This window comes from Pseudophryne corroboree, chromosome 1 (genome assembly GCF_028390025.1).
Source record: "Pseudophryne corroboree isolate aPseCor3 chromosome 1, aPseCor3.hap2, whole genome shotgun sequence".
Taxonomy (NCBI): Eukaryota; Metazoa; Chordata; class Amphibia; order Anura; family Myobatrachidae; genus Pseudophryne; species Pseudophryne corroboree.
Window position 1 is genome coordinate 45,180,109 of NC_086444.1, and position 144,179 is coordinate 45,324,287.

At 48.0% G+C, this 144,179-nt stretch overlaps 1 protein-coding gene across 2 annotated transcripts; it reads left to right on the top strand.

Annotated features, from left to right (window-relative positions):
- The first annotated feature begins 3,347 nt into the window (after positions 1 to 3,347).
- FYTTD1 (forty-two-three domain containing 1) lies at positions 3,348 to 116,280 on the top strand. 2 transcript variants are annotated; one of them, XM_063959105.1, is made up of 11 exons: positions 3,348 to 3,500; positions 62,405 to 62,547; positions 75,594 to 75,756; positions 95,671 to 95,763; positions 103,855 to 103,973; positions 105,710 to 105,813; positions 111,629 to 111,731; positions 113,757 to 113,809; positions 113,951 to 114,025; positions 114,156 to 114,276; positions 115,080 to 116,280. In XM_063959105.1, the coding sequence occupies exons 3-11, from the start codon at positions 75,666 to 75,668 to the stop codon at positions 115,173 to 115,175; spliced, it is 855 nt and encodes a 284-aa protein (XP_063815175.1). In that variant the 5' UTR covers positions 3,348 to 3,500; positions 62,405 to 62,547; positions 75,594 to 75,665; the 3' UTR covers positions 115,176 to 116,280. The 2 variants fall into 2 exon arrangements, with proteins under 2 accessions (XP_063815175.1, XP_063815183.1); XM_063959113.1 differs by having other exon boundaries at positions 114,159 to 114,276.
- Positions 116,281 to 144,179: the final 27,899 nt, after the last annotated feature.

Genomic DNA, 144,179 nt, shown 5'->3' on the forward strand with positions numbered 1-144,179 from the left:
CCCTCTGGAGCTGATGTCCAGTAGCCAAGAAGCCAATCCATCCTGCACGCAGGTGAGTTCACTTCTTCTCCCCTAAGTCCCTCGTTGCAGTGATCCTGTTGCCAGCAGGACTCACTGTAAAATAAAAAACCTAAGCTAAACTTTCTCTAAGCAGCTCTTTAGGAGAGCCACCTAGATTGCACCCTTCTCGGCCGGGCACAAAAATCTAACTGAGGCTTGGAGGAGGGTCATAGGGGGAGGAGCCAGTGCACACCACCTGATCGGAAAGCTTTACTTTTTGTGCCCTGTCTCCTGCGGAGCCGCTATTCCCCATGGTCCTTTCAGGAACCCCAGCATCCACTAGGACGATAGAGAAAACACGTTTGTTTCCTCACCGTCGACACTGGAGTCAGTGTCCGTGTCTGGGTCTGTGTCGACCATCTGAGGTAACGGGCGCTTTAGAGCCCCTGACGGTGTTTGAGACGCCTGGACAGATACTAACTGATTTGCCGGCTGTCTCATGTCGTCAACAGTCTTTTGTAAAGTGCTGACGCTATCACGTAATTCCTTCCATAAGACCATCAAGTCAGGTGTCGAATCCCTAGGGGGTGACATCACTATTACAGGCAATTGCTCCGCCTCCATACCATTTTCCTCCTCATACATGTCGACACAACGTACCGACACACAGCACACACACAGGGAATGCTCTGATAGAGGACAGGACCCCACTAGCCCTTTGGGGAGACAGAGGGAGAGTTTGCCAGCACACACCAGAGCGCTATATATATACAGGGATAACCTTATATAAGTGTTTTTCCCTTATATAGTGCCCCCCCTCTCTTGTTTTACCCTGTTTCTGTAGTGTAGGACTGCAGGGGAGAGTCAGGGAGACGTCCTTCCAGCGGAGCTGTGAGGGAAAATGGCGCTTGTGTGCTGAGGAGATAGGCTCCGCCCCCTTCTCGGCGGCCTTTCTCCCGCTTTTTTAAGGAAAAACTGGCAGGGGTTAAATGCATCCATATAGCCCAGGAGCTATATGTGATGTATCTTTCGCCATCTAAGGTGTTTTTATTGCGTCTCAGGGCGCCCCCCCCCCAGCGCCCTGCACCCTCAGTGACCGGAGTGTGAAGTGTGCTGAGAGCAATGGCGCACAGCTGCGGTGCTGTGCGCTACCTTATTGAAGACAGGACGTCTTTTGCCGCCGATTTCCCGGACCTCTTCTGTCTTCTGGCTCTGTAAGGGGGCCGGCGGCGCGGCTCTGGGACCCATCCATGGCTGGGCCTGTGATCGTCCCTCTGGAGCTAATGTCCAGTAGCCTAAGAAGCCCAATCCACTCTGCACGCAGGTGAGTTCGCTTCTTCTCCCCTTAGTCCCTCGGTGCAGTGAACCTGTTGCCAGCAGGACTCACTGAAAATAAAAAAACTATACTTAAACTTTTTCACTAAGCAGCTCAGGAGAGCCACCTAGTGTGCACCCTTCTCGTTCGGGCACAAAAATCTAACTGAGGCTTGGAGGAGGGTCATAGGGGGAGGAGCCAGTGCACACCAGGTAGTCCTAAAGCTTTTACTTTTGTGCCCAGTCTCCTGCGGAGCCGCTATTCCCATGGTCCTTACGGAGTTTCCAGCATCCACTAGGACGTCAGAGAAAACATGTTTTTAATGCTTTTTTGCTAATTTAGGACCTATTCCCCTGGAATCACTAGTGTTGACACAGGAAACAGAGTCCGTGTCGGTATCAGTTTGTACTATTTTTGCAAATTTGTATGTGACCCAGAGGGGTCCCTGTGGATGAAAGGCAGAACTATTAAAAATCACATCTTCAACAGATTATATTCAGTTTTCTGTATGAGATTCAGTAGTGATTCACACTATCATGTAACCTTTCACCCAGTCAGGCTCTTGGTGTCATATTAATCCTCTGTGTCTCTAACATGTCTCCCACAGAGGAAGAGATTCCCTGCCACAGATATGTCACACACGTGCTCAACCACACCACAGACACTCCGGGACTTATAGGGGACAGACCCACAGTAAAATCTGTCAGAGGGACACAGATAGGATTTGCCAGTTCACAACCCAGCGCCAGTTACACAATGTCTGTGAAAACAAAATGCCCACTGACATACAGCGCTTTTATAATGCTAATCACACAATTATATAGCACCAAATTCACTGTGCCCCCCCCCCCCTGTTTTGCACCCTGAAACTTGTTCAGTAGTGGAGGAGGACCAGCCTTGTCTCTGCAGCCTGAGGAGAGAGAGAAAATGGCGCTGAACAGTGTGCTGGCTGACTTAGGAGGAAGCTCCACTCTTCAATGGTGTGTTTCTCCTCAGCTTTTATGAGGTAATTTTTTATACTGGCGGGGGTAGGACTGTGCCTCAGCAACTTATGCCCCTTATTTATGCAAGTTTCCATAGGTTTCATGCTGCCCAGGGCACCCCCCCCCCGCGCCCTGCAGTGCCTGTGTATGCGTGGGCAACATGGCGCGCTGCGCTCCCGCCAGCCGTGCGGTACCGTTAGCCGCCACTTTCTTGATTGAAGATCTGTCTTCTAACACTCACCTGTCTTCTGACTTCTGGCTCTGTGAGGGGGGTGACGGCGTGCTGTGGGAGTGAGCATCTAGGCACGGCTAGCGTTCAGTTCCCTTCAGGAGCTAATGGTGTCCTGTCAGCCAGAAGCAGAGCCATGAAACTCTTTAGGAAGTTGGTTCCTACTTCTGCCCCCTCAGTCCCACGAAGCAGGGAGACTGTTGCCAGCAGATCTCCCTGAAAATAAAAAACCTAACATAAGTCTTTTCAGAGAAACTCAGTAGAGCTCCTCAGAGTGCATCCAGTCGACCTGGGCACATTTCTAAAACTGAGGTCTGGAGGAGGGGCATAGACTGGGAGGAGCCAGTTCACACCCTTGAAAAGTCTTAAAGTGCCCATGGCTCCTGCGGAACCGTCTATACCCCATGGTCATGAAATGGATCCCAGCATCCTCTAGGACGTATGAGAAATAGTTATGATAATCTGATTGTTTTATATTCAGAATTCTTAAGTGTCAATTATTATTTTTATTTTTTGTAAAGTTCCTAGGTACATAAAAGCCAAATAAATGAATCACCAATACACTGGATTGGTAACAACCCTCCTGTGCTGCACTATATCACACTCCCCCTGTACTGCACTATATAACACTCCTCCTGTGCTGTACTGTATAACACACCCACTGTACAACACTCACACTGTGCTGCTCTGTATAACACTCCCCCTGTGCTACACTGTATAACACTCACACTGTGCTGCGCTACAGAGCACTCCCCCTGTGCTGCTGCCATAGTAACGCTGTGTCTCGGGACTACATCTCCCGGCGTGCCCCGCGGCCGCGCTGTGCTGCCACGTGGTCGAGCGGCGGGGCGGGATCGGTGACGCCACACGGGCCCTGTGTCAGACTCAGACAGCAACAGCAGCCGCTTCTGCCCTGGTGTGAGGCTGGAACAGGCGGCCCGGCTCTCCGGGGAGCCCTGCACCCACTACCGAGGTACGTACCATGGCCTGGGCCGCTGCCATTGTCGACCACAAACCCTGAGGGCAGCAGTTGGTGCAAGATGGGTGACCCCCAAGCTGTGTGTGTGTGGTCGTCCCGGCTGCTCTTCCCAGCACCCCCAGCTCGGCTCTCTGCCTTTGTGTACCACGGTGTCACTATTACCCCTCAGCCATAGTGACGGGGGTGTTGGTATTGGGGAGAGGTCATCAGGTGGTCGGGAGAGGGGGCTTGCAGGGGGCTGCTGGCATTGTGTGGGTGCAGGCATTGGTGGAGGGTGCAGGTAGGGGTGGGGGTGCTGCCATTAGGTGGGTGCATTGGGGAGAGGGGAGCTGGCATTTAGGGGGTGCTGTCATTGGGTGGGTGCAGGCATGGTGGGTATGGAGCGCAGGCATTGGGGGTTGGTGGCACACAGGCATTGAGGCTGCAGGAGTTGGGTTAGGGAGTGTATTTGAGAGACTAGACCCCAGCTGGTGCTACCCTCAGGGCTGACCTCCCTAGGCTCCAGCTGCTACTGGCCAGCTGCACCATGGTGCCCCATTGGGGGTGAGACTTATGTGCCCATCTGGCCCTTATTACACTGATGCAGTACGTGTGTCTCCGGCTTTGATGTCAGACAGGCAGTGATCCCTCTTTCTGCCACACTGATAAAACAATGTTATCCTGTTTTCTCTAACGTCCTAAGTGGATGCTGGGGATTCCGTAAGGACCATGGGGAATAGCGGCTCCGCAGGAGACTGGGCACAAAAGTAAAGCTTTAGAACTACCTGGTGTGCACTGGCTCCTCCCCCTATGACCCTCCTCCAAGCCTCAGTTAGATTTTTGTGCCCGAACGAGAAGGGTGCACACTAGGTGGCTCTCCTGAGCTGCTTAGTGAAAAGTTTAGTTTTAGGTTTTTTATTTTCAGTGAGACCTGCTGGCAACAGGCTCACTGCATCGAGGGACTAAGGGGAGAAGAAGCGAACTCACCTGCGTGCAGAGTGGATTGGGCTACTTAGGCTACTGGACATTAGCTCCAGAGGGACGATCACAGGCCCAGCCATGGATGGGTCCCAGAGCCGCGCCGCCGGCCCCCTTACAGAGCCAGAAGACAGAAGAGGTCCGGAAAAATCGGCGGCAGAAGACGTCCTGTCTTCAATAAGGTAGCGCACAGCACCGCAGCTGTGCGCCATTGCTCTCAGCACACTTCACACTCCGGTCACTGAGGGTGCAGGGCGCTGGGGGGGGGGCGCCCTGAGACGCAATAAAAACACCTTAGATGGCGAAAAATACATCACATATAGCTCCTGGGCTATATGGATGAATTTAACCCCTGCCAAAATACACAAAAAAACGGGAGATAAGGCCGCCGAGAAGGGGGCGGAGCCTATCTCCTCAGCACACTGGCGCCATTTTCCCTCACAGCTCCGTTGGAGGGAAGTTCCCTGGCTCTCCCCTGCAGTCACTACACTACAGAAAGGGTTAAAAAAGAGAGGGGGGGCACTAATTACGCGCAATATTAAAAAATACAGCAGCTATAAGGGGAAAAACACTTATATAAGGTTATCCCTGTATATATATAGCGCTCTGGTGTGTGCTGGCAAACTCTCCCTCTGTCTCCCCAAAGGGCTAGTGGGGTCCTGTCCTCTATCAGAGCATTCCCTGTGTGTGTGCTGTGTGTCGGTACGTTTGTGTCGACATGTATGAGGAGAAAAATGATGTGGAGACGGAGCAGATTGCCTGTAATAGTGATGTCACCCCCTAGGGGGTCGACACCTGAGTGGATGAACTGTTGGAAGGAATTACGTGACAGTGTCAGCTCTGTATAAAAGACAGTGGTTGACATGAGACAGCCGGCTACTCAGCTTGTGCCTGTCCAGACGTCTCATAGGCCGTCAGGGTCTCTAAAGCGCCCGTTACCTCAGATGGCAGATATAGACGCCGACACGGATACTGACTCCAGTGTCGACGGTGAAGAGACAAATGTGACTTCCAGTAGGGCCACACGTTACATGATTGAGGCAATGAAAAATGTTTTTACACATTTCTGATAATACGAGTACCACCAAAAAGGGGTATTATGTTCGGTGAGGAAAAACTACCTGTAGTTTTCCTGAATCTGAGAAATTAAATGAGGTGTGTGATAATGCGTGGGTTTCCCCCGATAACAACTGATAATTTCTAAAATGTTATTGGCATTATATCCTTTCCTGCCAGAGGTTAGGGTGCGTTGGGAAACACCCCCTAGGGTGGATAAAGCGCTCACAAGCTTGTAAGAACAAGGGCTCTACCCTCTCCTGAGATGGCCGCCCTTAAGGATCCTGCTGATAGAAAGCAGGAGGGTATCCTAAAATGTATTTACACACATACTGGTGTTATTCTGCGACCAGCAATCGCCTCAGCCTGGATGTGCAGTGCTGGGTTGGCGTGGTCGGATTCCCTGACTGAAAATATTGATACCCTAGATAGGGACAGTATATTATTGCCTATAGAGCATTTAAAAGATGCATTTCTATATATGCGTGATGCACAGCGGAATATTTGCCGACTGGCATCAAGTATAAGTGCGTTGTCCATTTCTGCCAGTAGAGGGTTATGGACACGACAGTGGTCAGGTGATGCGGATTCCAAACGGCATTTGGAAGTATTACCTTATTAAGGGGAGGAGTTATTTGGGGTCGGTCTTTCAGACCTGGTGGCCACGGCAACAGCTGGGAAATCCACGTTTGTACCCCAGGTCGCCTCTCAACATAAGAAGACGCCGTATTATCAGGCGCAGTCTTTTCGTGGGCAAGGGGGCAAAAGGTTCCTCATTTCTGCCCCGTGAGAGAGGAAAAAGGCTGCAGAAATCAGCCAGTTCCCAGGAACAGAAACCCTCTCCCGCCTCTGCCAAGCCCTCAGTATGACGCTGGGGCTTTACAAGCAGAATCAGGCACGGTGGGGGCCCGTCTCAATGAATTTCAGCGCGCAGTGGGCTCACTCGCAAGTAGACCCCTGGATCCTTCAGGTGATATCTCAGGGGTACAAATTGGAATTCGAGACGTCTCCCCCTCGCCGTTTCCTAAAGTCGGCTTTACCGATGTCTCCTTCTGACAGAGAGGCAGTTTTGGAAGCCATTCACAAGCTGTATTCCCAGCCGGTGATAATCAAGGTACCCCTCCTGCAACAGGGAACGGGGTATTATTCCACACTGTTGTGGTACCGAAGCCGGACGGCTCGGTGAGACCGATTCTAAATCTAAAATCTTGAACACTTACATACGGATGTTCAAATTCAAGATTGAGTCACTCAGAGCAGTGATTGCGAACCTGGAAGAAGGGGACTACATGATGTCTCGGGACATCAAGGATGCTTACCTTCATGTCCCAATTTACCCTTCTCACCAAGGGTACCTCAGGTTTATGGTACAGAACTGTCACTATCAGTTCAGACGCTGCCGTATGGATGGTCCACGGCACCCCGGGTCTTTACCAAGGTAATGGCCGAAATGATGATACTCCTTCGAAGGAAGGGAATTTTAGTTATCCCTTACTTGGACGATCTCCTGATAAGGGTAAGATCCAGGGAACAGTTGGAGGTCGGTGTAGCACTATCTCAGGTAGTGTTGCGGCAGCACGATTGGATTCTCAATATTCCAAAACCGCAGCTGATTCCGACGACTCGTCGTCTGTTCCTAGGGATGATCCTGGACACAGTCCAGAAAAAGGTGTTTCTCCCGGAGGAGAAAGTCAGGGAGTTATCCGAGCTAGTCGGGAACCTCCTATAACCGAGCCAAGTCTCAGTACATCAATGAAAGGGTTCTGCGAAAAATGGTGGCTTCCTACGAAGCAATCCCATTCGGCAGATTCCACGCAAGAACTTTCCAGTGGGACCTGCTGGACAAATGGTCCGGGTCGCATCTTCAGATGCATCAGCGGATAACCCTGTCACCAAGCACAAGGGTGTCTCTCCTGTGGTGGTTGCAGAGTGCTCATCTTCTAGAGGGCCGCAGATTCGACATTCAGGACTGGGTCCTGGTGACCACGGATGCCAGCCTGCGAGGCTGGGGAGCAGTCACACAGGGAAGGAATTTCCAGAGCTTATGGTCAAGCCTGGAGACATCACTTCACATAAATATCCTGAAGCTAAGGGCCATTTACAATGCTCTAAGCTCAGCAAGACCTCTGTTTCAAGGTCACCCGGAGTTGATCCATTCGGACAACATCACGGCAGTCACCCACGTAAACAGACAGGGTGACACAAGAAGCAGGAGGGCAATGGCAGAAGCTGCAAGGATTCTTCGCTGGGCGGAAAATCATGTGATAGCACTGTCAGCAAGTGGGGACTTCACCCAGAAGTCTTCCACATGTTTATAAAACTCGACAAGTATTGCGCCGGGTCAAGGGACCCTCCGGCAATAGCTGTAGACGCTCTGGTAACACAGTGGGTGTACCAGTCAGTGTATGTGTTCCCTCCTCTGCCTCTCATACCCAAGGTACTGAGAATTATAAGATGGAAAGGAGTAAGCACTATATTCGGGCTCCGGATTGGCCAAGAAGGACTTGGTAACCGGAACTTCAAGAGATGCTCACGGAGGATCCGTGGCCTCTACCTCTAAGAAGGGACCTGCTCCAGCAAGGACCCTGTCTGTTCCAAGACTTACCGCGTCTGCGTTTGACGGCATGGCGGTTGAACGCCGGATCCTGAAGGAGAAAGGCATTCCGGATGAAGTCATTCCTATCCTGATCAAAGCCAGGAAAGATATAACCGCAAAACATTATCACCGCATTTGGCGAAAATATGTTGCGTGGTGCGAGGCCAGTAAGGCCCCGACGGAGGAATTTTCAACTAGGTCGATTCCTACATTTCCTGCAAACAGGAGTGTCTATGGGCCTGAAATGGGGGTCCATTAAGGTTCAATTTTCTTCCAAAAAGAACTAGCTTCAGTCCCTGAAGTTCAGACGTTTGTGAAAGGGGTACTGTATATACAGCCTCCTTTTGTGCCTCCAGTGGCACCTTGGGATCTAAATGTAGTTGTTGGGTTCCAAAAGTCACATTGGTTTGAACCACTTAAATATGTGGAGTTAAAATATCTCACATGGAAAGTGGTCATGCTGTTGGCCCTGGCCTGGGCCAGGTGCGTGTCAGAATTGGCGGCTTTATCCTGTAAAAGCCCTCATCTGATTTTCCATTCGGACAGGGCGGAATTGAGGACTTGTCCTCAGTTTCTCCCTAAGGTGGTTTTCAGCGTTTCACCTGAATAAACCTATTGTGGTGCCTGCGGCTACTAGGAACTCGGAGGACTCCAAGTTGCTAGACGTTGTCAGAGCCCTGGAAATATAGGTTTCCAGGACGGCTGGAGTCAGAAAATCTGACTCGTTGTTTATTCTGTATGCACCCAACAAGCTGGGTGCTCCTGCTTCTAAGCAGACTATTGCTCGTTGGATTTGTAGTACAATTCAGCTTGCACATTCTGTGGCAGGCCTGCCACAGCCAAAATCTGTAAAAGCCCATTCCACAAGGAAGGTGGGCTCATCTTGGGCGGCTGCCCGAGGGGTCTCGGCTTTACAACTTTGCCGAGCAGCTACTTGGTCAGGGGCAAATACGTTTGCAAAATTCTACAAATTTGATACCCTGGCTGAGGAGGACCTGGAGTTCTCTCATTTGGTGCTGCAGAGTCATCCGCACTCTCCCGCCCGTTTGGGAGCTTTGGTATAATCCCCATGGTCCTTACGGAGTCCCCAGCATCCACTTAGGACGTTAGAGAAAATAAGAATTTACTTACCGATAATTCTATTTCTCGTAGTCCGTAGTGGATGCTGGGCGCCCATCCCAAGTGCGGATTGTCTGCAATACTGGTACATAGTTATTGTTACCAAAAAATCGGGTTATTGCTGTAGTGAGCCATCTTTTCTAGAGGCTCCTCTGTTATCATGCTGTTAACTGGGTTTAGATCACAAGTTATATGGTGTGGCTGGTATGAGTCTTACCCGGGATTCAAAATCCTTCCTTATTGTGTATGCTCGTCCGGGCACAGTATCCTAACTGAGGCTTGGAGGAGGGTCATAGGGGGAGGAGCCAGTGCACACCAGGTAGTTCTAAAGCTTTACTTTTGTGCCCAGTCTCCTGCGGAGCCGCTATTCCCCATGGTCCTTACGGAGTCCCCAGCATCCACTACGGACTACGAGAAATAGAATTATCGGTAAGTAAATTCTTATTTTCTCTAACGTCCTAAGTGGATGCTGGGGACTCCGTCAGGACCATGGGGAATAGCGGCTCCGCAGGAGACGGGGCACAAAAAGTAAAAGCTTTTGGACCTAGGTGGTGTGCACTGGCTCCTCCCCCTATGACCCTCCTCCAAGCCTCAGTTAGATCTTTGTGCCCGGCCGAGAAGGGTGCAATCTAGGTGGCTCTCCTGAGCTGCTTAGAAGTAAAAGTATACTTAGGTTTTTTTATTTTCAGTGAGTCCTGCTGGCAACAGGCTCACTGCAGCGTGGGACTAAGGGGAGAAGAAGCGAACTCACCTGCGTGCAGAGTGGATTGGGCTTCTTGGCTAGTGGACATTAGCTCCAGAGGGACGATCACAGGCCCAGCCATGGATGGGTCCCGGAGCCGCGCCGCCGGCCCCCTTACAGATGCTGAAGCAAGAAGAGGTCCATAAATCGGCGGCAGAAGACTTTCCTGTCTTCATAAGGTAGCGCACAGCACTGCAGCTGTGCGCCATTGCTCTCAGCACACTTCACACTTTGGTCACTGAGGGTGCAGGGCGCTGGGGGGGGGGCGCCCTGGGAAGCAATGAATTTACCTTATTTGGCAAAAAATACATCACATATAGCTCCTGGGCTATATGGATGTATTTAACCCCTGCCAGTTTTCCAGAAAAAAGCGGGAGAAGAGCCCGCCGTGAAGGGGGCGGGGCCTATCTCCTCAGCACACAGCGCCATTTTTCCCACACAGCTCCGCTGGTAGGAAGGCTCCCAGAATCTCCCCTGCATCCTGCACTACAGAAACAGGGTAAAAAAGAGAGGGGGGCACTTATTTGGCAAAATAACAGATATAAGCAGTTATAAGGGATAGACACTTATTGTAAGGTTGTCCCTATACATATATAGCGCTCTGGTGTGTGCTGGCAAACTCTCCCTCTGTCTCCCCAAAGGGCTAAGTGGGGTCCTGTCCTCTATCAGAGCATTCCCTGTGTGTGTGCTGGGTGTCGGTACGTGTGTGTCGACATGTATGAGGAGGAAAATGATGTGGAGGCGGAGCAATTGCCTATAATGGTGATGTCACCCCCTAGGGAGTCGACACCTGAATGGATGGCCGTAATTAAGGAATTACGTGACAGTACGTTACAGAAAACTGTTGACGACATGAGACAGCCGGCAGCTCAGTTAGTGCCTGTCCAGGCGTCTCAAACACCGTCAGGGGCTATAAAACGCCCGTTACCTCAGTGGGTCGACACGGACACAGACACTGACTCCAATGTCGACGGTGAAGAAACAAACGTATTTTCCAGTAGGGCCACACGTTACATGATCACGGCAATGAAGGAGGTTTTGCACATCTGATACTGCAAGTACCACGAAAAGGGGTATTATGTGGGGTGTGAAAAAACTACCCGTAGTTTTTCCTGAATCAGATGAATTGAATGAAATCCCTTCCCACCAGAGGTTAGGGCTCGTTGGGAAACACCCCCTAGGGTAGATAAGGCGCTCACACGCTTATCAAAACAAGTGGCGTTACCGTCTCCAGAAACGGCCGCCCTTAAGGAGCCAGCAGATAGGAGGCTGGAAAATATCCTTAAAAGTATATACACACATACTGGTGTTATACTGCGACCAGCAATCGCCTCAGCCTGGATGTGCAGTGCTGGGGTGGCGTGGTCGGACTCCCTGACTGAGAATATTGATACCCTGGATAGGGACAGTATTTTATTGACTATTGAGCAATTAAAAGATGCATTTTTATATATGCGAGATGCACAGAGAGATATTTGCACTCTGGCATCAAGAGTAAGTGCGCTGTCCATTTCTGCCAGAAGAGGGTTATGGACGCGACAGTGGTCAGGTGATGCGGATTCAAAACGACACATGGAGGTATTGCCGTATAAAGGGGAGGAGTTATTTGGGGTCGGTCTATCAGACCTGGTAACCACGGCAACGGCTGGGAAATCCACATTTTTACCTCAAGTCACCTCTCAACAGAAAAAGACACCGTCTTTTCAGCATCAGTCCTTTCGTTCCCATAAAGGCAAGCGGACAAAAGGACAGTCATATCTGCCCCGGGGTAGAGGAAGGGGAAAAAGACTGCAGCAGACAGCTTCTTCCCAAGAACAGAAGCCCTCTTCCGCTTCTGCCAAGTCCTCAGCATGACGCTGGGTCCTTACAAGCAGACTCAGGTACGGTGGGAGGTCGTCTCAGAAATTTCAGCGCGCAGTGGGCTCACTCGCAAGTGAACCCCTGGATCCTGCAAGTAGTATCTCAGGGGTACAAATTGGAATTCGAGACGTCTCCCCCTCGCCGGTTCCTGAAGTCTGCTTTACCAATAGCTCCCTCCGACAGGGAGGCGGTATTGGGAGCCATTCACAAGCTGTACTCCCAACAGGTGATAATAAAAGTACCCCTCCTACAACAAGGGAAGGGATATTACTCCACACTGTTTGTGGTACCGAAACCAGACGGTTCGGTGAGACCGATTTTAAATCTAAAATCTTTGAACACTTATATCAAAAGGTTCAAATTCAAGATGGAATCACTCAGAGCAGTGATAGCGAACCTGGAAGAAGGGGACTATATGGTGTCTCTGGACATCAAGGATGCCTATCTCCATGTCCTGATTTGCCCTTCTCACCAAGGGTATCTCAGGTTCGTAATACAGAACTGTCATTATCAGTTTCAGACGCTGCCGTTTGGATTGTCCACGGCACCCCGGGTCTTTACCAAGGTAATGGCCGAAATGATGATTCTTCTTCGAAGAAAAGGCATATTAATTATCCCTTACTTGGACGATCTCCTAATAAGGGCAAGGTCCAGAGAACAGTTAGAAGTCGGAGTAGCACTATCTCAAGAAGTACTACAACAGCACGGGTGGATTTTAAATATTCCAAAATCGCAGCTGATTCCGACGACACGTCTGCTGTTCCTAGGGATGATTCTGGACACAGTCCAGAAAAAGGTGTTTCTCCCGGAGGAGAAAGCCAGGGAGTTATCCGAGCTAGTCAGGAACCTCCTAAAACCAGGAAAGGTGTCAGTGCATCAATGCACAAGGGTCCTGGGAAAAATGGTGGCTTCTTACGAAGCGATTCCATTCGGCAGATTCCACGCAAGAATTTTTCAGTGGGATCTGCTGGACAAATGGTCCGGATCGCATCTTCAGATGCATCAGAAAATAACCCTGTCTCCAAGGACAAGGGTATCTCTTCTGTGGTGGCTGCAAAGTGCTCATCTCCTAGAGGGCCGCAGATTCGGCATTCAGGACTGGATCCTGGTGACCACGGATGCCAGCCTGAGAGGCTGGGGAGCAGTCACACAAGGAAGAAACTTCCAGGGAGTGTGGTCAAGCCTGGAGACTTCACTTCACATAAATATACTGGAATTAAGGGCAATTTACAATGCTCTAAGCCTAGCAAAGCCTCTGCTTCAGGGTCAGCCGGTGTTGATCCAGTCGGACAACATCACAGCAATCGCCCACATAAACAGGCAGGGCGGCACAAGAAGCAGGAGGGCAATGACAGAAGCTGCAAGGATTCTGCAATGGGCGGAAAATCATGTGATAGCACTGTCAGCAGTGTTCATTCCGGGAGTGGACAACTGGGAAGCAGACTTCCTCAGCAGACACGACCTACACCCGGGAGAGTGGGGACTTCATCCGGAAGTCTTCCTCATGATTGTGAACCGTTGGGAAAAACCAAAGGTGGACATGATGGCGTCACGCCTCAACAAAAAACTAGACAGGTATTGCGCCAGGTCAAGAGACCCGCAGGCAATAGCTGTGGACGCTCTGGTAACACTTTGGGTGTTCCAGTCGGTGTATGTGTTCCCTCCTCTGCCTCTCTTACCCAAGGTACTGAGAATTATAAGACGGAGAGGAGTAAGAACTATACTAGTGGCTCCGGATTGGCCAAGAAGGACTTGGTACCCGGAACTTCAAGAGATGCTCACAGAGGACCCGTGGCCTCTGCCGCTAAGAAGGGACCTGCTTCAGCAGGGACCCTGTCTGTTCCAAGACTTACCGCGGCTGCGTTTGACGGCATGGCGGTTGAACGCCGGATTCTGAAGGAAAAAGGCATTCCAGATGAAGTTATTCCTACCCTGATTAAAGCTAGGAAGGATGTAACCGCACAGCATTATCACCGTATTTGGCGAAAATATGTTGCGTGGTGCGAGACCAAGAAGGCCCCGACAGAGGAATTTCAACTAGGTCGTTTCCTACATTTCCTGCAAACAGGACTGTCCATGGGCCTAAAGTTAGGGTCCATTAAGGTTCAAATTTCGGCCTTGTCGATTTTCTTTCAGAGAGAATTGGCTTCACTTCCTGAAGTTCAGACTTTTGTAAAAGGTGTACTGCATATACAGCCTCCCTTTGTGCCCCCAGTGGCACCTTGGGATCTCAATGTAGTTTTGGGATTCCTAAAATCACATTGGTTTGAGCCACTTGCCACGGTGGAATTAAAATATCTCACATGGAAAGTGGTAATGTTGTTGGCCCTGGCTTCTGCCAGGCGAGTATCTGAATTGGCGGCTTTATCCTATAAAAGCCCTTACCTGATATTTCATTCGGATAGGGCGGAATTGAGGACTCGTCCTCAATTTCTTCCTAAGGTGGTTTCAGCGTTTCACCTAAACCAACCTATTGTGGTGCCTGCGGCTACTAGGGACTTGGAGGACTCCAAGTTGCTGGACGTAGTCAGGGCCCTGAAAATATATGTTTCCAGGACGGCTGGAGTCAGGAAATCTGACTCTCTGTTTATCCTGTATGCACCCAACAAGCTGGGTGCTCCTGCTTCTAAGCAGACTATTGCGCGTTGGATTTGTAGTATAATTCAGCTTGCACATTCTGTGGCAGGCCTGCCACAGCCAAAATCTGTAAAAGCCCATTCCACAAGGAAAGTGGGCTCATCTTGGGCGGCTGCCCGAGGGGTCTCGGCTTTACAACTTTGCCGAGCAGCTACTTGGTCAGGGGCAAACACGTTTGCTAAATTCTACAAATTTGATACCCTGGCTGAGGAGGACCTGGAGTTCTCTCATTCGGTGCTGCAGAGTCATCCGCACTCTCCCGCCCGTTTGGGAGCTTTGGTATAATCCCCATGGTCCTGACGGAGTCCCCAGCATCCACTTAGGACGTTAGAGAAAATAAGATTTTACTCACCGATAATCTATTTCTCGTAGTCCGTAGTGGATGCTGGGCGCCCATCCCAAGTGCGGATTGTCTGCAATACTTGTACATAGTTATTGTTATCAAAATCGGGTTTTCTCTGACGTCCTAGTGGATGCTGGGGACTCCGTAAGGACCATGGGGATATAGCGGCTCCGCAGGAGACAGGGCACAATAATAAAAGCTTTAGGATCAGGTGGTGTGCACTGGCTCCTCCCCCTATGACCCTCCTCCAAGCCTCAGTTAGATTTTTGTGCCCGGCCGAGAAGGGTGCAATCTAGGTGGCTCTCCTGAGCTGCTTAGAATAAAAGTTTAAGTTAGGTTTTTTTCTTTCAGTGAGACCTGCTGGCAACAGGCTCACTGCTACGAGGGACTTAGGGGAGAGAAGTAAACTCACCTGCGTGCAGGATGGATTTGCTTCTTAGGCTACTGGACACCATTAGCTCCAGAGGGAGTCGGAACACAGGTCTCACCCTGGGGTTCGTCCCGGAGCCGTGCCGCCGACCCCCCTTGCAGATGCCGAAGTTGAAGAGGTCCAGAAACAGGCGGCAGAAGACTTTCAGTCTTCATAAGGTAGCGCACAGCACTGCAGCTGTGCGCCATTGTTGTCAGCACACTTCACCAACAGTCACCAACTGTCACTGAGGGTGCAGGGCGCTGGGGGGGGCGCCCTGGGCAGCAATGTATAATACCTTTTTATGGCTAAAATACATCACATATAGCCCTTGAGGCTATATGGATGTATTTAACCCCTGCCAGATCTCACAAACTCCGGGAGAAGAGCCCGCCGAAAAGGGGGCGGGGCCTATTCTCCTCAGCACACGGCGCCATTTTCCTGCTCAGCTCTGCTGTGAGGAAGGCTCCCAGGCTCTCCCCTGCACTGCACTACAGAAACAGGGTTAAAACAGAGAGGGGGGGCACTTATTTGGCGATATGATTACATATATAAAAATGCTATAAGGGAAAACACTTGTATAAGGGGTTGTCCCTGTATAATTATAGCGTTTTTGGTGTGTGCTGGCAAACTCTCCCTCTGTCTCCCCAAAGGGCTAGTGGGGTCCTGTCCTCTATCAGAGCATTCCCTGTGTGTGTGCTGTGTGTCGGTACGTGTGTCGACATGTAGGAGGACGATGTTGGTGAGGAGGCGGAGCAAATTGCCTGTATTGGTGATGTCACTCTCTAGGGAGTCGACACTGGAATGGATGGCTTATTTAGGAATTACGTGATAATGTCAACACGCTGCAAGGTCGGTTGACGACATGAGACGGCCGGCAAACAAATTAGTACCTGTCCAGGCGTCTCAGACACCGTCAGGGGCTTGTAAAAACGCCCATTTACCTCAGTCGGTTGACACAGACACAGACACGGACACTGACTCCAGTGTCGACGGTGAATAAACAAACGTATTTTCTCTATCGTCCTAGTGGATGCTGGGGTTCCTGAAAGGACCATGGGGAATAGCGGCTCCGCAGGAGACAGGGCACAAAAAGTAAAGCTTTTCCGATCAGGTGGTGTGCACTGGCTCCTCCCCCTATGACCCTCCTCCAGACTCCAGTTAGATTTTTGTGCCCGGCCGAGAAGGGTGCAATCTAGGTGGCTCTCCTAAAGAGCTGCTTAGAGAAAGTTTAGCTAGGTTTTTTATGTTACAGTGATTCCTGCTGGCAACAGGATCACTGCAGCGAGGGACTGAGGGGAGAAGGAGTCAACTCACCTGCGTGCAGGATGGATTGGCTTCTTGGCTACTGGACATCAAGCTCCAGAGGGACGATCACAGGTACAGCCTGGATGGTCACCGGAGCCGCGCCGCCGGCCCCCTTGCAGATGCTGAAGACAGAAGAGGTCCAGAATCGGCGGCTGAAGACTCCTGCAGTCTTCTAAAGGTAGCGCACAGCACTGCAGCTGTGCGCCATTTTCCTCTCAGCACACTTCACACGGCAGTCACTGAGGGTGCAGGGCGCTGGGAGGGGGGCGCCCTGGGAGGCAAATGAGTACCTATAAAGGCTAAAAATACCTCACATATAGCCCTAGAGGCTATATGGAGATATTTAACCCCTGCCTAATTTCTCAAAATAGCGGGAGACGAGCCCGCCGGAAAAGGGGCGGGGCCTATCTCCTCAGCACACGGCGCCATTTCCTCTCACAGCTCCGCTGGTCAGGACGGCTCCCAGGTCTCTCCCCTGCACTGCACTACAGAAACAGGGTAAAACAGAGAGGGGGGGCAAATTTATGGCGATATTTTTATATAACAAAGCAGCTATAGGGGAGCACTTATTATAAGGCTATCCCTGATATATATATAGCGCTTTTGGTGTGTGCTGGCAAACTCTCCCTCTGTCTCCCCAAAGGGCTAGTGGGTCCTGTCTTCATTAGGAGCATTCCCTGTGTGTCTGCTGTGTGTCGGTACGTGTGTGTCGACATGTATGAGGACGATATTGGTGTGGAGGCGGAGCAATTGCCAAATATGGGGATGTCACCTCCTAGGGGGTCGACACCAGAATGGATGCCTTTATTTATGGAACTACGGGATAGTGTCAACACGCTAAAGCAGTCGTTTGACGACATGAGACGGCCGGACAATCAATTAGTGCCTGTCCAGGCGACTCAAACACCGTCAGGGGCTGTGAAACGCCCTTTGCCTCAGTCGGTCGACACAGACCCAGACACAGGCGATGACTCCAGTGGTGACGGTGACGAATCAACCGTATTTTCCAGTAGGGCCACACGTTATATGATTTTGGCAATGAAGGAGGCGTTACATTTAGCTGATACTACAGGTACCACTAAACAGGGTATTATGTGGGGTATGAAAAAACTACCTATAGTTTTTCCTGAATCAGAAGAACTAAATGACGTGTGTAATGAAGCGTGGGTTGCCCCTGATAAAAAGCTGATAATTTCAAAGAAATTATTGGCATTATACCCTTTCCCGCCAGAGGTTAGGGAGCGCTGGGAAACACCTCCTAGGGTGGACAAGGCGCTAACACGCTTATCTAAACAAGTGGCGTTACCCTCTCCTGAGACGGCCGCACTTAAAGATCCATCAGATAGGAGGATGGAAAATATCCAAAAAAGTATATACACACATGCAGGTGTTATACTACGACCAGCTGTAGCAACTGCCTGGATGGGCAGTGCGGGGGTAGTTTGGTCAGAATCCCTAATTGAAAATATTGATACCCTGGACAGGGACAATATTTTACTGTCGTTAGAACAAATAAAGGATGCATTTCTTTATATGCGTGATGCACAGAGGGATATATGCACACTGGCATCACGGGTAAGTGCTATGTCCATTTCGGCCAGAAGAGCTTTATGGACGCGACAGTGGACAGGCGATGCGGATTCAAAACGGCATATGGAAGTTTTGCCGTATAAGGGGGAGGAGTTATTTGGAGTCGGTCTATCAGATTTGGTGGCCACGGCTACAGCCGGGAAATCCACCTTTCTACCTCAAGTCACTCCCCAACAGAAAAAGGCACCGACTTTTCAACCGCAGCCCTTTCGTTCCTTTAAAAATAAGAGAGCAAAGGGCTATTCATATTTGCCACGAGGCAAAGGTCGAGGGAAGGGACAGCAACACGCAGCTCCTTCCCAGGATCAGAAGCCCTCCCCGGCTTCTACAAAAGCCTCAGCATGACGCTGGGGCTTCTCAAGCGGACTCGGGGACGGTGGGCGGTCGTCTCAAAAATTACAGCGCGCAGTGGGCTCACTCGCAAGTAGATCCCTGGATCCTGCAGATAATATCTCAGGGATACAGGTTGGAATTAGAGACAGATCCACCTCGCCGTTTCCTGAGGTCTGCTTTACCAACGTCCCCCTCCGAAAGGGAGACGGTGTTGGAAGCCATTCACAAGCTGTACTCTCAGCAGGTGATAGTCAAGGTACCTCTTCTGCAACAAGGGAAGGGGTATTATTCCACTCTTTTTGTGGTACCGAAGCCGGATGGCTCGGTAAGGCCTATTCTAAATCTGAAGTCCTTGAACCTGTACATAAAGAAGTTCAAGTTCAAAATGGAGTCACTCAGAGCAGTGATAGCGAACCTGGAAGAGGGGGACTTTATGGTATCCTTGGACATCAAGGATGCGTATCTCCACGTTCCAATTTACCCCTCACACCAGGGGTACCTCAGGTTCGTTGTACAAAACTGTCACTATCAGTTTCAGACGCTGCCGTTCGGATTGTCCACGGCACCTCGGATCTTTACAAAGGTAATGGCCGAGATGATGATTCTTCTTCGAAGAAAAGGCGTATTAATTATCCCATACTTGGACGATCTCCTAATAAGGGCGAGGTCCAGAGAACAGCTAGAGATGGGATTAGCACTGTCTCAAGAAGTGCTAAAACAGCACGGGTGGATTCTGAATATTCCAAAATCCCAGTTAATGCCGACAACTCGTCTGCTGTTCCTAGGGATGATTCTGGACACGGTTCAGAAAAAGGTTTTTCTCCCGGAGGAAAAAGCCAAGGAGTTATCCGAGCTTGTCAGGAACCTCCTAAAACCAGGAAAGGTGTCTGTACATCAATGCACAAGAGTCCTGGGAAAAATGGTGGCTTCTTACGAAGCGATTCCATTCGGCAGATTCCACGCAAGAATTTTCCAAAGGGATCTGTTGGACAAATGGTCAGGGTCGCATCTTCAGATGCACCTACGGATAACCCTGTCTCCAAGGACAAGGGTGTCTCTTCTGTGGTGGTTGCAGAGTGCTCATCTATTGGAGGGCCGCAGATTCGGCATACAGGATTGGATCCTGGTGACCACGGACGCCAGCCTGAGAGGCTGGGGAGCAGTCACACAAGGAAGAAACTTCCAGGGAGTATGGACGAGCCTGGAAACGTCTCTTCACATAAACATTCTGGAACTAAGAGCAATATACAATGCTCTAAACCAGGCAGAACCTCTGCTTCAGGGAAAACCGGTATTGATCCAGTCGGACAACATCACGGCAGTCGCCCATGTGAACAGACAGGGCGGCACAAGAAGCAGGAGGGCAATGGCAGAAGCTGCAAGGATTCTTCGCTGGGCAGAGAATCATGTGATAGCACTGTCAGCAGTGTTCATCCCGGGAGTGGACAACTGGGAAGCAGACTTCCTCAGCAGACACGATCTTCACCCGGGAGAGTGGGGACTTCATCCAGAAGTCTTCCACATGCTGGTAACCCGTTGGGAAAGACCAATGGTGGACATGATGGCGTCTCGCCTCAACAAAAAACTGGACAGGTATTGCGCCAGGTCAAGAGATCCGCAGGCAATAGCTGTGGACGCGCTGGTAACGCCTTGGGTGTACCAGTCGGTGTATGTGTTTCCTCCTCTGCCTCTCATACCAAAAGTATTGAGAATTATACGGCAAAGAGGCGTAAGAACGATACTAGTGGTTCCGGATTGGCCAAGGAGGACTTGGTACCCGGAACTTCAAGAGATGATCACGGAAGATCCGTGGCCTCTACCTCTAAGGAGGGACTTGCTTCAGCAGGGTCCCTGTCTGTTTCAAGACTTACCGCGGCTGCGTTTGACGGCATGGCGGTTGAACGCCGGATCCTAAAGGAAAGAGGCATGCCGGAAGAAGTCATTCCTACTTTGATTAAAGCAAGGAAGGAAGTAACCGTGCAACATTATCACCGAATTTGGCGAAAATATGTTGCGTGGTGCGAAGATCGGAGTGCTCCGACGGAGGAATTTCAACTGGGTCGATTCCTACATTTCCTGCAATCAGGATTGTCAATGGGTCTCAAATTGGGATCTATTAAGGTTCAAATTTCGGCCCTGTCGATTTTCTTTCAAAAAGAATTGGCTTCAGTCCCTGAAGTCCAGACCTTTGTTAAGGGAGTGCTGCATATACAGCCTCCTGTGGTGCCTCCAGTGGCACCGTGGGATCTAAATGTGGTTTTGGACTTCCTAAAATCTCATTGGTTTGAACCACTAAAAAAGGTGGATTTGAAATATCTCACATGGAAAGTGACCATGCTTCTAGCCCTGGCTTCTGCCAGGAGAGTGTCAGAATTGGCAGCTTTATCTTACAAAAGCCCATATCTGATTTTCCATTCGGACAGGGCAGAACTGCGGACTCGTCCGCATTTTCTCCCTAAGGTGGTGTCAGCATTTCATCTGAACCAGCCTATTGTAGTGCCTGCGGCTACAAGTGACTTGGAGGACTCCAAGTTACTGGACGTTGTCAGAGCATTAAAAATATATATTGCAAGGACAGCTGGAGTCAGAAAATCTGACTCGTTTATATTGTATGCACCCAACAAGATGGGTGCTCCTGCGTCTAAGCAGACGATTGCTCGTTGGATCTGTAGCACAATCCAACTTGCACATTCTGTGGCAGGCTTGCCACAGCCTAAATCTGTAAAGGCCCACTCCACAAGGAAGGTGGGCTCATCTTGGGCGGCTGCCCGAGGGGTCTCGGCATTACAACTTTGCCGAGCAGCTACGTGGTCAGGGGAGAACACGTTTGTAAAATTTTACAAATTTGATACTCTGGCTAAGGAGGACCTGGAGTTCTCTCATTCGGTGCTGCAGAGTCATCCGCACTCTCCCGCCCGTTTGGGAGCTTTGGTATAATCCCCATGGTCCTTTCAGGAACCCCAGCATCCACTAGGACGATAGAGAAAATAAGATTTTACTTACCGATAAATCTATTTCTCGGAGTCCGTAGTGGATGCTGGGCGCCCATCCCAAGTGCGGATTATCTGCATAAATTGTACATAGTTATTGTTAACTAATTCGGGTTATTGTTGAAGGAAGCCATCTTTCAGAGGCTCCGCTGTTATCATACTGTTAACTGGGTTTAGATCACGAGTTGTACGGTGTGATTGATGTGGCTGGTATGAGTCTTACCCGGGATTCAAAATCCTCCCTTATTGTGTACGCTCGTCCGGGCACAGTACCTAACTGGAGTCTGGAGGAGGGTCATAGGGGGAGGAGCCAGTGCACACCACCTGATCGGAAAAGCTTTACTTTTTGTGCCCTGTCTCCTGCGGAGCCGCTATTCCCCATGGTCCTTTCAGGAACCCCAGCATCCACTACGGACTCCGAGAAATAGATTTATCGGTAAGTAAAATCTTATTTTCCTTTAGGGCCACACGTTTCATGTTAAGGGCAATGAAGGAGGTGTTACATATTTCTGATACTACAAGTACCACAAATAAGGGTATTATGTAGGGTGTGAATAAACTACTTGTAGTTTTTCCTGAATCAGATAAATTAAATGAAGTGTGTGATGATACGTGGGTTTCCTCCGATAGAAAATTATTGGCGGTATACCCTTTCCCGCCAGAAGTTAGGGCGAGTTGGGAGACGCACCTTAGGGTGGATAAGGCGCTCACACGCTTATAAAAACAAGGGGCGTTACCGTCTCCAGATACGGCAGCCCTCAAGGAGCCAGCTGATAGGAAGCTGAAAAATATCCTAAAAGTATATACACACATACTGGTGTTATACTACGACCAGCAATCGCCTCAGCCTGGATGTGCAGCGCTGAGGGGGCTTGGTCGGATTTCCTGACTGAAAATATTGATACCCTTGACAGGGACAAGATTTTATTGACTATAGATGCATTTCTATATATGCGAGATGCGCAGAGGGATATTTGCATTCTGGCATCAAGAGTAAATGTGATGTCCATATCTGCCAGACGAAGACACGACAGTGGTCAGGTGATGCAGATTCCAGACGGCACATGGAAGTATTGCCGTATAAAGGGGCGGTCCATCGGACCTGGTGGCCATGGCAACAGCTGAAAAATCCACCTTTTGTTACCCCAAGTCACATCTCAGCAGAAAAGGACACAGTCTTTTCAGTCTCAGTCCTTTCGTCCCCATAAGGGCAGGCGGGCAAAAGGGCCAGTCATATCTGCCCAGGGGTAGAGGAAAGGGAAGAAGACTGCAGCAGGCAGCCCATTCCCAGGAACAGAAGCCCTCCACAGCTTCTGCCAAGTCCGCAGCATGACGCTGGGGCAGTACAAGCGGACTCAGGTGCGGTAGGGGGTCATCTCAAGAGTTTCAGCACGCAGGGGGCTCACTCACAAGTGGACTCCTGGATCCTACACGTAGTATCCCAGGTGTACATTGGAAATTCGAGACGTCTCCCCCTCACAAGTTCCTGAAGTCTGCTTTACCAACGTCTCCCTCCGACAGGGAGGCAGTATTGGGAACAATTCACAGGCTGTATTCCCAGCAGGTGATAATCAAAGTACCCCTTCTACAACAAGGGAAGGGGTATTATTCCACACTATATTGTGGTACTGAAGCCAGACGGCTCGGTGAGATCTGAAATATTTGAACACTTACATACAAGCGTTCAAATCAAGATGGAGTCACTCAGAGTAGTGATAGCGAACCAGGAAGAAGGGGACGATATGGTGTCACTGGATATCAGGGACGCTTACCTACATGTCCAAATTTGCCTTCTCACCAAGGGTACCTCAGGTTCGTGGTACAGAACTGTCACTATCAGTTCAGACGCTGCCGTTTGGATTGTCCACGGCACCCCGGGTCTTTACCAAGGTAATGGCCGAAATGATGATTCTTCTTAAAAGAAATATGGACGCTTTCCTGATAAAGGCAAGGTCCAGAGAACAGTTGGAGGTCGGAGTAGCACTATCTTAAGTAGTTCTACGACAGCACGAGTGGATTCTAAATATTCCAAAATCGCAGTTTTTTCCGACGACACGTCTACTGTTCCTAGGGATGATTCTGGACACAGTCCAGAAAAGGATGTTTTCTCCCGGAGAAGAAAGCCAGGGAGTTATCCGAGCTAGTCAGGAACCTCCTAAAACCAGGAAAAGTATCAGTGCATCATTGCACAAGGATCCTGTGAAAAATGGTGGTTTCTTACAAAGCGATCCCATTCGGTAGATTTCACGCAAGAACCTTTCCGTGGGATCTGCTGGAAAAATGGTCCGGATCGCATCTTCAGATGCATCAGCGGATAACCCTGTCTCCAAGGACAAGGGTGTTTCTTCTGCGGTGGCTGCAGAGTGCTCATCTATGAAAGGGCCGCAGATTCGGCATTCAGGACTGGGTCCTGGTGACCACGGATGCCAGCCTGAGTGGCTGGGGAGCAGTCACACAAGAAAAAAATTTCCAGAGAGTGTGATCAAGTCTGGAGACTTCTCTCCACATAAATATACTGGAGCTAAGGGCAATTTACAATGCTCTAAGCTTAGCAAGACCTCTGCTTCAAGGTCAGCCGGTATTGATCCAGTGGGACAACATCACGGCAGTCGCCCACGTAAACAGGGCGGCACAAGAAGCAGGAGGGAAATGGCAGAAACTACAAGGATTCTTCGCTGGGCGAAAAATCATGTGATAACACTCTCAGCAGTGTTCATTCCGGGAGTGGAAAACTGGGAAGCAGACTTCCTCAGCAGGCATGACCTCTACCCGGGAGAGTGGGGACTTCATCGGGAAGTCTTCCACATGATTGTAAACCGTTGGGAAAAACCAAAGGTGGACATGATGGCGTCCCGCCTGAACAAAAAACTAGACAGATATTGCGCCAGGTCAAGGGACCCTCAGGCAATAGCGGTGGACGCTCTGGTAACACTGTGGGTGTACCAGTCAGAGTATGTGTTCCCTCCTATGCCTCTCATACCAAAAGTACTGAGAATCATAAGAGGGAGATGAGTAAGAACGATACTCGTGGTTCCGGATTGGCCAAGAAGGACTTGGTACCCGAAACTTCAAGAGATGTTCACGGAAGACCCGTGGCCTCTACCTTTAAGAAAGGACCTGCTCCAGCAGGGGCCTTGTCTGTTCCAAGACTTACCGCGGCCGCGTTTGACGGCATGGCGGTTGAACGCCGGATCCTGAAAGGGCATTCCAGATGAAGTCATCCCTACCCTGGTCAAAGACAGGAAGGATGTAACCGCAAAACATTTTCACCGCATTTGGTGAAGATATGTTGCGTGGTGTGAGGCCAAGAAGGCCCCTACAGAGGAATTCCAACTGGGTCGTTTCCTACATTTCCTGAAAACAGGACTGTCTATGGGCCTAAAATTAGGGTCCATTAAGGTTCAAATTTCGGCCCTGTCGAATTTCTTCCAGAAAGAACTGGCTTTAGTGCCTGACGTTCAGATGTTTGTAAAAGGGGTACTGCATATACATCCTCATTTTGTGCCCCAGTGGCACCTTGGGATCTCAATGTTGTTTTGAGTTTCCTAAAGTCACATTGGTTTGAACCACTCACCACTGTGGACTTAGCATCGTCACCTTCCATGTGAGATATTTTATTAGCCCTGGCTTCAGCCAGGCGTGTGTCAGAATTGGCGGCTTTATCATATATAAAGCCCTTACTTAATTTTTCATTCTGACAGGGCAGAATTGAGGACTCGTCCTCAATTTCTCCTTAAGGTGTTTTCTGTTTTTCACATGAACCAACCTATTGTGGTACCTGCGGGTACTAGGGACTTGGAGGACTCCAAGTTACTTGACGTTGTCAGGGCCCTGAAAAATATGTTTCCAGGACGGCTGGAGTCAGAAAATCTGACTCGCTGTTTAGCCTGTATGCACCCAACAAGATGGGTGCTCCTGCTTCTAAGCAGATGATTGCTCGCTGGATTTGTAATACAATTCAGTTTACACATTCTGTGGCAGGCCTGCTACAGCCAAAATCTGTAAAAGCCCATTCCAAAAGGAAGGGGGCTCATCTTGGGCGACTGCCCGAGGGGTCTCGGCTTTACAACTTTGCCGAGCAGTTACTTGGTCAGGGGCAAACACGTTTGCTAAATTCTACAAATTTAATACCCTGGCTGAGGAGGACATGGAGTCTCTCATTTGGTGCTGCAGGGTCATACGCACTCTCCCGCCCGTTTGGGAGCTTTGGTATAATCCCCATGGTCCTTACGGAGTCCCCAGCATCCACTAGGACGTCAGAGAAAATAAGATTTTACTTACCGATAAATCTATTTCTCGTAGTCCGTAGTGGATGCTGGGCGCCCATCCCAAGTGCGGATTGTCTGCAATACTTGTACATAGTTATTGTTACAAAAATCGGGTTATTCTTGTTGTGAGCCATCTTGTCAGAGGCTCCTTCGTTGTTATCATACTGTTAACTGGGTTCAGATCACAGGTTGTACGGTGTAATTGGTGTGGCTGGTATGAGTCTTACCCGGGATTCAATATCCTTCCTTATTATGCACGCTCGTCCGGGCACAGTATCCTAACTGAGGCTTGGAGGAGGGTCATAGGGGGAGGAGCCAGTGCACACCACCTGATCCTAAAGCTTTTATTATTGTGCCCTGTCTCCTGCGGAGCCGCTATATCCCCATGGTCCTTACGGAGTCCCCAGCATCCACTACGGACTACGAGAAATAGATTTATCGGTAAGTAAAATCTTATTTTTGTTGTAGTGAGCCATCTTTTCAGAGGCTCCTCTGTTATCATACTGTTAACTGGGTTCAGATCACAAGTTGTACGGTGTGATTGGTGTGGCTGGTATGAGTCTTACCCGGGATTCAAAATCCTTCCTTATTGTGTACGCTCGTCCGGGCACAGTATCCTAACTGAGGCTTGGAGGAGGGTCATAGGGGGAGGAGCCAGTGCACACCACCTAGGTCCAAAAGCTTTTACTTTTTGTGCCCTGTCTCCTGCGGAGCCGCTATTCCCCATGGTCCTGACGGAGTCCCCAGCATCCACTACGGACTACGAGAAATAGATTTATCGGTGAGTAAAATCTTATTATTATGTGCATGTCCAGTGCATCCGGAAAGTATTCACAGCGATTCACGTATTCCACATTTTGTTATGTTACAGCCCTATTCCAACATTGAATACATAAATTTTTTCCCCCTCAAAATTCTACACACAATAACCCATCACGACAACGTGAAAAGTGTGTTTGAGATTTTTGCAAATTTATTTAAAAAAAACCCTTAAGAAATCACATGTACATAAGTATTCACAGTCTTTGCTCAATACTTTGTTGATGCACTTTTAACAGCAATTACAGCCTCAAATCTTTTTGAATATGATGGTACAAGCTTGGCACACCTATCTTTGGGCAGTTTCGTCCATTCCTCTTTGTAGCACCTCTCAAGCTCCATCAGGTTGGATGGGAAGCATCGCTGCACAACCATTTTCAGATCTCTCCAGAGATGTTCAATCGGATACAAGTCTGGGCTCTGGCTGGGACACTCCTGAAGCCACTCCTTTGATATCTTGGCTGTGTGCTTAGGGTCGTTGTCCTGCTGAAAGATGAACCGTCACCCCAGTCTGAGGTCAAGAGCGCTCTGGAGCAGGTTTTTTTTCCAGGATGTGTCTGTACATTGCTGCATTCATCTTTCCCTCTATCCTGACTAGCCTCCTAGTTCCTGCCGCTGGAAAACATCCCCACAGTATGATGCTGCCACCACCATGCTTCACTGTAGGGATGGTATTGGCCTGGTGATGAGCGGTGCCTGGTTTCCTCCAAACATGATGCCTGTCATTCACGCCAAAGAGTTCAATCTTTGTCTCATCAGACCAGAGAATTTTGTTTCTTATGGTCTGAGAGTCCTTCAGGTGCATTTTGGCAAACTCCAGGCGGGCTGCAACATGCTTTTTACCAAGGAGTGGCATCCGTCTGGCCACTCTACCATACAGGCCTGATTGGTGGATTGCTGCAGAGATGATTGTCCTTCTGGAAGGTTCTCCTCTCTCCACAGAGGAATGCTTTAGCTCTGACAGAGTGACCTTGGTTCTTGGTCATCTCCCTGACTAGGGCCCTTCTCCCCCAATCGCTCAGTTTAGGCAGATGGACGGCCAGCTCTAGGAAGAGTCCTGGTGGTACCAAGCTTCTTCCATTTACGAAATTTACCCAGATTTGTGCCTCGAGAAAGTCCTGTCTCAGTCTACAGACAATTCCTTTGACTTCATGCTTGGTTTGTGCTCAGAAATACACTGTCAAGTGTGGGACCTTATATAGATAGGTGTGTACCTTTCCAAATCATATCCAATCAACTGAATGTACCACAGGTGGACTCCATTTAAGCTGTAGGAACATCTCAAGGATGATCAGTGGAAACAGGATGCACCTGAGCTCAATTTTGCGCTTCATGGGAAAGGCTGTGAATACTTATGTACATGTGATTTCTTTTTTCTTTTAATTTTTTGAAAAAATCTCAAACTTTTCACGTCATTATGGGGTTTTGTGTGCAGAATTTTGAGGGGAAAAATAAATTTATTCCATTTTGGAATAAGGCTGTAACATAACAACATGTGGAAAACGTGAAGCGCTGTGAATACTTTCCGGGTGCACTGTACTTTATTATCTTTTGAGCCTTACTCTGCGCCTTCATCTAGCACCTTGGCAGGAAAAGTGGGAGCATGACAAGTGATTGGTACTCATTAACCTCCGAGCTGCCTGTAGCCCGCCTTAGTGGTTAATGTACCTGCCAGACTGTGGCTGAGCTCTTTATACTGGGAACAGTATATGGAATCTGGAATACTCCAATGTGATTTTGCAGAGAGAAAGAAATGGATTGCAGCTGCAATTTGCGGTACGGATTTGCCGTGAATTGGAGTGACCCCTATAGTTACTATTTGGCAGCAGTGGATATAATGGGTATAGGACTGGCTGTGACTTATTGCCTGTAGCCGCAGGATTAGTGGTTGTGTACATCTCATTGTTATGCGTTGTTTTAGAACAATGCACAATTGTGTTTTGTTTTTGTTTTTAGGTACATATTGACCAGATGTAGTGGCCTGTTGGTGTATGTGTGGTATGACCTCATACTTTTTTGTTAGTTAGCAATATTCTAATTATTACCATGAAGAGAACTAGAATGCGCATCTTCGTTTCCGTACAACTAATAACCTTTTAGTTATTACGTTATTGCTCGTTTTGAATTCGGGATGATAGGGTTTTTGTTTTTGAATTTATAAAAAAAAATTTTGGTTAACTATATCCTGGGTCCTGTACTTGGTACGCCAGGTAAAGTGGGCCCTTATGACCAATAACCCCATTTCTTGTCACCCTGAATTAGTGTTTGTGCCTGTGGGACTGTGCAGAGCACCTATGGGTACTCCTGTCCTTGCCATCGCAGCTCACACTTGCTGTTTTGTTCCCCAGCGGTGACAAACTTAGACATTATGGGGGGTATTCAAGCGAAAAAAAACTGCACCTTTTGCCCGCTTTTAGGTTGAATTTACATTCGGCCTATTCGATGCCTGACTGGTCGAAAACTTCAGCACTAGCGAAAACCATGTGTTTGGGCGAATTTGCAGGTGTTTCTGCACATTTTTGGTGCAACTTTCACCCATGCCGATTCAGCAAAAATAAAAAAAGTTAAACGGCACGGGCGAAAATGGATTAAAAAAATGTGTGAAAACTCCTCCAATTTGAATACCCTGTGTCAAATTAGTGCAGTTTTTTCGACCAGTCGACAAAACTGCACTAAATGAATACCCCCCTTTATATCTGTTTAAGTGTATCAGAACAGAAATGAGGTTTCTATTTTTGGTGAAAATGTTTTATCGGGTTTTGGGACATAACCCCGGTGCTGTTTTATTCCATCCTTTTTGGGCATAGCCGGCTGTCAGGTGGTGACAGGAGAAAGACGTGTCTAGGCCTGATGAAGGGATCTCGCCCAGGGAGATTCTGGTACCAGTGCACCGGCCTGGGATGCTGCTGCAGACGCACACACAGCGAGAGGCTGCTGAACCTGTTCCGGCATACAGGCAGCTGTGCCATACAGATCCCATGGCATTTCCCGGCTCCGGTGTTTTCGGTGGCTTTGTAGCACAGTTCTAGGGTTTTGCAGAAATTATTTTGTGACCTGGGAAGTTGTTAGGATATTTCCTAGTTACAAATCCTCATTTCTCATACGTCCTAGAGGATGCTGGAGTCACCATTAGAACCATGGGGTATAGACGGGATCTGCATGAGACATGGGCACTTTAAGACTTTAAAAGGGTGTGAACTGGCACCTCCCTCTATGCCCCTCCTCCAGACTCCAGTTTTAGAATTGTACCCAGGCAGACTGGATGCACTCTGAGGAGCTCTACTGAGTTTCTCTGAAAAAGACTTTTGTTAGGTTTTTTATTTTCAGGGAGACCTGGTGGCAACAGTCTCCCTGCATCGTGGGACTTAGGGGAGAGAAGTATGACCTACTTCCAGTGAGTTCAAAGGCTCTGCTTCTGGCTACAGGACACCAGAAGCTCCTGAGGGTTTGTTCGCTAGGTACGCCTAGATGCTCGTTCCCAGAGCCGGCCGTCACCCCCCTTACAGAGCCAGAAGTCAGAAGACAGGTGAGTAGAAGATGATCAAGAAGACTTCAGTGACGGCATTCTGAGGTACCGCACAGCGATCGCACCCTGCGTGCCATGCTCCCACGCACACAGCAGCACCACAGGGCGCGGGGGGTGGCGCCCTGGGCAGCAGAAAAGCCTCAAAATTAAACTGGCAAGAGGGGACATAAGTGCCTAGGCACTGTCCTTACCCCCGCCAGTATAAATATATATTTAAAAAAAGCGGGACAGAAGCGCGCCATTGAGGGGTGGAGCTTCGTCCTCACAGCTCTCACAGCTCAGCGCCATTTTTCTCTACACAGGCTGCAGAGACGCTGGTCCTTCCTCACACTTCTGAATAAGTATCGGTGCAAAACGGGGGGGGGGGGGGGGGACAGAAATATTGGTGCAATATATGTTTAATGTAAAAGCGCTGCAGGTCTGGGGCATTCTTTAGTGTTTCAGAACCGGTAATTAGGCGCTTGGTTGTGAGCTGGCAAACTCCCTCTGTGTTTCTCTGACAGACTTTACTGTGGGTCTGCCCCCTATATGCCCGGTGTGGGTGTTTGGTACACGTGTGTCGGCATGTCTGAGGCTGAAGGCTCTTCCCAGGAGGAGACTGTATTGGGGACACAAACGGCTGGGGGAGGGACCCTGTCGGCACCGCCGACGCCTGATTGGGTAAATGTCTTGAATGCCTTGAATGCTAATGTGGCTCTTATTAGTAAGAGGCTAGATAAGTCTGAGTCTCAGACCCAGGCATGGAAGAATTCTGTAGAAGATATGTTATTGCAAAGTCAGGGCCCCTCAGGGTCACAGAAATGTACGCTGGCCCAATTGGCAGACACTGATACCGACACGGATTCTGATTCCAGTGTCGACACTAGCGATTCCAGATTAGATCCAAAATTGGCAAAGAGCATTCAGTACATGATTGTGGCGGTTTCAGAGGTACTACATATCACTGAGGACCTGGCTGTCCCTGATAAAAGGGTCTGTATGTATAAGGAAAGGAAACATGAGGTAACGTTTCCTCCCTCTCATGAACTGAACACGCTGTTTGAAAAACTCTGGGAAGCTCCAGACAAAAAGTTTCAGATTCCCTAAAGAATTATGGTAGCTTATCCGTTTCCCTCGGCGGATAGGGAAAAGTGGGAGTCACCCCCCACCTTGGGAAAGGCCCTGTCATGTTTGTCTAAAAAGGTGGCTCTCCCGTCACCTGACACGGCGGCCCTTAAGGATCCTGCGGATCGTAAACAGGAAACTACGTTAAAGTCCATTTATGCGACCACAGGTACGCTACTCAGACCTGTTATTGCGTCTGCGTGGGTAAGTAGTGCTATCGAAAAGTGGGCAGACAACTTGTCTTCTGAAATAGATACCCTAGATAGGGATAGCGTCCTCTTGACGCTGGGTTTTATCAAGGATGCTGCAGCTCACCTTAAGGATGCTGCAGCTCACCTTAAGGATGCTGCAGCTCACCTTAAGGATGCTGCAGCTCACCTTAAGGATGCTGCAGCTCACCTTAAGGATGCTGCAGCTCACCTTAAGGATGCTGCAGCTCACCTTAAGGATGCTGCAGCTCACCTTAAGGATGCTGCAGCTCACCTTAAGGAAGCTGCGAGAGATATTGGTCTTTTGGGATCTAAGGCCAATGCCATGGCAGTCTCAGCTAGACGAGCATTGTGGATACACCAATGGAATGCTGATTCCAAGAAAAGTATGGAATCTCTTCCGTACAAAGGTAAGGCCTTATTTGGTGATGGCCTTGATGATTTGGTGTCTACAGCTACCGCGGGTGAGTCATCCTTTTTACCTTATGTTCCTCCACAACAAAAGAAAACGCATCACTATCAGATGCAGTCCTTTCGACCCAATAAATACAGAAAGGGCCGATGGTTTTCCTTCCTTGCTACTAGAGGAAGGGGAAGAGGTAAACGATCACCAGCCTTGTCAGGCTCCCAGGAGCAGAAGTCCTCCCAGGCTTCTGCCAATTCCACCGCATGACGTTGGGGCTCCTATGCGGGAGTCCGCACCGGTGGGGGCACGTCTCAAACTCTTCAGTCAGTTTTGGGCTCGTTCGGACCTTGACCCATGGGTTTTATAAATAGTATTCCAAGGGTACAAGCTGGAGTTTCAAGACGTTCCCCCTCGCCGTTTTTTCAAATCGGCCTTACCAGCATCTCTTCCGGACAGGAAAGTAGTTTGCGACGCAATACAAAAGTTGTGTCAAAATCAAGTTATCATCGGGGTTCCCCAGTCACAACAGGGAGAAGGTTTTTATTAGAGCCTGTTTGTGGTCTCGAAGTCGGATGGCTCGGTCAGACCAATCCTAAACCTAAAATCCCTAAATTTCTACCTAAAGAAATTCAAATTCAAGATGGAGTCTCTCCGAGCAGTGATCTCCAGTCTGGAGGAAGGGGATTTTATGGTGTCGGTGGACATAAAGGATGCCTACTTACATGTTCCCATTTATCCTCCGCATCAGGCTTACCTGAGGTTTGCAATTCAGGATTGTCATTACCAATTTCAAACGTTGCTCTTTGGTCTATCCACGGCTCCGAGGATTTTCACCAAAGTGATGGCGGAGATGATGGTTCTCCTTCGCAAGCAAGGAGTCACAATTATCCCATACTTGGACGATCTCCTAATAAAGGCGAGATCCAGGGACCAGTTGGTGTGAAACGTTGCACTCTCCCTGACCGTTCTTCAACAACATGGTTGGCTCCTAAACTTGCCAAAATCACAGTTGATTCCGACGACGCGGTTGTCGTTTTTGGGAATGATATTGGACACAGAACCACAGAGAGTCTTTCTTACAGTGGAAAAGGCTCTGGAACTTCAGAGTCTGGTCAAACAAATTCTGAAACCAGCAAGAGTGTAAATCCATCAATGCATTCGGTTGCTGGGGAAGATGGTTGCGGCCTACAAGGCTATTCAGTTTGGCAGGTTCCATGCCAGAGTGTTCCAGTGGGACCTGTTGGATAAGTGGTCCGGGTCCCACCTACACATGCACCGAGGATAATCCTGTCTTCCAAGACTAGGATGCCACTCCTGTGGTGGCTGCACCGCTCTCACCTCCTAGAGGGGCGCAGGTTCGGCATACAGGACTGGATCCTAGTGACCACGGATGCAAGCCTCCGAGGCTGGGAAGCGGTCACAATGGGAAAAAACTTCCAAGGAAGATGGTCAAGTCAGGAAACTTGTCTCCACATAAATGTTCTGGAGTTAAGGGCCATTTACAACTGCCTTCTGCAAGCGGAACATCTTCGAGATCTGCCTGTACTGATCCAGTCGGACAATGTAACAGCAATAGCGTACATAAACCGTCAGGGCGGAACAAAAAGCAGAGCGGCAATGGCAGAAGCCACAAGGATTTTCCGCTGGGCGGAAAAGCATACAAGCGCTCTGTCAGCGATCTTCATTCCAGGAGTGGACGTCTGGGAAGGGAAGCAGACTTCCTCAGCAGACACTATCTCCATCCAGGAGAGTGGGGCCTCCACCAAGAAGTCTTCGCAGAGGTGACATGTCGTTGGGGAGTTCCTCAAGTAGACATGATGGCTTCTCGTCTCAACAAGAAGCTTCAGAGGTATTGATCCAGGTCAAAGGACCCTCAAGCAATTGCCGTGGATGCACTGGTGACACCGTGGGTGTTTCAGTCTGTGTATGTATTCCCTCCACTTCCTCTCATTCCAAAAGTTCTAAAGATCATTAGAAGAACAAAGATCCAGGCGATCCTCATTGTCTTAGACTGGCCAAGGAGGGCTTGGTATCCAGATCTTCAGGAATTACTCATGGGAGATCACTGGCCTCTTCCTCTGCGCGAGGACCTGTTACAACAGGGGCCGTGCGTGTGTCAGGACTTACTGCGGCAACGTTTGACGGCGTGGCAGTTGAGCGCAAAATCCTAGCCCGTAAAGGTATTCCCAGTGAAGTTATTCCCACACTTATTCAGGCCAGAAAAGGGGTTACGTCTAAACATTACCACCGTATTTGGAGAAAATATGTTTCTTGGTGTGAATCCAAGGGGGCTCCTACGGAGGAGTTTCGACTGGGACGTTTTCTCCATTTTCTACAAGCAGGTGTAGATGCGGGCCTAAAATTGAGCTCAATTAAGGTACAGATTTCAGCCTTATCGGTTTTCTTTCAGAAACAATTGGCCTCCCTTCCAGAAGTTCAGACTTTCGTGAAAGGCGTGTTGCACATCCAACCTCCATTTGTGCCCCCAGTGGCACCATGGGACCTTAATGTGGTGTTGCAGTTCCTTGAATCACATTGGTTTGAACCTTTACGGAAGGTGGAGTTGAAATTCCTCACTTGGAAAGTGGTCATCCTGTTGGCCTTGGCATCTGCAAGGCGGGTGTCGTCCTTGTCACACAAGAGCCCTTATTTGATCTTCCATGAAGATAGAGCTGAATTGAGGACACATCAAGAATTTCTACTGAAGGTGGTTTCCTCTTTCCGCATGAACCAACCTACTGTGGTGCCTGTGGCTACTGACGCCTTCGCCGAGTCAATCTCTGGATGTGGTCAGAGCTTTGAAGATTTATGTCGCCAGAACGGCTCAGCTTAGGAAAACAGAGGCTCTGTTTGTCCTGTATGCTCCCAACAAGGTTGGGTGTCCTGCTTCCAAGCAGACCATTGCACGCTGGATCTGTAACACGATTCAGCATGCTCATTCCACGGCTGAATTGCCGTTACCGGAATCGATGAAGGCCCATTCCACTAGAAAGGTGGGCTCCTCCTGGGCGGCTGCCCGGGGGGTCTCGGCATTGCAACTTTGACACCTTGTCCGATGAGGATTTTAAGTTCGGTCAATCAGTGCTGCTGAGCCATCCGCACTCTCCCGCCCGTCTTAGAGCTTTGATATAACCCCATGGTTCTAATGGTGACCCCAGCATCCTCTAGGACATATGAGAAAATAGGATTTTAATACCTACCGGTAAATCCTTTTCTCTTAGTCCGTAGAGGATGCTGGGCACCCGTCCCAGTGCATACTGTATCTGCAGTTATTAGTTGTGGTTACACACATGTTGTGTTACGTTATTGTCGGCATGTTGCTGCAATTGTTCATGCCGTTGGCTTGTGTTCTGTTGAATGCCACGTTCTGTGGCATGCTTGAGGTGTGAGCTGGTATGAATCTCACCTTAGTTTAACAATAAATCCTTTCCTCGAAATGTCCATCTCCCTGGGCACAGTTCCTATAACTGGAGTCTGGAGGAGGGGCATAGAGGGAGGAGCCAGTTCACACCCTTTCAAAGTCTTAAAGTGCCCATGTCTCCTGCGGATCCCGTCTATACCCCATGGTTCTAATGGTGACCCCAGCATCCTCTACGGACTTAGAGAAAAGGATTTACCGGTAGGTATTAAAATCCTATTTACCTCCTCATCTGCAGCAATCTCCCGCTCCATCTGAGCTCACAGCACAGTCCGCTGTCGCAAGGCACCGTTCGGATCCAGTCTAGGTTTATCAAATTATTGAAATTGTAAACAGAGAGGTCATGAGTAAAGGAGCAGAGCTCAGTGCGGTCTGGAGTACTTATAGATTTGTTAGTAACATGGCATATATGTCCCTAGAAGAACATAGGTTGGTGGCCACTTTGATGCAGGACACTGCTGTCACCTTGTTGGTGTAGAACAGGGGTTGGCATTGTTTTTCACTTTGGGTGCCAGATGTTTTACGTTCCAAGTCAAAAACATTTTCGGATTGGCAACCCATTACAAACATTGGAGCCACGCAGTTCTCCTTTCATGAGCAGACGTAGCTCGTGACTGTCCATGCAGGCAGACCAACGTCCTAAGTAGGTTAGTCACCCATCCTGGAATATTGAGGGATTGGCAGGGGATTTAATTTAGCGCAAGTTTGTTAAACACCCAGTATGAGTGCCCGAAGCTATTCAGTTACTATTCAATGACTTAAGTCAGGAGATGCTTGGTGCTTAGACATGGTAAATTGCATTTTTCTTACGTCCTAGAGAATGCTGGGGTCCACTTTAGTACCATGGGGTATATACGGGTCCACTAGGAGCCACTGGCACTTTAAGAGTTTAATAGTGTGGGCTGGCTCTTCCCTCTATGCCCGTCCTACCAGACTCGGTTTATAAAATGTGCCCGACAGTCGGTCACAGCTACGGGAGCTCCATAGGAGTTTTTCTAGTTTTCTTATTTCTCTAACGTCCTAGTGGATGCTGGGGACTCCGTAAGGACCATGGGGAATAGACGGGCTCCGCAGGAGACCGGGCACTTTAAGAAAGAATTAGGAATACTGGTGTGCACTGGCTCCTCCCTCTATGTCCCTCCTCCAGACCTCAGTTTGAATCTGTGCCCGGACGAGCTGGGTGCACTTTAGTGAGCTCTCCTGAGCTTGCTGAATAGAAAGTATTTTGTTAGGTTTTTTTATTTTCAGAGAGATCTGCTGGCAACAGACTCTCTGCTACGTGGGACTGAGGGGAGAGAAGCAGACCTACTCACTGTGGATAGGTCATGCTTCTTAGGCTACTGGACACCATTAGCTCCAGAGGGATCGAACACAGGAACGCACCCTTGGTTGTCCGATCCCAGAGCCGCGCCGCCGTCCCCCTCGCAGAGCCAGAAGCCGGCGTGAGAAGCAAGAAGACTTCGAAAGCGGCGGCAGAAGACTCCAGTCTTCATATGAGGTAGCGCACAGCACTGCAGCTGTGCGCCATTGCTCCCACATTACACCCGCACACTCCGGTCACTGTAGGGTGCAGGGCGCAGGGGGGGGGCCCTGGGCAGCAATTAAGTACCTCTTGGCATAAAAGAGCATATATACAGTTGGGCACTGTATATATGCATGAGCCCCCGCCATTATTTTACACAAATCGCGGGACAGACGCCCGCCGCTGAGGGGGCGGGGCTTCTTCCTCAGCACTCACCAGCGCCATTTTCTCTCCACAGCTCCCCAGGCTCTCCCCAACAGAATCACGGTAGAAAGAGGGTAAAAAGAGAGGGGGGCACATAAATTTAGCGCAAAATCAGTGTATACAGCAGCTACTGGGTAAACACTAAGTTACTGTGTAATTCCTGGGTCATATAGCGCTGGGGTGTGTGCTGGCATACTCTCTCTCTGTCTCTCCAAAGGGCCTTGTGGGGGTTCTGTCCTCAAATAGAGCATCCCCTGTGTGTGTGGTGTGTCGGTACGCTTGTGTCGACATGTTTGACGAGGAAGGCTATGTGGAAGCAGAGCAGGTGCAGATGAATGTGGTATCGGCGCCGACACCCGATTGGATGGATATGTGGAAGGTTTTAAATGATAATGTTATTTCCTTGCATAAAAGGTTGGATAAAGCTGAAGCCTTGGGACAGTCAGGGTCTCAACCCATGCCTGACCCTACAACGCAGAGGCCATCAGGGTCTCAGAAGCGTCCACTATCCCAAATAGTTGACACAGATATCGTCACAGATTCTGACTCCAGTGTCGATGGCGATGATGCAAAGTTGCAGCCTAAAATGGCTAAACCCATCCGCTACATGATTATAGCAATGAAGGATGTATTACACATCTCAGAGGAAAACCCAGTCCCTGACAAGAGGGTTTATATGTTTGGGGAAAAAAGGCATGAGGTGACTTTTCCCCCTTCACATGAATTAAATGAGTTATGTGAAAAAGCTTGGGAATCTCCAGATAGGAAAGTGCAGATTTCCAAACGGTTGCTTATGGCGTATCCTTTCCCGCCAACGGACAGGTTACGCTGGGAATCCTCCCCTAGGGTAGACAAAGCTTTGACACGCTTATCTAAGAAGGTAGCCCTGCCGTCACAGGATACGGCCACCCTAAAAGATCCTGCGGATAGAAAGCAGGAGGGTACCCTGAAGTCCATTTATACACATTCAGGTACTCTGCTAAGGCCGGCAATTGCGTCGGCCTGGATGTGTAGTGCTGTCGCAGCATGGACAGATACTTTATCTGAGGAACTTGATACCTTGGACAAGGATACTATATTACTGACCCTGGGGCATATAAAAGACGCTGTCCTGTATATGAGAGATGCCCAGAGAGATATTACCCTACTGGGCTCTAGATTAAATGCAATGTCGATTTCGGCCAGAAGGGTCCTATGGACTCGGCAATGGACAGGTGATGCCGACTCAAAACGGCACATGGAGGTTTTACCTTATAAGGGTGAGGAATTATATATTGGTAGATGCTCAATTAGCTTAGTGATATCATTCAGGTGCTCGAAAGGGAGGGGTATTTCTAAGCAAGAAAAAAAAGCATTTGGTTCCCCAGCACCCTGAATGATAACCTTTAACAGATACTTTATCTGAGGAACTTGATACCTTGGAAAAGGATACTATATTACTGACCCTGGGGCATATAAAAGACGCTGTCCTGTATATGAGAGATGCCCAGAGAGATATTACCCTACTGGGCTCTAGAATAAATGCAATGTCGATTTCGGCCAGAAGGGTCCTGTGGACTCGGCAATGGACAGGTGATGCCGACTCAAAACGGCACATGGAGGTTTTACCTTATAAGGGTGAGGAATTGTTTGGGGACGGTCTCTCGGACCTAGTTTCCACAGCTACGGCTGGGAAGTCAAATTTTTTGCCATATATTCCCTCACAACCTAAGAAAGCACCGTATTACCAAATGCAGTCCTTTCGATCACAAAGAGGCAAGAAAGTCTGAGGTGCATCCTTTCTTGCCAGAGGCAGGGGTAGAGGAAAGAAGCTGCACAATACAGCTAGTTCCCAGGAACAGAAGTCCTCCCCGGCTTCCACTAAATCCACCGCATGACGCTGGGGCTCCACAGGTGGGGGCGCGTCTCCGACATTTCAGCCACCAGTGGGTTCGCTCACAGGTGGATCCCTGGGCTATACAGATTGTATCTCAGGGATACAAGCTGGAATTCGAAGTGATGCCCCCTCACCGTTACTTCAAATCGGCCCTGCCAGCTTCCCCCTTGGAGAGGGAAATAGTGTTAGCGGCAATTCACAAATTATATCTCCAGCAAGTGGTGGTGAAGGTTCCCCTCCTTCAACAGGGAAGGGGTTACTATTCCACAATGTTTGTGGTACCAAAAGCGGACGGTTCGGTCAGACCCATTTTGAATTTAAAATCCCTGAACATTTTACCTGAAAAGGTTCAAGTTCAAGGTGGAATCGCTCAGAGCGGTCATTGCAAGCCTGGAAGAGGGGGATTTTATGGTGTCTCTGGATATAAAGGATGCTTACCTGCATGTCCCCATTTATCCACCTCATCAGGAGTACCTCAGATTCGTGGTACAGGATTGTCATTACCAATTCCAGACGTTGCCGTTTGGTCTCTCCACGGCACCGAGAATATTTACCAAGGTAATGGCGGAAATGATGGTGCTCCTACGAAAGCAAGGAGTCACAATTATCCCATACTTGGACGATCTCCTCATAAAGGCGAGGTCCAGAGAGCAGTTACTGATCAGCGTAGCACGCTCTCGGGAAGTGTTACAACAGCACGGCTGGATTCTGAATATTCCAAAGTCGCAGCTGATTCCTACGACGCGTCTGCCCTTCCTGGGCATTATTCTGGACACAGAACAGAAGAAGGTTTTTCTTCCGACGGAGAAGGCTCAGGAACTCATGACACTGGTCAGAGACCTCTTAAAGCCAAAACGGGTGTCGGTGCATCACTGCACGTGAGTCCTGGGGAAGATGGTGGCATCATACGAGGCCATTCCCTTCGGCAGGTTCCATGCGAGGTCCTTTCAATGGGATCTGTTGGACAAGTGGTCCGGATCACATCTACAGATGCATCGGGTGATCACCCTATCCCCCAGGGCCAGGGTGTCTCTTCTCTGGTGGCTGCAGAGTGCTCACCTTTTCGAGGGTCGCAGATTCGGCATTCAGGACTGGGTCCTGGTGACCACGGATGCAAGCCTCCGAGGGTGAGGGGCAGTCACACTGGGAAGAAATTTCCAGGGTCTGTGGTCAAGTCAGGAGACTTGCCTTAACCTCAATATCCTGGAACTAAGGGCCATATACAACGCTCTAAGTCAAGCGGAGACCCTGCTACGCGACCAATCGGACATCATCACCGCAGTGGCTCATGTAAACCGCCAAGGCGGCACAAGGAGCAGGGTGGCGATGGCGGAAGCCACCAGAATTCTTCGCTGGGCAGAGAATTACGTGCGAGCACTGTCAGCAGTGTTCATTCCGGGAATGGACAACTGGGAAGCAAACTTTCTCAGCAGGCACGACCTCCACCCGGGAGAGTGGGGACTTCATCAAGAAGTCTTTGCGCAGATTGCCAGTAGGTGGGAGCTGCCACAGGTGGACATGATGGCATCCCGCCTCAACAAAAAACTACAGAGGTATTGCGCCAGGTCAAGAGACCCTCAGGCGATAGCTGTAGACGCACTAGTGACACCGTGGGTGTTCCAGACGGTTTGTTTTTCCTCCTCTTCCTCTCATACCCAAGGTACTGAGAATCATAAGAAAAAGAGGAGTGAGAACAATACTAATTGTTCCGGATTGGCCAAGAAGGACTTGGTATCCAGAGCTGCAAGAAATGCTTACAGAGGACCCATGGCCTCTGCCTCTAAGGCAGGATCTGTTGCACCAGGGGCCCTGTCTGTTCCAAGACTTACCGCGGCTGCGTTTGACGGCATGGCGGTTGAACGCCGGATCCTAGCAGAAAAAGGGATTCCGGATGAGGTTATTCCTAAGCTAATAAAGGCTAGGAAAGACGTGACAGCTAAACATTATCACCGTATATGGCGAAAATATGTTGCTTGGTGTGAGGCCAGGAATGCCCCTACAGAGGAATTCCAGCTGGGCCGTTTCCTTCACTTCCTACAGTCGGGAGTGACTTTGGGCCTAAAATTGGGGTCCATTAAGGTCCAGATTTCGGCCCTATCAATTTTCTTCAAAAAGAACTGGCTTCTCTGCCTGATGTTCAGACGTTTGTAAAGAGAGTGCTGCATATTCAGCCCCCGTTTGTGCCTCCAGTGGCACCTTGGGATCTTTACGTGGTGTTGTTTCCTGAAATCACACTGGTTTGAGCCACTTAAAACCGTGGAGTTAAAATATCTCACGTGGAAGGTGGTCATGCTATTAGCCTTGGCTTCGGCGAGGCGTGTGTCAGAATTGGCGGCTTTGTCACATAAAAGCCCCTATCTGGTTTTCCATATGGATAGGGCAGAATTGCGGACTCGTCCGCAATTTCTGGCAAAAGTGGGGTCATCTTTTCATATGAACCAGCCTATTGTGGTGCCTGTGGCTACTTGTGACTTGGAGGATTCCAAGTTACTGGACGTAGTCAGGGCTTTGAAGGTTTATGTAGCCAGAACGGCTTGAGTCAGGAAAACTGAGTCGCTGTTTATCCTGTATGCATCCAACAAGCTGGGTGCTCCTGCTTCAAAGCAAACTATTGCTCGCTGGATCTGTAACACGATTCAGCAAGCTCATTCTGCGGCTGGCTTGCCGCCTCCAAAATCAGTAAAAGCCCATTCCACAAGGAAGGTGGGCTCTTCTTGGGCGGCTGCCCGAGGGGTCTCTGCATTACAGCTTTGCTGAGCGGCTACTTGGTCAGGTTCAAACACCTTTGCAAAGTTCTACAAGTTTGATACCCTGGCTGAGGAGGACCTTGAGTTTGCTCATTCGGTGCTGCAGAGTCATCCGCACTCTCCCGCCCGTTTGGGTGCTTTGGTATAATCCCCATGGTCCTTACGGAGTCCCCAGCATCCACTAGGACTTTAGAGAAAATAAGATTTTACTTACCGGTAAATCTATTTCTCGTAGTCCGTAGTGGATGCTGGGCGCCCGTCCCAAGTGCGGACTTCTTCTGCAATACTTGTATATAGTTATTGCTTAAATAAGGGTTATTTTATGGTTGCATCAGGTTTATTTGATGCTCTGTTGTTGTTCATACTGTTAACTGGGTAAGGTTATCACGAGTTATACGGTGTGATTGGTGTGGCTGGTATGAGTCTTACCCTGGATTCCAAAATCCTTTCCTTGTACTGTCAGCTCTTCCGGGCACAGTTTCCTTAACTGAGGTCTGGAGGAGGGACATATAGGGAGGAGCCAGTGCACACCAGTATTCCTAATTCTTTCTTAAAGTGCCCTGTCTCCTGCGGAGCCCGTCTATTCCCCATGGTCCTTACGGAGTCCCCAGCATTCACTACGGACTACGAGAAAAAGATTTACCGGTATGTAAAATCTTATTTCTTCTTAGAGTTAGGCACAGGGAGGCTGCTGGCAACAGCCTCCCTGCTTCGTGAGACTTAGGGGGGGAGTAGTGTCCAAACCTGAGAGGTTAATGGCCACTATCTCCGCTGACATGACACTGAGCTCCTGAGGGTGATGATCGTTAGCCGCCCCAGGGGACCACTCCCGCAGCATGTCGCCACCCCCTAACAGAGCCAGAAGATTCCGGTGGCAAGTGTCACCGGCGACCCGACAAGCGGGGAACCGGTGTGTATTGCGGCAACAGGGTAGGAGCGCAGTACTAACGGAAAGCTCAGCGGTACACAGTGCGGCGCTATGAGGGGCGCCCTGAGCCAGCGCAAATACCCTACACTGGTCACTCAAGGCTATCAGGGACCTCTGTAATGCTGCTAGCAAAATGCTCAGGCCAGTATAAAAAATTGAAAGTGTGGGAAGACGCGCCATGTCCAGGGGGCGGAGCTTCTCCTCAGAGCGGACCCAGCAGACACAGCTACAGAGACGCTGATAGGGAGTGTTGTCCCTCCACATGACTCCAGTTATCCTGTGCAGTACCAGGGGGGTGTAGAAGTGGGGGGGAGGCTGTATATTTACCGTGTAGTCTATTAAGGGTACACAGGCAGCGCCAGGTTGGTTATACTACCTAATTGAGTGCTGTGTGTGTGTGCTGGCTCCAAGCTCTGTGTTTCTCTGAAGGTACTTTGGGGGGACGGGGGGACTGTGACATTTTCCTGTGGGTGTATGTTTTCTCACATAGCCATGTCCAGGGACTCTGTGTCTTATGCTGCAGAGGATGTTTCTTCCCCATTCCATTCCGTGTACCCAGGAATGTAATGTCTTGTCTCAGATTCCTATTACTGAGCCAGAATGGCTGACTTCTATTAAGGGAATGATCTCTCGGATCTCTACTAGGGTAGCTAATACTGAGACTGAAACTCAGGTTTTAAAGAATTCTATGGCAGTTTGGTCAGGTTCTGTTCCTATTCCTTCTAAATCCCCTAGCATATACCCAAAGAAAAGTGCACTTGCCCAGATTATGCAAGCCGACACGGATACCAACTCTGACACTGCAGACTGTGATGGGTATGTGCTGAGGGGGGCAGCATCCCTGGCAAAGGGGGTGCAGCTCATGATTGAGGCCATTAGGGATGTAGTACAAATTAATGACACACCACCTGAGCAGGTTGAGGAGGCTTGCTTCACATATAATAAAAGAGCCTCGCTAACCTTCCCTGCGTCTAAGGAATTAAACGCTATATTTGAAAAATCCTGGGAAAACCCGGAGAAAAAATTCCAGATCCCAAAAAGGGTTCTGGTTGCTTTTCACTTCCCTGAAGAGGATAGAAAAAAATGGGAAAACACACCCATAGTTGATTCATCTGTCTCCAGACTGTGAAAAAAGGTGGTTTTACCTGTCCCTGGATCTACCACGTTAAAGAACCGGCTGATCGTAAAGTTGACACTACGCTCAAATCCATGTACACTGCTTCAGGAGTGGCGCTACGGCCCACTATTGACTGTGCATGGAGTTCTAAAGCCATAGTAAAGTCAGGCACATTACTAGAGGAATTAGATTCTATGGATAGAAGTGACATTGAATTGTTTTTACGTAACATACAGGATTCTGCGGGTTTCACGGTGGAGGCCATGAAGGACCTGGGTACTCTGAATGCAAGGATATCTTCCATGGCTGTCTCGGCACACAGGGGACTCTGGCTACGCCAGTGGTCTGCAGACGCGGAATCCCGGAGAAGTGTGGTGAACCTACACAGGTCAGGCTCTATCTGGGGAAGCGCTGGATGCGTGGCTATCGACAGCAACTGCGGGTTAAGTCGCCCTTTCTTCCCTCAGCTGCTCCTTCTATGAAGAAACCCTTTTCTTCATCCACACCGCGGTCCTTTCGGTTCGTTAAGACAAAGTCCAAACCTCCTACCACCTTCTTTAGTGGTGGACAGGCAAAATCCAAGAAACCTGTACCTGCAGGTTCCCAGGACCAGAAGCCTCCTTCTGGTTCCTCAAAATCCTCAGCATGACGGTGGTCCGCACATCCTGGAAAATGGGCAGGTGGGGGCGAGACTCCGACGTTTCAGCAACGTCTGGGTGTCGTCCGGCCTGGATCCCTGGGTACAGGATATTGTGTCCCAGGGGTACAGACTGGAGTTTCAAGAACTCCCGCCTCACCGATTCTTCAAATCAGGCTTGCCAGCTTTACTGACAGACGGGGCTATCCTACAGGAAGCCATCCTAAAATTGGAAAAGTCAGAGGTCATTGTCCCAGTTCCACCTCATATGCAAAACAAGGGTTACTGTTCAAACCTTTTCGTGGTGCTGAAACCGGATGGTTTGGTCAGACCGATTTTGAACCTGAAATCGTTAAACCCTTTCCTGAGGGAATTCAAATTCAAAATGGAATCTCTGAGAGCGGTGATCTCCGGTCTGGAGGAGGGAGAGTTTCTGGTATCCCTAGATATCAAACCTGCCCGGGTATCCGTTCACCAGTGCATTCGCCTTCTGGGGAAGATGGCTGCCTCCTACGAGGCTCTACAGTACGGAAGATTTCATGCACGGTCCTTCCAACTGGATCTCCTAGACAAGTGATCGGGATCTCGCCTACACATGCACCAGAGAATACGTCTGTCGCCAAAAGCAAGGATTTCACTCCTCTGGTGGCTGCAAATGCCTCACCTCCTAGAGGGCCGCAGGTTCGGGGTTCGGAACGGGATCCTTCTAACCACGGATGCAAGCCTCAGGGGTTGGGGCGCAGTCACTCAAGGGGAAAACTTCCAAGGAAGATGGTCAAGTCTGTAATCCATTCTTCCAATAAACATTCTGGAACTACAAGCCGTCAACAACGGTCTTCTCCAAGCGACGCATCTTACGAAATCAGGCCATTCAGGTACAGTCGGACAATGTAACGACGGTGGCCTACATAAACCGACAGGGAGGAACAAAGAGCAGCGTTGTCAGCAATATTCCGTCCAGGAGTGGACAACTGGGAAGCGGACTTTCTCAGCAGGCACGATCTCCATCCAGGAGAATGGAGCCGTCATCCGGAGGTGTTCAGACGTGACCAGTCGTTGGGGTGTGCCTCAAATAGACATGATGGCCTTGCATCTCAACAAGAAACTTCGGAGGTACTGCTCCAGGTCGAGAGACCCACAAGCGATGGCAGTGGATGCCCTGGTAACTCTGTGGGTGTTCAAGTCTGTGTATGTATTCCCTCCACTTCCACTTATTCCAAGAATTCTAAAGCTCATAAAGAAAACAAGGGTTCAGGCAATTCTCATTGCTCCGGACTGGCCAACGAGAGCTTGGTACGCGGATCTTCTGAACTTACTGCTGGAAGATCCGAGGCCTCTTCCTTTTTGCGAGGATCTAATGCAACAGGGGCCGTTCGCTAATCAAGACTTACCATGGCTTCGTTTGGCGGCATGGAAGTTGAACGCCAGATCTTAGCCCGGAAGGGTATTCCGAGCAAGGTTATTCCTACCCTGATACAGGCTGGGAAAGGAGTAACGTCTAAACATTACTATCGCATTTGGAAAAAATGTGTGTCTTGGTGTGAATCCAAGAGGTTTCCTACGGTGGAGTTTCAACTTGGACGGTTTCTCCTCTTCCTGCAAGCAGGTATGCATATGGGCCTGCGTTTGGGATCCATAAAGGTCCAGATTTCGGCTTTATCCATTTTCTTCCAGAAACAATTGGCTGTACTCCCTGAGGTTCAGACTTGATTGAAAGGGGTTCTGCACATCCAGCCTCCCTTTGTGGCGCAGACGGCACACTGGGATCTTAATGTGGTATTGCATTTCCTGCAATCGGATTGGTTTTAGCCTTTACAGGAGGCTGAGGTCAAGTTTCTCACGTGGAAGGCTGTCGCTTTGTTGGCCTTAGCTTCTGCTAGACGTGTGTCGGAATTGGGGGCTTTGTCCTGTAATAGCCCCTACTTAATCTTCCATGAAGATAGAGCTGAGCTCAGGACTAGTCAGCAGTTACTTCCATAGTTTGTGTTTGGCTTTTCATATCAACCAACCTATTGTGGTGCTAGTGGCTACTGACTCCTCAATTACATCAAAGTCCTTGCATGTTGTAAGGGCTTTGAAGATCTATGTGAAGAGGACTGCTAGTCACAGAAAATCGGACTCTCTGTTTGTCCTGTATGATCCCAAGAAACTTGAGTGTCCTGCTTCTAAGCAGTCGAGTTCTCGCTGGATCAGGTTCACTATTCAGCACGCATATTCTACGGCAGGATTGCCATGCCCAAAATCTGTTAAGGCCCACTCTACTCGTAAGGTGGGTTCTTCCTGGGCGGCTGCCCGGGCGGGTCTCTGCTTTACAACTTTGCCGAACGGCTACTTGGTCAGGGTCAAACACGTTTGCGAAGTTCTACAAGTTTGATACTTTGGCCTCTGAGGACCTGAAGTTTGGTCAATCAGTTCTGCAGGAACCTCCGCGCTCTCCCTCCCGTTCTGGGAGCTTTGGTACAGCTCCTTGGTACTAATGTGGACCCCAGCATCCTCTAGGACGTAAGAGAAAATAGGATTTTCTGACGTCCTAATGGATGCTGGGAACTCCGTAAGGACCATGGGGAATAGCGGCTCCGCAGGAGACTGGGCACAAAAAGTAAAAGCTTTAGACTAGCTGGTGTGCACTGGCTCCTCCCCCTATGACCCTCCTCCAAGCCTCAGTTAGATTTTTGTGCCCGAACGAGAAGGGTGCAAGCTAGGTGGCTCTCCTGAGCTGCTTAGAAGTAAAAGTTTAAATAGGTTTTTTATTTTCAGTGAGTCCTGCTGGCAAAAGGCTCACTGCATCGTGGGACTAAGGGGAGAAGAAGCGAACTCACCTGACTGCAGAGTGGATTGGGCTTCTTGGCTACTGGACATTAGCTCCAGAGGGACGATCACAGGTTCAGCCTGGATGGGTCCCGGAGCCGCGCCGCCGGCCCCCTAACAGAGCCAGAAGAGCGAAGAGGTCCGGAGAAAGCGGCGGCAGAAGACGTTCCTGTCTTCAAATAAGGTAGCGCACAGCACTGCAGCTGTGCGCCATTGCTCTCAGCACACTTCACACTCCGGTCACTGAGGGGGAGCGCCCTGAGACGCAATAAAAATGATATAAAAACCTTATATGGCTAAATAAAATGCATCACATATAGCTCCTGGGCTATATGGATGCATTTATCCCCTGCCAGTTTCCTGAAAAAAGCGGGAGAAAAGGCCGCCGTGAAGGGGGCGGAGCCTTTCTCCTCAGCACACAAGCGCCATTTTCTTTCACAGCTCCGCAGGAAGGACGGCTCCCTGACTCTCCCCTGCAGTCCTGCACTACAGAAACAGGGTAAAACAGAGAGGGGGGCACTATTGGCAGCTAATATATAAATACAGCAGCTATAACAGGGAGTAACACTTATATAAGGTTATCCCTGTATATATATAGCGCTCTGGTGTGTGCTGGCAAACTCTCCCTCTGTCTCCCCAAAGGGCTAGTGGGGTCCTGTCCTCTATCAGAGCATTCCCGGTGTGTGTGCTGGGTGTCGGTACGATTGTGTCGACATGTATGAGGAGGAAAATGATGTGGAAGCAGAGCAATTGCCTGTGTTAGTGATGTCACCCCCTAGGGAGTCGACACCTGACTGGATGGTAGTAATTAAAGAATTACGTGACAATGTCAGCACTTTGCAAAAAACTGTTGACGACATGAGACAGCCGACAAATCAATTAGTGCCTTTTCAGGCGTCTCAGACATCGTCAGGGGCGCTAAAACGCCCGTTACCTCAGATGGTCGACACAGACCCTGACACGGATACTGAATCCAGTGTCGACGGTGACGAGACAAACGTAATGTCCAGTAGGGCCACACGTTACATGATCACAGCAATGAAGGAGGCATTGCACATTTCTGACACTACAAGTACCACAAAAAAGGGTATTATGTGGGGTGTGAAAAAACTACCAGTGGTTTTTCCTGAGTCAGATGAATTAAATGAGGTGTGTGATAAAGCGTGGGTTTCCCCCGATAAAAAACTGCTGATTTCTAATAAATTATTGGCACTATACCCTTTCCCGCCAGAGGTTAGGGCACGTTGGGAAACACCCCCTAGGGTAGATAAGGCGCTCACACGCTTATCAAAACAAGTGGCGTTACCGTCTCCTGACACGGCCGCTCTCAAGGAACCAGCTGATAGAAGGCTGGAAAATATCTTAAAAGGTATATACACACATACCGGTGTTATACTGCGACCAGCGATCGCCTCAGCCTGGATGTGCAGCGCTGGAGTGGCTTGGTCGGATTCCCTGACTGAAAATATTGATACCCTGGATAGGGACAGTATATTGTTAACTATAGAGCATTTAAAGGATGCATTACTATATATGCGAGATGCACAGAGGGATATTTGCACCCTGGCATCTAGAGTAAGTGCGATGTCCATTTCTGCCAGAAGAACGTTATGGACGCGACAGTGGTCAGGTGATGCAGATTCCAAACGACATATGGAAGTATTGCCGTATAAAGGGGAGGAGTTATTTGGGGTCGGTCTATCGGACCTGGTGGCCACAGCAACGGCTGGAAAATCCACCTTTTTACCCCAGGTCACCTCTCAGCAGAAAAAGACACCGTCTTTTCAAACCCAGTCCTTTCGTCCCTATAAGGGCAAGAGGGAAAAAGGCCGCTCGTTCCTGCCCCGGGGCAGAGGAAGGGGAAAAAGACTGCACCATGCAGCCTCTTCCCAGGAGCAGAAGCCCTCCCCCGCTTCTGCCAAGTCCTCAGCATGACGCTGGGGCTCTGCAAGCAGTCTCGGGCACGGTGGGGGGCCGTCTCAAGAATTTCAGCGCGCAGTGGGCTCACTCGCAAGTGGACCCCTGGATCCTGCAGGTAGTATCACAGGGGTACAAATTGGAATTCGAGACGTCTCCCCCTCGCCGGTTCCTGAAGTCTGCTCTACCAACGTCTCCCTCCGACAGGGAGGCAGTATTGGAAGCTATTCACAAGCTGTATTCCCAGCAGGTGATAATCAAGGTACCCCTCCTACAACAGGGAAAGGGGTATTATTCCACGCTGTTTGTGGTACCGAAGCCGGAAGGCTCGGTGAGACCAATTTTAAATCTAAAATCTTTGAACACTTACATAAAAAGGTTCAAATTCAAGATGGAGTCACTCAGAGCAGTGATAGCGAACCTGGAAGAAGGGGACTATATGGTATCTCTAGACATCAAGGATGCTTATCTCCATGTCCCAATCTACCCTTCTCACCAAGGGTACCTCAGGTTTGTGATACAAAACTGTCATTATCAGTTTCAGACGCTGCCGTTTGGATTGTCCACGGCACCACGGGTCTTTACCAAGGTAATGGTCGAAATGATGATTCTTCTTCGAAGAAAAGGCGTATTAATTATCCCTTACTTGGACGATCTCCTGATAAGGGCAAGGTCCAGGGAACAGTTAGAGGTCGGAGTAGCACTATCTCAGGTAGTGCTACGTCAGCACGGGTGGATTCTAAATATCCCAAAATCACAGCTGATTCCAACAACACGTCTACTGTTCCTAGGGATGATTCTGGATACAGTCCAGAAAAAGGTGTTTCTCCCGGAGGAGAAGGCCAGGGAGTTATCCGAGCTAGTCAGGAACCTCCTAAAACCAGGACAAGTGTCAGTGCATCAGTGCACGAGAGTCCTGGGAAAAATGGTGGCTTCTTACGAAGCGATTCCATTCGGAAGATTCCATGCAAGAACTTTTCAGTGGGATCTGCTGGACAAATGGTCCGGATCGCATCTTCAGATGCATCAGCGGATAACCCTATCTCCAAGGACAAGGGTATCTCTCCTGTGGTGGTTACAGAAGGCTCATCTTCTAGAGGGCCGCAGATTCGGCATTCAGGATTGGATGCTGGCAACCACGGATGCCAGCCTGAGAGGCTGGGGAGCAGTCACACAGGGAAGAAATTTCCAGGGCTTGTGGTCAAGCATGGAAACGTCTCTTCACATAAATATCCTAGAGCTAAGGGCCATTTACAATGCCCTAAGTCAAGCAAGGCCTCTGCTTCAGGGTCAACCGGTATTGATCCAGTCGGACAACATCACGGCTGTCGCCCACGTAAACAGACAGGGCGGCACAAGAAGCAGGAGGGCAATGGCAGAAGCTGCAAGGATTCTCCGCTGGGCGGAAAATCATGTGATAGCACTGTCAGCAGTGTTCATTCCGGGAGTGGACAACTGGGAAGCAGACTTCCTCAGCAGACACGACCTCCACCCGGGGGAGTGGGGACTTCATCCAGAAGTCTTCCAAGTGATTGTAAACCGTTGGGAAAAACCAAAGGTGGACATGATGGCGTCCCGTCTTAACAAGAAACTGGACAGATATTGCGCCAGGTCAAGGGACCCTCAGGCAATAGCGGTGGACACTCTGGTAACTCCGTGGGTGTTCCAGTCGGTATATGTGTTCCCTCCTCTTCCTCTCATACCAAAAGTACTGAGAATCATAAGAAGGAGAGGAGTAAGAACGATACTCGTGGCTCCGGATTGGCCAAGAAGAACTTGGTACCCGGAGCTGCAAGAGATGCTCACGGAGGACCCGTGGCCTCTACCTCTAAGGAAGGACCTGCTCCAGCAGGGACCTTGTCTGTTCCAAGACTTACCGCGGCTGCGTTTGACGGCATGGCGGTTGAACGCCGGATCCTGAAGGAAAAATTCATTCCAGATGAAGTCATCCCTACCCTGATCAAGGCCAGGAAGGATGTAACTGCAAAACATTATCATCGCATTTGGCGAAAATATGTTGCGTGGTGTGAGGCCAAGAAGGCCCCTACGGAGGAATTTCAACTGGGTCGTTTCCTACATTTCCTGCAAGCAGGATTGTCTATGGGCCTAAAATTAGGATCCATTAAGGTTCAAATTTCGGCCCTGTCGATCTTCTTCCAGAAAGAACTGGCTTCAGTGCCTGAAGTTCAGACGTTTGTCAAAGGGGTACTGCATATACAGCCTCCTTTTGTGCCTCCAGTGGCACCTTGGGATCTCAATGTAGTTTTGGGGTTCCTAAAATCACATTGGTTTGAACCACTTGCCACAGTGGATTTGAAATATCTCGCATGGAAAGTGGTAATGCTGTTGGCCCTGGCTTCAGCCAGGCGCGTATCAGAATTGGCGGCTTTATCTTATAAAAGCCCTTACCTGATATTTCATTCGGATAGGGCGGAATTGAGGACTCGTCCTCAATTTCTCCCTAAGGTGGTTTCAGCGTTTCACATGAATCAACCTATTGTGGTACCTGTGGCTACTAGGGACTTGGAGGACTCCAAGTTGCTGGACGTAGTCAGGGCCCTGAAAATATATGTTTCCAGGACGGCTGGAGTCAGAAAATCTGACTCGCTGTTTATACTGTATGCACCCAACAAGCTGGGTGCTCCTGCTTCTAAGCAGACGATTGCTCGTTGGATTTGTAGTACAATTCAACTTGCACATTCTGTGGCAGGCCTGCCACAGCCAAAATCTGTAAAAGCCCATTCCACACGGAAGGTGGGCTCATCTTGGGCGGCTGCCCGAGGGGTCTCGGCTTTACAACTTTGCCGAGCAGCTACTTGGTCAGGGACAAACACGTTTGCTAAATTCTACAAATTTGATACCCTGGCTGAGGAGGACCTGGAGTTCTCTCATTCGGTGCTGCAGAGTCATCCGCACTCTCCCGCCCGTTTGGGAGCTTTGGTATAATCCCCATGGTCCTTACGGAGTTCCCAGCATCCACTAGGACGTCAGAGAAAATAAGAATTTACTTACCGATAATTCTATTTCTCATAGTCCGTAGTGGATGCTGGGCGCCCATCCCAAGTGTGGATTGTCTGCAATACTTGTATATAGTTATTGTTACAAACAAATCGGGTTGTTTATTGTTGGAAGCCATCTTTTCAGAGGCTCCTACGGTTATCATACTGTTAACTGGGTTCAGATCACAAGTTGTACGGTGTGATTGGTGTGGCTGGTATGAGTCTTACCCGGGATTCAAGATCCTTCCTTATTATGTACGCTCGTCCGGGCACAGTATCTTAACTGAGGCTTGGAGGAGGGTCATAGGGGGAGGAGCCAGTGCACACCAGCTAGTCTAAAGCTTTTACTTTTTGTGCCCAGTCTCCTGTGGAGCCGCTATTCCCCATGGTCCTTACGGAGTTCCCAGCATCCACTACGGACTATGAGAAATAGAATTATCGGTAAGTAAATTCTTATTTTAATTACCTACCGGTAAATCCTTTTCTCGTAGCCCGCCCAGCGCTTCGTGATCCTGCAGTGGTTACTTAGTTCAGTACTGCTTTGTTACTTGGTTAAGTACTGATGTTCAGCCGTTGCTGAGTTTTCAAGCTAGTTAGCTTGGTTTGCCTTGTATGTGTGAGCTGGTGTGAATCTCGCCACTATCTGTGTAAGATCATTCTCTCGAAGTTGTCCGTCTTCTCGGGCACAGTTTCTAGACTGAGTCTGGTAGGTGGTGCATAGAGGAAGGAGCCAGCCCACACAATTAAACTTAGGGCGGGATTCAAATTTTCTCTGCACCCTCCCACCCCCATTGCGCCTGTCGGCAGTATTCAAATGTTACTGCCGATGGGTGCGATATCAGCATTTCAGCTCGCCACCCCCAGGGGTGGCAAGCTGAAATGCGTGAAAAATGACCCGTTTGGACGCCCAAACAGGACTTTTCACGATCGCGCCCATGTCTTTAGTCGGGTTTAGCTGCTTTACGCGGCTAAACCCGTCTCTTATGGGTGCGATCAGCGCGAAAACGGGGGTCATTAGAATATCGCCCCGCGATCTCCAGTCACTTTAGACTGGAGATTGGGGGCAATAGAAGATTTAAATCCCACCCTTAAAGTGCCAGTGGCTCCTAGTGGACCAGTCTATACCCCATGGTACTAATGTGGACCCCAGCATCCTCTACGGACTACGAGAAAAAGATTTACCGGTAGTTAATTAAAATCCTATTTTTCAGACTTGCGTCGGGTGTGGGGCTATAACTGTACGTAGTATCACTGCGACTAGCCCCAAAGCACTAGCTAGCATGAATTTCTGCTTGCATCTCTGGTAGCTGCGAGTAGAAAAAATGCTGTTCGGGGGTTTACAGTGCAGGCATGAATTTCGCCACTTATCCCAAGAGATTAACAAACTCACGCTGAATTGAATTCCCCCCTTTGTTTGGAAAAACTGGAATATGTACATGGACAGACTACTTGTGAGAGATCAGTCTTGCCTTCAAACAGCCCCCGAAGTTCAGTCAGCACTACTGACGTTTATTAAGAGTCACTGCCTGCAACAAGCCCTAGGGTTCACATTTAGTGATTAAACCTATCTCTCCCGCACCCCCCCCCCCCCAAAACAAACAAACAAACCCTGAAATTAAATAACTAGTTAGCACAAACTAATTTCCAACTGCCCTGACCGTAGTCCCAAAGCTCCCATAGAGTTATAGAAATCCCATCTACTACTCCATAAATTAACCGGCACCACCGCTACTTCATTATTCATTTAATTAACTCCCACCATCATATAAAATATTGTACCACCAGTTGAGAAATTTACACCTGCCATAACCATTGAACAGCAATTCCGTATGACCCTTCCCCATCCCACACTTTTCCTTCTTACCATGGAATTCTGAAAAATGTATGTGGACTGGATGGCACAGTCCTTAGCTGGTTCAAATAATTTCTCACCAGCAGGTCACAGAGCGTTTGATCTGGAGAACACACATTGCGGAACACCACATGGCAGTGGAACTGGTGGCAATGTTCTATACGATCTCCCATGGTTTTTGCAGTATACATGCTACCACTGGGTGAAAAAAATTAGATGACGTCATGACCTTGTCTGCCACTGTTGTTCAGATGATACACAACTATACCTGTCCTTTGCTCCAGTCACTGAGAACCCAATAACAACCCTAAATGGCTGCCTAGCTGAGCTCCAGGAGTGGATGAGTGCCAGTTGGCTGAGACTGAACCATGATAAAACAGAAGTCCTTATGATAGGACCTCAACATCAAAGGACAACAGTGCAGACTTGGTGGCAATCAATTGTTTTTGTGGTCACAATCACCGGTCTGCAATGTTGTGGCGATATTCAGATCACTCCCAAATGAATCAGGTTTAAAATTTTAAAGTGGCTAAACCCGTCTAAACTGTTGGTCGTAACAAGGAAAATGCCGTTTGGGCAACAAAAAGACTGACTTTTTTGCTAGTTTCCGATTACCACATCAGAAATAATACACACGTGCCCGATCGGAGCAACAATTGAATTGGACCATGAGGCGCCCATTAGTTATAGCCTCACCCCAAAAAAAATATCGAATCCTTCCCCATGTAGCCTCTTTCCATTTTCATATTCAGTGAGGTGAGGCACACGGGAAACCACGACAGTCAGGATTCCGGCACCGGAATCCCGACACATGCCGAAATTCCAGCACCGGAATCCCGACACATGCCGAAATTCCAGCACCGGAAACCCGAAACGGGTCAGAACGTTGATGCTGGAATCCTGACCGTTGAGTTCGGATTGTTGAAACAGCGGGGCAGGTAAGTGCTGTGTCGGGGATGGGCAGTTAGGTTTAGGCTACCCCTGTGGGACTTACTGTTAAGGTGCGGGGAGGGAGGGTTAGGCTGTTGGGGGGGAGATGGTTAGGTTTAGGGTGGTGGTGGGGGGGATAAGGTTAGTAACATAACATAGTATCTGAGGTTGAAAAAAGACAATTTGTCCATCGAGTTCAACCTATTTGTAGTCTCCTGAGCAGGTTTATTTGGTCTAAAGTTTTGACTGATGCTGATGTCAGCCATTGCATTGTATCCCTCTTTTTGCAGTACAGGTTGAGTATCCCATATCCAAATATTCCAAAATACGGAATATTCCGAAATACGGACTTTTTTGAGTGTGAGTGAGATAGTGAAACCTTTGTTTCTCTATCGTCCTAGTGGATGCTGGGGTTCCTGAAAGGACCATGGGGAATAGCGGCTCCGCAGGAGACAGGGCACAAAAAGTAAAGCTTTAGGATCAGGTGGTGTGCACTGGCTCCTCCCCCTATGACCCTCCTCCAAGCCTCAGTTAGATTTTTGTGCCCGGCCGAGAAGGGTGCAATCTAGGTGGCTCTCCTAAAGAGCTGCTTAGAAAAGTTTAGCTTAGGTTTTTTTATTTTACAGTGAGTCCTGCTGGCAACAGGATCACTGCAACGAGGGACTTAGGGGAGAAGAAGTGAACTCACCTGCGTGCAGGATGGATTGGCTTCTTTGGCTACTGGACATTAGCTCCAGAGGGACGATCACAGGTACAGCCTGGATGGTCACCGGAGCCTCGCCGCCGGCCCCCTTGCAGATGCTGAAAAGAGAAGAAGGTCCAGAATCGGCGGCAGAAGACTCCTCAGTCTTCTTAAGGTAGCGCACAGCACTGCAGCTGTGCGCCATTGCTCTCAGCACACTTCACACGGCAGTCACTGAGGGTGCAGGGCGCTGGGAGGGGGGCGCCCTGGGAGGCAATGTAAACCTATTTTTTGGCAAAAAATACCTCACATATAGCCTCCGGGGGCTATATGGAGATATTTAACCCCTGCCAGAATCCGTTGAAGAGCGGGAGACGAGGCCGCCGAAAAAGGGGCGGGGCCTATCTCCTCAGCACACAGCGCCATTTTCCCTCACAGAAAGGCTGGAGGGAAGGCTCCCAGGCTCTCCCCTGCACTGCACTACAGAAACAGGGTTAAAACAGAGAGGGGGGGCACTAATTTGGCGTTAGAAATAAATAAAAAAAGATGCTATAAGGGAAAACACTTATATAAGGTTGTCCCTATATAATTATAGCGTTTTTTGGTGTGTGCTGGCAAACTCTCCCTCTGTCTCTCCAAAGGGCTAGTGGGTCCTGTCCTCTATCAGAGCATTCCCTGTGTGTGTGCTGTGTGTCGGTACGTGTGTGTCGACATGTATGAGGACGATGTTGGTGAGGAGGCGGAGCAATTGCCTGTAATGGTGATGTCACTCTCTAGGGAGTCGACACCGGAATGGATGGCTTATTTAGGGAATTACGTGATAATGTCAACACGCTGCAAGGTCGGTTGACGACATGAGACGGCCGACAAACAATTAGTACCGGTCCAGACGTCTCAAAAACACCGTCAGGGGTTTTAAAACGCCCGTTTACCTTAGTCGGTCGACACAGACACGGACACTGAATCCAGTGTCGACGGTGAATAAACAAACGTATTCCTTATTAGGGCCACACGTTAAGGGCAATGAAGGAGGGGTTACATATTTCTGATAATACCCTCTTTTGTGGTACTTGTAGTATGTGGGATGTGAAAAAAAACTACCTGTAGTTTTTCCTGAATCAGATAAATTAAATGAAGTGTGTGATGATGCGTGGGTTCCCCCCGATAGAAAATTATTGGCGGTATACCCTTCCCCGCCAGAAGTTAGGGCGCGTTGGGAAACACCCCTTAGGGTGGATAAGGCGCTCACACGCTTATCAAAACAAGTGGCGGTACCGTCTATAGATAGGGCCGTCCTCAAGGAACCAGCTGACAGGAGGCTGGAAAATATCATATAAAAGTATATACACACATACTGGTGTTATACTGCGACCAGCGATCGCCTCAGCCTGGATGTGCAGAGCTGGGGTGGCTTGGTCGGATTCCCTGACTAAAAATATTGATACCCTTGACAGGGACAGTATTTTATGGACTATAGAGCATTTAAAGGATGCATTTCTATATATGCGAGATGCACAGAGGGATATTTGCACTCTGGCATCAAGAGTAAGTGCGATGTCCATATCTGCCAGAAGATGTTTATGGACACGACAGTGGTCAGGTGATGCAGATTCCAAACGGCACAAAGGTGTATTGCCGTATAAAGGAAGAGGAGTTATTTGCGGTCGGTCCATCGGACCTGGTGGCCACGGCAACTGCTGGAAAATCCACCGTTTTTACCCTAAGTCACATCTCTGCAGAAAAAGACACCGTCTTTTCAGCCTCAGTCCTTTCGTCCCTATAAGAGTCATATTTGCCCAGGGATAGAGGAAAGGGAAGAAGACTGCAGCAGGCAGCCCATTCCCAGGAACAGAAGCCTTCCACCGCTTCTGCCAAGCTCTCAGCATGACGCTGGGACCGTACAGGACCCTTGGATCCTACAAGTAGTATCCCAGGGGTACAGATTGGAATGTCGAAACGTTTCCCCCTCGCAGGCTCCTGAAGTCTGCTTTACCAAGGTCTCCCTCCGACAAGGAGGCAGTATGGAAAAAAAAAAAAAATTCACAAGCTGTATTCCCAGCAGGTGATAATCAAATTACCCCTCCTACAACAAGGAAAGGGGTATTATTCCACACTATATTGTGGTACTGAAGCCAGAAGGCTAGGTGAGACCTATTCTAAATCTAAAAAATTTGAACACTTACAAAGGTTCAAAGCAAGAGGGAGTCACTCAGAGCAGTGATAACGAACCAGGAAGAAGGGGACTATATAGTGTCCCGGGACATCAGGGATGCTTACCTCCATGTCCCAAATTTGCCCTTCTCACTAAGGGTACCTCAGGTTCGTGGTATAGAACTGTCACTATCAGTTTCAGACGCTGCCGTTTGGATTGTCCACGGCACCCCGGGTCTTTACCAAGGTAATGGCCGAAATGATGATTCTTCTTCATCGAAGAAAAGGCGTCTTAAATTACCCCTTACTTGGACGATCTCCTGATAAGGGCAAAGTCCAGGGAACAGTTGGAGGTCGGAGTAGCACTATCTCGGATACTGCTACAACAGCACGGGTGGATTCTAAATATTCCAAAATCGCAGCTGATCCTGACGACACGTCTGCTGTGCCTAGGGATGATTCTGGACACAGTCCAGAAAAAGGTGTTTCTCCCGGAAGAGAAAGCCAGGGAGTTATCCGAGCTAGTCAAAAACCTCCTAAAACCAGGAAAAGTGTCAGTGCATCATTGCACAAGGGTCCTGGTAAAAATGGTGGCTTCCTACGAAGCAATTCCATTTGGCAGATTTCACGCAAGAACTTTTCAGTGGGATCTGCTGGACAAATGGTCCGGATCGCATCTTCAGATGCATCAGCGGATAACCCTATATCCAAGGACAAGGGTGTCTCTCCTGTGGTGGTTACAGAGTGCTCATCTTCTAGAGGGCCGCAGATTCGGCATTCAGGATTGGATGCTGGTGACCACGGAGGCCAGCCCGAGAGGCTGGGGAGCAGTCACACAAGGAAAAAATTTCCAGGGAGTGTGATCAAGTCTGGAGACTTTTCTCCACATAAATATACTGGAGCTAAGGGTAAATTTATAATGCTCTAAGCTTAGCAAGACCTCTGCTTCAAGGTCAGCCGGTATTGATCCAGTGGGAAAAACATCACGGCAGTCGCCCACGTAAACAGACAGGGCGGCACAAGAAGCAGGAGGGCAATGGCAAAAACTGCAAGGACTTTTCGCTGGGCGGAAAATCATGTGATAGCACTGTCAGCAGTGTTTCATTCCGGGAGTGGAAACTGGGAAGCAGACTTCCTCAGCAGGCACGACCTCCACCCGGGAGAGTGGAAACTTCATCGGGAAGTTTTTCCACATGATTGTGAACCGTTGGGAAATACCAAGGTAGACATGATGGCGTCCCGTCTGAACAAAAAACGGGACAGGTATTGCGCCAGGTCAAGAGACCCTCAGGCAATAGCTGTGGACGTTCTGGTAACACCGTGGGTGTACCAGTCGGTGTATGTGTTCCCTACTCTGCTTCTCATACCTAAGGTACTGAGAATTATAAGACGTAGAGGAGTAAGAACTATACTCATGGCTCCGGATTGGCCAAGAAGGACTTGGTACCCGGAACTTCAAGAGATGCTCACAGAGGACTTATGGCCTCTGCCGCTAAGAAGGGACTTGCTTCAGCAAGTACCATGTCTGTTCCAAGACTTACCGCAGCTGCGTTTGACGGCATGGCGGTGGAACGCCGGATCCTAAGGGAAAAAGGCATTCCGGAAGAGGTCATTCCTACCCTGGTCAAAGCCAGGAAGGAGGTGACCGCACAACATTATCACCACATGTGGCGAAAATATGTTGCGTGGTGTGAGGCCAGGAAGGCCCCACGAAGAAATTTCAACTCGGTCGATTCCTGCATTTCCTGCAAACAGGAGTGTCTATGGGCCTCAAATTGGGGCCCATTAAGGTTCAAATTTCGGCCCTGTCGATTTTCTTCCAGAAAGAATTGGCTTCAGTTCCTGAAGTCCAGAAGTTTGTCAAGGGAGTATTGCATATACAACCCCCTTTTGTGCCTCCAGTGGCACTGTGGGATCTCAACGTAGTTCTGGGATTCCTCAAATCACATTGGTTTAAAACCAGTCAAATCTGTGGATTTGAAGCATCTCACATGAAAAGTGACCATGCTCTTGGCCCTGGCCTGGGCCAGGCGAGTGTCAAATTGGTGTTTTTTTTTTTTTCTCAAAAAAGCCCATATCTGTTTGTCCATTCGGACAGGGCAGAGCTGCGGACTCGTCCCCAGTTCTCTCCCTAAGTTGGTGTCAGTGTTTCACCTGAACCAGCTTATTGTGGTGCCTTGCGCCTACTAGGGACTTGGAGGACTCCAAGTTGCTGGATGTTGTCAGGGCCCTGAAAGTATAGGTTCCAGGACGGCTGGAGTCAGGAAAACTGACTTGCTGTTATCCTGTATGCACCCAACAAACTGGGTGCTCTTGCTTCTAAGCAGACTATTGCTAGTTGGATGTGTAATACAATTCAGCTTGCACATTCTGTGGCAGGCCTGCCACAGCCAAAATATGTAAATGCCCATTCCACAAGGAAGGTGGGCTCATCTTGGGCGGCTGCCCGAGGGGTCTCGGCATTACAACTTTGCCGAGCTGCTACTTGGTCAGGGGCAAACACGTTTGCAAAATTCTACAAATTTGATACCCTGGCTGAGGAGGACCTGGAGTTCTCTCATTCGGTGCTGCAGAGTCATCCGCACTCTCCCGCCCGTTTGGGAGCTTTGGTATAATCCCCATGGTCCTTTCAGGAACCCCAGCATCCACTAGGACGATAGAGAAAATAAGAATTTACTTACCGATAATTCTATTTCTCGGAGTCCGTAGTGGATGCTGGGCGCCCATCCCAAGTGCGGATTATCTGCATTACTTGTACATAGTTACAAAAAATCGGGTTATTATTGTTGTGAGCCATCTTTCAGAGGCTCCGCTGTTATCATACTGTTAACTGGGTTCAGATCACAGGTTGTACAGTGTGATTGTTGTGGCTGGTATGAGTCTTACCCGGGATTCAAAATCCTTCCTTATTGTGTACGCTCGTCCGGGCACAGTATCCTAACTGAGGCTTGGAGGAGGGTCATAGGGGGAGGAGCCAGTGCACACCACCTGATCCTAAAGCTTTACTTTTTGTGCCCTGTCTCCTGCGGAGCCGCTATTCCCCATGGTCCTTTCAGGAACCCCAGCATCCACTACGGACTCCGAGAAATAGAATTATCGGTAAGTAAATTCTTATTTTTTTGATGGCTTAATGTACACAAACTTTGGTTAATACACAGTTATTAAAAATATTGTATTAAATGACCTTCAGGCTGTGTGTATAAGGTGTATATGAAACATAAATGAATTGTGTGAATGTACACACACTTTGTTTAATGCACAAAGTTATAAAAAATATTGGCTAAAATTACCTTCCGGCTGTGTGTATAAGGTGTATATGTAACATAAATGCATTTTGTGATTAGATTTAGGTCCCATCACCATGATATCTCATTATGGTATGCAATTATTCCAAAATACGGAAAAATCCCATATCCAAAATACCTCTGGTCCCGAGCATTTTGGATAAGGGAGACTCAACCTGTATCTATAGTGCGTGACTATGCCCTGTAACCCTGGATATCCTTATCCATTAGGAATTAATCTAACCCATTCTTAAAGGCGTTGACTGAGTCCGCCATTACAACTACCTCAGGCAGGGAATTCCAAACACGTATGGTCTTTACCGTGAAAAAGCCTTTGCGCTGTGATGTGCGGAATCTCCTCTCCTCTAACCTAAGTGAGTGTCCCCGAGTCCTCTGTGTTGTTCTAACCAAAAACAGGTCTTGCGACAGGTCTGTGTATTGTCCCCTTATATATTTGTAGATGTTGATCATGTCGCCTCCCAGTCTCCTCTTTTCCAGTGTAAACATGCCTAGCCTTGCAAGCCTTTCCTCGTGTTCTAGTGTTTCCATGCCCTTAATTAGTTTGGTCGCCCGCCTCTGTACCTTTTCTAGCTCCAGGATATCCTTTTTGTAATATGGTGCCCAGAATTGTACACAGTATTCAAGGTGTGGCTTCACTAGTGATTTATATAACGGGAGTATAACACCCTCGTCCCTTGCATCAATTCCCCGTTTTATGCATGCTAATATCTTATTAGCCTTCTTTGCTGCAGTCCTACATTGGGTACTGCTGCTTAGTTTGCTATCTATGAGAACACCCAAGTCCTTTTCTAGTACAGAATCCCCTAATTTTACCCCATTTAGTAGGTAGGTGTTATTTTTGTTCTTGTTACCACAGCGCATTACCTTACACTTTGTATTGAAGCGCATTCTCCATTTGGCTGCCCATGCTTCTAATTTAACTAAGTCGTTAGGCCCTTAAAAGGTAGGGGGGAGGGTTAGACTACTTACCGGCTCTTGTCAGCATTTCAGCTGTTGGGATGCTGCTATCGGTTTTCTGACCGCCGTCATCCCAACTGACGATATTTCATACCTGACCCGAGGCACACCTTAGACCAGTGATTACATTTCACGAACCACATGGTGGAGACTTCAAACTTCAAAAAGGGCCGCACATTACTTTTAATCCCATTTATACGTTTAAACCACCTATTTAATCATGGAAAAAGGCCCCCTATTGTGTAAAATATCACCAGGTTTATGACGGCAAAGGAAGGAACTTGGGCTTCACTTGTATGGCGGCATGCTGCCCCAGCGCTGCCTGCTGATCACCTGTATTTACTCTTATGTAAATTGAGAATTTACTGTCTGTAATAGTTCAGTTTTCTTAATTAACATTCAAAGCATCAGCTGTGAACAGTAAATACACAATATTATACAGTAATTAGTAAACAGTAGCTCTTTTGTGTGAGACACATACACACATTTGCTTGCAGCAAGGCTAGTATGAATTATTAATTTCATTCCTTTTTAAAACTCTGCCTAATTAGTAATGGTTATAATGTTCTGTTTTAGGTCTCTCTGGATAGACTACCTGACATTGCTGCAGAGATCTGTCACTGCGCTTTCTTGGAAAGTCTGAACCTTTATCAGAATTCCTTCTGCGATGTGCCGGAGGCCACCCTTTCCCGGCAGTCCCTGACCTTCCTCACCCTCAGGTACAGTGTAAATGACACAACATTGTGTAACAATGACAGATTGTCATCTTTCCCTGATCCCCCGACGCCTGGGCAGGGTTTGGTGCCCAGGACAGAGTAGCGGGAATACAACAATTTTTTTAAATCCTTTTATTCCAAAATGTAAACTGCAGTGGGAGGGGCCTGAGGGGAAGGGTCACAGTGGCGCTTAACAGATCTAAAAAGCTAAATATTGTTGGTATTTTCTTAAAAATGTTCTTTATACATGTGCTCCATGCTCGTTTCATAGGGGCTATTCACATGAGCAGGTAGGGTTTTTTTTGTTTGTTTTCTTTTGTAGTTTATTTCACAATTTTATATATATATATATATATATATATATATATATATATATATATAATATATATATATATATATATATATATATATATATATATATATATATAAAAAATTTTATATTTCATAAAGTTATGAATGGGGGTTTTTAATGAGTTTGCTCAGTTAAGCTTTGGGTTTACTATGTGTTAAACTTGTCCTCATACTTTTCTATATGTGCTTTAGCAAAAAGATACACAAATTGGGGCTCACGAGTCATTTGTCAGCACTACTGTATATTGCATTATGTCCTATCACTTATGAGTGTAATATATAGCTATAATTGTATGATCATCTATTATTATTATTAAAGGTTAAAATCACGTGTGGTCATCTGTGAAAGTGCTGTTGCTGACGGGGCAGTTTCCCATCAGATCCAGCATCAGTGATGTTTGGTAAGGGTAAAGTCATTTACTGATGACTGTGATGACGATAATACAAAATAAAGCCGCTGCACTCCAATGAGTACACACCACAGCAGGTCATTATACATGTGTGGCTGCAGCCATACACACTACTGATGTCACAAAGATCGCTGCTGTGGACTCGGTCATTACTTTTAACAATTCCTTTTAACAAAACATTACTTTTAACAATTCCTTATTGATAGGGATATGTTGAGTCTCTACAGAATGACTTATCTAGACTTGAGATCTGGGCGGATAAATGGAGAATGAGGTTCAATACAGACAAACGTAAAGTTATGCACTTTGGGACTATAACAATCAGTAAAGTTATGCACTTTGGGTGGCTACGACGGCTGAGGAGTAAGCAGCAGAACTCGGGAGCTCCCCGGCCACCAAACTCCTGCAATCGATCCTGACCCCCTCTGGTGCCTCTGCCCGGCCGGAATCTTCTCCACAAGCTGTGGACACCGGCGGGTGCCTTTTTCTGCATTCTCCGGGACCCGTGAAGCGGCGCTGACCGCTCTCCAGCACTGCGGCCTACACCTCCTCCGGATCCCCGGCCTCGATTTCGGTGGCCTGGACCGCGGGTCGCCCTGAGCTCGAGCGGCGGCTGTTGCGGCCCCCGGACGCCGCGGAGGGACTACACACAGGGGATAACTCCTCTTATACCTATCAGGCTGTGGCTAAGGGCACGGATAGCCGACGAAAGTACAAGTACAGGTACTCCTGGGGAAGGGGAGGGGACACGGCGGCCATCTTAGTATATGGGCTGCTGCCCGTGCCTGGACATATGGAAAGCTGTCTGTGGGATCCTCATGTGCCTTGTGACCTGTCTTTGGGAGCTGGATACATGCTCTCTCCCATTTTTCCTCTCTTGATAATTATTGGATTATAAAGGCTGCTGCCCAAGTCTGAATAGCTGATGGGCTGCCTGATAGGATGTTCCTGCGCCCTGTGAACTGTTCCTGATCTCTGAGACCTTACTGCAAGCTGCTCTCATCCATTCTCAGCCTCTCAATATCTATATTTTCTATATTAACTTAACATGTTCGTGGAAGCATAATCGGCTGTTCCTGCTATGCGGCTCTCCCATTCTGTCAAATAGTAGCTGCATATAGATTGGAATTGACTGCACTGCTGTACTGCACTAATATCCTACAGGGTAGTACACACCAATATCCTACCCTTGCCTCCCGGAATTGCTACAGGACATTTCCTCCTCAATATCCCCATCCGTATTGCTGATTTTACACAAGCCTGTAGTTTTTATCCATTGATAACTTGGCCTAAAGACCGGGCACGGTTGTTTACCGCCACGGATTGCACACGTCCTTGCTGCTACCGCCTTCTACCCACACGTGATTCTGAAAACCCTGTCCTGGGGTGGGTGTGACTGCTCCTGTCCAATATGGTTAAGGGCGGCCAGAGTGCGGCCGCGGCCAAACTAGAAAGATATGCCAGGCAACCCACTCCCAAGGTGTCATCGGCTCCTTCCCAGGGAACCTCTCCGACCCACTCAAACTCCCCCTCTGCATCTGCAGACGGTTCCCCAGAGGTGGCGGAGGCGCCGTCTATTCAACAGGTGCTGGAGGCTATAGCTGGCAGTGAACAGCGTCTCTCCGACAAGATGGAAAAGGTGCAGTGTGACCTATCCTTACTCCGACAAGATGTTCAGCGTATCCGTGAGAGAGTGGGTGAGGCAGAGACAAGGGTCTCCAACCTGGAGGATATGTGCGGCCCATTGAAGCAGTCCGTATCCACGGTGACCCAGCAAGTTTCCTCCCTCCAAACCAAGCTTTTAGACATGGAGGGACGACTGCGCAGGAACAACGTCAGATTTGTAGGCCTACCTGAAAGAGAAGAGGGCTCGCAGCCGGAGGACTTCCTCGAATCATGGCTCAAGGAGATGTATGGCGCTGAGTCCTTTACGGCCCAATTCACGGTGGAGCGTGCACATAGGATACCATCTCGGCCACTACCTCCTGGTGCCCCTCCTCGCACCTTCATCGCCAAATTCCTGCACTATAAGGACCGGGACTCAGTTCTTCGCCTAGGACGTACAAAGGGCCCGCTGGTCCGTAATGGAGTCAAGGTGTCGGCCTTCCCGGACTTTGCCGCAGACGTCCAGAAGGACAGAGCCCAGTTTATGCCCATTAAACGGCGTCTGCGAGACCTCAACATCCCGTATTCCATGCTGTTTCCCTCAAGGCTCCGAGTTGTGGCGGATGGGGAGACCAAGTTTTTTAATTCCCCCAAGGAAGCGGCACAATGGCTGGACAGATTTGCACCGGGTGCTCGACAGCTGGCTCCGGACTGATCTCCTGAGTACAGAAGCTGGGCTTAGGCTATCGGAGGGATCGATCTTAGATCGGGGAGCCCCCCTCCTTTGCATTGGTGGCTCAAGACTTTCCGTCCAAGTGGTGTTGGTTAGAGGTTTAATTGAGAATCTAGGCCTTCTTTGCACTTGGTAGTTTGGGTTGTTGGTTTGGGATATAAGTATGCCGGTGTTCTGGGGGGTGTACGGGGTGGGTAGGGGAAACTGGGAAGCTGCTAGTTGCGGCTCTCTTTGTTGCTGTTTTTGGTTTTTTTTCTTTAGTTTGTTATTTTTCTTACTTGAGTTTTTTCTGAAGCAAGGATGTTTACTAATGCTATCGATTGTAATGCTGGGCTTATGTACGTCATGTGCTGCTGGTATCGATGATGTTGGTTCTCGGGTATATTTTGGGAAATGTCTATCCGGGAGGCACATAGAGTATACATGGAGTCATGATTAACCTGAAACTGCTGGCATGGAATGTCCGAGGTCTGAACAACAAAATCAAACGATCTCTGGTTTTAAATATGATTAAGAAATACGACCCGGATATTGCATGCCTCAGTGAGACCCACTTAGAGGGACATAGGTTATTGTCTTTACGCCGGGCCTGGGTGGGATGGGCTTACCACGCCTCTCATTCTTCCTTTTCCAGGGGTGTCTCGGTTCTGATAAAAAAATCAGTGCAATTTGAATTGTTGTCGATCAAAACTGACCCATACGGAAGATTTGTATTTATAGAATGTAAACTGAGCTCCCAGCCTTATTATATCTTAGCGGTGTATGTCCCCCCTCCCTTTTCATATGCTGTGCTGCAACAGGCTGCCTCTTTCATCGCTCCATCTCCTACCACCCCAGTGATATGCCTGGGTGACTTTAATAACATCCTAGATTTGTCCATGGATCGATGGCACTCCCCGAATGTTGCGCTGGCGAGTGGTGGCCCTACCAAGTTTGCGGATTTCTTGGATAGCTTGCAGTGGGTTGATGTGTGGAGGCTCCGTCACCCTACAGCCCGCCAGTTCTCCTGTTTTTCCAGTACTCATGGCTCCTTCTCCAGGATTGACCTGATGCTAGTGTCCCCTGCCCTTGTCCCGGGGATCATTGACATTCATTATGAGGCCCGAGGGGTCTCTGACCACTCCCCTATGTTGATGACTATTGCTGTGGGAGGTCAGAGGGGGCACTCTTATTGGAAGCTGCACCCCTCTTGGCTGACCCAGCTAGGTGACTGTAGCGACCTGGAAACTCAGTGGGGGGGGGGGGGTATTTTAACGATAATGTAGGGTCAGCCCCGGGTGCGATAGTTTGGGATTCATTTAAGGCTTTTTTGAGAGGTTCATATATTGGACGCATAGCGGCTCATAAACTATCCTCCAGGGAGAGAGAACGGGCCCTTGAAAGTGACACCAGGGAACTGGAGACCCAATACTTGCTAGATGGTGCCCCCGCGACGAAGATACGCTGGCTAGTGGCTCAGTCGGCTTGGATGGCTCACCTGTCCAACAAAAACTCACGTTCCCTCCTTTTTAAGGCTACCAATATTTATATGCAGGCTGATAGGACGGGGGGACTCCTGGCCCGTCTGATACACTACGATCGGCCTGGGTCTACGATCACCCAGATGTCCGATGGGGATGGCTCCTTTGTAGACACCACGCCGGACATTGCGCAGTTATTTAGATCTTATTACTCTGGAGTTTATAGCTCACAATTGACGTGCTCTGCCCTAGACATCTCGCACTACCTGAGAGGTGTTGCGATGCCCGCACTCTCCCCTGAGGCCTGTGAGCTGCTGGAGGCGCCCTTGATGCTCGAGGAGGTGACTGCGGCCATTGGTATGTCCCCTAGTGGCAAGGCTCCGGGGTGTGACGGGATTCCCTCCGAGGTTTACAAAACCCATATAGATTTCTTTGGGCCCAGACTCCATGCCCTATACTTGGATATATTCGCCAATAACTAGCTTCCCCTCTCTATGTCAGAGGCAATTATAATAGTGATTCCAAAGCCCGGTAAGGACCCTGGGTCTCCAGACTCATATAGGCCAATTTCCCTGATTCCCACCGATGCTAAGATCCTGGCAAAGATATTGGCGATACGGCTTAACGCAGTGATCACCTCCCTCGTTCACTCGGATCAGACTGGCTTTATGCCAGGCAAATCCACATCTATTAACTTGCGTAGATTATATACCATTCTCCAACTCCCACATGACTCCCCTTCTGACTCGGCTGTGGTCTCGCTAGACGCGGCCAAGGCTTTTGACAGCGTTGAATGGGCTTATCTATGGGAGGTGATGGCTCGTATGGGCTTTGGACCCAACTTTATCAGTTGGACTAAATTACTGTATCAACATCCGAGTGCCAGGATCTTGGTGAACGGTTATGTATCCCCCCCTTTTCAGCTATCCCGTGGTACTAGACAGGGCTGCCCCCTATCCCCCGCACTGTTTGCCCTGGCCATTGAGCCCCTGGCCTGTCTGATAAGATCGCACCCGGATATTGTGGGAATCGGTACGGGCTCACGTGAGGATAGAATAGCTCTTTATGCTGACGACATGCTGTTGTTCTTGCAAGATTACACCAAGTCAATGCCCACTCTGCTGCATGTGATTGAGCGCTTTGGGGATCACTCGGGTCTTAGAATTAACTGGTCTAAATCGTACATTATGCCAGTCATAGGCCCCCCCCCTACTACTCCCAAAATCCCCCTGCCACTATGTTGGACGATACAATTTAAATACCTCGGGATTCAAATAACTAACGACCCTTCTGACTTTGTCCCTCTGAACCTGGACCCAACCATGCAGTGGGTCATGGGCAAATCCAAAACTTGGTGTAAGCTTCCATTGACGGTGTCTGGTAGGGTCAATCTCATTAAAATGATTATACTGCCCAAACTTTTATACATTATTCTCCAGTCCCCGGTATATATTTATCCGCTATTTTTTAGAAAATTGAATAGTGTTCTATCCTCCCTGATATGGGCTAACAAACGACCTAGGATACAGCTAAATACCCTTACCAGGCAGCGCTCTGACGGTGGCCTGGCTCTGCCTAATTTTCAGATGTATTACTACGCTGCTCAGCTGACTCATATTAGTGTGTGGGCGCAGGATTCTGGGGTTGACTCCTTACACTGTGAGTTTATTCGCTGTTACTTTCCTTACCTCTCTCCTGTGCAGGTACTGCTGAGCGGGAGCATGGCTCGGTTTCTTCCCCCTATTATTTTTCAGGCATTAAAAATATGGCAGGCCCTGAGAGTCCTCTTAGGATACGATGGTCTGGACCCTGACACCCCCCTTTGGTACTCTGACTGGCTCCCTGAATTACATGCACTTGAGGGGCGGGAGGTATGGGCCCCTAGATCGGTGATTTCTATCTCCCAACTTTACCTAGATGGGGTACTCAGGTCTTTTCAGCAACTGAAAGATGAGTTTGGGTTACCCAATTCCTATTTTTTCAGATATCTCCAGCTTCGTCACGCCCTCCAGTCCCAGTTCGCTGAGTCCCCCCCACGAATCCTCCCATTTCCCATCAAGACCTTTGTGGCTACTTTGGGTCGAGCTAAGATGGTCTCCTGTGCGTATGGATATTTACTTGCTAGTCTCCATGCGGACCCTCTGACACGTCTCCGTGGAAGGTGGGAGAAGGATATGGGTTTAATAACTGAGGAGGACTGGGCCCTTGCTCTGGAATACCCTGCCAAAGTAACCAAATCTCTTAGATATCAGCAGATTCAATTCTTCATCTTACACAGAACGTATATAACTCCGGCTAGGCTGGCTACTTTCGGTACGGGCGGATCTGGTCTTTGTCCTAAATGCGGGGGGGAGGTGGGAACGTTTTGGCATTTAGTGTGGGATTGCCCGAGGTTGAGGGTGTTCTGGTTGGGGGTCAGGTCAATCCTGGAGAGTACGGGAGTGGCTGGCGAACTGCTTACCCCTCAATTCTGTATTCTGGGAATGGGATACTCATCTTCTCTGTCTGTTTCGATGGGTCTTTATGCTCGCAGTGTATGTGCCTTGGCTAAGGTTTGCATTGCGAGGCTATGGATGGCCCCTAGAGCCCCATTGGTTTCAGCGCTTAAGACCCTAATTAATGATACAATAATTAAGGAAAGATATGTATATATGAAACAAGGTGCATCAGCCAAATTTGAAAGGGTCTGGTCTCCATGGCTTGACTCTCCCCATGCTCACCTGGTCCCTCAACTTTAGAGGGCACTGCAATGCTAACTTACCAAATATTTACTGCTTAGTGACGTACCTGAGATGCTTGGCGATTGAACCCTGCGGAGTCGCCTACTTAATTGTATGACTACGGTGGTCCGAATTCAGACTACCCCTTCTCGACTTGCTTCGGGTTTTGTTTTTGTATTTTATTTTATTCTTTTCTTTTAAGTATATGTTTTTTACTGGTTAGCTTAAGGACGTAAATATAAAAATGTATGAGGATTTATATTTATGGCTGCGGATTTTGCAGACCCAAATAATCTGTACAACAGGACATTATGTGTAATTTCCTCATGATTATGTTCTGATATCCCTCAACTGCGAATTTCCCTTAATATCGGGGCTTTCCCTCGAGCTGCTAGATTTATTGTTGTGGAATTGTGATGCTCTGCAATGTCTGTACCTTTTTCTCCAATTTGTTGAATAAAAATTACTTTATTAAAAAAAAAGTTATGCACTTTGGGACTATAACAATCAGGCAGCCTATAAACTAAATGGGGAAAATGTAGGGATAACAGTAGTTGAAAAAGATTTGGGAGTGCTCATCGACAATAAACTTAGTAGCAGTACGCAATGTCAAAATGCAGCAACAAAGGCTAATAAGGTGTTAGCATGCTAAAACGGGGTATGGAGACGAGGGATGAGTGTAATCCTGCCACTGTATAAATCATTGGTGCGGCCACACCTGGAATATTGTGTACAGTTCTGGGCACCTCACTATAAAAAAGATATCTTGGAACTCGAAAAGGTTCAGAGGCGAGCCACCAGACTGGTTAGAGGCACTGGATTATGAGGAAAGACTAACAAGGTTAGATATGTTTACACTGCAAAAGAGGCGACTGAGAGGGGACATCTCCTATATAATAGCCCAGATCTGTGACTTTGTGATTCATTTGCTAACGCTGGGCGGAGTCACAACACTGGGCGGAGTTAGTCAAATGAGTCACAGATCTGGCCAAATCTATAGGAGACTAAGAGCAGAAGCAGATAGTATGGGCATGGCACAGGCAGGGGTGCATACCTCCCAGCTTTCTTCAGGAAGAAGGAGGGACACACACGTGGTGAAAAGGGGGCGTGGCTTCACGGGAGGGCCCCCGTTTTCGTCAGTGAGGGGGCATGCCCAGCGCTCTGTGAGCTGCTGGCATGCCCCCAGGGGCTGATTGAGTCCGGGGGGCCCAGGCCACTTGAGACAGGGGAGCCCTATCTCATTGCTGTGCCTGCTGTGGGTTGGGGGCGTGGCCTAATCGCGGCCCGCGAGGCCGCGCCCCCTCACGCAAATTCCGGGCTTTTTTTTTTATTTTTTTTAATGGAATTTTGGCCCCTCGACTAGGGGTAAATCCAGAGGAGGTGGTCGCTCCCCCTACACACCCGCACAGGCAGAAGAAAGCAGGGAGACTGCTGCCTCCCTGCAACACCACAGACCTGCCAATACGCAGCAGCGTGTGCTGACAGTAGCACAATGCTGTTGCTGGCAGGACGGGGGAGCTTCAGAGCTGGGACAGAGCTACTCGAGCCGGGGGGCCCCTAAAACTGTGGGGCCAAAGGTACGTACCCCCTGCCCCCCCCCCCTCCCCTTAATCCGGCCCTGCTGCTGGAACCCCCCCTTAATCCGTACCCCCTGATGCCCCCTCTCCCTCTGTCTCCACTATTCACCGCTGCTCTGCTAAGCAGAACAGCGAGTACAGGAGCTTTCCAACTGACCCCCCCCCCCCCCCCCCCTTACCGCGGGACACTGCGACCCGCGGGTGGGACAGCGGGACAGACCCAAAAAAATGGGACTGTCCCGTGAAAATAGGGACATTTGGGAGGTGAGGGGGTATGCCGTATAGACAGACGGGCACCGGCTCACTGTGTGCTTGACCCCCTCTCTCTGGCGCGGAGGAGCGTCACTTTCTGGCACACTCCACGCTTCTTAGCTGCAGTTTTGTGGGGCACCTGCCGCTGTGCAGGTTCCGTACTGCCTCTGTTACCTCCAGCCCCGGCAACCTCACCGCTAGCTGCAGCGCTGCCGCCCGCAGTGAGGTGCGCCCAGCTCCTTCACACACTTTAGCCGGCGGGCAGCGCTGCAGAAGTACGAGCTGCTTGCAGGCTCCGACCCCCTCCTCCCTCCAGCCGCAGCGTCTCCTGGGAGCTAACCAGTCACTCCCAGTCTCCCCTTACCACAGTGCCCAGCAGCCGCAAGGTCCGCGCCACGTGCATGCTATGACCCCCTCCTCCCTCCAGCGTCTCCTGGGGGCTAACCAGTCACTCCCAGTCTCCCCTTACCACAGTGCCCGGCAGCTGCGCGAGGTCTGCGGAGTGGGGGGAGGGATGCGGACGGGCAGAGGAAGCAGGACTCCAGCCTAAGAGAGTCAGCCATGCCAAGTCTCCACCAGCAGCAGATCCCAACAGGTTGGAGTGGAACAGCAGCAGCCAGCAGCAGTGACTCCGGTAACACACATCTGTCTGTCACAACTGTTTTGTCCTTAATACCAATCTCTCCCGTGCCCTGTGTTCTGTCATATCCCTGTCACCCCTGACCTTGCCCTGCCACCCTTATCCTGGCCCTTTCATCCTTATCCTGGCCCTTTCACCCTTATCCTGGCCCTTTGCTGGCCCTGTTACCCTTATGCTGGCCCTGTTACCCTTATGCTGGCCCTGTTACCCTTATGCTGGCCCTGTTACCCCTATCCTGGCCCTGCCGCCCCTACCCTGGCCTGTCACACCTATCTTGTCCCTGTCATTTCTGTCCTGGCCCCGTCGCCCCTGTCCTGGCCCCGTCACCCCTTTTCTGACCCTGTCACCCCTGTCCTGGCCCCGTCAACCCTGTTCTGACCCTGTCACCCCTGTCCTGGCCCTGTTACTGCATACCCTCCAACTACCTTTTTGGCAGGTACAGTACCCGCAGCGCCTCCAGACCTCTCCCCAATGCACCACACCTCCGCACCTTCCCCACCACCACATGCGGCACTCCACCCCTCCCCCACACGCTGTGCCTCCAGACCCCCTACACCACCCGCAGCTCCCACTCCTCCTCCCCTTCACCACCCACAGCACCTCCAGGCCCCCTCCACCATCCACCCCCCTTATATGTCTCCCCCCACACCTGCCCCCCTCCACTCGCAGCATCTGCAGACACCCTCCTCCATCCGCGGTCCCCCCCTCCCCCACCAATGGCACCCCCGCACCTGCCCCTCCACCACCTGCAGCACCTCTGGACCTCCTTCCCTATCCGCTTCACCACCCGTACCGGCCCCTCCCCTACCCATGGCGCCTGCGGACCCCTACCCCACCCCCGGCACTCCCACCCCTTCCCATCCCACAGCACCTCCGGAACCCGTCACCCGTCACCCATCCACAACATCCCCACACCTGCCCCTCTCCCACCCGTGGCACCCCTGCCCCTCCCCCACCTGCAGTGCCTCCGGACCCCTCCCCAATCTGCATCCCCCACTCCTCTGCCCCTCCCCCACCCGCAGCACCTCCTGACCCTTCCCCATCCGGGCCCCACCCCCACTTCCGCCCCCCCCCTCCACCCGCAGCATCTACAGACACCATTCGCAGTCCCCCCCGCACCCGCTACATTCTGTACATCGTGCCCTGCAGGTGCTGTTCACGCCGTCGCAAGGGGCTGCGCCTCCTTCACCATTGCACGCCCTTTCATTGTGCAATATTTAACCACTATCAAAGGAATGCAGGTAATACTTTATATAATACAAATATTGAACCCCAGAAAGGCATGCAAGGGTTAAGGGGGCGTAGCCCCTTGCGACGGTGTGAAGAGCGCCCGTAGGGCGCGATGAAGCACCTAGTTATTAATATTTATAAATACATTAAGGGACAATACAAGGAGTTATCAAACTATTTTTTTATTATTTTTTTACCAAAAAAACACTACATAGGACACGAGGACACCCCCTGAGGTTAGAAGAAAAAAAATTCCATTCTCAACGGAGATAAGGGTTCTTCACAGTAAGAGCAGTAAGGATTTGGAATTCTCTGCCAGAGAAGGTAGTAATGGTGGACTCAATAAGTTTAAAAATGGATTAGATAGATTCCTAGCGGAAAAAATATCCATGGATACAGCATTTAATTAACATATAAAATTATAATATAGGTGGAACACTATGGACATTTTTGTCTTTTTTTTTCAACCTCAACAACTATGTAACTATTATATACAGGGTTATGGTGGGTAAACCAAGCACTATAGTAGTAAGAAAAAAAGAAAAATAAACATAACTGCTAAACATTCACACAGTTTAATTTAGTCTTAAAAATTTTATAGCATAGGCCAGTGGTTCTTAAATTGTGTTTCTAGGCAACCGGGGGTGCCTCAGGACTAGTGATGAGCGGGGTTCGGTTTGGTTCTCAAAACGGCATCTTATTGGCTATCCAAAACACGTGACATCCGTGAGCCAATAAGATGCCGTTTTGAGAACCGAGTAAAACCGAACATCACTACTCAGGACACTTACAGAGGCGACTCAGGTTGGTGGTCCAGGACCATTTCAAACCATTTACATACCTCCCAACATGACCCTCTCCAGTAGGGACACAATGCTCTGCTTCTGGACTTTCCACTTAATCTATGATCACCGGCACCTGTGTTGAACAGGTTAATGGATAAGAAAGGTGTTTCAGCACAGGTGAGGGCAATCATACATTAAGAGGGAAGTCCAGGAGCAGAGCATTGTATCCCTCCTGGAGAGGGTCATGTTGGGAGGTATGCATTTATAGTCAGTGTAATAGGCAAAACCAGCGCTGGTGGCTGCCAGTCGTACAATATGTGGACAAACAGAAGCAAATCCTGTCCCTCACCACACAACTGAACCTAAGGATAATCCTATAAATGCAATCTACTTAATTTTGGGGTGACATGTACTGAGCAGTGATAAAAGTGGAGAAGTGAGCCAGTGTAGAAGTTGCCCATGGATACTAATCAGCTGCTCTGTTACCTTTTATAGAATGCAAATTATAAATGTTACGTCAATGCTGATTGGTTGCCATGGGCAACTTCTCCACTGGCTCACTTCTCGGCTCGTATCACTGCTTAGTAAATTGTCCCTCTTAATCTTTTTTTTTTTTTTTTTTTTCTAAATTTCTCAATAAGAAACTTTTTTGTCCTAGGGGTGCTATGAAAAAAATTCTGATACACTAGGGCACCGTGAGTCAAAAAAAGTTTGGGAACTTCTGGCGTAGGAGATCATTAACGGGTTAAACTTGATGGACAAATTGTGTTTGTTTGTTTTTTTTGTTTTTTTTCAACCTCAGAAACTATATTACTATGGGGTTCGCAGCAGGATTTTTGATAGCAATTGGGCAAAACCATGTGCACTGCAGGGGAGGCAGATATAACATGTGCAGAGAGAGTTAGATTTGGGTGGGTTATTTTATTTCTGTGCAGGGTAAATACTGGCTGCTTTATTTTTACACTGCAATTTAGATTGCAGATTGAACTCACCACACCCAAATCTATCTCTCTCTGCACATGTTATATCTGCCTCCCCTGCACTGCACATGGTTTTGCCCAACTGCTAACAAAGTTCCTGCTGCGATCAACTCAGAATTACCCCCTATGTTACTACTATCTGTGGTGTCACAAAGGCCCCTGATGATGATACAGATCCGCAGCAAGCAGGAGGTTTTGCCTAGGGATGCTTCTTACCTCTGCGGTGATACAAAAGCTGTTTGTGATATAACCACAACAAGCATAAAGTTTTCACCTACTCAGATGTTTCCATTCTCTTTGTTCTAGGCGGGTGGCACACGGTACACGGTCAGCTGCCGGAGAGTTCGCCTGGAAGGCTCTGAGGCGGGAGGGCCAGCAATGGTGCCGCCTGGCGCCGAGACAAACATGGATGATATCACGTCCAGGATCGACAAGATAGCCATCATCGACAAGATTGACATGTCACTGGGTGAGGGAGCCCTTGTTACAGATGCGTCCTCGTACATTCAACCTCAATACGCCATGCAATGCGAGATGCCTGGCGTGAGTGTGCCGTCAGGTCCCGTGCAACTCTGCTAATGTCAGGCATCCCCTTTTTCTCTGACGTCCTAGTGGATGCTGGGTACTCCGTAAGGACCATGGGGAATAGACGGGCTCCGCAGGAGACTGCGCACTCTTTAAAGAAAGATTAGGTACTATATCTGGTGTGCACTGGCTCCTCCCTCTATGCCCCTCCTCCAGACCTCAGTTAGAATCTGTGCCCGGCTCGAGCTGGTTGCACACTAGGGGTTCTCCTGAGCTTCTAGTAAAGAAAGTATTTATTAGGTTTTTCTCTAACGTCCTAAGTGGATGCTGGGGACTCCGTAAGGACCATGGGGAATAGTGGCTCCGCAGGAGACTGGGCACAAAAGTAAAGCTTTAGAACTACCTGGTGTGCACTGGCTCCTCCCCCTATGACCCTCCTCCAAGCCTCAGTTAGATTTTTGTGCCCGAACGAGAAGGGTGCAGGCTAGGGGGCTCTCCTGAGCTGCTTAGTGAAAAGTTTAGTTTAGGTTTGTTATTTTCAGTGAGACCTGCTGGCAACAGGCTCACTGCATCGAGGGACTAAGGGGAGAAGAAGCGAACTCACCTGCGTGCAGAGTGGATTGGGCTTCTTAGGCTACTGGACATTAGCTCCAGAGTGACGATCACAGGCCCAGCCATGGATGGGTCCCAGAGCCGCGCCACCGGCCCCCTTACAGAGACAGAAGAGGTCCGGAAAATCGGCGGCAGAAGACGTCCTGTCTTCACCAAGGTAGCGCACAGCACTGCAGCTGTGCGCCATTGCTCTCAGCACACTTCACACTTCGGTCACTGAGGGTACAGGGCGCTGGGTGGGGGCGCCCTGAGCAGCAATAAAAACACCTTGGCTGGCGAAAATACATCACATATAGCCCCCAGGGCTATATGTATGAATTTTAACCCCTGCCAGAATCCATAAAAAAGCAGGAGAAAAGTCCGCGAAAAAGGGGCGGAGCCTATCTCCTCAGCACACTGGCGCCATTTTCCCTCACAGCTCAGTTGGAGGGAAGCTCCCCTGGCTCTCCCCTGCAGTTACTACACTACAGAAAGGGTTAAAAAAGAGAGGGGGGCACTAATTAGGCGCAGTATTAACAATACAGCAGCTATAAGGGGAAAAACACTTATATAAGGTTATCCCTGTATATATATAGCGCTCTGGTGTGTGCTGGCAAACTCTCCCTCTGTCTCCCCAAAGGGCTAGTGGGGTCCTGTCCTCTATCAGAGCATTCCCTGTGTGTGTGCTGTGTGTCGGTACGTTTGTGTCGACATGTATGAGGAGAAAAATGATGTGGAGACGGAGCAGATTGCCTGTAATAGGATGTCACCCCCTAGGGGGTCGACACCTGAGTGGATGAACTGTTGGAAGGAATTACGTGACAGTGTCAGCTCTGTATAAAAGACAGTGGTTGACATGAGACAGCCGGCTACTCAGCTTGTGCCTGTCCAGACGTCTCATAGGCCGTCAGGGGCTCTAAAGCGCCCGTTACCTCAGATGGCAGATATAGACGCCGACACGGATACTGACTCCAGTGTCGACGGTGAAGAGACAAATGTGACTTCCAGTAGGGCCACACGTTACATGATTGAGGCAATGAAAAATGTTTTACACATTTCTGATAATGAGTACCACCAAAAAGGGGTATTATGTTCGGTGAGGAATAACTACCTGTAGTTTTCCTGAATCTGAGAAATTAAATGAGGTGTGTGATGATGCGTGGGTTTCCCCCGATAACAACTGATAATTTCTAAAATGTTATTGGCATTATATCCTTTCCCGCCAGAGGTTAGGGTGCGTTGGGAAACACCCCCTAGGGTGGATAAAGCGCTCACACGCTTGTAAGAACAAGGGCTCTACCCTCTCCTGAGATGGCCGCCCTTAAGGATCCTGCTGATAGAAAGCAGGAGGGTATCCTAAAATGTATTTACACACATACTGGTGTTATACTGCGACCAGCAATCGCCTCAGCCTGGATGTGCAGTGCTGGGTTGGCATGGTCGGATTCCCTGACTGAAAATATTGATACCCTAGATAGGGACAGTATATTATTGCCTATAGAGCATTTGAAAGATGCATTTCTATATATGCGTGATGCACAGCGGAATATTTGCCGACTGGCATCAAGTCTAAGTGCGTTGTCCATTTCTACCAGTAGAGGGTTATGGACACGACAGTGGTCAGGTGATGCGGATTCCAAACGGCATTTGGAAGTATTGCCTTATTAAGGGGAGGAGTTATTTGGGGTCGGTCTTTCAGACCTGGTGGCCACGGCAACAGCTGGGAAATCCACGTTTGTACCCCAGGTCGCCTCTCAACATGAGAAGACGCCGTATTATCAGGCGCAGTCTTTTCGTGGACAAGCGGGCAAAAGGTTCCTCATTTCTGCCCCGTGACAGAGGGAGAGGAAAAAGGCTGCAGAAATCAGCCAGTTCCCAGGAACAGAAACCCTCTCCCGCCTCTGCCAAGCCCTCAGTATGACGCTGGGGCTTTACAAGCAGAATCAGGCACGGTGGGGGGCCCGTCTCAATGAATTTCAGCGCGCAGTGGGCTCACTCGCAAGTAGACCCCTGGATCCTTCAGGTGATATCTCAGGGGTACAAATTGGAATTCGAGACGTCTCCCCCTCGCCGTTTCCTAAAGTCGGCTTTACCGATGTCTCCTTCTGACAGGGAGACAGTTTTGGAAGCCATTCACAAGCTGTATTCCCAGCAGGTGATAATCAAGGTACCCCTCCTGCAACAGGGAACGGGGTATTATTCCACACTGTTGTGGTACCGAAGCCGGACGGCTCGGTGAGACCGATTCTAAATCTAAAATCTTTGAACACTTACATACAGAGGTTCAAATTCAAGATTGAGTCACTCAGAGCAGTGATTGCGAACCTGGAAGAAGGGGACTACATGATGTCTCGGGACATCAAGGATGCTTACCTTCATGTCCCAATTTACCCTTCTCACCAAGGGTACCTCAGGTTTATGGTACAGAACTGTCACTATCAGTTCAGACGCTGCCGTATGGATGGTCCACGGCACCCCGGGTCTTTACCAAGGTAATGGCCGAAATGATGATATTCCTTCGAAGGAAGGGAATTTTAGTTATCCCTTACTTGGACGATTCCCTGATAAGGGTAAGATCCAGGGAACAGTTGGAGGTCGGTGTAGCACTATCTCAGGTAGTGTTGCGGCAGCACGATTGGATTCTCAATATTCCAAAATCGCAGCTGGTTCCGACGACTCGTCTTCTGTTCCTAGGGATGATCCTGGACACAATCCAGAAAAATGTGTTTCCCCCGGAGGAGAAAGCCAGGGAGTTATCCGAGCTAGTCAGGAACCTCCTAAAACCGAGCCAACTCTCAGTGCATCAATGCACAAGGGTTCTGGGTAAAATGGTGGCTTCCTACGAAGCAATCCCATTCGGCAGATTCCACGCAAGAACTTTCCAGTGGGACCTGCTGGACAAATGGTCCGGGTCGCATCTTCAGATGCATCAGCGGATAACCCTGTCACCAATGACAAGGGTGTCTCTCCTGTGGTGGTTGCAGAGTGCTCATCTTCTAGAGGGCCGCAGATTCGGCATTCAGGACTAGGTCCTGGTGACCACGGATGCCAGCCTGCGAGGCTGGGGAGCAGTCACACAGGGAAGGAATTTCCAGGGCTTATGGTCAAGCCTGGAGACATCACTTCACATAAATATCCTGAAGCTAAGGGCCATTTACAATGCTCTAAGCTTAGCAAGACCTCTGCTTCAAGGTCAGCCGGTGTTGATCCAGTCGGACAACATCACGGCAGTCACCCACGTAAACAGACAGGGTGGCACAAGAAGCAGGAGGGCAATGGCAGAAGCTGCAAGGATTCTTCGCTGGGCGGAAAATCATGTGATAGCACTGTCAGCAGTATTCATTCCGGGAGTGGACAACTGGGAAGCAGACTTCCTCAGCAGACACGACCTCCACCCGGGAGAGTGGAGACTTCACCCAGAAGTCTTCCACATGATTATAAACCGTTGGGAAAAACTCGACAGGTATTGCGCCAGGTCAAGGGACCCTCAGGCAATAGCTGTAGACGCTCTGGTAACACCGTGGGTGTACCAGTCAGTGTATGTGTTCCCTCCTCTGCCTCTCATACCCAAGGTACTGAGATTGATAAGATGGAGAGGAGTAAGCACTATATTCGTGGCTCCGGATTGGCCAAGAAGGACTTGGTAACCGGAACTTCAAGAGATGCTCACGGAGGATCCGTGGCCTCTACCTCTAAGAAGGGACCTGCTCCAGCAAGGACCCTGTCTGTTCCAAGACTTACCGCGGCTGCGTTTGACGGCATGGCGGTTGAACGCCGGATCCTGAAGGAAAAAAGGCATTCCGGATGAAGTCATCCCTATCCTGATCAAAGCCAGGAAGGATGTAACCGCAAAACATTATCATCGCATTTGGCGAAAATATGTTGCGTGGTGCGAGGCCAGTAAGGCCCGACGGAGGAAATTCAACTGGGTCGATTCCTACATTTCCTGCAAACAGGAGTGTCTATGGGCCTGAAATTGGGGTCCATTAAGGTTCAAATTTCGGCCCTGTCAATTTTCTTCCAAAAAGAACTAGCTTCAGTCCCTGAAGTTCAGACGTTTGTAAAAGGGGTACTGCATATACAGCCTCCTTTTGTGCCTCCAGTGGCACTTTGGGATCTCAATGTAGTTTTTGGGTTCCAAAAGTCACATTGGTTTGAACCACTTAAATCTGTGGAGTTAAAATATCTCACATGGAAAGTGGTCATGCTGTTGGCCCTGGCCTGGGCCAGGCGCGTGTCAGAATTGGCGGCTTTATCCTGTAAAAGCCCTTATCTGATTTTCCATTCGGACAGGGCGGAATTGAGGACTCGTCCTCAGTTTCTCCCTAAGGTGGTTTCAGCGTTTCACCTGAACCAACCTATTGTGGTGCCTGCGGCTACTAGGGACTTGGAGGACTCCAAGTTGCTAGACATTGTCAGGGCCCTGAAAATATGTTTCCAGGACGGCTGGAGTCAGAAAATCTGACTCGCTGTTTATCCTGTATGCACCCAACAAGCTGGGTGCTCCTGCTTCTAAGCAGACTATTGCTCGTTGGATTTGTAGTACAATTCAGCTTGCACATTCTGTGGCAGGCCTGCCACAGCCAAAAATCTGTAAATGCTCACTCCACAAGGAAGGTGGGCTCATCTTGGGCGGCTGCCCGAGGGGTCTCGGCTTTACAACTTTGCCGAGCAGCTACTTGGTCAGGAGCAAATACGTTTGTAAAATTCTACAAAATTGATACCCTGGCTGAGGAGGACCTGGAGTTCTCTCATTTGGTGCTGCAGAGTCATCCGCACTCTCCCGCCCGTTTGGGAGCTTTGGTATAATCCCCATGGTCCTTACGGAGTCCCCAGCATCCACTTAGGACGTTAGAGAAAATAAGAATTTACTTACCGATAATTCTATTTCTCGTAGTCCGTAGTGGATGCTGGGCGCCCATCCCAAGTGCGGATTGTCTGCAATACTGGTACATAGTTATTGTTACCAAAAAATCGGGTTATTGCTGTAGTGAGCCATCTTTTCTAGAGGCTCCTCTGTTATCATGCTGTTAACTGGGTTTAGATCACGAGTTATACGGTGTGATTGGTGTGGCTGGTATGAGTCTTACCCGGGATTCAAAATCCTTCCTTATTGTGTACGCTCGTCCGGGCACAGTATCCTAACTGAGGCTTGGAGGAGGGTCATAGGGGGAGGAGCCAGTGCACACCAGGTAGTTCTAAAGCTTTAATTTTGTGCCCAGTCTCCTGCGGAGCCGCTATTCCCCATGGTCCTTACGGAGTCCCCAGCATCCACTACGGACTACGAGAAATAGAATTATCGGTAAGTAAATTCTTATTTTTATTTTCAGTGAGATCTGCTGGCAACAGACTCACTGCTACGAGGGACTTAGGGGAGAGAAGCGAACCTACCTGCTTGCAGCTAGCTTGGGCTTCTAGGCTACTGGACACCATTAGCTCCAGAGGGATCGAACACAGGCCCAGCCTCGGTCGTCCGGTCCTGGAGTCGCGCCGCCGTCCCCCTTGCAGAGCCAGAAGCAAGAAGAACGTCCTGGAAATCGGCGGCTGAAGACTCCGGTCTTCATTAAGGTAGCGCACAGCACTGCAGCTGTGCGCCATTGCTCCCTATGCACACCACATACTCCGGTCACTGATGGGTGCAGGGCGCTGGGGGGGGGGGCGCCCTGGGCTGCAATTAGAGTACCTTACATGGCGAACAGCACATAATATAGTCTAATAAACACTATATTTGCAAAAATCCCCCGCCATAATATAAATATAAAGAGCGGGAGAAGTCCGCCGAGAAGGGGGCGGGGCTATCTCCCTCAGCACACTGGCGCCATTTCCTCTTCACAGCTCCGCTGGAAGACAGCTCCCCAGGCTCTCCCCTGCAGTTTCCAGGCTCAAAGGGTAAAAAAGAGAGGGGGGGCACTAAATTTAGGCGCAAACTGTATTGTATAGCTGCTATAGGGAAAATCACTTTGTGTTAGTGTAAATCCCTGATTATATAGCGCTGTGGTGTGTGCTGGCATACTCTCTCTCTGTCTCCCCAAAGGACTTTGTGGGGTCCTGTCCTCAGTCAGAGCATTCCCTGTGTGTGTGCGGTGTGTCAGTACGGCTGTGTCGACATGTTTGATGAGGAGGCTTATGTGGAGGCGGAGCAGGTGCCGATAAATGTGATGTCACCCCCTGCGGGGTCGACACCAGAGTGGATGGATATGTGGAAGGTTTTACACGACAGTGTCAACTCCTTGCATAAAAGGTTCGATGACATAACAGCCGTGGGACAGCCGGCTTCTCAGCCAGTGCCTGCCCAGGCGTCTCAAAGGCCATCAGGGGCTCAAAAACGCCCGCTACCTCAGATGGCAGACACAGATGTCGACACAGAGTCTGACTCCAGTGTCGACGAGGACGAGACTAATGTACATTCCACTAGGGCCATCCGTTGCATGATTACGGCAATGAAAAATGTGTTGCACATTTCTGACATTAACCCAGGTACCACTAAAAAGGGTATTATGTTTGGGGAGAAAAAGCAACCAGTGGTTTTTCCCCCATCAGATGAGTTGAATGAAGTGTGTGAAGAAACGTGGGCTTCCCCCGATAATAAACTAGTGATTTCTAAAAAGTTACTGATGGCGTACCCTTTCCCGCCAGATGACAAGTTACGTTGGGAGACATCCCTGAGGGTGGATAAAGCGCTCACACGCTTGTCAAAAAAGGTGGCACTGCCGTCTCAGGATACGGCCGCCTTAAAGGAGCCTGCAGATAGAAAGCAGGAGGCTATCCTGAAGTCTGTATATACACACTCAGGTACTATACTGAGACCTGCAATTGCTTCAGCTTGGATGTGTAGTGCTGCAGCAGCTTGGTCCGATACCCTGTCTGAAAATATTGATACCCTCGACAGGGATACGATTTTGCTAACCATAGAGCATATTAAAGACGTAGTCTTATATATGAGAGATGCACAGAGGGATATTTGCCGGCTGGCATCTAGAATTAATGCAATGTCCATTTCTGCCAGGAGAGTATTATGGACTCGGCAGTGGACAGGTGATGCGGATTCTAAAAGGCACATGGAGGTTTTGCCTTAAAAGGGTGAGGAATTGTTTGGGGATGGTCTCTCGGACCTCGTTTCCACAGCAACAGCGGGGAAGTCGACATTTTTACCTCAGGTTCCCTCACAGCCTAAGAAAGCACCGTATTATCAGGTACAGTCCTTTCGGCCCCAGAAAGGCAAGCGGGTTAAAGGCGCGTCCTTTCTGCCCAGAGGCAGGGGTAGAGGGAAAAAGCTGCACCATACAGCCAGTTCCCAAGAACAAAAATCCTCCCCTGCTTCCACTAAATCCACCGCATGACGCTGGGGCTCCACTGGTGGAGCCAGGTGCGGTGGGGGCCCGTCTCCGGAACTTCAGCGACCGGTGGGTTCGCTCACAGGTGGATCCCTGGGTTCTACAAGTGGTATCTCAGGGATACAAGCTGGAATTCGAGACGTCTCCCCCTCGCCGTTACCTCAAATCAGCCTTGCCAGCTACTCCCCAGGACATGGAGGTAGTGCTGGCGGCAATTCACAAGCTTTACCTCCAGCAGGTGATAATAAAAGTTCCCCTCCTTCAACAGGGACGGGGTTACTATTCCACAATGTTTGTGGTACCGAAACCAGACGGTTCGGTGAGACCCATTCTAAATTTAAAATCCTTGAACACTTATATAAAGAAGTTCAAGTTCAAAATGGAATCGCTCAGGGCGGTTATTGCAAGCCTGGAAGAGGGGGATTACATGGTATCACTGGACATCAAGGATGCTTACCTACATGTCCCCATTTACCCACCTCACCAGGTGTACCTCCGTTTTGTGGTACAGGACTGCCATTACCAATTCCAGACGTTGCCGTTTGGTCTGTCCACGGCACCGAGGGTATTTACCAAAGTAATGGCCGAAATGATGATACTCCTTCGAAAGAAGGGAGTTATAATTATCCCGTACTTGGACGATCTCCTTTATAAAGGCGAGGTCCAGGGAGCAGTTGTTGGTCGGAGTAGCACTATCTCAGGAAGTGCTACAACAGCACGGCTGGATTCTGAATATTCCAAAGTCGCAGCTGGTTCCTACGACGCGTCTGCTGTTCCTGGGTATGATTCTGGACACAGAACAGAAGAAGGTGTTTCTCCCGGAGGAGAAGGCCAAGGAGTTGTCATCTCTGGTCAGAGACCTCCTGAAAACAAAACAGGTGTCGGTGCATCACTGCACGCGAGTCCTAGGAAAGATGGTAGCTTCTTACGAGGCAATTCCATTCGGCAGGTTCCATGCAAGGATCTTTCAATGGGATCTGTTGGACAAGTGGTCCGGATCGCATCTTCAGATGCATCGGCTGATCACCCTGTCCCCGAGGGCCAGAGTGTCTCTGCTGTGGTGGCTGCAGAGTGCTCATCTTCTCGAGGGCCGCAGATTCGGCATACAGGACTGGGTCCTGGTGACCACGGATGCAAGCCTCCGAGGTTGGGGGGCAGTCACTCAGGGAAGAAACTTCCAAGGACAATGGTCGAGTCAGGAGGCTTCCCTACACATAAATATTCTGGAACTAAGGGCCATTTACAATGCCCTAAGTCAGGCAAGACCCCTGCTTCAAAACCAGCCGGTGCTGATTCAGTCAGACAACATCACGGCGGTCGCCCATGTAAACCGACAGGGCAGCACCAGAAGCAGGAAGTCGATGGCAGAAGCCACAAGGATTCTCCGATGGGCGGAAAATCACGTGATAGCACTGTCAGCAGTGTTCATTCCGGGAGTGGACAACTGGGAAGCAGACTTCCTCAGCAGGCACGACCTCCACCCGGGAGAGTGGGGACTTCATCCAGAAGTCTTCCAGCTGATTGTAAATCGTTGGGAAAGGCCACAGGTGGACATGATGGCGTCCCGCCTCAACAAAAAGCTAAAAAGATATTGCGCCAGGTAAAGGGACCCTCAGGCGATAGCTGTGGACGCTCTAGTGACACCGTGGGTGTACCAGTCGGTTTATGTGTTCCCTCCTCTTCCTCTCATACCAAAGGTGCTGAGAATAATAAGAAAGAGAGGAGTAAGAACTGTACTCGTCGTTCCGGATTGGCCAAGAAGGACTTGGTACCCGGAACTACAAGAAATGATCTCAAAGGACCCTTGGCCTCTGCCTCTCAGACAGGACCTGCTACAGCAGGGGCCCTGTCTGTTCCAAGACTTACCGCGGCTGCGTTTGACGGCATGGCGGTTGAACGCCGGATCCTGATGGAAAAGGGCATTCCGGTTGAAGTCATTCCTACGCTGATAAAAGCTAGGAAGGATGTGACGGCAAAACATTATCACCGCATATGGCGTAAATATGTTGCTTGGTGTGAGGCTATGAAGGCCCCCACAGAAGAATTTCAGCTGGGTCGATTTCTGCACTTCCTACAGTCAGGAGTGACTATGGGCCTAAAATTGGGATCCATTAAAGTCCAGATTTCGGCCCTGTCTATTTTCTTTCAAAAAGAACTGGCTTCACTGCCTGAAGTTCAGACGTTTGTCAAGGGAGTGCTGCATATTCAGCCCCCTTTTGTGCCCCCAGTGGCACCTTGGGATCTCAACGTTGTGTTGGATTTCCTAAAATCACATTGGTTTGAGCCACTTCAGACCGTGGAGTTGAAATATCTCACGTGGAAAGTGGTCATGCTTTTGGCCTTGGCTTCGGCTAGGCGGGTGTCAGAATTGGCGGCTTTCTCCTGTAAAAGCCCCTATCTGATCTTCCATATGGACAGGGCAGAATTGAGGACTCGTCCCCAATTTCTCCCTAAGGTGGTATCAGCGTTTCATTTGAACCAACCTATTGTGGTGCCTGCGGCTACTCGGGACTTGGAGGCTTCCAAGTTGCTGGACGTAGTCCGGGCCCTGAAAATCTATGTTTCCAGGACGGCTAGAGTCCGAAAGACTGACTCGCTGTTTATCCTGCATGCACCCAACAAGCTGGGTGCTCCTGCTTCTAAGCAGACTATTGCTCGCTGGATCTGTTCCACGATTCAACTTGCACATTCTGCGGCTGGACTGCTGCATCCTAAATCAGTAAACGCCCATTCCACAAGGAAGGTGGGCTCTTCTTGGGCGGCTGCCCGAGGGGTCTCTGCTTTACAACTTTGCCGAGCTGCTACCTGGTCGGGATCAAACACGTTTGCAAAATTCTACAAGTTTGATACCCTGGCTGAGGAGGACCTTGAGTTTGCTCATTCGGTGCTGCAGAGTCATCCGCACTCTCCCGCCTGTTTGGGAGCTTTGGTATAATCCCCATGGTCCTTACGGAGTACACAGCATCCACTAGGACGTCAGAGAAAATAAGATTTTACTCACCGGTAAATCTATTTCTCGTAGTCCGTAGTGGATGCTGGGAGCCCGTCCCAAGTGCGGATTATCTGCAATACTTGTATATAGTTATTGCTTAACTAAAGGGTTATTGTTATGAGCCATCTGTTCAGTGAGGCTCAGTTGTTATTCATACTGTTAACTGGGTATAGTTATCACGAGTTGTACGGTGTGATTGGTGTGGCTGGTATGAGTCTTACCCGGGATTCCAAATCCTTTCCTTGTAGTGTCAGCTCTTCCGGGCACAGTTTCCCTAACTGAGGTCTGGAGGAGGGGCATAGAGGGAGGAGCCAGTGCACACCAGATATAGTACCTAATCTTTCTTTAAAGAGTACCCAGTCTCCTGCGGAGCCCGTCTATTCCCCATGGTCCTTACGGAGTACCCAGCATCCACTATGGACTACGAGAAATAGATTTACCGGTGAGTAAAATCTTATTTTTTTTTTTGTCGAAAATACATCTTAGTCGCAACGCAATGTGGGTAGGACGCACGAGTAGTCTACACTGATTAATTTGATATGACATTTGTATATTGGTCTTCATTCCGAGTTGATCGCACGCTGACGATTTTCGCAGCGATCAGGTTACTACTGCGCATGCAACGCAATGCACACGCACGTCGTACGGTACAAACAGCATTGTTGCTGTGCAATGCTACTAGCGACTATTCCTTTCGCACAGCCGTTCGCAAGGAAATTGACAGAAAAGGGGGTTTATGGGTGTCAACTGACCGTTTTCTGGGAGTGGTAGGGAAAACGCAGGCGTGTCCAGGCGTTTGCAGGGCGGGTGTCTGACGTCAATTTCGGGACCGGACAGGCTGAAGTGATCGTAAGAGCTGAGTAAGTTCAGACCTACTCAAACTGCAAAAAACGTTTTCGTCCCGCTTGGCTGCACATGCGATCGCACACTTGCAAAGCGAAAGTACACTCCCCCGTGGGTGGCGACTTTGCAGCCGTGCAAATGCATAAAGTAGCTAGCGAGTGATCAACTCGGAATGAGGGCCATTGTTTTTGACGGAGTATGTATACGGAACAGAACGGAACTTGTATTAGAAAAAAATCTGTGGCTGCTACTGTACATTGTAGCACTTTGTGTACAGACACAGATATACAAGTGTCATATCACATTAATCAGCAGAGTCTCCTTGTGCATCTTAGTTGCGTCACGTTATGGCTAAAATGCATTCTTGGCAAGAAAGACTGACGCTAGAAGATTCTCATGCTACTCAGCGCGCGAAGAGTGTTTGGTGCGACTGCCGCAAAGATTGTGTGTGTGTGTGTGTGTGTGTGTGTGTGTGTGTGTGTGTGTATGTAGCTGGGCAGTGGGGGCGTACTCTGTATGTTTTACTGATGCACAATGTCAGCAGTCAGTCCTCACACCGCAGGTTTGTGTTTCCTACTATTACCCTACATATATCATGTCAGTAACACGGCTTCTAGTAGTTGCATGTGAGAAACCTCCCCCATATACTCCTGGGACAATGTAATATAACACTACAATATACTGTATTTCTCTTCCGTCCTAGAGGATGCTTGGGTCCACAGTAGTACCATGGGGTATAGACTGGTCCACTAGGAGCCATTGGCACTTTAAGAGTTTGAGAGCGTAGGCTGGCTCCTCCATCTATGCCCCTCCTACCAGACTCGGTTTAGAAAATGTGCCCGGAGGAGCCGGTCACAGCTAGGGGAGCTCTACAGAGTTTCCCTTCTAAAGTTTATTTTTAGAGTTTATTATTTTACAGGGAGGCTGCTGGCAACAGCCTCCCTGCTTCGAGGGACTAAGGGGGAGGGGGGGGGGAGTAATGTCCGCCCTGCGGGTTCTGAGCTACTATCTCCGCTGACAGGACACTAAGCTCCTGAGGGGATTGATTGTTCCCCGCCACAGGGGATCACTTACCCCGGCAGTATGCCGCCACCCCCTTACAGAGCCAGAAGATCAGAAGATGGCGAGATATGGCGGCACTAGGGTAGGAGCGCAGATCTGAGCGGCTGTGCTCCGGGAAGGCTCAGCGGCACAGTGTTGGCACTATGAGGGGCGTCCTGAGCCAGCGTCTTAATACCCTACACTGGTCACAGACGCTAACCGGAGACTGAATCCCCAGGCTAGCGTCAGAATCCGCAGTACACAGGCACTAACCGGAGACTGAAACCTCCGGCTAGCGACGGAATCCTCAGGGCAGTATAAAGAATTTGTGCGGGAAGACGTGCCATCTTCAAGAGGCGGAGCTTCTCAGAGCGGATCCAGCAGCGTTCAGCGCCATCTTCCTGCCTGCAGTTCCTGTACACAGGGAGCGGTCCCTCCGAGCAACTCCGATGGTATGCCTCGAGGCCGGAGAGCACTATGCGCTCTATCGAACATAATGTCTCCATTCGGATCCAAGTCAATAAGCTCTCCAAATATCGTTGTTAGTACATTCGTCAGATCATCCTGTTAGACACTTTCCGGGAGTCCCCTGACCCGGATATTATTCCGCCTCCCACGGTTATCCATTTCTTCAACACGGGATTTAAGGAAGGCAATATCACTCCTCTGATGGGAAATCACTTCTTGAAAATTAGTTAAAGAAGCAAAGCTAGATGTCTCATGTCGTTCCAAGACGTCGACGCGAGTCGCGATCCGCGATATGTCTTGTTGCAACGCAGTCCCCTCTCGTTTGATGGTAGACAGTAAGCGGATCTCTAATGCCGAGAAATCTTGCTTCGTGGGAAGTGATTTGACATGGGAAAGAATCTCGCTGATATCAGTTGTCAAGAAGGCGGACAATGGTGTTTGTGGGGTCTGAGAAGCAGACATGTCTTCCACCGGCGTACCGAGAATTGGGGAGTCAGGGACAGCTAGAGTGGATGCCGGACCTGTTATGGGTTGCATCAAGAACTGACGTAGATCTGGGGAACGGCGGGCCGCAGAGTTTGGAGTCGCGTCTGGTTTGGTCTTGGCATTATTTTTCTTCGTGCCTCTCACCATGAGATCGGTTTATTAAGAAAGGTGGTAAATGTGTCACATTTACATATCCCAGGTAGCATAAAAATGTGCGGATCGTCGCCATGCAGTAGCCCCCCACGTGGCTTTAAGGGAACATCAGGCCAGCAGCATCATCTTTCAAGCGACTACCGGAGGTCTTCACATAACTATGTGCGGAGCTGCGGTTTGCGTCTGCAGCGAACTTCAGAAAAAAGATGCAGGATATATCAGCCGGATGGCCGACTCCAGCCGGAGGCAGCCATATATTTGTTGTAACAAGAAAGCAGATATAGCAGCAGCCGTTTAGGGGCCGAACCCCGTTCTCCAATTGAATTGCGCTATTACAGGCTGTCTGGCCGACAGTAAGTGGTCCAGGAGTCGGGAAGGCGACTGGCGATACCAGGACCCGGCTTGAATATTGCGGCCCCTCAAATGTACTTAGTATAAGGGAGCCCGTAGAACACGTGGGGCAGCGGAGGCCAGCAGCTATGCGGGGGCTCCAGGGTGTGAGGGCAGCAATTAAAAAGGTGCCTTACCAGGGTGAATTTTCAAAAGGAGCGGAGCTGATGCACTGTTTCACTGCCGGGGAGCACAGCTCCGTGGTGTCCACTTGACTCGTCGCTGGAGATCTGCAGGCGGTGTGTCACAAAGCGCCGAACGCGGGCACGAGCCGGAGCGAGGCCTCCTTCTCAAATGGCCGCCGGGCGCCGCTCAGCTCCGTCTCACCTCCGACTGCTCCGGCTGGCCAAGGTCAGAGCGCGGCCGCAGGTCTCCAGAGGCCGCCGCATGCAGCACTCAGCAGTCGCTCCGTCACCGGGAGGTAGGGGGGGGATCCGCAGCGCCCCTCCAATGGTCCTGGAAGGCCCTCCGGTCCGGGAGGCGCCCGCAGGCCGCAATATGCGGGAGCTCCAAAAGGTGCTTCCCGATTCCGCGGCACTTCAGGGAGGTCGGCAGGGACCCGGGATCAACTGGAAGCAGAGGCAGTAAAAGGCTGTGTAGTTGGGTTTTTAAGCCTTCCAGCTGCAGGAACCCATGCGATGCACGTCTGCTGCCTTCAGCATCCAGGCCACGCATCCCCCCCCTCCCCCTCCAAGCAACTCAAGCTGAGTGGTACCAAGGGGTTGTAGAAGGGTAAAGGCTGTGTAAAATCTGTGTAGCTCCTATTCCACAGACTGCAGACGGTGAAGGGGGACATGCTGGGGGAGGGGGCGGCACCCCTTGCAGGGGGTGCAGCTCATGTTTGAGACCATTAGAGATATGTTAAATATTGCTGACATGTCGCCTGAGCAGGTTGAGGAGGCTTACTTCACTGACAATAAGAAAGCCTCGCTAACCTTCCCTGCGTCTAAAGCCAGGCTGGCCAAACTGGTCCTCGAGATCTACCAACAGTTCATGTTTTCCAGGCCTCCTGGAGATCTGTAGAATTGTCAGTTAGGAATGAATGCAGCACATCTTAATTAGTAATGACTACACCTGTGCACCAGCTAGGTGGTCTGGAAAATGTGTACTGTTGGTAGATCTCGAGGACTGGTTTGGCCAGCCCTGGTCTAAAGTATTAAACGCTATTTGAAAAATTCTGAGTGAAGGGATTACAGATTCCCCCCCCAAAAAAATTACACTCCCCTTCCCTGAGGAGAAGGAATTGGGGAAAAACACCCATAGTTGACGCATCTGTGTCCAGACTGTCAAAAGAAGGTGGGTTTTACATGTCCTGGGACCTGCCGCATTGAAAGAACCGGCTGATCGCAAGATTGACACTACGCTCAAATCCATATACACGGCTCCGGGGGCGATACTACGGCCTACCATTGCCCGTGCATGGATCTAGAACTATAGTAAAGTGGTCTGGCACGTTACTTGAGAAATTGGTTACAATGGATAAAAGTGACGTTGAATTGTTCTTGCGTAACATACAGGATTCTGCAGGATTTACGGTGGAATCCATGACAGACCTGGGTTCGATGGCTGCAGGAATATTCTCCATGTCTGTCTCAGCTCGTAGAGGACTCTGGCTGCACCAATGGTCTGCCGACACGGAATCCAGGAGAGGCGTGGAGAACCTACCCTACACAGGTCAGGCTCTATTTGGGGAAGCGCTAGATGCGTGGATTTCCACGGCAACTGCGGGTAAGTCACCTTTTCTTCCTTCCGCTGCGCCTGCTACGAAGATGCCTTTTTTTTCGGCTGCATCACAATCCTTTCGGACTGCCAAAGCAAGAAAGGCCAAGCCATCCAACACCTTCTTTAGAGGAGGTCGGCTAAAATCCAAGAAACCTGCTGCTGCGTGTTCCCAGGAACGGAAACCTACTTCAGGTGCGCCAAGGTCCTTAGCATGACGGTGGACCGCGCGGCCTGGCGGTGGGGGCGAGACTCAGGCACTTCAGCCACGCCTGGGTGTCGTCTAGACTGGATCCCTGGGTGCGAGATATTGTGTCCCAGGGGTACAGGTTGGAATTTCAAGATCTGTCTCCTCACCTATTCTTTAAATCAAGCTTGTCAGCTTTGCTGGCAGCCAGGGCTATCCAGCAGGAAGCCATCCAGAAGTTGGTGGTGGCACAGGTCATTGTACCAGTTCCAATCCATATGCAAAACAAGTGTTACTATTCGAACCTTTTCGTGGTACCGAAACCTGGATGGTTCGGTCAGACCCGTTTTGATCTTGAAACTTTCCTGTGAGAGTTCAAGTCCAAACTGGAGTCTCTAAGGGCGGTGATATCATGTCTAGAGGAGGAGCAATTCCTGGTATCCCTGGATATCAGGGATGTGTACCTCCAAATTCCGATTTGGCCGCCGCATCAAGCTTATCTCCGATTTGCACTGTTGTACTGTCATTTTCCATTCCAGGCTCTACCATTCGGTCTCTCCACAGCACCGAGGGTGTTCACCTAGGTGATGGCGGAAATGATAGTTCGCCTCCGCAGGGGAGAAGCAGTCCATTGTTCTCACGACCATCTACTCAGGGAACACCGTTGAAAACCTGAATCTTCCAAAATCACATTTGGAACCAACCAGGAGGTTGTCCTTTCTGGGAATGATCCTCGACACGGAAGTGCAGAGGGTGTTTCTTCCAGAGGAAAAAGCGTTGGTGATACAAACAATGGTCCGGGATGTCCTGAAGCCAGCCCGGGTGTCTGTTCATCAGTGAATTCGCCTTCTGGGGAAGATAGTGGCCTCTTACGAGGCTCTGCAGTACGGGAGGTTTCATGCTCGGTCCTTCCAACTGGATCTCCTGGACAAGTGGTCGGGATCCCATCTACACATGCACCAGAGAATACGTCAAAGGCCAGGATTTCACTCCTTTGGTGGCTGCAAATCACCTCACCTTCTGGAGGGCCGCAGGTTCGGGATTCAGGACTGGATCCTTCTAACCACAGATGCAAGTCTCCGGAGCTGGGGCGCAGTCATTCAGGGGGAAACCTTCCAAGGACGGTGGTCAAGCCTGGAATCCAGCCTTCCAATAAACATTCTGGAACTAAGAGCCGTCTACAATGGTCTTCTCCTCCATGCGGCCCATCTTCTGCGAGATCTAGCCATTCAAGTGCAGTCGGACAATGTGACGATGGTGGCCTACATAAACCAACAGGGCGGAACGAAGAGCAGAGCTGCAATGTCAGAGGTAACAAAAATCATCCTCTGGGCAGAAAAACACGCATTGGTGCTGTCAGCAATCTTCATTCCGGGAGTAGACAACTGGGAAGCGGACTTCCTCAGCAGACACGATCTCCATCAAGGAGAGTGGGGACTCTGGAGATGTTCGCGGAGGTAACAGATTTTTGGGGTGTACCTCAAATAGACATGATGGCCTCTCGTCTCAACAAGAAGCTTCGGCAGTATTGTTCCAGGTCAAGGGACCCGCTAGCCGTGGCGGTGGACGCTTAGTGACTCTGTGGGTGTTCCAGTCAGTGTACGTGTTTCCTCCACTTCCACTCATTCCAAGAGTTCTCAAACTCTTAAGGAGAACGAGTTCAGGCAATCCTCACTACACCGGACTGGCCAAGAATGGGCTTGGTACGTGGATCTTCTGGATCTACTGCTGGAAGTACCGATGCCTCTTCCTCTTCGGGAGGACCTGCTGCAGCAGGGGCCGTTCGCTTATCAAGACTTACCACGGCTACGTTTGACGGCATGGAGGTTGAACGCCAGATTCTAGCTCGAAAGGGCATTCCGAACAAGGTTATTCCTACCCTGATACGGGCTAGGAAAGGAGTAACGTCAAAACATTACCATCGGATTTGTGAAAAAAAGGTATCTTGGTGAGTCCAAGAAGTTTCCTATGGTGGAGTTTCAACTGGGACGTTTTCTCCTCTTCCTGCAAGCAGATGTGGCTATGGGTATGAGGTTAGGATCCATAAATGTCCAAATTTCGGGCCTATCTATTTTCTTCCAGAAACAGTTGGCTGCCCTCCCTGAGGTTCAGACTTTTTTGAAGGGAGTTCTGCACATCCAACCTCCCTTTGTACGGCCTACGGCGCCCTGGGATCTTAACGTTGTGTTGCAGTTTCTCCAGTCAGACTGGTTTGAACCTCTACAGGAGGTTGAGGTCAAGTTTCTCACTTGGAAGGCGGTCACTTTGTTGGCCTTAGCTTCTGCTAGACGTGTGTCGGAGTTTGGTGCTTTGTCATGTAAAAGCCCATACTTGATCTTCCATGAAGATAGAGCTGAGCTTCGGAAACGTCAGCAGTTTCTTCCGATGGTTGTCGGCATTTCATATCAACCAACCTATTGTGGTGCCAGTTGTGACTGAATCCTCAATTTCATCAAAGTCCTTAGATGTTGTAAGGGCTCTAAAAATCTATGTGAGGAGGACTGCTCGTCACATAAAATTGGACTCTGTCTGTCCTGTATGATCCCAAGAAAATTGAGTGTCCTGCTTCTAAGCAGACGATCTCTCGCTGGATCAGGTTCACTATCCAGCATGCGTATTCTACGGCAGGCTTGCCCTGTTCTACGTCTGTTAAGGCCCACTCTACTTGTGATGTGGGTTTTTCCTGGGCGGCTGCCCGGGATGTCTTGGCATTACAACTCTGCCGAGCAGTTACTTAGTCTGGTTCGGACACCTTTGTAAAGTTCTACAAGTTCGATACTTTGGCCTCTGAGGACCTTAAGTTTGGTCAATTGGTTCTGCAGTAGCCTCCGTGCTCTTCCCTCCCGTTCTGGGAGCTTTGGTACATCCCCATGGTACTAATGTGGACCCCAGCATCCTCTAGGACGTAAGAGAAAATAGGATTTTAATTACCTACCGGTAAATACTTTTCTCGTAGTCCGTAGAGTATGCTGGGCGCCCGCCCAGCGTTTCGTACTCCTGCATTGTTACTTGGTAAGTAATGTTTAAGCGGTTGCTGAGTTTCAAGCTAGTTAGCTTGGTTTGCCTTTGTATGTGTGAGCTGGTATGAATCTCGCCACTATCTGTGTAAAATCCTTCTCTCGAAGATGTCCGTCTCCTCGGTCACAGTTTCTAGACTGAGTCTGGTAGGAGGGGCAAAGAGGGAGGAGCCAGCCCACACTCAAACTTTGAAAGCGCCAATGGCTCCTAGTGGACCCGTCTATACCCCATGGTACTAATGTGGACCCCAGCATCCTCTACGGACTACGAGAAAAGGATTTACCGGTAGGTAATTCAAATTCTATTATTGCCATTTATGTAAGGCGTACTTACATATTTGCTTGGAGGCTGTTGATCCTGCATGATCAGTAATACGATGAATGGTGATGGTGCGGTGCTCTCTAAGATTTTCTTTCTTTCTTTTTTGTACGTTTACTTGTTTCCTATTTATTTTAGATGTGTTTTTTTTTTTCCTTTTAATAGTCTTAAATCATTGGGTGAGTTTAGCTATGTGTACATCACTCCATTTAGAATAGATAAAACTAATGTGCTATTTATAAATGACCTTGCTTAGCAACATGCTACATATCTATATTGTGATTTTTTTTATTTTATTTACTTTTGTCTTTGCTGCAGATGACATTATCAGGCTGAATAAGCAATTAGAAAATGATGTATTGTTCAATGGGAATGCATCTAAGAGCAATTGGATGACTCCGTACCAGAAAGGTATATATACTTAGATTTCAGCCTGTATTACCCTATTGTGCAAGTCTTTCCGCACAAGGATAGTCTTGATATTCGTCATTGTATGCATGTTTGGTGCTATGCTAATACCTACTGCAGAAATATTTCTAGGCTCATCAGGAGTGGGTGCGGTTACATGTATATTAATAGCAAACAGACTATGTTTATGAGTGACTTATTTCTGCAATGCCGTTGTCTGAGCAGGGCACCTCATACACCAAACGAAAGGCCTTTGTCCATAGATTTGCAGAATTTCTATTTGCGTTGCAATTGGCTGCTTCCCTTTGGAGTTATGTGGCAAAATGTCCACCTGCCATTTACAGTACATCACCATTGTGCTCCTTAAAAAAGGGGTAGTTGGTGAACTCTCCCTGTGCAGCTGCTGGGTGACCTGGAGCATGTGACCTTCCGGGTGGTCTGGAAACTGTGACAGTTATTTGCTGCCACCCACTAATCAGGGATTAAAAAAAGAAAAGGTAAAATGTTTCGGCCAGCAAACCTTTACCCAGTTGAAACTAGGCACATCAGCTGGTCTGTACTTATTAATTTTAAGAAAAGCAAACAAAAAAGGTGTTGTTCTGTACCTTCTACTTGTTCTTATAATGCGAACAACTTTTTTTGTTTTTTTCAATTGATTTTTTTTTTGTATTTTTTTTTTTTTTGACAGCAAGACTTAAGGGAAGGGATACAGAAAAAAAAAAAAAGATGAGGGAGGGAAACGGAGAAGCACCCGTCAAGATGTTCAGTACAAAAAAAGTAAAATATAACGAGAGGGCAAGCACAGCATTGTAACAGACATTTTACATTACTCAGTACATAGTAATAGCACATAGCAGCAGCATCTGTCTATTAAAAAGAACAATCAAAAAGTAAATTAAAGGTGTAGGGCACCATAGAAGAGATTAGGCAACAGACGCTGCCAACATTACTGAAAAGGAAAATCTCAATGGCATCCGAACATCCACCATATAATAGCGAAAAAATAATAAGGAAATTAGAACCTAATTCCGTAATCTGGTAGTCCAATATTCATTCCAGGGGAGCCATCGAATCAAGGGGTTGGAGGTAGAGGAGGAATAAAAGCTACCTGCTGTTTCGTTTTGACAGTGAGAATTAACATTTTGTTCGACTTGAGCAATAGTGGGGATGTATGGAGATCGCCAATTTTGTGCAATCAGGGATTTAGTAGTCATTAAGATGTGTCCCATTATATATTTATCGTTATGCGAGAGGTCACCACGATACAGATGGAAGAACGCCAACACCGGGTTTGGGGTGATTGGCGGTTTTTAAAACTGGAAATAAGAACAAAAACTAGACTATAATGTATATAGGGCAGGGCACTCCCAAAAGATATGGAAGAGTGAACATTGCAACAGTTGCGCCAACTAAGGTTCCAGTGAGATGGGTAGAATTTATGGAGCAGCGCTGGTGTGAGGTATAAGCGGTGTAAAATTGTTCTGAATGGGAAATACATTTGATAAATACTGGAGGCTCTATTAACAGGGAATACCCCCAGGAGAGTCCACCTTTACTATCTACCCGTTTTCAATCTATCATAAACATATGTAGGGAAAGATGAGATCAAATGTGGGGTTGGAGTGATACTAAACAACCAATGTCTAAGCTGAGAATATTTGAAAAAGTCCCCACGGGGAAGGGAGTATTGGATTTGAATCTGGGTGTAAGGGAGAAAGGCTGCTGAAGAGGTGGCTTCTGCTAGCACAGAAATACCCTGGGAGATCCAGGATGCAAAGGAAAGATTTGGGATAAGAGAGGCCACTCCTTCAAGAGAGAGGTGCGTACAGGGAAGTGGGATGTCTGGGTTTGAGTTAGCAAACGCTAGCCACGCCTTGCGTGTATGCAAAACCGATGTAACTCAAATTAGGGGGTGTAGGTCTACTGATGGGGGGAGCCACAGGCTCGGTCACTGGGAAGGGAGAAACCAAATCCCGCTCTTGGGTCACACACACTTTGGGATTGTCAGGGGCAAACCAAGTCCCCACCTGTGACAGAATGCTTGCAAGTTGATAGCTATCTAAGTATGGGTATGCAACAACCCCGCTATGCTTAGAAAGGGAAAGCGTTTTCCTAGCCAATCTGGGCTTTTTCCTTTTCCAAATATACTTTATAAAGGCAGTATAGAATTTATTTAGAGGAGATTTGGGAACCAATAGAGGTATAGTCCAAAAAAGGTATTGTATTTTGGGCAGTAACATCATTTTCAGAGCTGCGATTCGACCCAGACACGACACATTTAACATCATCCAGTCTGATGTCATCAAGGATAATTTGTGAAGAAGAGGATTATAATTAGCTGGTATTAGATTTTCTATTTTAGGGGTAATCTGGATACAGAGATATTTGAGGCTTCCATCCTGCCAGCTGTAAGAGTAACCAGAACGTATAACTCTGAGAAGGTCGGGGTTGAAGTTAATAGGGAGCTCTTCAGTTTTGGACCCATTCAGTCTATAATAAGAGACTGCGGAATAAGCAGCAAGGATACTATGTAGATTGGGTAACGAAGTTTCTGGGTCTACAACAGTCAACAGAACATCGTCTGCGAATAAGCAGATTTTAAACATCTTGCCTGAAATAGACGGGCCCCTTAACGTGACAGCTGTTCGAATTGTTTCGGCCAATGGCTCAATAGCTAACGCGAAGACCAATGGGGATAGGGGGCAGCCTTGACGAGTGCCATTTGTAATCAAGAAGGGAGAGGACAGCAGACCATTCACAAATACCCTAGCCGATGGGGCAGAGTACAAAGCCACTATCGATGTCAGGATATGCCCAGCAAATCCAAATTTGTAAAGCACCGCATTAAGGTAGCCCCAGTGAAGTCTATCGAAGGCCTTCTCTGTGTCCAGTGACAGTAACAGCAAGGGCTCTGAGGTCGCAGAGAAGGCTTCAACGATATTAATAATTCTTCTGGTATTGTCTGGAGATTGTCTACCCTGAATGAAGCCCACCTGGTCCTGGTGGATAAGCGAAGGGAGAAGTGGATTAAGTCTGTTTGCAAACAGCTTAGCATAAATTTTAACGTCCGTATTGAGTAATGCGATAGTTGGTCATAATAGTGGGATTTTCCTGGTTTTAGGAATGCGACTATTCTAGCTTCTAGCATTTTCTTTTGGAAGGCTACCACAGGTCAAGGCTTCATTAAACACCCAAGCCAAAATAGGGGAAAGAATTTCTATGAGAGAGGAGTAAAATATGTTGGTATAACCATCAGGACCCGGGGCCTTGCCAGACAGGAGGGAGTAAATAACAGTTTCAATTTCCTCCTGAGACCAAGAGCTTTCTAGGGAGTGAAGAGAATCTGAGTCAATAGAGGGCAGGTTCACTGCAGCCAGGAATTTTCCCAATCTCTGCTGCTGACGGCTGTGGGGTGGATGGGTCATCAGATCGGTTATACAGTTTGGAGTAAAATGCAGCAAAAGCGTTTGCGATGTCTGATGGGTCAGAGACTTTAGTTCCTTGCACATCAGTAATTAATGGGGCCCTTCGCATGCTTCCCCCTTAATTTCCTAGCCAAAAGTCTTCCCGCCCTATCACCCTGTACATAAAATTTCTGTTTCAGAATAGAAAGAGACTTATGTACCTGCTTTAAAGATAAAACCTTCCATTCCTCACGAACCTTCAACAGTTTGCGGTACAGTTTGAGGTTAGAAGGGGACTGTTTAAGTCTAATTTTCAGATCCGCCATGTGGACTTCAACGTCGGCCAGATAGGTGGCTGCTTTTTTACGGATCCTCTTACTACCGCTTTAAGGGAGCACCAAAAGGTAAATTGGGAAGTGTCTTCGGGCTTGTTTGTCTCTAGATAAAGCTTAAGGAATTGCGAAATGGTCTGCTTAGCCTCCTGATCAAATAGTAAATGATCGCCTAGGCATCAAGGACTGGGGGGAACCCTGACCGAGTTGAAGTCCCAGTACAGACATAGTGCTGCGTGATCTTACCATGCAACCAGCTGAATGGAAGCCTTTGAAGTCTGCTGCAATACCCATTTATCCGAGATAGCCAGATCAATACGGGAGTAAGTACCATGGACCGGAGAATAAAAAGTATAATCTCTGGTCGACTGTTTTTTTGCTAGCCAGACATCAAATAAATCATATTCACCGAGGATTCGTTTCAACGCTGAGGAAAGGTTATGAGTAGGTCGTTTACTAAGCCTAATGCCACGTAAAGATTTATCAAGGGACGTGTCGAACTATATTAAAATCCCCTGGAATCATAACCAACCCTTTCCAGGAAGCTTAGAGGGAGTTACAAAATTTCCTCACGAAGGGGATCTGTTTAGTATTAGGGGCATACAGCACAGCAAGAGTCACCTGTTTATCTTCTAGTGTCCCTATGAGGATGAGGTAATGACCTTCCCTATCTGACACCTGTCGTTCAAGTATAAAATTGCAAGTGTTAGAGATAAGGATGCTTTTTTTGTGTGGGCCGTTAGATTATAGCAATGAGGGGAGGTGGGATTTGAAAACTTAGGAGGGGAGAACTGAATGAAATTAGTTTCCTGTAGGGCTACAATGTGTGCTTTAAGTTTTCTAAAGTGACGTAGGGCTAATCGCCTCTTATTGGGTGAATTTAAACCTTTAACGTTTAAGGCTAATAATAACTTAACCATTGAAAACATTTTGTAAGTTGGAATACCACCATATAGACAGATACTGTATCATAAACACATGGGTGTGTGCGCGACCATACAGGGAGAAAATCAATAAAATAGAGGCATTGGAACACTGTTTCCCAAACTGGGAGTCAAGAAAAAACAAAAAAGAACCAAGAGGGATAAACAAAAACATAGAAAAGGACATAAGGAAGAAAAAAAATATCACCATAAAGGGGCTATAGTAGGCCACTTCCTAGAGCGGCACATTGGGGTCGTGGGAGAGAAGCTAGTGCCTCCATCACTCCTAAGGGAACTGAGAGGACAAATGGGGAAAAAGGAAACTACTAAAGGGCCCGTTGTACACACATAACTAAGCAAAATTATCGAAAATTACCAGATTCAAACTAAATCATTGCACCGGAACCAAACGGGACCCTATTGACGTTAACACACAAAACTGGCATAAGGTAATAGTCCGGCACAGTCGAAATATGTAAGTAAGTTACGGTAAAGTTGTAACCAGTAGTGATTGGGCGAGCCGGAACTCAGACATCACACAAAATTGTAGTGGGTTACCTGGATAGAAAAAGAGTTCAAGAAACTAACTCCAAATCCATGTTTAAGGTAATGGAATTCAAGTAGACTGGATCGTTGTAGACCATTCTTGTGGGATACGTAATCCATCTGGAATGTTTGAGGGTACAGCGTCCAAGTTCCAGGAAACGTTTTACACCCTCATCCGGTATGGAAGCAATATGAGTGAAGCTGTTTTTCCGGATCACAAGCTTCGTGGGGAAACCCCATCTGTAGAGGATATCCGCTTTCCGTAAAGCCTTAGTAACCGGATAGAAGGATCTGCGGAGGGCCAGAGTAGCCGCTGAAAGGTCGCCGAATATCTGCAGGTCACCCAGTATAGGTGTGGAGAGGTCGGACGATCTGGCAGGCCGTAAAATATCTTCTTTAACATGAAAATAGTGGAGGCGCATTAAGGTATCTCTAGGGACGCCTGGAGGCGCATTCCTAGCCTTTGGTATACGGTGGATGCGGTCTAGCAGAAAGTCAGTAATCTGAGTGTAGGCATCCGTTTCATGAATAGGTCTGTCACATATTCCTTCAGCTCCATATTAGAAACTGAGGGGGACATTTACTAAGCAGTGATAAGAGTGGAGAAGTGAGCCAGTGGAGATGTTGCCCCATCAACCAATCAGCAGCTCTTATCATTTTATAGTATGCAAATTATAGATGTTACTTCAGTGCTGATTGGTTGTCATGGGCAACTTCTCTACTGGCTCACTTCTCCGCTCTTATCACTGCTTAGTAAATGTCCCCCTGATTCTGGAATTCCCCGAAACGTAATGTTACGTTGTGATCTGTCTTCTAAATCGCAGACTTTACTGCGCAAGGACGTTACCTCCGCCTGGAGGTCTTCGTGTAGTGTGATACGGTCGTTATGCGACTTAACGACTTCCTCCATTTTGGTTTCCAAGTGATCACTACGATTGCCGACTTCTTCTATCGCCTGTTGACAGGATTGTAACGCAGATTTGATTTCTGCTGACATATCTGTCTTGAACGAGGCAAGAAGCTGCTTCATCGATCCGACTGTCAGAGGGGCATCGTCTCCCAGAGGTAGTGGTTGCGAGCCTGAGGCAGAGGCCGGATCAAATGGCGCACTCGGAGCAGATAATTGGGGCGAATGTTTATCTTGTTTGGGTGCGATTTTGATGCCCTGTGACGGAGAAGTGGTTTTAAAGAAGCTAACCGGAGGAACACCTGCAGGGTCTTTCTGTCTTTTAGGAGGTATATTGAAGACAATCAATAAGAGGTCCAAATCCGGTTCAGGATAAATCAGAATCCATTACAAGGAGCAAAATTGGGGGGAATGAGTTAGGACATATCAAAGTGATGGAGGCAACTAAGCATGTTCAACTCCCCTGCAGCATCAGTTTTCCATGACCACACAGATTGAGGACTGGATGATCCGGGTGGTAGTAGCAGTGGATGTGCCAGCACAGACCACCGACCACTTCACCGGCCTGTGGTAGGTTCCGTCGAACCCAACAGTCTTGGAGTAGTGGGAACAAGGGCTGCCAGTAGGTATTTATAATGATAGCTGCAGCTACAGTCTGTGTTCCCACACACAGGAGGAGAGGGAGGGGCCGATGCAGGCTGGAGACGGGCACTAGGTATTCTGTGTATATATGCAGGTTGAGTATCCCTTATCCAAAATCCCACATCCTACGAGACAATAACATAAATATTATATATATTATTTATAAATATATCTATATATATATATATCTATATCTATAGATAATGTATACAATGCATATGTCATTATCTCAGTAGGGGACCCCAAAATGTGGGATTTTGGATAAGGGATACTCAAAAAAATAAATAAATATTCTCACCCACTTTAGAGTGGGGAAATCAGCTCACAGGGAACCCAGTCTCTGTGTATAGGCTCCAGGAGGATGGTGAGAAGAGTTTTCAGACTGTGGATGCTGTAGGGCCGGGACCGTGGACTTCTGCGCCGGCCGCACACCACTTACGGGAGCGGCTTGGTACTTGAGGCCATGGCTTCGCCGGGGAAGCTAGGCTGCAGGGACCTGAAAACGCGGCGGTCTCTATAGCGGCGGAAATCGAGCAGTGAGGGGCGGCTGTGGGGCACTGGAAAGGGGCTGTCAGCGGTGTGCAGAGAGGCGGAATAGGAGCCGGTTGTCTGGAGCCGCCTGAAAATGCCTCCGTGCAGCAGGGTAGATAGGCCACGCCCCCAAAAACAGGGTTTTTTTTTTCCCCTTGCGTAATATTATGAGAAACAAACTGGGTTTTGATTTGACACTTCCATTGCACCTCTATTGATCCAGCAATACTGAGGATATACTGTGCTGTGTGTGTTCTGGCCTCATGGTAGCGTTGAAAGAGCTCCCTGCTTCTGTGGGCACTTGGTAAAAAAAAAAAGTGCTGTGTTCCCGTTTTTTTTTTTTTTTTTTAATTATACTGGCAATCACTCCTTCAAGGCCAGGAGCTGTGGGAGAAGTAGTAGTGGCAATCCTGATTGGGAAGAGACTGTGTGACTCCTGAGCTAGCCCAAACATTAAGAGCCAGTCAGAACTCTGTGTATTTTCATTGGTGAATTGTGTAGCTTAGGTCTTCTACCTTTACACTTCAGAGGTCTGACACGTCGGCTGGTTTCTATCTAGTATATAGGATAGTTACACTGTGTTGCTGTATGTGTAATAAGTCCTGTGTAGTATAAAAAGCCGTCTTCCATAGTCAGTAACTGAAGGGCGTCTCTAACTGAAGCCTGAGTCAGTAACTGAAGGGCGTCAGTAACTGAAGCCTGAGTTGTAGTAAGATGGAAACATGGAAAATCCTTAACTTCTTATGCATGTTATAGGTTGTCAGAACCCAAAGGAAAGACCTTTTTAATGGTTTGTATTTGTCACGTAGGTGCTGGTGGTATGAGGAGAGAGGAAATGCGCCCGTATTACACTCGCACAGGACAGTCGGGGCACAAAATGTCATCCAGGATCGGCGCTGACCCTTACAAACGTCCGCTTCGTGTGATGGTGAGAGAGTCTATACTTACATTAATCATATTGTCTGTTTTACACAGTCGCAATAAAATGAGACGTCTCTCAGATTTCTAGTTAAATAGAGGCGGCTTCTATCTCATAAGATTATTATCGGAGAGAACAGTTACAGTAGACTGGAATTTATTACTGAATGTTTGTAGTGATTTTTTTCAACTGTGTTCTCCCATTATACGCAGTGTTAATAAGGGTGGTCTTCTGTTTGCCGGCGGTCGGGCTCCCGGCGCTCAGTATACCGGCGCCGGGAGCCCGACAGCCGGCATACCGACACTTATTTTCCCTCGTGGGGGTCCACGACCCCCATAGAGGGAGAATAAAATAGTGTAGCGCGCCACCGTGCCCGTAGCGTGGCGAGCGCAGCGAGCCCGCAAGGGGCTCATTTGCTGTCGGTAAGCCGGCGGTCGGGCTCCCGGCGCCGGGATGCTGGTCGCCGGGAGCCCGACCGCCGGCCAGCCGTAGTGAACCCGTTAATAACGCACTCCTTAAAGTTCTTCCTAAATATTGGCGTTGCCCTCAGTCTCCTGCCTCTTACTCGGCTGAGGGTTGCGGCAAGTGCAGAGATTTTGGCAGATTAGTCGTGAGATTGAAAGTAACCAGTATCTTTTTTTTTTTTTTTTTTTTTTTTTTTTAAACCTCGGTTTAATTTAGGGAAAAAATTGGCACTTTAAATCTCGCAGCCAAATTGCTTAAATCTCAGCACTTGCTGCAGCTCACAGGCTGGCGTACCATTGTCCTGTCTCTTCCCAAAACAACTTCTAAAATATTTACCAAAGTGCTAGAACATCATAGTACTTCCCATACAAAGTCGGTCAGGTCCTATTTGGGGATGAACGCTGTGACCTATGGGAGATACCAGAGTCAGACTGCCCCACAGAGAGAGGTACAGGGGAAACTCTTGGTGGGCCTCACTGCCTGAGGACCCACCCACTCCTCTGGAGATCAGTTTCCAGACACTAGACTTGAATTATACATACATTACATTATTCTGCACATATATAAAATGTGTGTGTGTGTGTGTGTATATGTATGTGTGTATATATATATATATATATATATATATATATATATATATATATATATATATATATATATATATATATATATATATATATAATATAACATTTTAGAAAGATGACCAGACCATGCACTCTCTAATGGTTAGCCAAGTCTCTTTGTAGGCTGTCCGCACCCTTCTGGAGGCTGGTCACACCCCTAAGCATTCCCTGTTTCTATAAGCCATGGCTTTAAATCCTCTGGCTATAGCCTTAGGGATAATGCCTCCCTGTCTGATATCACTGTTGGTACCGGCTGGAGTAATCCAGCTTTTAGCTTTCACTGGTTTCTAAGGCTGAGTACACGCTACACGATGTGTGTACCCAGCGATATTGGCGGGGGTGGGGGGCTGGGGGCACTTGCTGGGAGCAGCACGCCAGGTGAATTTTTTTTTTTTTTTGTCATTAAGACTTATTTAATATTTTCTTTTGCAACTGACGTAGTGGGACAAAGGTCAGCTATTTGTGGTCTGGTAGGTGGTGATGGGGTGAGGTTGGGGCTACTTTGTTCTCGAGGCATCCGGATTGGCTCTGAAATTAAGGGGGCAGTGACGTGATGGGGGGCAGCCAATAATTTGCTTCCTTCTGTCTTATCCCATAGGAGCCTATTTTGCTTGTGTAAGCCTAGTCTAACAGTAATATCATGTTTTGCTTTTGTAGAACGCATCTGATCAGCACCAGAATTTCAGAAGACCAAACTTTGCAAGAGCTCGAGACTTTGTAAACAGACTTGTACCCTCACGTTTGAGACACTATTATAATGGGTAAGCTGGCGGTACCACTGACTGAATAGTTAGGGTCTTGGCCTGTCTCTACCTAACAGGCGGGACGTCATTGCTCTGTGTCATCAACCGTAAAAGCCTTTCTCTATCGTCCTAGTGGATGCTGGGGTTCCTGAAAGGACCATGGGGAATAGCGGCTCCGCAGGAGACAGGGCACAAAAAGTAAAGCTTTAGGATCAGGTGGTGTGCACTGGCTCCTCCCCCTATGACCCTCCTCCAAGCCTCAGTTAGATTTTTGTGCCCGGCCGAGAAGGGTGCAATCTAGGTGGCTCTCCTAAAGAGCTGCTTAGAAAAGTTTAGCTTAGGTTTTTTATTTTACAGTGAGTCCTGCTGGCAACAGGATCACTGCAACGAGGAACTTAGGGGAGAAGAAGTGAACTCACCTGCGTGCAGGATGGATTGGCTTCTTTGGCTACTGGACATTAGCTCCAGAGGGACGATCACAGGTACAGCCTGGATGGTCACCGGAGCCTCGCCGCCGGCCCCCTTGCAGATGCTGAAACAAGAAGAAGGTCCAGAATCGGCGGCATGAAGACTCCTCAGTCTTCTTAAGGTAGCGCACAGCACTGCAGCTGTGCGCCATTTCCTCTCAGCACACTTCACACGGCAGTCACTGAGGGTGCAGGGCGCTGGAAGGGGGGCGCCCTGGGAGGCAATGAAAACCTATTTTTGGCTAAAAATACCTCACATATAGCCTCCGGGGGCTATATGGAGATATTTAACCCCTGCCAGAATCCGTTAAGAGCGGGAGACGAGGCCGCCGAAAAAGGGGCGGGGCCTATCTCCTCAGCACACAGCGCCATTTTCCCTCACAGAAAGGCTGGAGGGAAGGCTCCCAGGCTCTCCCCTGCACTGCACTACAGAAACAGGGTTAAAACAGAGAGGGGGGGCACTAATTTGGCGTTAGAAATATATAAAAAAGATGCTATAAGGGAAAACACTTATATAAGGTTGTCCCTATATAATTATAGCGTTTTTGGTGTGTGCTGGCAAACTCTCCCTCTGTCTCTCCAAAGGGCTAGTAGGTCCTGTCCTCTATCAGAGCATTCCCTGTGTGTGTGCTGTGTGTCGGTACGTGTGTGTCGACATGTATGAGGACGATGTTGGTGAGGAGGCGGAGCAATTGCCTGTAATGGTGATGTCACTCTCTAGGGAGTCGACACCGGAATGGATGGCTTATTTAGGGAATTACGTGATAATGTCAACACGCAGCAAGGTCGGTTGACGACATGAGACGGCCGACAAACAATTAGTACCGGTCCAGACGTCTCAAAAACACCGTCAGGGGTTTTAAAACGCCCGTTTACTTTAGTCGGTCGACACAGACACAGACAGGGACACTGAATCCAGTGTCGACGGTGAATAAACAAACGTATTCCTTATTAGGGCCACACGTTAAGGGCAATGAAGGAGGTGTTACATATTTCTGATACTACAAGTACCACAAAAGAGGGTATTATGTGGGATGTGAAAAAACTACCGTAGTTTTTCCTGAATCAGATAAATTAAATGAAGTGTGTGATGATGCGTGGGTTCCCCCCGATAGAAAATATGGGCGGTATACCCTTTCCCGCCAGAAGTTAGGGCGCGTTGGGAAACACCCCTTAGGGTGGATAAGGCGCTCACACGCTTATCAGAACAAGTGGCGGTACCGTCTATAGATAGGGCCGTCCTCAAGGAGCCAGCTGACAGGAGGCTGGAAAATATCATAAAAAGTATATACACACATACTGGTGTTATACTGCGACCAGCGATCGCCTCAGCCTGGATGTGCAGAGCTGGGGTGGCTTGGTCGGATTCCCTGACTAAAAATATTGATACCCTTGACAGGGACAGTATTTTATTGACTATAGAGCATTTAAAGGATGCATTTCTATATATGCGAGATGCACAGAGGGATATTTGCACTCTGGCATCAAGAGTAAGTGCGATGTCCATATCTGCCAGAAGATGTTTATGGACACGACAGTGGTCAGGTGATGCAGATTCCAAACGGCACAAAGGTGTATTGCCGTATAAAGGAAGAGGAGTTATTTGCGGTCGGTCCATCGGACCTGGTGGCCACGGCAACTGCTGGAAAATCCACCGTTTTTTACCCTAAGTCACATCTCTGCAGAAAAAGACACCGTCTTTTCAGCTTCAGTCCTTTCGTCCCTATAAGAGTCATATCTGCCCAGGGATAGAGGAAAGGGAAGAAGACTGCAGCAGGCAGCCCATTCCCAGGAACAGAAGCGTTCCACCGCTTCTGACAAGCTCTCAGCATGACGCTGAGACCGTACAGGACCCCTGGATCCTACAAGTAGTATCCCAGGGGTACAGATTGGAATGTCGAGACGTTTCCCCTGCGCAGGCTCCTGAAGTCTGCTTTACCAAGGTCTCCCTCCGACAAGGAGGCAGTATGGGAAACAATTCACGAGCTGTATTCCCAGCAGGTGATAATTAAATTACCCCTCCTACAACAAGAAAAGGGGTATTATTCCACACTATATTGTGGTACTGAAGCCAGAAGGCTAGGTGAGACCTATTCTAAATCTAAAAAAATTTGAACACTTACAAAGGTTCAAATCAAGATGGAGTCACTCAGAGCAGTGATAACGAACCGGGAAGAAGGGGACTATATGGTGTCCCGAGACATCAGGGATGCTTACCTCCATGTCCCAAATTTGCCCTTATCACTAAGGGTACCTCAGGTTCGTGGTACAGAACTGTCACTATCAGTTTCAGACGCTGCCGTTTGGATTGTCCACGGCACCCCGGGTCTTTACCAAGGTAATGGCCGAAATGATGGTTCTTCTTCGAAGAAAAGGCGTCTTAATTATCCCTTACTTGGACGATCTCCTGATAAGGGCAAAGTCCAGGGAACAGTTGGAGGTCGGAGTAGCACTATCTCGGATACTGTTACAACAGCAGGGGTGGATTCTAAATATTCCAAAATCGCAGCTGATCCCGACAACAAGTCTCCTGTGCTTAGGGATGATTCTGGACACAGTCCAGAAAAAGGTGTTTCTCCCGGAAGAGAAAGCCAGGGAGTTATCCGAGCTAGTCAGGAACCTCCTAAAATCAGTGCATCATTGCACAAGGGCCATGGTAAAAAAATGGTGACTTCCTTCGAAGCAATTCCAGTCGGCAGATTTCATGCAAGAACTTTTCAGTGGGATCTGCTGGACAAATGGTCCGGATCGCATCTTCAGATGCATCAGCGGATAACCCTATATCCAAGGACAAGGGTGTCTCTCCTGTGGTGGTTACAGAGTGCTCATCTTCTAGAGGGCCGCAGATTCGGCATTCAGTTTTGGATGTTGGTGACCACGGAGGCCAGCCCGAGAGGCTGGGGAGGAGTCACACAAGGAAAAAATTTCCAGGGAGTGTGATCAAGTCTGGAGACTTTTCTCCACATAAATATAGCTAAGGGTAAATTTATAATGCTCTAAGCTTAGCAAGACCTCTGCTTCAAGGTCAGCCGGTATTGATCCAGTGGGATAAAACATCACGGCAGTCGCCCACGTAAATAGACAGGGCGGCACAAGAAGCAGGAGGGCAGTGGCAAAAACTGCAAGGACTTTTCGCTGGGCGGAAAATCATGTGATAGCACTGTCAGCAGTGTTTCATTCCGGGAATGGAAACTGGGAAGCAGACTTCCTCAGTAGGCACGACCTCCACCCGGCAGAGTGGGAACTTCATGGGGAAGTTTCCACATGATTGTAAACCGTTGGGAATTACCAAAGGTGGACATGATGGCGTCCCGTCTGAACAAAAAACGGGACAGGTATTGCGCCAGGTTAAGAGACCCTCAGGCAATAGCTGTGGACGTTCTGGTAACACCGTGGGTGTACCAGTCGGTGTATGTGTTCCATCCTCTGCTTTTCATACCTAAGGTACTGAGAATTATAAGACGTAGAGGAGTAAGAACTATACTCATGGCTCCGGATTGGCCAAGAAGGACTTGGTACCCGGAACTTCAAGAGATGCTCACAGAGGACTTATGGCCTCTGCCGCTAAGAAGGGACTTGTTTCAGCAAGTACCATGTCTGTTCCAAGACTTACCGCAGCTGCGTTTGACGGCATGGCGGTGGAACGCCGGATCCTAAGGGAAAAGGCATTCAGGAAGAGGTCATTCCTACCCTGGTCAAAGCCAGAAAGGAGGTGACCGCACAACATTATCACCACATGTGGCGAAAATATGTTGCGTGGTGTGAGGCCAGGAAGGCCCCACGAAGAAATTTCAACTCGGTCGATTCCTGCATTTCCTGCAAACAGGAGTGTCTATGGGCCTCAAATTGGGGTCCATTAAGGTTCAAATTTCGGCCCTGTCGATTTTTCTTCCAGAAAGAATTGGCTTCAGTTCCTGAAGTCCAGAAGTTTGTCAAGGGAGTATTGCATATACAACCCCCTTTTGTGCCTCCAGTGGCACTGTGGGATCTCAACGTAGTTCTGGGATTTCTCAAAACACATTGGTTTAAAACCAGTCAAATCTGTGGATTTGAAGCATCTCACATGAAAAGTGAACATGCTCTTGGACCTGGCCTGGACCAGGCGAGTGTCAAATTGGTGTTTTTTTTCTCAAAAAAGCCCATATCTGTTTGTCCATTCGGACAGGGCAGAGCTGCGGACTCGTCCCCAGTTCTCTCCCTAAGGTGGTGTCAGTGTTTCACCTGAACCAGCTTATTGTGGTGTCTTGCGCCTACTAGGGACTTGGAGGACTCCAAGTTGCTAGATGTGGTCAGGGCCCTGAAAATATAGGTTCCAGGACGGCTGGAGTCAGGAAAACTGACTTGCTGTTATCCTGTATGCACCCAACAAACTGGGTGCTCTTGCTTCTAAGCAGACTTTTGCTAGTTGGATGTGTAATACAATTCAGCTTGCACATTCTGTGGCAGGCCTGCCACAGCCAAAATATGTAAATGCCCATTCCACAAGGAAGGTGGGCTCATCTTGGGCGGCTGCCCGAGGGGTCTCGGCTTTACAACTTTGCCGAGCGGCTATTTAGTCAGGGGCAAACACGTTTGTAAAATCCTACAAATTTGATAACCTGGCTAAGGAGGACCTGGAGTTCTCTCATTCGGTGCTGCAGAGTCATCCGCACTCTCCCGCCCGTTTGGGAGCTTTGGTATAATCCCCATGGTCCTTTCAGGAACCCCAGCATCCACTAGGACGATAGAGAAAATAAGAATTTACTTACCGATAATTCTATTTCTCGGAGTCCGTAGTGGATGCTGGGCGCCCATCCCAAGTGCGGATTATCTGCAATACTTGTACATAGTTACAAAAATCGGGTTATTATTGTTGTGAGCCATCTTTCAGAGGCTCCGCTGTTATCATACTGTTAACTGGGTTCAGATCACAGGTTTTACAGTGTGATTGGTGTGGCTGGTATGAGTCTTACCCGGGATTCATAAATCCTTCCTTATTGTGTACGCTCGTCCGGGCACAGTATCCTAACTGAGGCTTGGAGGAGGGTCATAGGGGGAGGAGCCAGTGCACACCACCTGATCCTAAAGCTTTACTTTTTGTGCCCTGTCTCCTGCGGAGCCGCTATTCCCCATGGTCCTTTCAGGAACCCCAGCATCCACTACGGACTCCGAGAAATAGTATTATCGGTAAGTAAATTCTTATTTTTGATCTGTGTTGGAGGGAACGGTCACCATTCTGTCATTATCAATTCTTTGGTTGAAGCTGGAACATTTTGGCTACGGCGGTGACTGGGCTGTGGTTAAGATATATGTTTCTTGTTACTCTGATTAGTGGGAAAGCAGTCACACTGTTACAGACTCACAGAGCAGTTTTTACTTTCTTAAAGCTACAGCAATTATTCTGAAACGAGAAGCTTTAGAAGAGGACAGAAGCTAAGGCAGCAGAGAAACAACAGACAGGCCACATATGTCCACAAAAGAGGCTTGGAGGTAATGAAATCTGCAACACTGGGGGACATTAAACATTAAGCGAATCAGTAATAAGTGTTTCCTGATTTTAAGTTTTACTTAAAGAATATATAATTTTTTTTTCATATTTTGTTCAACAATTGTCAAGTATCTGAGTGCAGGCTTTAGTTATCTATTGTCAAGGCTTTAGCCATATGACGGGGGTGGTCGCATCTGCCAAGCTGTGATTTCTTTGATACGGTCGCGTTTGATGCGACATTATAGGAAACGCCCACCGGTGGCTGCTGGAAATCCGTTAGCTGCCGGGTTCTGCTCACGATGTCTGCCTCTCTGTTGCTGTGAAAACACCCCCACGGGATCCTCCTCCCGGACGGGTAAAGAAGGGTGATCTTAAAAGGATCGGCTACCCCTGGCTGCATCCCGAGCTCAGGGAAGCTGCAGCCTCCCTTCTTCCCTGGCCACACTGACTGCGATCAGTGATCCTAACAGGATTGGCCACAGTCTGTTCTTACTGCACCCCTCTCTCCCAGCTCTCGGACATCAGTAATGGGCGATCCCCAGGAACACCCATCCCCTGCTGCTCTTCTTCTTGCAGGAAGTATAACTAAACAGAAGATTAATGCAAATGCTCATTCTATAGTACTAAGCACTGCTATTTAGAATAATTATAAAGAACCCTGCAATCTAATATAGGGCAAAATTGAGGTGCTTGGCATACTTTTTGGCCAAAATATATGGGCCTGCCAACCAGCGTCCAGGTGACCTCATCTGTTGTGTCCCTAACCCTAGGTTTAAGTCTAGGGTGCAGGACCCCACCAAATCCGCAAAGGCCAGTGTACCTGGCAGTGATGGTAAACACTTCACGTTTTTAGAGGCAGACTTTTTGTTACTGATCGAATGTTTCTTTACGTGGAGTCTGTTAACTTCCTATGTACCAGTACTTCATGAATAGAAGTTAGGCCTCATAAATAATTACATTGGAAACGAGAGCTACCTGGTTGATCCTGCTATTAGCATATGCTTGTCTCAAAGATTAAGCCATGCACGTGTAAGTACACACGGCCGGTACAGTGAAACTGCGAATGGCTCATTAAATCGGTTCTGGTTCCTTTCCTAGGCATAGTTATGCTCACAATTTCTACCATTGCAGCTTTATTTTAGTCTAGCATTTGTCCGCGGCTTCGCTCGCAGGGATGTCTGTTATTGCTCAGCGGAACTTATTTTACAAAAACAGCAGTGCCATCTAATATTGTGATGTACCAAAATCACAGTCCAGTATAAGTTCACTTTAGTCAAACAAATATTATCTTATAGATCAATAATCCATTGCTACTTCTCCTAACACCAAATGGTTGCAAGTAACATGACAAGCGACTCTACGATATATATCATCTTGCATTGTGCGGAATTCTAGCGCGTAGTATTTATCTTGCTGTGGCATCTACTGGATTGATGTGTAAACTGAAACTTCATGAGCCAAGATAACCTGCCTGATTAGTGAATGATATGTAGTCAGATTTTCATGCAAAATAGATCTTGTATATCTATGTATTTATATATGTATACATGTATAACTCTGCGTTCGGGGGGGGAGTGCAATATATGTATATATTATATATATTTAAATACATATAGTCATTTTAGACTTGAGGAACCTGTACACTGCAAGCATCGAGTGTTAAGCGTCTTGTTCCTTTTTTATTACTCCTCCCTGATGTCACATCGAGATAATACATACCGTAGTTTGTTTCTAGGTCACTAAGCTATACAATAATGAAAACGTGATCCAAATTCATCCAGTTTTTGCGTGATGTCGGAACAAACGAACAGACAATTCATTTAAAATGTTTTTCGTCTCCATAGTTCATAAACAGTCCCTAGAAGTACACGTCTCAAAACAAAAATTCTATGTACAGACACAGGCCCTTACAGTTTTATTATATCTATAGATTTATTCAGTTTTGATAAGCTTTTTGTCTCAAGCAGGCAGAATCCTTCAGTACAATATTAGCGTGCTTATTTTATTTTTTCCCTGTGTCTCTGCAGGTTCAGGCTACAATGGACATCTTTGAACCTGAAGAATTTATCAGGCCTAAACCGTGAGTGTGAAAATATTGTGTTTCTGTATTTTCTAAATTGTGTTATATGTCATTATTACCAGCGGGTTGTGGCGCACATTGCTAGAATTCGCTGAAAAGTGTATATTGTGAGTAGAACAGCCGCCATTCTTTATATTCCAGATGGAGAACGTGTATGACCCACAGCGGTATCCTGACGGTATCAGTCGCTAACCCTACCGCGATAGCGTTTCCAAGGTATGTCGCTATGTTGTAACATTCTTAATGCATTTTTAAATGTCATTTTTATTCTTCGTAAATTTCTTAAATATAGCTGTATATGATATCAAGAACTTAAACTTGTCTCTTACATGCTTGTGTTCTACAGCAGCGTGGGGACCAGGTTGCCTCGTTCCCCCCTCCCCTTCTTGTTGAAAAAGGAGGGTGCAGAAGTAAAGGTCCCAAAAGGAGTCCCTTTAGACTTCGACATTAACAGTGTTGCAAAACAGGTAATGGTTCTCTTGTGGGGAATCCTGTCTCAGGCACTGAGTAGGATAATTCTACAATTTTACAAATTATAATGCAAATATTCCTACAACATTCCTTTCAGTATGATATGCCGCAAATGCTTTTCCTCCTCACTTTTCTTTCTCAAACGTCACCGGGACGGTGGGGTTTGAAGCCACGTGATGCGATGAACATAAAAAAATACAAAATATACAAATCATGTGCAGATCAGTCTATCAAATGTGCATATTTAGTGATATATTAAGAAAATGTGATAAAGTGAGAAAGCAACTCTCAATTAATTCAATAATAGATAAAAATTAACTAGTGCAAAAAGTTCATTTTTGTTTTGACATGACGATCATTAATAGTGAATTTATTGTGAAGGCGTAACCCACTCACTATGGTATGTGGAGGGGAGCAAGCACATAAAAGGTATCTTTTAACTCTCACAAGGCTTCATAGAGGGGTAAGCCTACCCTACTCACGAGGAAATAGATGATATAAAGCACATCAAGGTATCTTTTAACTACGATCAGTCAACCGTTTCGATTTTCAGACTGTCCTTTAGTTCACTCCCAATCGTTGATATCATGGGTATGGAAAACAAAATAACACACCAATATGTAGAATAGTCTGACCTTCTACACAACTGTCCTGAATGTACACTTTAACCCTATTGCCGCCTTATGAGCTTCCATTGTTTTGTTTTGGTTTGCTTTAATCCCCCCCGGTGCATGCATTTCAGTGTGTGACCATTTACTATGCGATGGTAGTCATTTTCTCGGTCTTGTTTTTTTACTAGACTGGAATCACGTTGAACGAACGTTTCAAGATACTGAAGGAACAAAGACTGTCCCAGACAATCGGCAAAGGCAGCAGATTTGTGACTGTTGGATGAGCCCCGAGGTCCGCAGCCTGCCTTAGCTTGTTCCCGCAGTTTACGTTCTTGTTTGTTGACTTGACTTTTAAGCAGAGACCAAAACGGACATAAAGTCGACTGCACTGAGGCCGGGGGCCCTCAGATCTTCGGGATATTTTTTTGAGAGCCCTAAAAGTGGAAAAACTTTTTTGTATTGTTTTTACTGTGAAATATGCATAAAAGGAATATTTAATACCGGGAAGGTGAAACGTGACTTGGAATTTTGTTAATTCTAGCAAAAGTCTTCGCCCAAGATACCATTAGGAGTACATGGGAACTGTTTTATTTTGCTGGACAAAGATGGTTTCATAATTAAAAACCCAACATGTTGATGTTTTTCCTACACTGTTTTCTTGTACAGTTTTAATGTACAATTTTATTTATGCTTTACAACCTTTCAGTTTAGAATTAATAACATGTGATGACTTGAAAAGTCTCCTGCAAACAAAGGCAACATTTACCTTGCTCCACAAATAGTCTGAGCAGTTTCTGAAGACCTTCTACTGAAGTCACAGTAGCGCAGGTTGCCTCACCGAGGAGGAGATGTATCGGAGCTTGGATAGAAAGTGCCAGCCAACCAGATGAATTTCATTCTGCAGGCTGTGTGTGAAAAATTATAGGATCTGATTGATTGGTTGGTTGGTAATTTATCTCTCGCCAAGGGTTGATATGTCACCCCCCTAAGGCAGATGCAATACCCATTTTTTTCATCACGGTCTTATAGGGCTCCGATTAAAAAAAAAAAAAAAGTTTTAATTTAGCTACGGACAATTGGCAAAACTATAGAAAGTGAAGAATGAGCTTGAAAATGTTGCTGCGTAGCATAAGGGAAAATATAAATAACGTTTGTGTTATTGGTTAGAGGTCTGATTGATGCGCAGAGGCACGGGCTCTGCCTGAGTTGAGGATTTGGGTCTGAACTTTAACACTGGATACAGATCATACCCTTTGTTTGTCACGCTGAACGACAGATTTGTTTTTGCTAACCTTTAATTCTGTTAATAAAGTTTTATGTTGTATATCTTACCTTTTTCAGAATAAACTGTTCTGCACAATTGGGCTTTCACATTTGTGCCAAGTTAAATTTTATTGCTCTTTGGATTCTTTGATTGCTAATTTATAGTGGGATAGACTTTTTTTATTTATTTTTTATTTCATTTTTGTATACTTTAACTTGACTATCTATTTATTTTGCTATGGACAGTTGGCATGTACCCATTGCTGATTTAGGAACGTGTTGCATCTCTTGAACATCAATGTTTATATATTTCTACAGTCGCGCCAATCAGCCCCCCTCGGATCACCAGGTCCCGTGCAGGAGACACTACTGATTCATTTGATAGGCGACACTTGTTTATCTGTGTGCTGAGTATTTATATGAAGCACAAGGGAACTTGGCGCTGCATCCGTAGCACTTAGTATACAAATTCAAACTCCGTTGCACACAAATACACGAGTTTTGCATATCCGATTTAATTCTGCACAATCTCCAGATGCGTTCTACTCTCTTTGCATTGCGATTAAGGCACATTTTTTTGGCAAGAGATGTTAGGCGGCTAGTAGGATTGCACTGGACCTGGCGGCTCATTTGCGGCAGGCGTCTCGCATCACATGGCTTATTGAGGCTAGTTAACATAGAATTTGACGGCAGATAGGAACCATATGGCCCTTCCAGTCTGCCCTCTAGGATTAGGGTTTTAAGGTTGGGGGTTAGAGTGTTAGGGTTAGTGTATTGGGCTTAGTTTATTGGGGTTAGTTTTGGAGTTTGGGTTGGTGCAGTGGTTCTCAAACTTGGTCTTTAGGACACCAAACAGGTTAAGTTTTCCAGGTCACCCGATAGTTGCACTGTCTATCACCAACGGTCACATTTTGAAAATCCACAGGTCACCTGGAAAACATGAACTGTGTGGGGTCAGGGGGACAGAGGTTGAGAACCAGTGGGTTCATTTATTAGGGTTAGTTTAGGGGATTGTATTAGGGGTTGGGTTTTAGGAATAGGGTATTAGGGTTGGTTTAGCAGTTTGGGCATGGCTGTCGTTCTCAAACCTGGTACCCAGGACAACCAATGGCCCACGTTCTCCAGGTCACCCAACAGGTGTATGCCCAACTGTGACATTTTAAGGATCCACAGGTGACCTGGAAAACATGAACTGCCTGGGGCCCCAAGGAAAGAGCCAGAGAACCAGTGGGTCCACTGAGTTAGGGTATTAGGGTTAGTTTATTCTCAAACTCCGTCCTCAGGACCCCACACAGTTCATGTTTTCGAGATCACGTGTGGATTTTTTAAAATGTGACAGTTGTTCATAGACCTGTGCACCTCCCAGGTGACATGGAACACGTGAACTGTGTGGGGACCTGAGGACAGAGTTTGAAAACCACTGGTTTAGGAGATTAGGTTAGGGTATTAAGAGTAATATGTTAGTGGTTTGGGTTAAAGTATTAGGCTTAGGAGTTATGGTTAGGATTGTTGGGGGTATTAGGGCTAATGTGTAGGGATACTCTACGGGGATGCGGTCAAGATCCCGCTGGACGGGATCCCGGCGGTCGGAATACCGACACTGGGATCCCGACCGGCACAATCCCGACATATTCTCCCTCTGTGGGTGTCCACGACACCCACAGAGGGAGAAGAAATGAGTGTGCCGAGCGTAGCGAGGCACTGTGCCCGCAAGGGTCTGCATTGCGCTCGCCCCCCTGTCGGGATTGTGCTGGTCGGGATCCCGGTGTTCGGCGGTATCTCGTACTGATCTCACTCTACGTCCTATATCTACAGGGATTGTATTTGATTCATGGTATGTGCCCCAGCTCCCAGGAATAGTGGGGCAGAGAGGGTTGCTTAGTTGTCCAGTGGTCAGTGGGGTGCAAGGAACAGAGCACCAGCCTACAGCAGCATCAGGAAGCGCGTTGGGCAGAAACTCATGGCCAGGTCACCGAGGTTCCAGCTGGGGAGAGTGCCCAGGATAGAGTACAGGAGCTGTAGGGGAAGACTAAAAACAACCAGAAGTTTATCAATCAAGTGTTCTCCTTGATGTCCAAGCATGGTATCCAGCAAGTACTGTCCAGGCCAAAAAGCAGTTTCTTCAAAGTAGTTTTATAGTTGTATAGAGTACAGGTAGACGGTTATCTTACTGTTTCCACCTGTTTAACTCCCATTTCTCTATCGTCCTAGTGGATGCTGGGGTTCCTGAAAGGACCATGGGGAATAGCGGCTCCGCAGGAGACAGGGCACAAAAAGTAAAGCTTTAGGATCAGGTGGTGTGCACTGGCTCCTCCCCCTATGACCCTCCTCCAAGCCTCAGTTAGATTTTTGTGCCCGGCCGAGAAGGGTGCAATCTAGGTGGCTCTCCTGGGCTGCTTAGAATAAAAGTTTAGTTAGGTTTTTTTATTTTCAGTGAGTCCTGCTGGCAACAGGCTCACTGCATCGTGGGACTAAGGGGAGAAGAAACGGACTCACCTGAGTGCAGAGTGGATCGGGTTTCTTAGGCTACTGGACACTAGCTCCAGAGGGACGATCACAGGTTCAGCCTGGATGGGTCACCGGAGCCGCGCCGCCGTCCCCCTTACAGAGCCAGAAGAGACGAAGAGGTCCGGTGAAATCGGCGGCAGAAGACATCCTGTCTTCAGACTAAGGTAGCGCACAGCACCGCAGCTGTGCGCCATTGCTCTCAGCACACTTCACACTCCGGTCACTGAGGGTGCAGGGCGCTGGGGGGGGAGCGCCCTGAGACGCAATATAACGGAATACCTTAGGTGGCAAAACAGAATACATCACATATAGCTCCTGGGCTATATGGATGTATTTTAATCCCCTGCCATTTTACACAGAAAAGCGGGAGATAAGGACGTCGTGAAGGGGCGGAGCCTATCTCCTCAGCACACAAGCGCCATTTTCCCTCACAGCTCCGCTGGAAGGACGGCTCCCTGACTCTCCCCTGCAGTCCTGCTTCAGAATCAGGGTAAAAAAGAGAAGGGGGGGCATTTTTGGCAGCAAATAACGATAATAACAGCAGCTATAAGGGAATAACACTTATATAAGGTTATCCCTGTGTATATATATATATATATATATATATATATATATATATATATATATATATATATATAGCGCTGGGTGTGTGCTGGCAGACTCTCCCTCTGTCTCTCCAAAGGGCTAAGTGGGGTCCTGTCCTCTATCAGAGCATTCCCGGTGTGTGTGCTGTGTCGGTACGCGTGTGTCGACATGTATGAGGAGGAAAATTATGTGGAGGCGGAGCAGTTGCCTGTGTTGGTGATGTCACCCCCTAGGGAGTCGACACCTGACTGGATGATTGTATTTAAACAATTAAGTGATAATGTCAGCAATTTGCAGAAAACTGTTGACGACATGAGACAGCCGGCAAATCAATTAGTGCCTGTCCAGGCGTCTCAGACACCGTCAGGGGCGCTAAAACGCCCGTTACCTCTGTGGGTCGACACCTTTCTGACACTACAAGTACCACAAAGAAGGGTATTATGTGGGGAGAGAAAAAACTACCAATATTTTTTCCTGAGTCAGAGGAAATAAATGAGGTGTGTGAAAAAGCGTGGGTTTCCCCCGATAAAAAACAGCTAATTTCTAAAAAATTATTAGCATTATATCCTTTCCCGACAGAGGTTAGGGCGCGTTGGGAAACACCCCCTAGGGTAGATAAGGCGCTCACACGTTTATCAAAACAAGTAGCGTTACCGTCTCCTGATACGGCTACCCTCAAAGAACCAGCTGATAGAAGGCTGGAAAATATCCTAAAAAGTATATACACACATACTGGTGTTATACTGCGACCAGCAATCGCCTCAGCCTGGATGTGCAGTGCTGGAGTCGCATGGTCGGATTCCCTGACCGAGAATATTGATACCCTGGATAGGGACAATATTTTGTTAACTATAGAACATTTAAAGGATGCACTACTATATATGCGTGATGCACAGAGGGATATTTGCACCCTGGCATCAAGAATAAGTGCTATGTCCATCTCTGCCAGAAGAGCGTTATGGACGCGACAGTGGTCAGGGGATGCGGATTCCAAACGGCACATGGAAGTATTGCCGTATAAAGGGGAGGAGTTATTTGGGGCTGGTCTATCGGACCTGGTGGCCACGGCAACGGCTGGAAAATCCACCTTTTTACCCCAGGTCACTCCACATCAGCAGAAAAAGACACCGTCTTTTCAAACTCAGTCCTTTCGTTCCCATAAGTACAAGCGAGCAAAAGGCCACTCTTTTCTGCCCCGGGGCAGAGGAAGAGGAAAAAGACTGCACCATGCAGCCGCTTCACAGGAGCAGAAGCCCTCCCCTGCTTCTGCCAAGTCTTCAGCATGACGCTGGGGCTTTACAAGCAGACTCAGATATGGTGGGGGCCCGTCTCAAGAATTTCAACGCGCAGTGGGCTCACTCGCAAGTGGATCCCTGGATTCTACAGGTAGTATCGCAGGGGTACAAACTGGAATTCGAGGCGTTTCCCCCTCGTCGTTTCCTGAAGTCTGCTTTACCAAAGTCTCCCTCCGACAGGGAGGCAGTTTTGGCAGCCATTCACAAGCTGTATTCCCAGCAGGTGATAATCAAGGTACCCCTCCTGCAACAAGGAAAGGGGTATTATTCCACGCTGTTTGTGGTACCAAAGCCGGACGGCTCGGTGAGACCAATTTTAAATCTGAAATCCTTGAACACTTACATAAAAAGGTTCAAATTCAAGATGGAGTCACTCAGAGCAGTGATAGCAAACCTGGAAGAAGGGGACTATATGGTGTCTCTGGACATCAAGGATGCTTATCTCCACGTCCCGATATACCCTTCTCACCAAGGGTACCTCAGGTTTGTAGTACAAAACTGTCATTATCAGTTTCAGACGCTGCCGTTTGGATTGTCCACGGCACCTCGGGTCTTTACCAAGGTAATGGCCGAAATGATGATTCTTCTAAGAAGAAAAGGCATTTCAATTATCCCTTACTTGGACGATCTCCTGATAAGGGCAAGATCCAGGGAACAGTTAGAAGTCGGAGTAGCACTATCTCAGGTAGTGTTACGTCAGCACGGGTGGATTCTAAATATTCCAAAATCGCAGCTGATTCCAACGACACGTCTACTGTTCCTAGGAATGATTCTGGACACAGTCCAGAAGAAGGTGTTTCTCCTGGAGGAGAAGGCCAGGGAGTTATCCGAGCTAGTCAGGAACCTCCTAAAACCAGGACAGGTCTCAGTGCATCAGTGCACGAGGGTCCTGGGGAAAATGGTGGCTTCTTACGAAGCGATTCCATTCGGAAGATTCCATGCAAGAACATTTCAGTGGGATCTACTGGACAAATGGTCCGGATCGCATCTGCAGATGCATCAGCGGATAACCCTGTCGCCAAGGACAAGGGTGTCTCTCCTGTGGTGGCTGCAGAGTGCTCATCTACTAGAGGGCCGCAGATTTGGCATTCAGGATTGGATCCTGGTAACCACGGATGCCAGCCTGAGAGGCTGGGGAGCAGTCACACAGGGAAGGAATTTCCAGGGCCTGTGGTCAAGCCTGGAAACGTCTCTTCATATAAACATTCTGGAACTAAGGGCCATTTACAATGCCCTAAGTCAAGCAAAACCTCTGCTTCAGGGTCAGGCGGTGTTGATCCAATCGGACAACATCACGTCAGTCGCCCACGTAAACAGACAGGGCGGCACGAGAAGCAGGAGGGCAATGGCAGAAGCTGCAAGGATTCTTCGCTGGGCGGAAAATCATGTGATAGCACTGTCAGCAGTATTCATTCCGGGAGTGGACAACTGGGAAGCAGACTTCCTCAGCAGACACGACCTTCACCCGGGAGAGTGGGGACTTCACCCAGAAGTCTTCCACCTGATTGTAAACCGTTGGGAAAAACCAAAGGTGGACATGATGGCGTCCCGCCTCAACAAAAAACTGGACAGATATTGCGCCAGGTCAAGGGACCCTCAGGCAATAGCAGTGGACGCTCTGGTAACGCCGTGGGTGTACCAGTCAGTGTATGTGTTCCCTCCTCTGCCTCTCATACCAAAAGTACTGAGAATCATAAGAAGGAGAGGAGTAAGAACTATACTCGTGGTTCCGGATTGGCCAAGACGGACTTGGTACCCGGAACTTCAAGAGATGCTCACGGACGAACCGTGGCCTCTACCTCTAAGAAAGGACCTGCTACTGCAGGAGCCTTGTCTGTTCCAAGACTTACCGCGGCTGCGTTTGACGGCATGGCGGTTGAACGCCGGATCCTGAGGGAAAAAGGCATTCCAGAAGAAGTCATCCCTACTCTGGTCAAAGCCAGGAAGGACGTAACCGCAAAACATTATCACCGCATTTGGCGTAAATATGTTGCGTGGTGTGAGGCCAAGAAGGCCCCTACAGAGGAATTTCAACTGGGTCGTTTCCTTCATTTCCTGCAAACAGGACTGTCTATGGGCCTAAAATTAGGGTCCATTAAGGTTCAAATTTCGGCCCTGTCGATTTTCTTCCAGAAAGAACTGGCTTCAGTACCTGAAGTTCAGACATTTGTAAAAGGGGTCCTGCACATACAGCCTCCTTTTGTGCCTCCAGTGGCACCTTGGGATCTCAATGTGGTGTTGAGTTTTCTAAAGTCACATTGGTTTGAACCACTTTCCACTGTGGACTTAAAATATCTCACATGGAAGGTGTCGATGCTGTTAGCCTTGGCTTCAGCCAGGCGTGTGTCAGAATTGGCGGCTTTATCATATAAAAGCCCTTACTTAATTTTTCATTCTGACAGGGCGGAATTGAGGACTCGTCCTCAATTTCTACCTAAGGTGGTTTCTGCATTTCACATGAACCAACCTATTGTGGTACCTGCGGCTACCAGGGACTTAGAGGACTCTAAGTTGCTTGACGTTGTCAGGGCCTTGAAAATATATGTTTCCAGGACGGCTGGAGTCAGAAAATCTGACTCGCTGTTTATCCTGTATGCACCCAACAAGCTGGGTGCTCCTGCTTCTAAGCAGACGATTGCTCGTTGGATTTGTAGTACAATTCAGCTTGCACATTCTGTGGCAGGATTGCCACAGCCAAAATCAGTAAAAGCCCATTCCACAAGGAAAGTGGGCTCATCTTGGGCGGCTGCCCGAGGGGTCTCGGCTTTACAACTTTGCCGAGCAGCTACTTGGTCCGGGGCAAACACGTTTGCAAAATTCTACAAATTTGATACCCTGGCTGAGGAGGACCTGGAGTTCTCTCATTCGGTGCTGCAGAGTCATCCGCACTCTCCCGCCCGTTTGGGAGCTTTGGTATAATCCCCATGGTCCTTTCAGGAACCCCAGCATCCACTAGGACGATAGAGAAAATAAGAATTTACTTACCGATAATTCTATTTCTCGGAGTCCGTAGTGGATGCTGGGCGCCCATCCCAAGTGCGGATTATCTGCAATACTTGTACATAGTTACAAAAATCGGGTTATTATTGTTGTGAGCCATCTTTTCAGAGGCTCCGCTGTTATCATACTGTTAACTGGGTTCAGATCACAGGTTGTACAGTGTGATTGGTGTGGCTGGTATGAGTCTTACCCGGGATTCAAAATCCTTCCTTATTGTGTACGCTCGTCCGGGCACAGTATCCTAACTGAGGCTTGGAGGAGGGTCATAGGGGGAGGAGCCAGTGCACACCACCTGATCCTAAAGCTTTACTTTTTGTGCCCTGTCTCCTGCGGAGCCGCTATTCCCCATGGTCCTTTCAGGAACCCCAGCATCCACTACGGACTCCGAGAAATAGAATTATCGGTAAGTAAATTCTTATTATAACCCGTAATAATGCTTTAGATGTAATAACCATTAGAAAATTAAAAAAAAACACTGAATAATTCTGAGAACACTCTGTGAAGCCCTGTAAACTTGGCATTCAGAAACTATTGTCATGATTGTTTACTAGCACATAATGTTGAATGGCAAATGTTTGGCTGCTAGTAAATTATCATATTCCCATTAGCTATTGCAAAACAGGTTTCTCTGTGCACTTGTGTAATGGTGCGTACACAGTGGCCGATATAGCGGCCGTTCTCTTGAATGGCCGATATACCGCTGGTCCATCGGCCAGTGTGTACGAGTGATGTCTGTGGACTCCGTCGTTCAGACATATCACGTCAGCCCTGCAGCACAGCCGACGGCCAATATATCTAACGATATATTGGTGCATCGCTGTGTGCATATGGGCGGTCATCCTGTACATATGCTGCACTAGCCGGCAGTGATTGACGGCTGAACTGGGCAGGCGTGTGCAAATGCCCAGTTCATAACGTCAGTCCCGACGAATCGGACAGTGTGTATGCACAACACGCTTTTCGGTTCATCCATAGATATATCTGCAGATCATTTGTTCTGCAGATATATCGATTTGTGTGTACCCAGCATAACAGTACCCTTATGTGTTCGGCCTGCAGGAGCCTGGTCAACAAGATGAAGCTAGAACAAGAGTTAGCTGGTCTGCAGGATGGTCTGAGCTGTAGTACCTGCTTCTGACCAGAGAAAACACAGATTGGCTTGTAAACAGGAACTGGTGTTTGAACGTACAATTGGAAATGTTGCCTATTTTATTTACTTTTTGGTGGTGACATCCTGTAAAGCCCAGTAAACACTGACTTTGGAATCTTGTGATACGAGGGAACAAAATGAATAAATGATCTCTGCTGGTTAGACTCTGCAAATTTTCGGCCAAGAACTGGTTCAATGTGCCCCGAGACATTCCTCCTCCTTCCATGGTCTAACAAATCAGTGAGAAATGACACACAAGGTCGTGTGGTGAGGTATGGAACAAGACGAATGGGGTTTCATATACAGTAATAGGAAAGTGTGGCTGACTTTAAATACAATAATCTGACCAATATGACCTTAAATGCTTTGTCTTGCTATTTATAACGTTCTCATATGAAGTTTATGAGGAAGAAGTGTCTGTCCTTGTTCCTCCAGTTACCTGCCTCTTAGGGGGGGAACAAGCGCTCTCGTCTGTCAACTGCTCTACTGCTGTAAGAGATAGTCCTAGGGGGTATCCGGACTCCAGGTCGACACACCTTAGGTCGACATGGACAAAATGTCAACATGGACAAACGGTCGACATGGAAAAAGGTCGACATGAGTTTTTCACGATTTTTTTTCTTTTTTGGAACCTTTTCATACTTAACGATCCACGTGGACTACGATTGGAACGGTAATCTGGGCCGAGCGGAGCGAAGGCACCATGCCCGAAGCATGGCGAGCGAACGCGGTGCACTAATTGGGGTTCCCGGTCACTTTACGAAGAAAACGACACCAAAAAAACATAAAAACTCATGTCGACCTTGTTCCATGTCGACCTTGTTCCTGTCGACCTTTTGTCAATGTCGACCTAAGGTGTGTCGACCAATTGGCGTCAACCTTTTTGTTGTCGACCTGGAGTCCCAGACCCGTCCTAGGGTACTGGTTTAAATTCTCTGGCCAAAAATGACGAATACCCACCACTTAGTAAATAAATCCCATAGTCCAGGGGTTCCCAAACTAGCTGCAGCGGCCTACTTGGCAGGGTGTTATGGGTTTGCAATCCAGGACCAAAAAAAAAAAAAAAATTATGTTTAATGTGATACGCAAGAAAGGTGGCAATTCTAAAATTTGTAGACAAACAGAAACACAACCCCTGTGCCACCACTACGTAACTGCAGCAAATAATGACGGGTAAGCTCAATTCACTTAATGTAATAAGTTTGGCTGAATTTTACAATAAGAAATTGTTGGCGTAGGGGCGCCGTGAACCAAATGCTAATATTTAGGGCGCTGTGATTCAAGAAAGTTTGGATTCCACTCCCGTAGTCTTTTCATGTATTGACTTTTATTAAATCTCTAAAAAAAAAAAAAATATCCAGCCCTAGTCTGTATCTATATGTCTCTTGTACCTGGAAACGTTAATACATATACACCGTTTAGTTTTGGTACAAGGTTTCCTTTAGCTTTCTGTGAGTGTATTCTGTATTTGACCAGGTTTCATGCAGTGAACACAATCGATGACTGATTTTACAGTACAAACCAATACTTTTAGCTGCATTTACCAAGAAAATAAACTCCACAGGTGAAGACAGACATTTATGCAGATTGTATATTAATCATTTACAACATTTGTAGAACATTGGAGTGCAAAAATTAATGCAATAACGTCCCTATGTTAGGGACTATTGAAAATGGACAATAAATGTGCGAACCCTGTGTGTGCTGTACAAGGTAGGAATAGAAATTTAGATTTGTAATGTCTTCATTTAGAGCACAGCCTGCTAACTTGTGTTGGTCTATGAAATTGAAGGATGTGCATGATAACAGAGCAGTAGTTATCCTGGGCTATCCTACTGCAGGTGTATTCGAAATACAGCCCCCCCAGTTGCTGTGGGACTACACATCCCAGCATGCCCTGCCATGCTTTTGCAGTTAGGGCATGCTGCGATGTGTTATTCCACAAGTGCTGTAGGGACACTTGTTGATGACCCTTGCTCTACTATGTTTATTATATATTAGACTTGGTGTTCTAGGTCTGAAGGTAAATTCTGATCTTTATTATATACTGTGTGGTCCATATATATTTGGACGCTGTGTTATTTTAGCGGTTTATTAATACATAGTCAAGTTACGGTTAAATAATGAATTTTGTTTTAACATGCAAACTATCTGCTTTAATTTGAGAGTGTTCACATCCAAATTGGATGAAGGGTTTAGTAATCACAACTGTTTAATAAGTACTGTAGCCCCCTCTTTTTCAAGGGACCAAAAAGTAATTGAACATTTAAAGATGATTGGCACATTCTGGGGGAAAAAAAGAACCCACTGGTGAGCTCTGCAATACAATAAGGCCTGGACGTACACGGAAAACAGTGTCGGATGAACGTAGGATCCGTCCATGGTATAGAGACCTCTTCACAACATCCAGCCTGGCAACGAGCACTCTCCAGGATGATCATTAACCGAGTCTTCCATAAAGAGAAGACTTCAGGACAGCAAATACATAGGGCGGTTTTTTAATTGTTTGAAAAGTCAGTTGGGTGATTGTTTTTCCCTGTCTATTATATAGTAAAAAACAGACACCTAACCGACTTTTCAAACAATTGAATGTCCCCCAAAGAGTTTAACACAAGATGCAAACCATTCATAAGCCTCAAGACTTGCCATGGAGGCAGTAAGATGGCATACATGGCTTCCAATGGCTCTGAGTCACCAGAGTTTATTGATGATGTAAGGATGAATTCATATACTGTCGGCTCAGATTCGGCCAAAATGTAGCAAAGTTAATTTCACGGCGCTGCATAATGCAGATGAGTTTAGTAAAATTCAGATTATGTAGTTTTCCTATTTCTCACCTGAAGAACACCTATGTTACATTTTATATTCCTAACATATCGGGAAATAAGAGAATTAGTGATTAGTCAGTGAGTGACTAATCACTTACTGACTAATCACTATGTACTATCACTAATAGTACTCTGACTAATTAGTCAGTGAGTACTATTAGAAAAGCTAACTTCAGTATGCTGAGACGTGCATTAAATGACTGACTGGGAAGTTTTGTTTCATGGTAAGAATACTACAGAAATGTGGGAGGCTTTAAAAGGGTTGCTCGATAGCAACATTTGCAAATTCATTCCCATGGGCAGTAAACAGAGGAGTACTAAAATCAAACAGATGTGGCTTAATAAGGTGGTCAAGGAAGAAATGGTTAAAAAGAGTTGTGTTTTCAAAGCATTTAAATGTTATGGAACAGTGCAGTCATTCCAGTACTACAAGGAATGCAATAAAAGATGCAAAAAAGTAATATGAGCAGCTAAAATAGATAACGAAAAGCAAATAGCTATAGAGTGTAAAACCAATCCTAAAAAGTTTTTGAAATACATAAAAAACAGTAAAAGGTTAAAAAAGGAGAACGTAGGTCCAATAAAAGATGAATTGGGAGTCTTGATTAATGATGACAAAAAAAAAGTAGAAATACTGAACACTTTTTTTAAATCAGTGTTCACCTTAGAAGAACAGACGGTGGGAGTAGTTCATAATGACAGTGACGATGATGACACGTGGCTAGATACTTGCTTAAGTAAGGATGTAGTCCTGGAGAGACTAAGCAAAATTAAGATTAATAAATCACCGGGCCCAGATGGACTTCATCCGAGGGTTCTTATGGCGCTTAAGTCACAACTAGCAAGACCCCTATACTTGATCTTCTATAGTTCAATTCGATCAGGCATGGTACCAAAAGACTGACATACAGCTGAGGTAGTGCCATTATTTAAAAAGGGAACTAAAAATCATCCTAGTAACTAGAGACCAGTTAGTTTGACATCTATAGTGGAGAAAATATTGGAAGGAATTTTGAGAGATAGCATAGTGGATTATCTGCAGACTGCTAAAATTATTAGCATAAACCAGCATCGGTTTGTGAGGGACAGATTATGCCAAACTAACTTAATTAGCTTCTATGAGGAAGTGAGCGGCAATCTTGACCAGGGTAAAGCTGTGGATGTGGTCTATTTAGATTTTGCAAAAGCCTTCGATACAGTGCTGCACAGGAGACTGATTGATTGTCAAATTAATTGAGCTTGGCCTAGGAAAAACTATTTGTACATGGATAATTAATTGGCTGGATAACAGGGAAGAGTGAGTAGTGGTCAATGGGATGTTCTCCAGCGGGGCAACAGTAGTCAGCAGAATACCACAAGGTTCTGTACTAGGGCCACTATTGTTCAATATATTTATTAATGACCTAGGAAGAGGCCTTGAAAGCACAGTGTCAATTTTTGCAGATGATACTAAACTGTGTAAGGTAATTAATTCAGAAATCGATGTGGAGTCTCTACAGAATGACTTATTTAAACTTGAAATTTGGGCAACCAAATGGAGACTGAGCTTTAATATAGAAAAATGTAAAGTTATGCATTTTGGGACAAAGAATAAACTAGCATCCTACACATTAAATGGAGAAAATCTAGGGGTAACAGTAGTGGAAAAATTAGTGGATTACACTGCCTTGAAAAAGACCCACCGCATAGAGTTGAAAACGTTGGCTGAATTGGGAAAAAGACCCTGTGGTTCCTGTTTGGACTTGAGACTGCTGAGCGTGTACCAGAGTGATATCCCAGACTGCCTATCCGGGTGGACTCCTGGTGATTCTGAAGAGCTTTGTTGAGAACTGTTTTGTTATCCGTTCTCCGCTCTTCTGGTAAATTGTTTTTAGTTTTTTCAATCCCAACAGGGATAATAAGGGGGACTCCATTGTATTGCTATCCCAATACTGTTCTGTGTGAATTGCATGTAATAATGTATGATTAAATTGATTTTATTGCACATGATGTGATTCTGCTCTTTCCCCATGTACTGTTAACCGTGGTTCGAGGACTGCACAATGGGGGTCATTCCGAGTTGTTCACTCGCTAGCTGCTTTTAGCAGCCTTGCACACGCTAGGCCGCCGCCCTCTGGGAGTGTATCTTAGCTTAGCAGAATTGCTAATAAATAATTCTTAGCAGTTTCTGAGTAGCTCCAGACCTACTCACGAATTGCGATCAGCTCAGTCCGTTTAGTTCCTGGTTTGACGTCACAAACACGCCCTTTGTTCGGCCAGCCACTCCCGCGTTTTTCCCTGATACGCCTGCGTTTTTTAGCAAACGTCGGGAAAACGCTGAGTTGCCGCCCAGAAACGCCCCTTTCTTGTCAATCATTTACCAAACAGCAGTGTGACTGAAAAGCGCCGCAGAAGCCACAGCAAAACAACTAAGTTTTGTGTTAAATAACTAAGCGCATGCGCCCTGCGTGCCTTGCGCATGCGCAATTTGCAACTAATCGCAGCATAGCGAAAATCGGCAACGAGCGAACAACTCGGAATGACCCCCAATATGATTAAGGCCCCACTTGATTGAAGGGATGTATAAATAATTCATTTCATTTTTTGTCACTTTGCTGTGGCGCCTAGTGGAGCTTGTATCTTTCACCATTTTCAATTAGTGGAAAAAGACTTGGGGGCACTCATAGATAATAATCTTAATAACAGTACACAATGTCATAGTGCAACAAAGAAGGCAAGTAAGGTGCTAGCGTGCATAAAACGGGGAATTGAGGTAAGGGACGAGAGTGCAATCCTGCCACTGTACAAATCATTGGTACGTCCGCACCTGGAATATTGTGTTCAGTTTTGGGCACCACATTATAAAAAAAGATATCTGGAAAATCGAAAGAGTTCAAAGGCGTGCTACTAAATTGATTAAAGGCCTAGAAGGACTGGATTATGACGAAAGACTTACTAGGTTGAATATGTATATAGAAAAGAGGCGTCTAAGAGGAGACATTATTAATATCTTCAAATATGTAAAGGCTCATTACAAGGAGTTATCGGTATTTTATTAAATAGAAATCTGTATAGGACACGTGGGCAATCGCTAAGGCTAGAGGAGAGAAAATTCTGTACACAATGAAGGGAAAGGGTTCTTCAAAGTTAGGGCAATAAAGATTTGGAACTCCCTGCATGACCGGTTTGGCAGTGGGTCAGTAATGGTGTGGGGTGGCATTTCTTTGGGGAGCCGCACAGCCCTCCATGTGTTCGCCAGAGGTAGCCTGACTGCCATTAGGTACCGAGATGAGATCCTCAGACCCCTTGTGAGACCATATGCTGGTGCGGTTGGCCCTGGGTTCCTCCTAATGCAAGACAATGCTAGACCTCATGTGGCTGGAGTGTGTCAGCAGTTCCTGCAAGACGAAGGCATTGATGCTATGGACTGGCCCGCCCGTTCCCCAGACCTAAATTCAATTGAGCACATCTGGGACATCATGTCTCGCTCCATCCACCACAGACTGTCCAGGAGTTGGTGGATGCTTTTGTCCAGGTCTGGGAGGAGATCCCTCAGGAGACCATCCGCCATCTCTTCAGGAGCATGCCCAGGCGTTGTAGGGAGGTCATACAGGCACGTGGAGGCCACACACACTACTGAGCCTCATTTTGACTTGTTTTAAGGACATTACATCAAAGTTGGATCAGCCTGTAGTGTGTTTTTCCACTTTAATTTTGAGTGTGACTCCAAATCCAGACCTCCATGGGTTAATAAATTTGCTTTCCATTGATAATTTTTGTGTGATTTTGTTGTCAGCACATTCAACTATGTAAAGAACAAAGTATTTAATAAGAATATTTCATTCATTCAGATCTAGGATGTGTTATTTTAGTGTTCGCTTTATTTTTTTGAGCAGTGTCTATCTATCTATATATATATATATCTATATATATATATATATATATATATATATATACTGTATGTAGACGCAGTGTATGGACCGGCACTCCCACTTATTTAAACAGTCCTGCTCCGGTGCCCTCTAACATGGACACACAGCTTGCAAAGAAACAGAGGCACTCGGAGACTTTGAAAAGACAAAACATGTATTAAGGCATCACAGCAAAACTTCCGTTTCGGGGCTGCAGCGTAACGGTTTCTCACCTTGACAAAGGAGCGCTGCAGCCCCGTTGTAAGTTTTGCTGTGATGCCTTAATACATGTTTTGTCTTTTCAAAGTCTCCGCGTGCCGCTGTTTCTTTGCAAGGTGTGTGTGTGTGTGTATATAGTCCCTGAAAATTTGTATATAACTATGGTTGCAATTGCCAAATGCTTCATATAATATTTTTGTTCAACTCCTTGAATTAAAGCTGAAAGTCTGCACTTCATTTCCATTTCCATTGTTAAATTCCAAATCCATTGTGGTGGTGTACAGAGCCCAAATTATATCAATTGTCAATGTCAAAATATATATGGATCTAATGGTATGTTATGAATACATTTTATTAAAACCAGTGAAATCAAAGGAAAGATATCAAAGATTTGCGGTCAAGTATAATCACTTTTCTACAATTGCTATGCACTGTATATCTGTTTATATGGTTTGACAAGTTTGTGAACTCATCGCAGTAAAAATGCTACATACCTCATTGCGGAATATCACTGTGGTCGCCTTTAAAGTACCTCCCTTGGGAAGCTATACTGCGGTGCCAGCGCCTAGTACACCCTTCAAAACAATTTTGGAACTGGTTTTGTGCTTCTGTCATATTTCTTCTGATGTCATCAAAATGCCTTCCTTTCAATATTTCCTTTATCTTCAGGAACAGAACAAAGTAATTGGGGGTTAGATCCAGTGAATAGAGGTGGTGTTCCAACACAGTTTTCTCTGACGTCCTAGTGGATGCTGGGAACTCCGTAAGGACCATGGGGAATAGCGGCTCCGCAGGAGACTGGGCACAAATAGAAAGCTTTAGTACTACCTGGTGTGCACTGGCTCCTCCCCCCATGACCCTCCTCCAAGCCTCAGTTAGATTTTTGTGCCCGAACGAGAAGGGTGCACACTAGGGGCTCTCCTGAGCTTCTTAGTGAAAGTTTTAGTTTAGTTTTTTTATTTTCAGTGAGACCTGCTGGCAACAGGCTCACTGCATCGAGGGACTAAGGGGAGAAGAAGCGAACTCACCTGCGTGCAGTGTGGATTGGGCTTCTTAGGCTACTGGACACCATTAGCTCCAGAGGGACCGATCACAGGCCCAGCCTTGGAGCTCGGTCCCAGAGCCGCGCCGCCGGCCCCCTTACAGAGCCAGAAGCAAGAAGAGGTCCGGCAAATCGGCGGCAGAAGACATCCTGTCTTCCACAAGGTAGCGCACAGCACTGCAGCTGTGCGCCATTGCTTCTCGGCACACTTCACACTCCGGTCACTGAGGGTACAGGGCGCTAGGGGGGGGCGCCCTGAGCAGCAATAGAAACACCTTGGCTGGCTAAAAATACATCACATATAGCCCCTGGGCTATATGGATGAATTTTAACCCCTGCCAGATTTTCACAAAAAGCGGGAGAAAGGCCGCCGAGAAGGGGGCGGAGCCTATCTCCTCAGCACACAGGCGCCATTTTCCCTCACAGCTCCGCTGGAAGGATGTCTCCCTGACTCTCCCCTGCAGTCCTGCACTACAGAAACAGGGTAAAAAAGAGAGGGGGGCACTAATTGGCGGGTTATTAACAATACAGCAGCTATAAGGGAGAAACACTTATATAAGGTTGTCCCTATATCTATATATAGCGCTCTGGTGTGTGCTGGCATACTCTCCCTCTGTCTCCCCAAAGGGCTAGTGGGGTCCTGTCCTCTATCAGAGCAGTCCCTGTGCGTGTGCTGTGTGTCGGTACGTTTGTGTCGACATGTATGAGGAGGAAAATGATGTGGAGGCGGAGCAATTGCCTATAATAGAGATGTCACCCCCTAGGGAGTCGACACCTGAGTGGATGGCTTTATGGAAGGATTTACGTGACAGTCAGCTCCTTACAAAAGACAGTTGATGACATGAGACAGCTGACTAATCAGCTAGTCCCTGTCCAGACGTCTCAGAAACCATCAGGGGCTCTAAAAAGGCCGTTACCTCAGGTGGTGGATACTGACGTCGACACGGATACTGACTCCAGTGTCGACGGTGAGGAGACAAACGTGACTTCCAGAAGGGCCACACGTTACAGATCACGGCAATGAGAGAGGTGTTAAACATTTCTGATACTGCAAGTACCACTAAAAAGGGTATTATGTGGGGTGTGAAAAAACTACCTGCAGTTTTTCCTGAATCAGACGAATTAAATGAGGTGTGTGATGAAGCGTGGGTTTCCCCCGATAAAAAACTGATAATTTCTAAAAAGTTATTGGCATTATACCCTTTCCCGCCAGAGGTTAGGGCGCGTTGGGAAACACCCCCTAGAGTGGATAAAGCGCTCACACGCTTATCAAAACAAGTGGCGTTACCGTCTCCTGATACGGCCGCCCTCAAGGAACCAGGTGACAGAAAACTGGAAAATATCCTAAAAAGTATATACACACATACTGGTGTTATACTGCGACCAGCAATCGCCTCAGCCTGGATGTGCAGCGCTGGGGTGGCTTGGTCGGATTCCCTGACTGAAAATATTGATACCCTGGATAGGGACAGTATATTGTTGACTATAGAGCATTTAAAAGATGCATTTCTATATATGCGAGATGCACAGAGGGATATTTCCACTCTGGCATCAAGAGTGAGTGCGCTGTCCATTTCTGCCAGAAGAGGATTATGGACGCGACAGTGGTCAGGTGATGCGGACTCTAAACGGCATATGGAAATATTGCCTTATAAAGGGGAGGAGTTATTTGGGGTCGGTCTATCGGACCTGGTGGCCACGGCAACTGCTGGGAAATCCACATTTTTACCCCAGGTCGCCTCTCAACATAAAAAGACGCCGTCTTATCCGGCTCAGTCCTTTCGTCCCCATAAGGGCAAGCGGGCAAAAGGTTCCTCTTTTCTGCCCCGGGGCAGAGGAAGGGGAAAAAGACTGCAACAGACAGCCAATTCCCAGGAACAAAAGCCCTCCTCCGCTTCTGCCAAGTCCTCAGCATGACGCTGGGGCCTTACAAGCGGACTCAGGCACGGTGGGGGCCCGTCTCAAGAATTTCAGCGCGCAGTGGGCTCACTCGCAAGTGGACCCCTGGATCCTTCAAGTAGTATCTCAGGGGTACAAATTGGAGTTCGAGACGTCTCCCCCTCGCCAGTTCCTGAAGTCTGCTTTACCAACGTCTCCCTCCGACAGGGAGGCAGTATTGGAGGCAGTTCACAAGCTGTATTCCCAGCAGGTGATAATCAAGGTACCCCTCCTGCAACAAGGGAAGGGGTATTATTCAACGCTGTTTGTGGTACCGAAGCCGGACGGCTCGGTAAGACCTATTTTAAATCTGAAATCCTTGAACACTTACATACAAAGGTTCAAGTTCAAGATGGAGTCACTCAGAGCAGTGATCGCGAACCTGGAAGAGGGGGACTTTATGGTGTCTCTGGACATCAAAGATGCCTACCTCCATGTCCCCATTTACCCTTCTCATCAAGGGTACCTCAGGTTTGTGGTACAAAACTGTCACTATCAGTTTCAGACGCTGCCGTTTGGATTATCCACGGCACCCCGGGTCTTTACCAAGGTAATGGCCGAAATGATGATTCTTCTTCAAAGAAAAGGCGTTTTAATTATCCCTTACTTGGACGATCTCCTGATAAGGGCAAGATCCAGAGAACAGTTAGTAGTCGGAGTAGCACTATCTCAGGTAGTGCTACGGCAGCACGGCTGGATTCTAAATATCCCAAAATCGCAGCTGATTCCGACGACACGTCTTCTGTTCCTAGGGATGATTCTGGACACAGTCCAGAAAAAGGTGTTCCTTCCGGAGGAAAAAGCCAGGGAGTTATCCGACCTAGTCAGAAACCTCCTGAAACCAGGGCAAGTCTCAGTGCATCAATGCACAAGAGTCCTGGGAAAGATGGTAGCTTCCTACGAAGCGATTCCATTCGGCAGATTCCACGCAAGAACGTTCCAGTGGGATCTGCTGGACAAATGGTCCGGATCGCATCTTCAGATGCATCAGCGGATAACCCTGTCCCCAAGGACAAGGGTGTCTCTTCTGTGGTGGTTGCAGAGTGCTCATCTTCTAGAGGGCCGCAGATTCGGCATTCAGGACTGGGTCCTGGTGACCACGGATGCCAGCCTGAGAGGCTGGGGAGCAGTCACACAAGGAAGAAATTTCCAGGGCTTGTGGTCAAGCCTGGAGACATCACTTAACATAAATATCCTGGAGCTAAGGGCCATCTACAATGCTCTAAGCCTAGCACGACCTCTGCTTCAAGGTCAGCCGGTGCTGATTCAGTCAGACAACATCACGGCAGTCGCCCACGTAAACAGACAGGGCGGCACAAGAAGCAGGAGGGCAATGGCAGAAGTTGCAAGGATTCTTCGCTGGGCGGAAAATCATGTGATAGCACTGTCAGCAGTGTTCATTCCGGGAGTGGACAACTGGGAAGCAGACTTCCTCAGCAGGCACGACCTCCACCCGGGAGAGTGGGGACTTCACCCAGAAGTCTTCCACATGATTGTGAACCGTTGGGAAAAACCAAAGGTGGACATGATGGCGTCCCGCCTCAACAAAAAACTAGACAGGTATTGCGCCAGGTCACGGGACCCTCAGGCAATAGCTGTGGACGCTCTGGTAACACCATGGGTGTACCAGTCAGTGTATGTGTTCCCTCCTCTGCCTCTCATACCCAAGGTACTGAGAATCATAAGAAGGAGAGGAGTAAGGACTATACTCGTGGCTCCGGATTGGCCAAGAAGGACTTGGTACCCGGAACTTCAAGAGATGCTCACGGAGGACCCGTGGCCTCTACCTCTACGAAGGGACCTGCTCCAGCAGGGACCCTGTCTGTTTCAAGACTTACCGCGGCTGCGTTTGACGGCATGGCGGTTGAACGCCGGATCCTGAAGGAAAAAGGCATTCCGGATGAAGTCATCCCTACCCTGATCAAAGCCAGGAAGGATGTAACCGTGCAGCATTATCACCGTATTTGGCATAAATATGTTGCGTGGTGCGAGGCCAGGAAGGCCCCTACAGAGGAATTTCAACTGGGTCGGTTCCTGCATTTCCTGCAAACAGGACTGTCTATGGGCCTAAAATTAGGGTCCATTAAGGTTCAAATTTCGGCCCTGTCGATCTTCTTCCAAAAAGAACTGGCTTCAGTTCCTGAAGTTCAGACGTTTGTCAAAGGGGTGCTGCATATACAGCCTCCTTTTGTGCCTCCAGTGGCACCTTGGGATCTCAATGTGGTTTTGGGGTTCCTAAAATCACATTGGTTTGAACCACTCACCACTGTGGACTTAAAATATCTCACATGGAAAGTGGTAATGCTGTTGGCCCTGGCGTCAGCCAGGCGCGTGTCAGAATTGGCGGCTTTATCCTATAAAAGCCCTTACCTAATTTTTCATACGGATAGGGCAGAATTGAGGACTCGTCCTCAATTTCTCCCTAAGGTGGTTTCAGCGTTTCACCTGAACCAGCCTATTGTGGTACCTGCGGCTACTAGGGACTTGGAGGACTCCAAGTTGCTGGACGTAGTCAGGGCCCTGAAAATATATGTTTCCAGGACGGCTGGAGTCAGAAAATCTGACTCGCTGTTTATCCTGTATGCACCCAACAAGCTGGGTGCTCCTGCTTCTAAGCAGACTATTGCTCGTTGGATTTGTAGTACAATTCAGCTTGCTCATTCTGTGGCAGGCCTGCCACAGCCTAAATCTGTAAAAGCCCATTCCACAAGGAAAGTGGGCTCATCTTGGGCGGCTGCCCGAGAGGTCTCGGCTTTACAACTTTGCCGAGCAGCTACTTGGTCAGGGGCAAACACGTTTGCTAAATTCTACAAATTTGATACCCTGGCTGAGGAGGACCTTGAGTTCTCTCATTCGGTGCTGCAGAGTCATCCGCACTCTCCCGCCCGTTTGGGAGCTTTGCTATAATCCCCATGGTCCTTACGGAGTTCCCAGCATCCACTAGGACGTCAGAGAAAATAAGAATTTACTTACCGATAATTCTATTTCTCGTAGTCCGTAGTGGATGCTGGGCGCCCATCCCAAGTGCGGATTGTCTGCAATACTTGTACATAGTTATTGTTAACTAAATCGGGTTATTGTTGTAGTGAGCCATCTTTTCTAGAGGCTCCTCTGTTATCATACTGTTAACTGGGTTCAGATCACAAGTTATACGGTGTGATTGGTGTGGCTGGTATGAGTCTTACCCGGGATTCAAAATCCTTCCTTATTGTGTACGCTCGTCCGGGCACAGTATCCTAACTGAGGCTTGGAGGAGGGTCATGGGGGAGGAGCCAGTGCACACCAGGTAGTACTAAAGCTTTCTATTTGTGCCCAGTCTCCTGCTGAGCCGCTATTCCCCATGGTCCTTACGGAGTTCCCAGCATCCACTACGGACTACGAGAAATAGAATTATCGGTAAGTAAATTCTTATTATTTGTTTACTAGTTAAAAACTCCCTCACAGACAGTGCCAAATGAGCGGGCGCATTGTCGTGATGCAAGATCCATGATTTGTTGGCAGAAAGTTCGTATCGTTTCCATCTAACTTTTTCATGCAGCCTTTTCCATATAGTAAGATGACACTTTATCCTCCATATAGATGACACTTTATCTTCCCTCAGACAAATGTTTCACCTACTTGTAAACTGCTGCTTTCTTCATAGCATTATCCCCGAAAATTAATAGCTCTCTGATTTCGCTTCCACTCTTGCCAAGTTTAAGAAATACATTTTTGTTCGTTGCTCTAATTGAAGCTCTGACATTCCTGCAACGGCGCACCAAAACACACAGACAATAATAGACGCCACTCAGGAAGAGATTGCTGTAGATCAACAACAATTCAGCTGTGAAACGCTGATATGCCAACGTCTTCAAACCATACTGAGGTTTCTGTTCAGTGCTGCAATGGCAAGCACACAGTGGCAAATTCACAAACTTATTTGTCAGACCTTGTGTGTCTTATCTAATATATCTCTTATTTGAACCCAGAGGATTGTATCCTGTGTGCTTCTTTTAGAGATGAATTGTTACCTTTGATGTGTCAGGGTTCAGCATGGTAAACACTAGCCTGCTGGGCGGGTGTTGGTTTCTAGATTGCAGCGTCGTGTTCCTCTGTCATCTCTTAGTGATACCTATCATGTGTCTCCCAAGAACTCCTGTCTGTCTTCCGTTACGGCAAACACATGTGGAGATCCCACCAGCTCCGCTCTTTGAGTGCCCACCATCTTGATCTCCAGTCCACCAATGAGCGAGGAGCAAGGGGAATTAAAGGTGTCTTCTGAAGCCCAGAAGGCGCCAGAGCAACATATGTCACCAGGTGTCCTGTGGTTCCAGTTACCTGTGCTATGTGTGTATCTGCCTTGCTGTTTACCTAGCACAGGCCTGGCCAACCTGTGGCTCTCCAGCTGTTGTGAAACTACAAGTCCCAGCATGCTTTGCCACAGTCTTTGCTATTAGGGAATGCTAAAACAGTGGCAAGGCATGCTGGGATGTGTAGTTTCACAACAGCTGGAGAGCCACAGGTTGGCCAGGCCTGACCTAGCATATTATCTTTGCCCAGATTCATGTGCTATACTATTCCGGTTCCAGCCTGGATTCCTGTACCAAGCCATTCAGGTTCCAGCCCGAATTCATGTGCTAAGCCATTCCTGTTCAGCCCGAATTCCTGTACCAAGCCATTCTGGTTCCAGCCCGGATTCATGTGCTAAGCCATTCTGGTTCAGCCTGGATTCCTGTACCAAGCCATTCCGATTACAGTCCGGATTCATGTCCTAAGCCATTCCAGTTCCAGCCCGGATTCCCAGTATCAAGCCATTCAGGTTTCAGCCTGGATACATGTGCTAAACCATTCTGGTTTAGCCCGGATTCCTGTACCAAGCCATTACGGTTCCAGCCCAGATTAATGTGCTAAGCCATTCCGGTTCCAGCCCAGATTCCCAGTACCAAGCTATTATGGTCCATCCCAGATCCTTGCATCATGCTATTCCTGCCATTTTAGTGTGGACTCAGTTCTTATTGCTATTGCACAATATTCTCCATTTGTCCAGTGTTAGGATTGTACTGTATATCTTAGTTGCTCTCACTGCTGCTGATATTCTATGAGGAGGAATTCTTTACGTCCACCTAGCTTCCTGCCCTCTAAACAAGCACCCGCATTTGACTCTAGATCTCATACCAAAGTCCTGATAACCTGACTGAATTTTTCTAACATTAATATATCGAACATTAGGAGGTCTCTATAGTGTTTAGATTACGTGAACCCACATTAATTTGTATCCAATTTTTTGTGATGGTTACTTGATGTGTGTAGAATGTTATTAGCATCGAAGCCCTTTATGTGGGTTCTTGTCTGTATTTGGTTGTTCCTAATAAAAATTACCAAATCTAGGAATATGAACTGTTGTTGTTGTTGAGGTGGTAAATTCCAAACCTATCTGGTTGCCATTAATGTGTTGGATACATTGTCCCAGTCCTATTCAGTGCATTCCTAGATAATAAAAAAAAAATCATCATCATCATCTATGTAATGTTTCCAAAAAATGAAGTACTCTGTATTGGTTGTTCTACCAAATCTTTCAATTTTTATGCAAATAACTTTTTGTATAACTCGGCGCAGATGGTGTGCCCATAGCCGTCCCTTGAGTTTGTCAATAATACTGTTCTTATTGTCAAAAGTAGTTATGGTTGAGTATGAATTCTATGTTAGCCATAATGAAATTAATTTGTTATGTTGGAATATCTCTTTTGGTTGATAGGTAATGTCTAGTATGGGTGCAGCCTAGATCATGTTTCATACATGTGTATAGGGACTTTACATCACTTGTTCACAGTATATAGATATCCTTCTATTGTAGTAGGCTAACCAGTTGTAGGACTTGAATGATGTCCTTTAAATTAATAGCTTTCTTGGTGGCAAACACAAATCTTTGTATATAATAATCTATGTATTGGGAAAATGTTTGAGGTAATGGATCCAAATGTAGATACTATTGGCCTCCCAGGTGGCTTTTCTTTATACTTATGGAGCTTCAGCAGTTGACTGGTATTTTCTGGGGTGGGGGTTTACTGCTAGGAGATCATCTTCCTCTAGATGTACCAAAGTTCTTTCTAAAATGATTCCGTCAGATTTCCATTTAATTTTTCATATGTGTCTGAATCTGAAAGCAATCTGTCCAACTCCTGTTGGTATTTCTCTTTATCCATTATCACCAGTCCCCCTCCTTTGTCAGCTGTGTGTATTACAATTGTTTAGTCATTTTAATTCCATTAATGTGTCACAACTGAGGGCTGGTGATGGTGACTGGGAGCCTCAGTTGTAGGGGCTCATGGGTACCGGAATGTGGGAGGAGCGAGTAGACTCCTAGACATATGCAAGGTAGCACTATGTAGAGCCCGAAGGTGTGACCACGACAACTGGAAATCTCTTTCAGTGATTTTATTAAATAAAAAGTCATATAACGTGCAAAAGAATAATAGAAAGTCACAAGTGGTAATTTGGTGCACAACTGGTTAAAACCAGTATTCTGGAATGTGGAAGAAAGTTCTGTAAAGTAAAAATGAAGCTAGGGTTCGCTGGAAGATGAGAAATGAAGCTGGGGTTCGCTGGAAGATGAGAAATGAAGCTGGGGTTCGCAGGTAGATGAGAATTGAAGCTGGAGTGCGCTGGAAGTTGAGAAATGAAGGATGGCTACTGGAAAGCCAGAGTTCAGACACAGGTGAATCAGGGTAGACTGTAGAGGGTTAATCTCTGGAGAGTCGGGTTACACTGCAGAGTGTAATGACCAGGGAGTCAGGTTGAACTGCAGAATGGAATCACAGGAGAAAGTCTGTAGTGAAGCTTACAGGCTGGAATCACTGAAGACAATGAAAGCACTGACAACTTCCCAGCCCAGGAACAGGATATTTATACCTGCTGGGAAGCAGGTATTGGCTGGGCAATTAACCAGAGTCCAGAGTGCAGCTGCTGGGTAATCAGGCTGAGAGCAGAGTGCAGCTGATAGGCTGAAAGGTAACGTGATTAGGAAAACATGGCTGCGCCCATGTTAGCTTTTGGAGGGAAAGTCTGTTTGTAACCTGAATGTGAAATTTTAACCCTGATGCTGCCAGAATCACAGTGAGGAGACCTGAGACAATGGGATGCAGCGTGCTGCACGCAGGACACTTCTTAGGTTTCTAAGGGAATCTGGTATGGAAATTCCGGACCAATTTTGGAACATGGACATCTTATGCGTTTGTCCAAGAACGTTCCTCAGGACCATATCCCTTCCACTCGATCAGATACTGAAGATGACCATACCGGAGACGTGAATCCAGGATCTTGGCGACCTCATACTCAACACCTCGTTGAGTCTGGACCTTGGGAGCCGAGGGAAGCGCTGAATGAAAGCGATTCAGAACTACTGGTTTCAGGAGAGAAACATGGAATGTTCTAGGAATCTTCAGGAAAGGAGGTAGCTGAAGTCTGTAAGTCACTGGGTTGATGACTCGATGAATCAGGAAAGGCCCAATGTAGCGGGGAGCAAATTTCATGCTTGGGACCCTCAATCTTAGATTCTTTGTAGAGAGCCAAACACGATCACCAACCTTAATAGCAGGAATTGCCCTACGCTTCTTATCCGCAAATTTCTTGTACCTGGAGGATGCTTTCAACAAAGCTGCTTGTACCTTCTTCCAGTTATTTGAAAATCAGCTGCAGGCACCGATGTTGCTGGAAGCGGGTGAATGGGACAAAGATGAGGAATGGTACTGATTGTTGTGGCAAAATTCAGCCCATGGGAGGAGCTGAACCCAATCATCTTGGGAAGAGGAAACATAGATGTGGAGGAAGGCCTCCAAGTCCTGATTCACCCTCTCCGTTTGCCCATTGGTTTGAGGGTGATAAGCTGTAGAAAAGTTCAACTTGACTTGGAGAGCCTGGCAAAGACTTCGCCAGAACTTGGCCACAAACTGCACACCTCTGTCGGAAATTATCACCACAGGGAGACCGTGAAGTTTGAAGATTTCTTGTATGAAGAAGACTTGAGCCAACTTGGGGGCTGACGGAAGACCGGTGAGAGGAATGAAATGAGCCATCTTGGTGAACCGGTCAACTACCACCCAGATGGTGTTAAATTTGTTACACTCCGGAAGATCCGTGATGAAATCCATCGATAGATGAGTCCACGGATGATGAGGAACAGACAAAGGTACCAGTTGCCCAGCGGGTGACTGGCGGGGTACTTTGTGTTGGGCACATTTTGGGCAGGAGGCCACAAATTCAGCAATGTCCTTCTTTAGGGTCGGCCACCAGCATGATCTGGAAACACGTTCTAAGGTCTTGTGTATGCCTGCGTGTCCGGCAAAGCGAGAGGAGTGTGCCCAATGCAAGAGCTTCCTCCTGAGAGCTGGTTTCACAAAACTTTTCCCTGGCGGGGGCATAGAGTCCATCCTCACTGCGGAGAACGCCACTGGATCAATAATATAATGCTTGTCAGTAGACTCAGACTCATTTTCTTGCTCCCAGGAGTGGGAAAGGGCATCAGCCTTGCGATTCTGTGACCCTGGACAAAACTGTAGTTTGAAGTCAATTCTGGAAAAGAAAAGTGCCCACCTGGCTTGGCGAGGGTTAAGACATTGAGCGCCTTTTAGATACAGGAGATTCTTGTGATCCGTCATGATGGTGATGGTATGAGAAGCTCCTTCTAATAAGTATCTCCACTCTTCCAAAGCAAGCTTGATAGCCAAAAGTTCTTGGTCGCCAATGGCGTAGTTACGCTCGGCAGGAGAGAACTTTTGTGAGAAGTAGCCACAGGGATGTAGATGACCGTCGTTAGCTCTTTGAGACAGGACTGCACCCACTCCAACGGAAGAGGCATCCACCTCAAGGATGAAGGGCGAACTGGTATCTGGCTGTTTCAAAACCGGAGCAGAGACGAATCTTTGTTTCAACAAATGAAAGGCTTGGGTTGCTTCTTCTTACCATTTGGAAGGGTTGGCACCCTTTTTGGTAAGAGCAGTAACAGGCGCTACAATGGTGGAAAAGTCTTGGATAAATTTCCTGTAATAATTGGCAAACCCTAGGAATCTCTGGATGCCCTTGAGGGTTACAGGAATCGGCCAATCTTGGATTGCTTAAAGTTTCTCAGGGTCCATCTCCAGACCGGAACCGGATACAATGTACCCCAGTAACGGGATGGATTTAACTTCAAAAACGCATTTCTCTAATTTGCAGTAAAGGCGGTTGGCACGAAGACGGGACAGGACCTCCTTTACCCAGAACCGATGTTCCTCCAGGTCATTTGCAAAGATGAGAATGTCATAGAGATAGACTACCACGTGACGATAGAGAATATCCCTGAAGATCTTGTTCACGAAGTGCTGGATTACAGCTGGAGCGTTGCTGAGCCCGAAAGGCATGACGAGGTACTCATAATGTCCATCACAAGTGTTTAAAAGCGGTTTTCCACTCGTCACCCTTCCGGATTCGAATGAGGTTGTAGGCACCCCTCAAATCTAGCTTCGTGAATATGGTGGCTCCACAGACGCGGTTGAATAACTCAGTGATAAGCGGCAGAAGGTACCGGTTTTTCACCGTGATGTCGTTCAGGCCTCG

Bases quoted from the DNA above. Each gene is read 5' to 3' on its own strand.
- FYTTD1 (XM_063959105.1), top strand. From the start codon at position 75,666: ATGGTGCCGCCTGGCGCCGAGACAAACATGGATGATATCACGTCCAGG. The intron at 75,757-95,670 runs GTGAGGGAGCCC...TCTTTGCTGCAG, and splicing joins CAAGATTGACATGTCACTGG to ATGACATTATCAGGCTGAAT. The intron at 113,810-113,950 runs GTGAGTGTGAAA...TTTATATTCCAG, and splicing joins GAATTTATCAGGCCTAAACC to ATGGAGAACGTGTATGACCC.